This window comes from Grampus griseus (genome assembly GCF_964374135.1).
Source record: "Grampus griseus genome assembly, chromosome: 1".
NCBI classification, from domain to species: Eukaryota; Metazoa; Chordata; class Mammalia; order Artiodactyla; family Delphinidae; genus Grampus; species Grampus griseus.
In genome coordinates, this window is record NC_139017.1 from 23104638 (window position 1) to 23248816 (window position 144179).

The 144179-nt window shown below is 39.0% G+C and overlaps 3 protein-coding genes and 1 pseudogene across 4 annotated transcripts in view; 1 reads left to right on the top strand and 3 right to left on the bottom strand.

Annotated features, from left to right (window-relative positions):
- Positions 1–768, top strand: part of MIXL1 (Mix paired-like homeobox) — a gene marked incomplete at both ends in the record, with an annotated part of 1904 nt that extends 1136 nt beyond the window's left edge. The window contains one exon of the mRNA XM_082674450.1: positions 463–768. Within this exon, the coding sequence (XP_082530576.1) occupies positions 463–768 (306 nt within the window). The remainder of the gene's footprint in view (positions 1–462) is intronic.
- Positions 769–7283: 6515 nt separating this feature from the next.
- On the bottom strand, positions 7284–115922 carry LIN9 (lin-9 DREAM MuvB core complex component; the record flags this gene model as incomplete). The annotated part of the gene is made up of 15 exons (XM_082647395.1): positions 7284–7555; positions 8050–8147; positions 8302–8481; positions 13085–13210; positions 43737–43817; positions 47006–47107; positions 47960–48079; positions 49680–49813; positions 82380–82537; positions 93077–93202; positions 94676–94809; positions 105724–105828; positions 107351–107445; positions 108858–108890; positions 115844–115922. The coding sequence occupies 15 exons, from the start codon at positions 115920–115922 to the stop codon at positions 7450–7452; spliced, it is 1677 nt and encodes a 558-aa protein (XP_082503521.1). The 3' UTR covers positions 7284–7449.
- LOC309831588 (WD repeat, SAM and U-box domain-containing protein 1-like) lies at positions 66208–67543 on the bottom strand (the record flags this gene model as incomplete). Its single annotated transcript, XM_082668852.1, is given in 3 exon segments — positions 66208–66875; positions 66878–67369; positions 67372–67543. Coding segments are annotated over 3 exon segments (1332 nt in total).
- Positions 115923–125851: 9929 nt separating the features above from the next.
- Positions 125852–126465, bottom strand: LOC309819553 (isopentenyl-diphosphate Delta-isomerase 1-like; annotated as a pseudogene). The gene has a single exon. The product of its transcript is annotated as an isopentenyl-diphosphate Delta-isomerase 1-like (transcript).
- Positions 126466–144179: the final 17714 nt, after the last annotated feature.

Genomic DNA, 144179 nt, shown 5'->3' on the forward strand with positions numbered 1-144179 from the left:
CTCTGAGCCATGGCCCCTGAGCCATGGCCGCTGAGCCTGCGCGTCCGGGCCTGTGCTCCGCAACGGGAGAGGCCACAACAGTGAGAGGCCCGTGTACCGCTAAAGAAAAAAAACAAAAAAAACCCCCTAATTTTCCAAATTCTTTTAAGGGCTATCATCTTTAAGCATAGTAGCATTTTTTTCCTAAAATTCTTAAGTGCTGCTATTTCTGTGGCCTCATTTTTCATTGCAGATGTCCCTATATAAAGTATAGCTAGAACTAGGTATTATTCCAATTTTGCATCTGGGAATGGTGAGGCCGAGAAAGCTAGGTGCTCTGATTTGTGAAGTGTTCTGTGAAAACCATAAGGTTCGGGAGCAGGGAGCCAGGGCATGTTAAACTGGAATTTATAATGAACTATGAAGGTGTAATAGTAGCATGAGGACTCCAAGCAAAAGCAGTTTCTCTCTCCCCACTTCCAGGTGTGGTTCCAGAACAGGCGCGCCAAGTCGCGTCGTCAGAGCGGGAAATCCTTTCAGCCTTCAGCCAGGCCAGAGCTCTTCCTCCATCACTCTGCTTGTGAAACTGAAGCAGAATATTTGAAGCCCCAGCTGCCTCTGGAGGTAGATGTGAACTGCCTGCCGGATCCCAACAAGGTTGGAGGAGACATCTCCAACCCTAGCTCCCAAGCTCAGAATTTTGAAACCTATTCTCCTCTCTCTGAAGACATTGGTTCAAAGCTGGACTCATGGGAGGAACACATCTTTTCTGCCTTTGGTAACTCTTGAGGAGTCTGGGAGAATTCAGGATAAGTTCAGAGGAACCATGACTGACAGCCAGGGAGACACACATCAGAATACCATCCTTTCTGGCTTCCATGTTAAGGACTCATCCATGTTAACCTTGGTAATGGTTTTGGGTCATCTCTCACCTGTGAAGCTTCTTCCCCTTTTGCCCATGAACTTTTGCCCATGGCCTGTTCTTTCTTTATAGTACACACCCCCTAGGAGTTCTGGCATTTTTTACCAGTGCATCTCCAAATCTGCACTTTCATTTTGGTCTGCATACCTGCTCTTTCCTACCAGTCCTGTTGGTATTTTTTTGAACTAGTTTTTCAGAACTATCTTCACAAGAACGCCTTGGTTCGACTCAGTTTCCCCTTGTGCTTAACAGCTGCTGTCTTCATATGGCTCCTCCAAGGCTTATACCCTTAGACTCATGTTAACCCAGCTCCTTCAATCCTCATCCTATCATCAAGATTTACTACTTTTAAAATTTGGCCTGACATCTTTATGCTCATTCGTAGCTCCGGTGATTCTGCATCCAGATTATTTAAGAGCCCCCTGCCTCACGTTTCTCAGATTTAAAAAAACTACTCTCTAGAAATCTGTAGTAGCCTCCAATTGCTACCAAATTATAAAAACGTTTTGGTTACCCTTCCGGATAACGGACATTGATAGCCTACAGGACCATTATGCGCATCTTCTTAGGGTCACCCATCCACGATATATATATGCCTCTGTCTCAAAGCCACTCCTTTCAGTTTTAGAACCAAATGAATAACCTGTCTCTTTCAAAACACTCTAGAGCTCCCTCCTTCTGAAGGCTGTAACTTTTTCTAATCCTCATTTTGTACCTGTTACTTCAATCACTGCAGCATTACCCTTAGCACTTGTTATTGTACTTCTGTGCAACTTCAGTTTATTATTATTAAATGTTTTCCACAAATGTTTCATTGTAATTCTATTTAAATGAGTTCTGTCCTTTAGATAGCACTTAGTACAGCGCTTCACTCCATAACTGCTCAGTACATATTTTGTGGTCATGAGAAACATTTCTAAAAGAAAAGTTTCTGCAAATGTAGTTTATAAAGCCAGAAATCATGGTATCAGCAGGCCACTGTGCTGAGGAATTTAACTTGGTTAAAAGTCTATCCAGCTTGTTCAAAGTTTAGTAACATGAGTCTTCTGGTTTCAGGAGATTTCTCTTTCCCAATTTATATGATAAGAATGTATGTAAATTACTAAGTTAGCCCAGGATAAATTATTGCTTCGAGGTTTTGAGGGTTTTCAAACTCCTAAGGACAAAAGGAAACTGTTTGTATATGAGGTAATCATAGGTGAGGTTTCTCTGTAAACTGTGCTTTGGAGGCAGCTCATGAGAAGCCATGGCTGGGGCCAGGACTCAGGTTTGTCTTTTGTTTTTTTTTTTTGTAATGGATTTTTGTTTTTCTTTTGGCTATGCCACGCGACTTGCAGGATGTTAGTTCCCCGAACAGGGATTGAACCCGGGCCCTTGGCAGTGAAAGTGTGGAGTCCTAACCACCGGACCGCCAGGGAATTCCCCAGGACTCAGGTCTTGATGATTCCTAGAAGAGTCAGAGCTATGCTGAATGTCTCAGAGATCATACATGCCAGCTACCCTGATATTCATAGAGGTGTTAAATGGCTTGCACTTTTCAGAGTAGCAAATCCACTATTAAAAGCAACCAGGACATGGGCTTCCCTGGTGGCGCAGTGGTTGAGAGTCCGCCTGCCGATGCGGGGGACACGCGTTCGTGCCCTGGTCCAGGAAGATCCCACATGCCGCGGAGCGGCTGGGCCCGTGAGCCATGGCCGCTGAGCCTGTGCTCCGCAACGGGAGAGGCCACAACAGAGGCCCACGTACCGCAAAAAAAAAAAAAAAAAAAAAGGCAACCAGGACATAGTTCAGGCTTTAGTAGCAGACTTGCCTTCTGAACCCTTAGAAGCTGTCTGAAACCAAAAATGAAATGATAAACATTAGCTCTTACCATTTTCAGTGCTTGTTATGTGCCAAACATCGTGCTTGGGGCCTGCCCCCAGGGTGGCCAGGAAGTCTCACAATCACAGAGCCCTTCCTTTGCATTTAGACTTGTGACAAGGCCAAATGAGATGACATAAATACATTCACAACTGAGAGACATAAAATAATTAACTTACAGTCCCCTGCTGGGGAGAGACGCCCGCTGGGGGAAGCGCAGGGCAGGGGCCCCGTCCTCCCCAAAGCTTGGGTCTGCAGCCAAGTGGGTGCGCGTCGCCTCCTGTCCGTGTCTGTTTCCCCACTTGCACCAGAAAATACTACAGTACTGCACCATCTCTGGATGGCTGAATCTGAAGATGTGGAACCACAGACAGGGAGGAACTACATATAGGAGGGATGACTGTGAAGTTACACAGGGATTTCCCATGGCAGGGAGGGTTGGCCCCTAAACGCCCTCCCCACACCATGTTCAAGGGTCAACTGTGTATCAGACTTTTCCTTTATTGTTAGCACGTTGTGCATCCAGTTGAAGACATCTTTCCTGCTCCTGGATTATAAAGGTATTTTCCTGGCTTGTCCTCCTACAGTGGCCTTTCCCGTTTAGGCTTTCAGTCCACCTGGACTTGACTTCTGAATATGGTGTGAGGTGGGGGGCAAGTCTCATTTGTCTGTCTGTCAAACTGTCCCAGCACCAGATTAACTTTTCAGTTACGTCAGCAACTAATTGCTTTATTTTAAAAGTAATAGAAAAAAAAAGTAATAGAAACACTCCTACTAAAGTTAGTGAAGTACAAACCACTTCTTTCTTATCTATAGGCAATGGGAAGATTTTTGTTTTTTTTGTTGTTAGGGAAAGAAACCATTATAAAAAAACATTGACACTACTTTATTTCACTTAAACATTCGTGTGTCAGGATATTTTTATTTCATCATAAATGATTACTTAAATCACTGGCATAAACATTCCTGAATTTTGAATCACTTTAATTATAAATACTAAATATAAATTTTAAAAAGCTAGAAAGACAATTTCAACACATTTTACATGAAAAACTTAAAACATTCGGTCTTTATTTTCTTTCCGTTCTTACTTTTCCTGGATGTTCTCAAATAAAGATAAGCAAATGACTTAAAAAAAAAACAAAACTTGCAGTCCACTAAGGATCACATTTAAAGGAAACTCGGTAATTAGCTTATTAACTTTATCATTGCATTTACGTTGTGTTATGTTCTGCTTTCCCCAGTGAAGAGTTTAGAAAATCTACAAATATTTAAATATTGCCACAATTTTTAATGTGGGATCCTCTAAGAACAGTGATTTGTACCCCTCTCAAGCTCTTAGGAGACCCTAACTGCTAAATGTATCTATTATAGGCACTATATGTTTATTCCTCACAACTGCCATACAAGGTAGGGACTATTATTGTTTTAAAGACTACGAATTTTAAGTAGTGGTTGACAAATCACACAGCTAATAAATGACGGCCTGGACACAAATCTAGGACTAACTCAGTCCACCATTTTATTCACCACCATATAATGCCTGCTGTATTGGCCTGGCCTTTTTAGTTAGGACTAATGATAACGTGACAGGTTTAAAGGCAACTCCTTAAGCAGAATTTGTACACCCAGGTGAGTACTGTCTCATCTTTCAAAGCAATCATCATGGAGGACGATACTTTTACTCCAGTGACACTAATGTTGCTTAGAGCTCTTTTGAGACTCTTATTTGTTCATTTGTTCCACAGATATTTGGTGCCTACAAAAGGTACTTTATCAGGGCCTGGAAATAAAATGGTAAGCAAAACCAGCAACGGTCCCTCCCCTCATGGACCAAAGAGGCTAGTATGGAGACAAAAGAAGAAATATAAAATTGCAAATGTGACAAAGTGCTGGAAGGAGGGGTACACGAAGACCTGTAGATGATGTGTTGTGGTCAAATAAAGCTTCCCTAAGAAAGTGATGCTGAAGCTAAGATCTGTAGGATGATCAGGAGTTACCAAGGTAAACGAAGAGGGAACACAGAGGTCACTGAGTGTGCAAAGGCCCTGTGGAGTAAGGAGCAGGATGGAGAAATTGTAGGGGAGGCTAGATCATGCCTGGCTGTGTAGGTCTTGTAAGAGACCTCTGATATTGTCCCGACAGCCGTAAGACTTCACATGGGGATAACGTGACCAGTCCTGTGTTCTAAGAGTATCGCTCTGGCTGCATCTGAGGAGAGCTGAGTGGATACCGGGAGATAAGTCAGGAAATGACTGCTGTGTTCCAGGCTAGTGATGATGGCAGCTTGGCTAAGAGTACTGGTGATAGTGTAGATGGAGAGAAGTGCATGAATTCAAGGGAAAAAAATTTTTAATTGGCAAGTTTTTTGTAGATTCTCAACGGTAGCAAGTGAATCTGATTTTAGGAACTAACAGTAATTCAGAACCAAATCTGCGTTAACACCTGATGTGCTTGCTTGCTCACTCAATCTGGCTTTGATAGTTTTCTTTGGAGCTCCAAAAATGTGTTAGGCAGTGGCAGCATCATTTAAATGAATGTACAGCTGACCCCAAATGACTACTTTGAATTATATAGATTTCTTCTTCCTTACATAAAAATAAAATTCAAATATATTCTTAGGCACAGTTCTTGCCATCAACACATGATGGCACTGAAAGACACGGACAATGCTTAATTAAATATGTGCAAAATCATATATAATTTATTTTATTATTTTTTTAACATCTTTATTGGAGTATAATTGCTTTACGATGACGAGGTATAATTTAAGTGTGACAAGTTAGCCTTAAGAAATGTAAAAGAAAAAATGTAAAAAATGCTGACCTAAGTCTAGGCAGAATATATTAAAAAATAAACCCTTGGGCTTCCCTGGTGGCGCAGTGGCTGAGAGTCTGCCTGCCGATGCAGGGGACACGGGTTCGTGCCCCGGTCCGGGAAGATCCCACGTGCCGCAGAGCGGCTGGGCCCGTAAGCCATGGCCGCTGAGCCTGTGCGTCCGGAGCCTGTGCTCCGCAACGGGAGAGGCCACAACGGTGGGAGGCCCGTGTACCGCAAAAAAATAAAAATAAAAATAAAAATAAACCCTTCTCTAGGTCTATATAGTAAGCCAAGTAACTTACTTGCTTAGTGTTTTCCACAGTGATGGGAAAAAAAACCCTAATGATATTTTAATTCAAAATGACTTGGTAATTAATCTGTACCGTTTTTCCTAAAAATATAATTTAGTGGAAATGATAATTTTTAAAAACTTTTTAAATGGAATACTTATCAACTTGTATTAATTAAATGAAAATGTAGATCATATTAATTTTCATAGATCAATTTATTTAGAATTACAAATATTAAGAATAAAAGATTTATGCATTTCTTAATTAACATAACAGTTTAGCTAAATATAAACTCTGCACTAAAGTTCTGCAGTGGCACAATACCAACAAAGAATATGGAAGCATTTTTAAACTATACAAAAATTTCAAATGGAAAATAATCTTGTTTCAGTTTTATTATACATTAACATATAAAAAGTCTCATTTTATGAGACATCTAAAAGAATCAAAGCCACTTCTACAGCTATATCTTAAACCCCAAATCTGAAAACAATTCATTTTATTTTGACTTTATAATATTCTATATTAAAACAGAGAAAATTCCAAATACACACTTTTTACAAGATTAACATCTTAGGCAGGGTTTTCCTTAAAAAACCAAAAACCAAAAAAGCCCACAACCAAATACAAACCTTTTTCTCCTCTTCCTAGCACTGGCTATTATATTTGTTTTCCTTATAAAATCTTTTTACTTTAAAAATTGTGTAACTGTTGGATTTTAACCAGTAATCTGGTTCAAGAGTTGTGCAAATAAACAAAAAATATGAAAATAGTGTGTTATCAGTCTTTTTCTTTTAAAAAATAAATCCCATAACAACAGCACATCTTCCCCTGAATTGACGGGAAGAGACATGCCAAATCCATTTGCTGAAATTAAGCATCTTGCAGTAATGTTTCTTTCCTGCTCCTTCATTTTCTTTCAACAGACAAACAACAAAGGTTTCTTTTATAAATTATGATAAATTAAAATATTTATTATTATAAAATGATCTATAGAACCATGTCACATTGCAAGTATATTATCATATATACTTGTAAAGTCCATATTTCCCACCTATATTCCAGTGGCTTCCTAAAAATGAGGACTTCCCATATCTCATGATGTTATCTTTTGAAGACTAGGTGGTGATCAACTAAATGAACTGGAGTTGTAATTTTCTAGATGGAATTTCCACATTGCCATGCATAATGCACAAAAAGACCATGTTTCTTCACGTTCTCCATTGCAGTAGTTGTCTGCATGGGTTGGGTTGAATTCATGCACGTTAAAAAGATGGTCAACATATTCTTCCATGAAATTATATTATGTTCAGACATTTTCAGTTTAAAAGTACTTGCTAATAAACATATGTAACATAAGCAGTGCTACTGCAGCTGAATAATAAAAGAAAAATAAATATAATGCTGGTCAGCAATGCTGGTTTAAGAAGCAGTACAGTATATTAAAATGCCTTATTTGGAGATTTAAATTTCCCTTGTTTTCCAGCAGTTAGGTTATTTGGTGTTGGAAGCCTATATAAAGGAAGAGAACTTCTCAAAAACAATGTCCTATGCAGTTGGAATAATTAAATCTTCTATTCAGTCTCTGTTGGTGTTATTTGCTGCAAAGGCATGTAAGTTTCCCATCTGGCTCAGGCCACTCTGAATATGTGCAACATGAATTTCTACATTATTCTGAAAGCAACTAAAGAAAGAAGAAACATGGTTAACTACATTATCTCACAAAATGAAGAAAAACAATTTTTAAAAAAGGTAGAGCTGAATTGCTGTTAGGAAATAGCTAAGATAATGACCCCAGGTAAGTAAGAAATCTTCCCTTTACATTAGCCATAATTCTACTTCAGTAGTAATTGAAAAAGTATATTTGAAAGAAGCAAAGAAGCCACAGGAGTACTGGAAAGAGAGGACGAATCTCTCTTTGGGGAAGACTTCTAAGTTGAAATCCATGCTAAACCCAAACCTAAATATTATATGTCTTCTGATTCCTTTGTATAAAAAAATCCGTCTGAAAATTCTACTCTGTCAATAGACTGGATATAACCGAAAAGCTCGTTTACAATTTATTTCAAGGATAAAAATCATATGAATACTTCATAAATATGTAAAAGTCTTAAAGCTTATACTGGAAATCACTATGAATTTAATATAAAAATAATTAGAATACATCTAATGAATTACCTGATATTAGAAGCATCTATTGTACTCTTGATATCATTTAATGAATCTGTAAGTGATTTAAATTCAAAGGAATTCAGGTCTCCTCCTTCTGCCAGACACTAAAGGAAAAAATATTTCAAAATTTAATTGAATTATAGTTTAGATACAAACACCCTGTTTAATTTTTTAGCAACAAATTAGCATAGTTTGTTTAGGTGTCAAAGTTAAGAAAATATTCTTAATATTTTCTCCGAAAAGTTCTCCGAAATTTACCTTAATTTGTAATAAAATAGCTGTAAGCCTGGAGATTAAGTCTGTCAGATTTTCATTTTCAACACAGGGCTGTCCTGTAGAGGAATTTGCATGCCGAACAATTTCCTGTGCTTCTTCCTCACACCTTCGTCTCATATCTGTCGGCTGATCTGCAGGCTGGAGCCCTTGGTCTGGAGCAAGCTGAATACAGATGATTAAAACATAAAATGTACATTCATAAGGCCATGATAATTTCTGTGTGTTTGCGCCCTGTTTTCAGGTTAAGATTTTTATAAATCTAGCATTTATAACAAAAATGATGCTCACTCTTACCTTAGAGGTTTTTTCTCCTCTATTTTTTTTCTGATTTGTTTTATATTTTTGGTAACTTTTAATTTTGAGATACTTTAAAACTTCTAAAAAAGAATAGAACAAAAAACTCTTGATAACCTTTTACCCAGATTCACTAACTGCTTATGGTTTACTGTTTGACTTAACATTTGATCTTTCTCTGTCTGTATATAATTTTTTTTCTCTTAACTATTTGAGAATAAGTTGCAAACACTGTGCCTCTTTACCCCTAAATACTCCAGTTTGTATTTCCTAAGTCCAAGGATATTCTCTTACATAATCACAGTGCAGTGATCACAATCAGGAATTTAGCACTATTTATAACGCCATTTTCTAACAGTCTATATTCAGACTTCATCAACTGTCCCAACACATAGCTCGTTTTCCCCCTGAAAACGTTTGGTTGTCCTGTTTCTCTAGACTTCTTTACTCTGGAACAGTTCCTCGGTCTTTCATGACCTTGATATTTTTGAACAGCACCAGCCAATTATTTTGCATAATATCCCTCAGTGTGGGTCCGTCTGTTTCCTTTTGATTAGACTAAGGTTATACACCTTTGGCAGGAACACCACGAAAGTGATGTTGAGTTCTTGTCAGTGCATGGTGATCAGGAGGCGCATGATGTTTATCTGTGCCACTACTGCTGCTGTTATCTCTGGTCACCTCGGTTAAGGTAGCCATGTGCCTCCTAATCATCCCAGAGAGCTTCCTTGGTCATTCTTGGAGCAGCACACTGCTCCACCATGGGACGTGCCATAAGTTTAGCCAACTCCCTATGTATGGGCATTTAGGTTTTTTCTAATATTTTGCGATTATCAGTAACACTGCAGTGAAGAACCTTGTCTTCTAACACTTAAAAGTTTTTTTTAAATTGAAGTATACATAAACATATAAAAGGATACAAATCCTAAAGTGTATGGGTTAATGAATTTTCACAGATCAAACATGAGAAATCAGCATCGAGATTAAAATGGAACATCACCAGCCCCTCAGAGACCAACTGTCATCTTCCAGTATAATACTCCAGGGGTAACCACCATCCCGACTTCTAGTATTGTATGTTGGCTTTTGCTGGCTTTTGACTTTTACATAAATGGAATCATGCATTATATATTCTTTTGTGTCTGACTTTATCTGTTCAATATTTACATATGAACAAATATGTTCACATATGTGTGAGTTCATCCATAGTGTTGTGAGTAGTTGAGTTCATTCATTCATTTTTTTTTCTAAGATTTTTTTTTGATGTGAACTATTTTTTTAAAGAAGTCTTTATTGAGTCTGTTACAGTATTGCTTTTGTTTTATGTTTTGGTTTTTTGGCTGCAAGGCACGTGGGATCTTAGCTCCCTGACCAGGGGTCGAACCTGCACCCCCTGCACTGGAAGGCAAAGTCTTAACCACTGGACCGCCAGGGAAGTCCCAGAGTTCATTCATTCTTATTGCTGAGAATTCCATTGTATATTATATGTCAGTTTACTGATTCATTCTAGTATTGATGGGTATTTGGGTAATTACTAATTTCTGGCTATAATGAACAGTGATGCTATGTATATTCTAGTGTATATCTTTTGGTAAATACACGTCCACATATATTTGGTATATATTTAGAAGTAGACTTGCTTGTTCTTATTTTAAAATCAATATTGTACTTCCGTAAGAACTTTGTGAAAATTAAATCATTTTACTCCATTAGGAAATGAGCCTATCACATATGGCCTTGCGTACATAATGAGATACAAAAAGACTAGTGAGCAATCCACTTCTGCATGTTTTGTTGTATGTTATCTTGGACTGCTTGGTTTGCACCTCTTGTGGATGGTTGCTAGTCCATGGGGAGAACTCTATTTGCTAGGACACACATATTGCTAGTAGGTAAATGACAATTACCCGGAAAATAAAAATAAATGATAATGGATGGCTAAAGGAATGAGCAAAATATACTCAGAGTTTAGATACAGGTAATCACAGTTCATTTCCCTCAGTTCTATTCAAGTGGATTGATAACATCACCAATGGCAGATCTTTGGGACTTATCTATGAGGCTAGTGTCATAAAAAACTATTTAAGAATCTGATATCACAAATAGAGACGGCTTTAAATAAACCCATGCACTTATGGTCAATTAATTTACAACAAAGAGGCAAGAATATACAATTGAGAAAAGGCAGTCTCTTCAATAAATGGTGCTGGGAAAAATGGACAGCTACATGTAAAATAACGAAATTAGAACATTCTCTAACACCATATACAAAAATAAACTCAAAATGAATTAAAGACCTAAATGTAAGACCAGATACTATAAAACTCCTAGAGGAAAACATAGGCAGAACACTCTTTGACATAAATTGCAGCAATATTTTTTTGGATCCTCCTACAGTAATGGAAACAAAAGCAAAATAAACAAATGGGACCTAATTAAACTTAAGAGCTTTTGCACAGCAAAAGAAACTAAATAAAACAAAAAGACAACCTACTGAATGGGAGAAAATATTTGCAAACAATGCAACCAACAAGGGATTAATTTCCAAAATATACAAACAGCTTATACAGCTCAATATCAAAAAGCAAACAACCCAATAAAAACATGGGCAGAAGATCTAAAGAGACAATTTCTCCAAAGACGACATTCAGGTGGCCAACAGGAACATGAAAAGATGCTCCATATTTCTATTTATTAGAGAAATGCAAATCAAAACTACAATGAGGTATCACCTCACACTGGTCAGAATGGCCATCATCAAAAATTCTATAAATAGTAAGTGCTGGAGCGGGTGTGGAGAAAGGGGTACCCTCAGACACTGTTGGTGAGAATATAAATTGGTACAGCTAGTATGGAGAATGGTATGGAGGTTCCTTAAAAAACTAAAAATAGAGTTACCATTTTGATCCAGCAATCCCACTCCTGGGCATATATCCAGAAAAGATGAAAACTCTAATTCAAAAAGATACATGCACCCCAATGTTCACAGCAGCACTATTTACAACAGCCAAGACATGGAAACAACCTAAATGTCCATCAGCAGATGAATGGATAAAGAAGATGTGGTATAATATAAGAAAAAAACAAAACAGAACAAAACAAGAAGATGTGGTACATACATACAATGGAATATAACTCAGCCATAAAAAAGAATGCAATAATGCCATTTGCAGCAACATGGATGGACCTAGAGATAATCATAAGTGAAGTAAGTCAGACAGATAAAGACAAAGATCATATGATATCACTTAAACATGGAATCTAAAAAAATGATACCAAAAAAAGATTTAAAAATGATATAAATAAACTTATTTACAAAACAGAAACAGACTCACAGACACAGAAAAGGGGACATATAAAGGGTTACCAAAGGGTTTCCCAAGGGGTGGGGGAAGGATAAATTAGGAATTTGGGATTAATAGATATACATTACCATATATAAAACAGATAAACAGTAAGGACCTACTGTATAGCACAGGGAACTACAGTCAATATCTTGTAATAACCTATAATGGAAAAGAATCTGAAAAAGAATATATATAATTATATATATAATATATATATAAAATTCAGATACATATATATATATATATGTATCTGAATTACTTTGCTGTACACCTGAAACATTGTAAATCAACTATACTTGAAAAAAAAAATAAGAGTGGCTTTATTGGAAATATACAGCCTCTAAGAAAGCAAATGCAGGAGCACACTAAACTCATCACAATCATCTAATTCTTACCTTTCAGTAAGAAACTCAAATTTTAGGTGAACCTGTTGAACCACCTTCATATATGTAATTATATGTGCATGATAATGATAACAATAATGATAATTCACAAATAACCCTATAATCTATGTGACTGAACTTCAAGAATCTATAGTTCAATGTAAAGTTTATTTTTTTAATTTTTATTTATTTTTTAAATTGTTTTGGCCACGCCGCATGGCTTGCGGGATCTTAGTTCCCTGACCAGGGATTGAACCTGGGCCCTCGGCAGTGAAAACACGGAGTTTGAACCAGGGAATTCCCAAATATAAAGTTTAAAAAGGAACAAACAAAATTATATACACAGCATAATCATAACTTTGTGAGAAAAAGCATGTATGGTAAAAAAAAAAAAAATTAGGAGGAAGTAAACCAAAATATAGTCTTTGGGGTAGTGGAATTAAAAGAAATTATTTTTCTGGATGTTTCTAAATTTCAGGAGAGCTATAATATAATCATTTGTAATTCAAACAAACAGAAAACCAACAGAATTGATAGCTCACTGTGTATAAAGCACTCTTCAATACTGATGCTGTAAGGAATAGAAATATATATAAAATATGGTTCTGCTACAGGATCTTGGCTTAATTTGGATTTTCTAAAATGTGATGTAACAGTATTAAGCTTCAGATAAGAGTGGAAAAAAAAAAGAAAGACTGGAGGTCACAATCCCCTCAAGGGAAATTCATACAAATTACCTACCTCATAGCAGTACTGTTGAACTTTATGTAAAACTTTGTTTAGGTCCTTGTTCAGTTGTTCAAGCTCTAGAACAATTGTTGCATATCTCCGCTGAAATTCAATGCCAATGGGCATGGAATATGATTTCTGAGAAGAAAAAAAAAAGTCAGATTTTGATAAATTTTTTAACAATGTGATTTCAATTTCTAACAGGACATTGGACTTACTCAAAATAGACTAAAAGTAATTAAAACAGTCTGTACTCAATGTTATACTTCTTAAATGTGATAATGGTATTATTGCTATTTAGGAGATGGTTCTTAGGAGTGTCATGATGCCTGTCATTTACTCTTTTTTTTTAAAAATATATTTATTTATTTATTTTTGGCTGCGTTGGGTCCTTGTTGCTGTGCGCGGGCTTTCTCTAATTGCGGCGAGCAGGGGCTACTCTTTGTTGTGGTGCGCGGGCTTCTCACTGCAGTGGCTTCTCTTGTTGCGGAGCATGGGCTCTAGGCGTGCAGGCTTCAGTAGTTGTGGCATGCAGGCTCAGTAGTTGTGGCACATGGGCTTAGCTGCCCCGCGGCATGTGGGATCTTCCCAGACCAGGGATCAAATCCGTGTCCCCTGCATTGGCAGGTGGATTCTTAACCACTGCGCCACCACGGAAGTCCCTGTCATTTACCTTTTAAAAAACAGAGATCTTGTGTGTGTGTGTGTGTGTGTGTGTGTGTGTGTGTGTGTGTGTGTGTGTGTGTGTGTGTGTGTGTGTCTATATATATATATATATATATATATAGAGAGAGAGAGAGAGAGAGAGAGAGAGTGTGCATGAGAGAGATTAAATGAAGCAAAATTGTTGAATCTATATATATGTTATATAAATCTTTCAACTTTTTAATAACTTTATCATTTTTAAAAATAAAAAGTTGGTAAAAAATTATATATATTCATTTGAACTGTTCTAGTTACTAAATCTCAATTGATTCTCCACCTGGAATCAATTCAATATAGCACAATGGATAAAAGCATGGGTGCTAGAATCAGATTATATGTTCAAATTCCAACTCCATTATGTACTAGCTGTGTGACCTTAAGCAAGTTCCTTAATTTCTCTGTGCCCCTGTTTCCTCATCTTCAAAATGGGGATACAAGAACATCTACCTAATGAGATTATGGTAAAGATTAAATGAAATAATATATGCCAGTATATTGCCTTCCACATAGAAAATGTTCAGTAAATATTAACTCTTATCATCACTGCTATCATTTCATATTTGCTTCCTACCAGTAAGTGTAAATGGACTTGGATTCCATTTCCTTTCCTCTCTTCATAACACCTCCAATAAACTACACTATCCATTCTGCTCCAGCTACAAATGCTGCAATGAGACGTCTTCAGTCAAGCCAAGTTTAACCACACTTCTTTTTTCAGAGGATTTCTGAGAAAGCAGATCATCACGTACCAGGGAAACAAGTACAGTTAAGAAGGGAAAAGTATACCTAGACTGATAGGGATAAATTACTTACACTAGCACTAAATCACAGTATTGTAATTGTTTAAGCTAACAGAAACCTTAGAGATCATCTTGTTCAGCCTTGTCATTTTACAGATGAGAAAACTGAAGTCCAGGAAAGTTAAATGCTTTGCTTAACAGCACACACTATTAATAATGTACCAGGCACTGTTCTAGTGTTTAACAGAATCTCACTGAATCCTTACAACCATCCCATGAGAAGGGTACTATAATTATTCCCATTTTACATATGGAGGAATCTGACGTCCATGTACCACAGCCAATAAGTGGTAAGCACACTGGATCTGAAGCTAGACTGCATCAGTCAGAATTCCTCCGGCACTTCTCTAAGAGGTGGGTCAAAAAGGATCTTGCTGTGATTTATGTCAGTGTTCTGCCTATGTTTTCCTCTAATAGTTTGATAGTTTCTGGCCTTACATTTAGGGCTTTAATCCATATTGAGCTTATTTTTGTGTATGGTGTTAGGGAGTGATCTAATCTCATACTTTTACATGTAGCTGTCTAGTTTTCCCAGCACCACTTATTGAAGAGGCTGTCCTTTCTCCACTGTATATTCCTGCCTCCTTTATCAAAGATAAGGTGACCATATGTGCGTGGGTTTATCTCTGGGCTTTCTATCCTGTTCCATTGATCTATATTTCTGTTTTTGTGCCAGTACCACTGTCTTGATTACTGTAGCTTTGCAGTATAGAAGTGGAAATAAAAACAAAGATAAACAAATGGGACCTAATGAAACTTAAAAGCTTTTGCACAGCAAAGGAAACCATAAACAAGACCAAAAGACAACCCTCAGAATGGGAGAAAATATTTGAAAATGAAGCAACTGACAAAGGATTAATCTCCAAAATTTACAAGCAGCTCATGCAGCTCAATAACAAAAAACCAAACAACCGAATCCAAACATGGGCAGAAGACCTAAACAGACATTTCTCCAAAGAAGATATACAGATTGCCAACAAATACATGAAAGAATGCTCAACATCATTAATCATTAGAGAAATGCAAATCAAAACTACAATGAGAGGGCTTCCCTGGTGGTGCAGTGGTTGAGAGTCCACCTGCCGATGCAGGGGAAACGGGTTTGTGCCCTATTCTGGGAAGATCCCACATGCCGCGGAGCGGCTAGGCCCGTGAGCCATGGCCGCTGAGCCTGTGCGTCCGGAGCCTGTGCTCTGCAACGGGAGAGGCCACGACAGTGAGAGGCCTGCGTACCGCAAAATAAATAAATAAACTACAATGAGATATCATCTCACACCAGTCAGAATGGCCATCATCAAAAAATCTAGAAACAATAAATGCTGGAGAGGATGTGGAGAAAAGGGAACACTATTGCACTGCTGGTGGGGATGTGAATTGGTTACAGCCACTATGGAGAACAGTATGGAGGTTCCTAAAAAACTACAAATAGAACTACCATACGACCCAGCAACCCCACTACTGGGCATATACCCTGAGAAAACCATAATTCAAAAAGACTAATGTACCACAATGTTCACTGCAGCTCTATTTACAATAGCCAGGAGATGGAAGCAACCTAAGTGTCCATCATTGGATGAATGCATAAAGAAGATGTGGCACATATATACAATGGAATATTACTCAGCCATAAAAAGAAACGAAATTGAGTTATTTGTAGTGAGGTGGATGGATGTAGAGACTTTCATACAGAGTGAACTAAGTCAGAAAGAGAAAGACAAATATCGTATGCTAACACATATATATGGAATCTAAGAAAAAAAAATGTCATGAAGAACCTAGGGGTAAGACAGGAATAAAGACACAGACCTACTAGAGAATGGACTTGAGGATATGGGGGGGGAAGGGTAAGCTGTGACAAAGTGAGAGAGTGGCATGGACATATATACACTACCAAACATAAAATAGATAGCTAGTGGGAAGCAGCCGTATAGCACAGGGAGATCAGCTCGGTGCTTTGTGACCACCTAGAGGGGTGGGATAGGGAGGGTGGGAGGGAGGGAGACACAAGAGGGAAGAGATATGGGAACATATGTATAACTGATTCACTTTGTTATAAAGCAGAAACTAACACAGCATTGTAAAGCAATTATACTCCAATAAAGATGTTAAAAAAAAAAAAAAAAACAATTCCTCCGCCACTGGGTCTGATGCAGTGAAAGAGGAAGGGAAAGAATGTCAGAAGGAGATTAGGGAAGGGATAAGTCATTTAAAAAATTAATTATTTTGGGGGCTTCCCCGGTGGTGCAGTGGTTGGGAGTCCGCCTGCCGATGCAGGGGACACGGGTTCGTGCCCCGGTCCAGGAAGATCCCACATGCCGCGGAGTGGCTGGGCCCGTGACCCATGGCCGCTGAGCCTGCGCGTTTGGAGCCTGTGCTCCGCGACAGGAGAGGCCACAACAGTGAGAGGCCCGCGTACCACAAAATAAATAAATAAATAAATAAATAAATTTTTTATTTTGTAATTATTTTTTAAGCTGAGGTACAACTGACATACAACATTCTATTAGTTTCATGTGTACAACATAACGATTCTATATTTGTATATATTGCAAAATGATCACTACAATAAGTCAGTTAGCATCCATCACCAGTTACAGAATTTTTTTCTTGTGATGAGAACTTTTAAGATTTACTCTCTTAGCAACTTTCTAATGTGTAGTACAGTATTATTAATAGTTTGGTCTGCAGCTTTCCAGTCACTTTCTCAAGGCATTTTATACACATATATGTATAGCTTTTTTTTGTTTTTTTTTTTTCTGTTTTTGTTTTTGTTTTATGGTACGCGGGCCTCTCACTGTTGTGGCCTCTCCCGTTGTGGAGCACAGGCTCTGGACGCGCAGGCTCAGCGGCCATGGCTCACGGGCCCAGCCGCTCCGTAGCATGTGGGATCTTCCGAGACCGGGGCAAGAACTCGTGTCCCCTGCATCGGCGGGCAGACTCTCAACTGCTGCACCACCAGGGAAGCCCTGTATAGCTTTTTATAAAAATGAGATCCTACTATAAATATTATTCCACAATTTGTCCAATTACTTAATGTGTCTTAGAGAGCTTTCCATGTTGATATAGACAGATCTAGCTTGTTGCTTTTAAGAACTACATAGTGTGGGACTTCCCTGGTGGTGCAGTGGTTAAGAGTCCGTCTGCCAATGCATGGGACACGGGTTCGAGCCCTGGTCCAGGAAGATCCCACATGCCATGGAGCAACTAAGCCCGTGTGCCACAACTACTGAGCCTGTGCTCTAGAGCCCGCGAACCGCAACTACCGAACCCGCATGTCACAACTACTGCAGCCTGCGTGCCTAGAGCCTGTGCTCACAACAAAGAGAAGCCACCGCAATGGGAAGCCCGCACACTGCAACAAAGAGTAGCCTCTGTTCGCTGCAACTAGAGAAAGCCCGTGCATAGCAACGAAGACCCAACACAGCCAAAAAATAAATAAATAAATTTATTAAAAAAAAAAAAAAAAAGAACTACATAGTGCTCCAGAAGAATGGCTGTCCCATGATTTATTTAATCACTCCTGTTTAGATGGACATATTGTTTCTACCTTTTTTTTTTTTTTGCTATTACAAGCAATGCTGCAATAAACATTCTTGTATGCACACCTTTGTGCATATACACATGAATGTTCATTTGCAATAACTAAAAACAGTAAACAATCCAAATGTCCATTGACAGATGGATAAACAAATTGTGCTACAGCCATACAAAGAGATACTACTTAGCAATAAAAAGGAACAATATTGTGCGAACTTTGAAACGTGCAACCAAGAGGGTGAATCAAAACTCATTATACTGATTGAAAAGAGCCAGGCAAAAAAAGAGTACATACTGTATGATTCCATTTATATAAAATTCTAGAAAATACAAATGAATTTATAATGATAGAAATTAGATCAGTAGTTGCTGGAGCCTGAAGTAGAGGGAGGGATGGATTACAAAGGGCTTAGGAAATTTCGTGGGGGGAAGGGAGAACATAGAAATATTTGTTATCTAGCTTGTGGTGATGGTTTCATGGACGCATATGTCTATGTATACACACACAAATATATCCCATCAAATTGTACATTTTAAACAGGTATAGTTTATTGTACATCAGTGATACCTCAACAAAATGATAATGGGAAAAAGCTACCCAGATCAAACAACAGAACATTGCTAGCACCCCAGAAGCCCTCCATGTGTCACCTTACAATCAATTCTCTTTCATCTCTCTCCAAAGTAACCATTATCCTGACATCAAACATTATAGTTGAGTTTTTGAACTTTATATAAAATACAATCATACAATATATGCAGTCTTTTGTTACTGGCTTCTTTCGGTTAACATTAAGTTTGTGACATTCATCCACACTGTTGTGTATATCTGTAGTTAGTTCATTCATTGCTGTATATTATACCTTTGTAGAAATATGATATATTCACCCATTCTACTGTTCTATTTGTTGTTGGGCATTTGGCCTGCTTCTAGGTTTCGGCCAATGTGAACAGTGCAGCTATGACATTTTGTACTTTGTTCAATTTTAGTAGATAGATCTAAATAGTTTCCCAAAGTGATGGAATAAGAAAGTTCTGGCTGCTTCATATCTTCACCAATCTTTAATACTGTAGTCTTTGAATATTAGCCACTTCAGAGGGTGTGAGTGGTATCTCACTGTGGTATTAATCTGCATTTCTCTGATTACTACTGAGGTTACTACTTTTCAAAAAATTTTTTGCTAATTTGAATATCCTCTTTTTAAAAATATCTGTTCAATTTTCTTTCCTGTCTTCTATTGGGCTGCATATATTTTTCTTATTGACTTAGAGTTCTTTATATATTCTGGATACAAGCTTTTTATCAATTATATGTGCTGTAAATATTTTCTTCCATTTTGTGGCTTGCCTTTTCTTGTAGTTGTATCTTTTGATGAACAAAGGTTTTTAATTTTAATGTAGTTCAATTTATCAATCTTTTCTTTTACGGTTATTGTTTTCTATATTTTATTTATTTCATTAAAAAAATTCTTATCCCAAGGTCTTAAAAATATTCCCCTATATTACCTCTAGAAGCTTTATAGTTTTGCCTTTCACATTTAGATCTAAAATGCCAGTCGTCTGGCTATGTTATGAGATTTACCCCCTCCCCATACTGATAATCAACTGATCCAGCACCATTATTTCAAAGGCCTTTCTTTCTTCACTGTTCTGCAGAACCACCTTTGTCATAGATCAAGTGTCTGTACACGTGCAAGTCTATTACTGGGCTCTGTATTCTGTTCCATGGTCTTTTTGCCCATGTTGTGCCAGTAGCACACAGTCTTCAATAACTCTAGTTTTGTAATAAGTCTTGATATCCAAGAGTAAGTCATCCTACCTTATCGCAGTTCCACATAAATTTTAGAATCAGCTTGTCAATTTGAATGCACTTACACACACACACACACACACACACACACACACACACACACACAGGTGGGATTTTGATTGAGATTACATTCAATCTATGGATAAATTTGGTGGAAATTGACCCCTTTACAAAAGATAGTGTCTGAAATCATGAATATGAATATCTCGCTTTTTATTTAGGTCTTCTTTAATTTCTCTCAACATTTAATAGTCTTCTATATAGAAGTTTAATATATCTTACGCTATATTTATATCAAGGTATGTAGTTTTAAATGGTATTTTTGAAATTTCATTTTATAACTGCTTATTGCTGATATATAGAAACACAACTGCTTAAATAAAAAAACTGACCTTGAATGTAGCAACTTTGCTAAACTCACTTATTAATTCTAATAATTTATCTACAGATTCTTTTACATTTTCTAGGTACACAACCACATTATCTGTGGATAAAATGGTTTTATTTCTTCCTTTCCAATCTTTATAGCTCTTACGTCATTTTCTTGCTTTGTTACACTGGCTAGGCCCTCCTGTGTACTACTGAATAAAACTGCGATAGTAGGCCTCCTTATCTCATTCCCAATCTTAAAGAGAAGGTTTTAACACTCACTAATAAGTATGATATTGGGAATTCCCTGGTGGTGCAGTGGTTAAGAATCTGCCTGCTAATGCAGGGGACACGGGTTCGAGCCCTGGTCCGGGAAGATCCCACGCGCTGCAGAGCAACTAAGCCCATGCACCACAACTTCTGAGCCTGTGCTCTAGAGCTTGCGAGCCATAACTACTGAAGCTCGCGTGCCTAGAGCCCGTGCTCCGCAACAAGAGAAGCCACCGCAACGAGAAGCCTGCACACCACAATGAAGAGTAGCCCCTGCTCGCCACAACTAGAGAAAGCCCGCGAGCAGCAACAAAGACCCAACAGCCAAACAAACAAAAACCCTGTACCTGAATGTTCATAGTCACCTTATTCATAATAGCCAGTGTGGAAGCAATCCAAATGTCCCTCAATGATGAATAAATAAATAAAATGTGGTATATCCATACAATGTAACATTATTTGGTAATAAAAAGAAGTACTGGGAATTCCCTGGTCATCCAGTGGTTAGGACTTCATGCTTCCACTGTCAGGAGCTGGGTTCGATCCCTGGTTAGAGAACTAAGATCCCACCCACAAGCTGCACAGCCAATAAAAAAAAAAAAGTACTAATACATGTGACAACATGGATGAGCCTTCAAAACATTATGCTATGTAAAAGAATACAGTCACAAATGATCACATTTACATCAAATGTCCAGAATAGGGGGACAGAAATTAGATTAGTGATTGCCTAGGTTTGGGGTGGGGGGTGGATAGAGGTGAAATGAGAAAAAAATACAGGGTTTCTTTTTTGGGATAATGAAAATGTTTTTAAATTGATTATGATGATGCCTGCACAACCTGTGAACTGAACTGTAAACTAAACACCACGGAACTGTCCCTGTACTGTAAATGGGTGAATTGTACGGTATGTGAATAATACCTCAATAAGGCTGTTATTTTAAAAATCTGCCCTTTTAAATAAGTTACTATAATTAAGCGTGGTTTCCTATCAATCCCTCCTATATAATCAGCTAATGTGCTTTAGGTCAGGGGTCCCCAACCCCCAGGCCATGGACTGGTACTGGTCCGTTGCCTGTTAGGAACCAGGCTGCACAGCAGTGGTGAGTGGCAGGCAAGCGAGCCAAGCTTCATCTGTATTTACAGCCGCTCCCTATTGCTCACATTAACGCCTGAGCTCCGCCTCCTGTCAGATCAGTGGCAGTGTTAGATTCTCATAGGAGTGCGAACCCTACTGTGAACTGTGTGCGCAAGGAATCTAGGTTGCACACTGCTTATGAGAATCTAATGCCTGATGATCCGAGGTGGAGCTGAGGTGGTGATGCCAGGGCTGGGGAGCGGCTGCAAATACAGATCATCATTAGCAGAGAGGTTTGACTGCACAGAGACCATAATAAATCAATTGCTTGCAGACTCATATCAAAACCCTATCAGTGAGTGGCAAGTGAAATCAAGCTCAGGGCTCCCATTGAGTCTGCATTATGGTGAGCTGTATAATTATTTAATTATCTATTACAATGTAATAATAATAGAAAAAGTGTACAATAAATGTAACGTGCTTGAATCATCCTGAGACCATCCCCCGCCCCCCACCCCTGGTCCAGGGAAAAACTGTCTTCCACAAAACCAGTCCCTGGTGCCAAAAAGGTTGGGGACCGCTGCTTTAGGTTGTCACATACAGGTTGAATGTGGCACACAAAATGGACTTTTTTTTTTTTTTCTTGGATGTATTCTACTTTCAGGACTAGTTAACTAGTAAGGAGATTTCTGCAGAGATGCATAATCTCAAAAATAAAAGAGGACCAACAAACATGATATGACAATTGTGACAACATATTCAGGGCAAGAAAACACCAACTTTCACAGTGGTGGATGGAGAGAGGGAAGGAGTACAGAGAACATAGTATTCAGAGTTTTCCAAAGCCACTAATACATGGTTTTAAAAATGGTTAAGACAGAACTCTCAGGGATATCCCCTTTTCCACTCTTGAATTATTATTAATGTCCATGTATGACAAGTCAAATTTCCAAAGTGGAAAAGCAATTATTAGAGACTGAGACTGCTAGTTCAATATCTAATAGTGTTGAGGCAATTCAAATCTATTTTAATAAATTCCACATGCACTATTAATTTCTATGTGGATGCTTTGTATATGTATTTTAAAAATATTTTAATAATCCAAAATAGAAAAGGCATATTGAAGTCAATAAGCTTAGACAAACTTTCACTGACTTTAACATACTACGTAATCTGGACAAGAAAAGGTAGTTCAAAGCTTTAACTCTGAATGAACTTGATAAAAACTTCTCAGGTGTATGGCTGAGAAATTTGTCCTTGTTGTATCATAAAAGTGACTAAAGTATTTTAAAATCATTTTCCTCCCTTTGCTTTACAAATTGAAAGTCTGAACATCTAATTTCATATTTTGACAACTGTGGCTGTAGTTTGCTTTTGCTGAGTAAAGTATTAAATAAACAATTAAGTTTTCCAAAATTAAAGGAGACTTTATCAGACCAATGTTCCATGTTTTAAATAAATTCCATCAGAAAATATACTGGACAAAGTAGTATGTCCAGTTCTTTGAGATGAAAAATAGTGAACTACTCAGGTCATTTTGGTAAAAACAGAACAGAAATTAGCTATCAGCTTCAAAATTAAGTTAAATTAATTAAATAAAATTAAATATTTGTTAGGGCAGAGGCTGGGTAGGGATAGGGTAGATAAAATTACTCCTAGTCAGTGCTAAAATCACTTGGGATTAACATAAATATTAAATTAGTTCAATGTCACTAACCTGATGTGTCACAGAAAATTAGGAAAAAATGTATACCAAGAAAATCTGTAATCCATAAATCTGAAAGAATTGCTATACTTCTGAAGGTTTTTTAAAATAATAGTTCTGGATATATTAAAAACAAAATCTCCTTACAATACCTGGGAGTCTTCCTTCTGCAAAGAAGGAATTAAACTAACTGAATAATCTGTATTTGTCCCTGAAATACTCTGCAAAATTCCAACTCACAAATAATATACAAAACAGAATAAATAATAGGTATGTTAAGATTAAAGGATATAACTTGATTTTTACTACCTCTACAAGGCTGTACATATATTACATCAACATAATAGAAATGGCATAGTCTCTGAAGATACTTTCCACACTTTATTTACTTTTTAAAACTAATCTCAAATCACATACCATATACCTATTTCCTTTTTGATGATTCCACTTAAACTTAAGGGTATGGTTTGTTAAACAAAGCTTATGAACAAAATAATTATCATGTTTATCGCATGTTATACAAAGGAGCTACTCTGAATAGAAATCCATCCTTCTCCACCATTTGTTTTGTTTTGTTTTTTTGCGTTACGCGGGACTCTCACTGTTGTGGCCTCTCCTGTTGCGGAGCACAGGCTCCGGACGCGCAGGCTCAGCGGCCATGGCTCACGGGCCCAGCTGCTCCGCGGCATGTGGGATCTTCCCGGACCGGGGAACGAACCCGTGTCCCCTGCATCGGCAGGCTGACTCTCAACCACTGCGCCACCAGGGAAGCTCCACCATTTGCTTTTAATGAATACAGGTATCAAATAATCCTGAACATACTTCTGATACTACTAGCAGTTAGCAACTCTTCAAAAATCAACACAATTAGCAACAGCATTCATTTTACCTGCTACCTTAAACAATTTAAATTTCAACTCTTTTGCCAAGGAAGCATGTGATTTAGGCTTTTTCTTCTTTTGGAAACAGTTTTATTCTAAAGCATTCTGATACGTCTTCCCTTGATCTTATCCTGTAAACCTGAATTCCAGGTTTATGTTTAAATGACAGTGCCTGGATATGAGAAAAAAAATAGAGTGGTACATTTTCCTCCTGTTGTCTGAAAACATAATGAGTGTACATGTTTTAAATATTTTATTAGCAATGAATGACCATATCATGTTTACTAGTTGGAATAGTTTTATTAAATGTTTGAGTGTTTTGCACTGTAATAACGAAGACAGTAAGCTGGAGATCCTCTAAAATCAATTGTTGTCTGTTTGTTCTATGGATGTCTGTGGAAGTTTCATATTTTCTTTGGACATCATTAGACCTCCTAGTTCTTGAAGTAATGTTTTAATGCTATATGAATTATGACATTTTGCTTAACACTGGTATGTTCTGTGAATCTACCATCCCAAAGGAAATATTCTATCCATATTAAATTTTCTTGTAAATCTAACTAATGGAGGAGTTTCTGGATATCTAGGTCATTCTAGCTTCCAGGCTTTATATTCTGTTTTCATAATTTGTCTGTGGAGACCATCATCATCTTCGGTGGCTCTAGACTTCAGTTATTTATTTCTGAATGTTAAACTCTCCTTGCATTCCTGGAATAAATCTATTGGCTGTGATGACGTACCTTTTTGTTTTTGTTTTGTTATTGCAGTATGCGGGCCTCTCACTGTTGTGGCCTCTCGAGTTGCGGAGCACAGGCTCCGGACGCGCAGGCTCAGTGGCCATGGCTCACGGGCCCAGCCGCTCCGTGGCATGTGGGATCTTCCCGGACCGGGGCACGAACCCGTGTCCCCTGCATCGGCAGGCGGACTCTCAACCACTGCGCCACCAGGGAAGCCCTGATGTACCTTTTTAAACATACTAACAAATTCCCATTTTTTAATATTTTGTTTAGGATTCTGTCACCTACATTCATGAATGAGATTGGCTAGTAGTTATTCTCTTTTGTCGTATCTTTGTTAAGTTCTGATATCAAATTATTCAAACATTACAAAATGAATTGGAAAAGACTCCTTGTTTTTTTCCTATTCTCTAGAAAAAGTTTTTGAAAGTTGATGGTAATGGTAAACACCTGGTTGAATTCACTGGTATGGAAGAATTCATCTGGGGTTGTAGGATCTTTGTGGTCAAGTTTTAAATTACAGATTCATTTATAAGGTAGTGATAGGCTTATTCAGACTTTCTAGTTCTTATTATATCAATGTTAGCAAGTTGTATTTTTCTAGGAATTTGTCTCCATCTCAATTTTCAAACATATTTACAGGTAGCTGTTTATAATATGTATTAGTCTGCTCAGGCTGCTATAACAGAACACCATGGACTGGGTGGCTTAAGTAACAGAAATAAATTTTTTTGTAGTTCTGAAGGCTGTAAGTTCAAGATCAAGGTGCTGGCAGGGATGGTTTCTGATGAGAACTTTCTTCCTGGCTTGTAGATGGCTGTTTTCTCATTGTGCCCTCAGATGGCCTTCCTTCTGTGCACACATGAGAAATCTCTGGTGTCTCTTCCCCTCTTCTTATAAGGACACCAGTCCTATTAATCTGAGCCCCAACCTATGGCCTCATTTAACCCAAATTACCTCCTTACAGGCCCTATCTCTAAATACAGTCATATTGGGCTTAAGGCACCAACTTCTGAATTTGGAGGGGACAAAATTCAATCACACAAAATTCAGTAACACAGTATCCTCTCAAGATCTTATTCATGTCTGTAGGTGATATTGTGATGTCCCCTCTTTCTTTCTTCCATTTTTTAAAAAAAATTAATTAATTTATTTTTGGCTGCGCTGGGTCTTCGTTGCTGTGTGCAGGCATTACTCTAGTTGTGGCGAGCGCGGGCTACTCTTCGTTGTGTTGCGCGGGCTTATCATTGTGGTGGCTTCTCTTGCTGCGGAACATGGGCTCTAGGTGCATGGGCTTCAATAGTTGTGGCTCGCGCGCTCTAGAGCACAGGCTCAGTAGTTGTGGCGCACGGGCTTAGTTGCTCTGCTGCATGTGGGATCTTCCTGGACCAGGGCTCAAACCCATGTCCCCTGCATTGGCAGGTGGATTCTTAACCACTGCAACACCAGGGAAGTCCACTCCTATTTTAGATTTGTTTTCCTTTTTCTTAAAAAAAATTTATTTATTTATTTTGGGCTGTGTTGGGTCTTTGTTGCTGCATGCGGGCTTTCTCTAGTTGCAGCAAGCGGGCTTTCTCTAGTTGCAGTGAGTGGGGGCTACTCTTCGTTGCGGTGAGCAGGCTTCTCATTGCGGTGGCTTCTCTTGTTGTGGAGCATGGGCTCTAGGCACGTGGGCTTCAGTAGTTGTGGCATGCGGGCTCAGTACTTGTGACTTGTAGGCTCTAGAGCACAGGCTCAGTAGTTGTGGCACACGGGCTTAGCTGCTCTGCGGCATGTGGGATCTTCCCAGACCAGGGATCGAACCCGTGTCCCCTGCATTGGCAGGAGAAATAACCACTGTACCACCAGGGAAGTCCCTAGGTTTGTTTTCTATTTCATTATTTTTCTCTTTGGATTTAATTTATTGTTCTTATTCTAACGTCTTGAGATAGGTGCTTAACTTACTGATTTTCCAGTCTTTCTTCAATTTAAACATGTTTTTTATTCTAAAATAGGCATGGCTGCATACCACGATTTTGATATGTAATTTTCAATACCACTAAATTAAAAACATTTTCTATTTCCTGATAATTCATTCTTTGATCTATGGTTTATTTAGCACTGCATTCTGTAATTTGCAAGCATGAGTTTTTTTCTTGGTATCCTTTTGTTATTAACTTCTAAGCTTATTTGCACTGTGATCAGAGAACTTATTCTGGAGAATTCTAATCATTTTGCAATTTGTTGAAATTTGATTTAGGACCAGCATACAATTAATTTTTTTTTTTTTTTTTGTGCTGTACGCGGGCCTCTCACTGTTGTGGCCTCTCCCGTTGTGGAGCACAGGCTCCGGACGTGCAGGCTCAGCGGCCATGGCTCATGCGCCCAGCCACTCCACGGCATGTGGGATCTTCCTGGACCGGGGCACGAACCCGCGTCCCCTGCATCGGCAGGCGGACTCTCAACCACTGCGCCACAAGGGAAGCCCTACAATTAATTTTTGTAAATATTCCATGTGGGCTTGAAAATAATAGGTATCCTGAAGTTGGCAGGTATAATTGTCTATATATGCTAATGAGATCAAGTTTGTTAACTGTGTTTTTCAAGTCTATGTTCTTTTTAAAAAATTTTTATTTATTTATTTTATTTTTGGCTATGTTGGGTCTTCGTTGCTGTGTGCGGGCTTTCTCTAGTTGTGGTGAATGGGGGTTACTCTTTGTTGTGGTGCGCAGGCTTCTCACTGTGGTGGCTTCTGTTTTTGCAGAGCACAGGCTCTAGGCACATGGGCCTCAGTAGTTGTGGCACGCAGGCTCAGTCGCTGTGGCACATGGGCTTAGTTGCTCCGCAGCATGTGACATGTAATATTCCAAGTAATATTCCATTGTGCATGTGTGCGCGCCAAGTAATATTCCATTGTGCGTGTGTGTGCGCACGCGCACGTATATGTGTACACACATACATACAGACTACATCTTCTTTATCCATTCATCTGTTGATGGACACTTAGGTTGCTTCTGTATCTTGGCTAGTGCAAATAATGCTGCTATGAACATTGGAATGCATGTATCTTTTTGAATTATTGTTTTTGTTTTCTTCGAATATATAACCAGGAGTGGAATTGCTGGATCATATGGTAGGAGTTGGGTTTTATTTTTCCTCCAGTCTGGCAATCTTTGCCTTTTATTCAGGAAATTTAGTCTACTTATACTCAATACTATTTATCAATATATTTAGACTTAAATCTACCATCTTACTATTTTCCTTCTATATGTCCCACCTGTTAGGTGTCATTTTTTTCTTTCTTTCCTTGCCTTCTCTTAGACTGAATGAACATTTTATTGTTCCATTCCCTCACCCACCTTCCCCTGATTAGTTTGGTAGTTATTCAACTTTTACTATTATTTTAATAGGTACCTTAGAGATTAAAATGTACATCCTTGATTTATCAAAGTCTATGTGTATACACACCCCTTACTCTGACCAAAAGACAACTGTTGTACTTTTAAACCTTTATATTTTAAATGCCACAAGATACTATTTTATCATTTTATATGGTGTCACTTAGACTAATCTACATATTTATCCTTTTTGTTGTTTTTCATTCCTTTTTGAAACTTCAAGTATCTTAAAAAAATAAGTTTTTCTTTCCTGCTTGAAGAAAACCTTTATTATTTTCTTAAGTATAGGTATTCTGGTAACAAATTCTATAATTTGTCTGCAAATGTCCTTATATTAACTTTACCCTTAAAGGAATTTTCACTGGATATAGAACTAGGTTGGCAGTAATTTTGTTTCTGCCCTATAAAGATGTCATTCCATTCTCTTCCATCCTCTGTGGTTTCTATGGAGAAGTCACCTGTCAAACAAATTGTTACTCTTTTGAAGGTACTTCCTCTCTTCCATTCTACTCTGGGTACTTTAAATGCTTTTCACTTTGTGTTTAGTTTTTCAGCAGTTTTACTATGATGTGTCTAGGAGTCATTACCTTTTTATTTATCCCATTAGGATTCATGGGGGTTCTTGAATTTGTGGCCTGTTGTCTTTCAACAGTTTTGGAATGTTCTCAGCTCTTAAAATATTCCTTCTGTCCCATTCTCTTCTCCTTCTGTTACTCTAGTAGACATATTAGACTCCCCACTATATCCCTTATTTATCTTATCCTCTCTTCTGAATTTTCTATCCATCTTTCTCTCCTTGCTTAAGTCTGGATATTTTCTTCTGATCTGTTTTCAATTACTAGTTCTCTTTTCAGCTGTTCCTAATCTGCTGTGGTTATATCTACCAACTGAGTTTTTTTTTTTTTTTTTTTTTAAGATGCTGGGGGTAGGAGTTTAGTACTTTATTTATTTATTTTTGCTGTGTTGGGTTTTCGTTTCTGTGAGAGGGCTTTCTCTAGTTGCGGCAAGCGGGGGCCACTATTCATCACAGTGCGCGGGCCTCTATCGCCACCTCTCTTGTTGCGGAGCACAGGCTCCAGATGCGCAGGCTCAGTAGTTGTGGCTCACGGGCCTAGTTGCTCCGCGGCATGTGGGATCCTCCCAGACCAGGGCTCAAACCCGTGTCAACTGCACTAGCAGGCAGATTCTCAACCACTGAGCCACCAGGGAAGCCCCAACTGAGTTCTTAATTTTGATTATTGTAGTTTATATCTAGAGTTTCATTTGGTCCTTTTTGTTGTTGTTGTTTCCAGTTCTCTTCTAAAATTCTCCATTTTTGTCTCATCTCTTTAAACAGAACAAGCATTTAAAATCTATGTCTAAAAATACCAATCTCTGTAATTTGCCCACTGTTCATATTTTCTTTTGATTTTTGTTAGGGTTATCTTGTCTCCTATTGTGTCTGGGATTTAAAATTGAGCATTAGACACTGTATGTTAAAAACTGTAGAAATAATTTCAGGTCTAGTATGATATTATATTCCTCTAAGAGGATTTATATTTACTTCTAGTGGGCTGCTTGGGGTCCTAGTGTTCCATAATCATCTTAATTCAATTTCAAAGGTAAGATTATTTGAAGCTGGGCCAGTGTAAACTTTTGGGGTTCCAACCCAGAACATGGAAGGTTCACCAGCTTCCCTCAACCCTTGCTAGTTCTCTGGACTCTAATTTTTGTCCTCCCCACCCTTGTAAGACTTTTGAGAACACCACTCAGTTTCTCAGCCACCTTCTCTGCAACTTGCAAGAAGCCCCTAAGGAAAAAGGAATCCTAAATGACAGGTCCCCCCTTCTGAGTTTACTTCTTTTCCTAGATTCTATCCCTATAATTCTTTAATACCTTATTAATGCTCCAGTTTCTTCAAACAGCTTATTTTCATATTTTATTACAGAGGAAATAGCTATTCTCAACTATCTGGATTAGGAAGACTAATCCAAATTATCTAGTCTACCATTATCAAAAGCAGAAGCAGCATTAACTTTTCCCAAGCAGTATGTTGAAATTCTTTAGAGAAGTGTCTGTTACTTTCTCTCCCTTTAACTTGGGTAAATACCACATTTACATTCTGTCATTGGGATGAAGAGGGGAATGTGGAAAGAGAAATGGAATGAATTCATTTTAAAGTACTGCATCTCACTTTTGAATTCCTCTATCATATTTGCAACTATTGGCCTGGAGTCTCTTCAGGGTTCCAACATGCAGACTCTTTTAGCCAAGGTTTTTATTTCATCCAACAACATATAAGAAAAATTTTAAAAATCTTTCAGACATTGTTAAGCAGTCTGTTTCCATGTATTCTATCTACTTTTTTTTGTACTTCTTATTTTGCATGGAATTGTAAGGGATAGGAAGAAAACACATGTTCAGTCTACCATCCTAAATCAGAAGTACAATTACATCTTTAAAATGCTCATACATTTTGACCCTGCCATTGTACTAAGAATTTATCTATTTTTAATTTTTAAATTTTATTTTATTTTTTTATACAGCAGGTTCTTATTAGTCATCAATTTTATACATATCAGTGTATATATGTCCATCCCAATCACCCAATTCATCACATCACCACCACCACCACCCCGCTGCTTTCCCCCCTTGGTGTCCATACGTTTGTTCTCTACATCTGTGTCTCAATTTCTGCCCTGCAAACTGTTTCATCTGTACCATTTTTCTAGGTTCCACATATATGCATTAATATACGATATTTGTTTTTCTCTTTCTGACTTACTTCACTCTGTATGACAGTCTCTACATCCACCCACATATGAACAATGACCCAATTTCATTCCTTTTTATGGCTGAGTAATATTCCATTGTAAATACATACCACACCTTCTTTATCCATTCATCTGTCAATGGGCATTTAGGTTGCTTCCATGACCTGGCTATAGTAAATAGTGCTGCAATGAACACTGAGATGCATGTGTTTTTTTGAATTATGGTTTTCTCTGGGTATATGTCCAGTAGTGGGATTGCTGGATCATATGATAATTCTATTTTTAGTTCTTTAAGGAACCTCCATACTGTTCTCCATAGTGGCTGTATCAATTTACATTCCCACCAACAGTGCAAGAGGGTTCCCTTTTCTCCACACCCTCTCCAGCATTTGTTGTTTGTAGATTTTCTGATGATGCCCATTCTAACTGGTGTGAGGTGATACCTCATTGTAGTTTTGATTTGCATTTCTCTAATAATTAGTGATGTTGAGAAGCTTTTCATGGGCTTTGTGGCCATCTGTATGTCTTCTTTGGAGAAATGTCTATTTAGGTCTTCTGCCCATTTTTGGATTGGGTTGTTTTTTTAATATTGAGATGCATGAGCTGTTTATATATTTTGGGGATTAATCCTTTGTCCATTGATTCGTTTGCAAATATTTTCTCCCATTCTGAGGGTTGTCTTTTCGTCTTGTTTATGGTTTCCTTTGCTGTGACAAAACCGTTTAAGTTTCATTAGGTCCCATTTGTTTATTTTTGTTTTTATTTCCATTACTCTAGGAGGTGGATCAAAAAAGATCTTGCTGTGATTTATGTCAAAGAGTGCTCTTCCTATGTTTTCCTCTAAGAGTTTTATAGTGTCTGGTCTTACATTTAGGTCTCTAATCCATTTTGAGTTTATTTTTGTGTATGGTGTTAGGGAGCATTCTAATTTCATTCTTTTACATGTAGCCATCCACTTTTCCCAGCACCACTTATTGAAGAGACTGTCTCTTCTCCACTGTAGTTCCTTGACTCCTTTCTCATAGATTAGTTGACCATAGGGGTGTGGGTTTATCTCTGGGCTTTCTATCTTGTTCCATTGATCTATATTTCTGTTTTTGTGCCAGTACCATATTGTCTCGATTACTGTAGCTTTGTAGTATAGTCTGAAGCCAGGGAGTCTGATTCCTCCAGCTCCGTTTTTTCCCCTGAAGACTGCTTTGGCTATTTGGGGTATTCTGTGTTTCCATACAAATTTTGAGATTTTTTGTTGTAGTTCCGTAAAAAATGTCATTGGTAATTTGATAGGGATTGCATCGAATCTGTAGATTGCTTTGGGTAGTAGAGTCATTTTCACAGTATTGATTCTTCCAATCCAAGAACATGGTATATCTCTCCATCTGTTGGTATCATTTTTAATTTCTTTCATCAGTGTCTTATAGTTTTCTAATACAGGTCTTTTGTCTCCCTAGGTAGGTTTATTCCTAGGTATTTTATTCTTTCTGTTGCAGTGATAAATGGGAGTGTTTCCTTAATTTCTCTTTCAGATTTTTCATCATTAGTGTATAGGAATGTAAGAGATTTCTGTGCAGTAATTTTGTATCCTGCAACTTTACCAAATTCACTGATTAGCTCTAGTAGTTTTCTGGTGGCATCTTTAGGATTCTCCATGTATAGTATCATGTCATCTGCAAACAGTGACAGTTTTACTTCTTCTTTTCCAATTTGTATTCCTTTTATTTCTTTTTTTTCTCTGATTGCCAAGGTTAGGACTTCCAAAACTATGTTGAATAATAGTGGTGAGAGTGGACATCCTTGTCTTGTTCCTGATCTTAGAGAAATGCTTTCAGTTTTTCACCTTTGAGAATGATGTTTGCTGTGGGTTTGTCATATATGGTCTTTATCATGTTGAGGTAGGTTCCCTCTGTGCCCACTTTCTGGAGAGTTTTTGTCATAAATGGGTGTTGAATTTTGTCAAAAGCTTTTTCTGCATCTATTGAGATGATCATATGATTTTTATTCTTCAGTGTGTTAATATGGTGTATCACATTGATTGATCTGCGTATATTGAAGAATCCTTGCATCCCTGGGATAAATCCCACTTGATCATGGTGTATGATCCTTTTAATGTGCTGTTGGATTCTGTTTGATAGTATTTTGTTGAGGATTTTTGCATCTATATTCATCAGTGATATTGGTCTGTAATTTTCTTTTTTTGTAGTATCTTGGTCTGGTTTTGGTATCAGGGTGGTGGTGGCCTCACAGAATGAGTTTGGGAGTGTTCCTTCCTCTGCAATTTTTTGGAAGAGTTTGAGAAGGATGGGTGTTAGCTCTTCTCTAAATGTTTGATAGAATTCACCTGTGAAGCCATCTGGTCCTGGACTTTTGTTTGTTGGAAGATTTTTAATCACAGTTTCAATTTCATTACTTGTAATTGGTCTGTTCATATTTTCTATTTCTTCCTGGTTCAGTCTTGGAAGGTTATACCTTTCTAAAAATTTGTCCATTTCTTCCAGGTTGCCCATTTTATTGTCATAGAGTCGCCTGCAGTAGTATCTTAGGATGCTTTGTATTTCTGCAGTGTCTGTTGTAACTTCTCCTTTTTCATTTCTAATTTTATTGATTTGAGTCCTCTCCCTCTTTTTCTTGATGAGTCTGGCTAATGGTTTATCAATTTTGTTTATCTTCTCAAAGAACCAGCTTTTAGTTTTATTGATCTTTACTACTGTTTTCTTTGTTTCTGTTTCATTTATTTCTGCTCTGATCTTTATGATTTCTTTCCTTCTGCTAACTTTGGGTTTTGTTTGGTCTTCTTTCTCTAGTTCCTTTAGGTGTAAGGTTAGATTGTTTATTTGAGATTTTTCTTGTTTCTTGAGGTAGGCTTGTATAGCTATAAACTTCCCTCTTAGAACTGCTTTTGCTGCATCCCATAGGCTTTGGATCATCGTGTTTTCATTGTCATTTGTCTCTAGGTATTCTTTGATTTCCTCTTTGATTTCTTCAGTGATCTCTTGGTTTAGTAACATATTGTTTATCCTTCATGTGTTTGTGTTTTTTACGTGTTTTCCCCTGTAATTGATTTCTGATCTCATAGCGTTGTGTTCAGAAAAGATGCTTGATATGATTTCAATTTTCTTAAATTTACTGAGGCTTGATTTGTGACCCAAGATGTGATCTATCCTGGAGAATGCTCTGTGCGCACTTGAGAAGAAAGTGTAATCTGCTGTCTTTGAATGGAATGTCCTATAAATATCAATTAAATCTATCTGGTCTATTGTGTCACTTAAAGCTTCTGTTTCCTTATTTATTTTCATTTTGGATGATCTGTCCATTGGTGTTAAGTGAGGTGTTAAAGTCTCCCACTATTATTGTGTTACTGTCGATTTCCTCTTTTATAGCTGTTAGCAGTTGCCTTATGTATTGAAGTGCTCCTATGTTGTGTGCATATATATTTATAATTGTTATATCTTCTTCTTGGATTGATCCCTTGATCATTATGTAGTGTCTTTCCTTGTCTCTTGTAACATTCTTTATTTTAAAGTCTATTTTATCTGATATGAGTATAGCTACTCCAGCTTTCTTTTGATTTCCATTTGCATGGAATATCTTTTTCCATACCCTCACTTTCAGTTTGTATGTGTGCCTAGGTCTGAAGTGGGTGTCTTGTACACAGCATATATATGGGTCTTGTTTTTGTATCCATTCAGCAAGCCTGTGTCTTTTGGTTGGAGCATTTAATCCATTCACGTTTGAGATAATTATACATACGTATGTTCCTATGACCATTTTCTTAATTGTTCTGGGTTTGTTTTTGTAGGTCCTTTTCTTCTCTTGTGTTTCCCACTTAGAGAAGTTCCTTTAGCATTTGTTGTAGAGCTGGGTTGGTGGTGCTGAATCCTCTTAGCTTTTGCTTGTCTGTAAAGCTTTAGATTTCTCCATCGAATCTGAATGAGATCCTTGCATGGTAGAGTAATCTTGGTTGTAGGTTCTTCCTTTTCATTACTTTAAGTATATCATGCCACTCCCTTCTGGCTTGTAGAGTTTCTGCTGAGAAAGCAGCTGTTAACCTTATGGGAGTTCCCTTGTATGTTATTTGTCATTTTTCCCTTGCTGCTTTCCATAATTTTTCTTTGTCTTTAACTTTTGCCAATTTGATTACCATGTGTCTCCGTGTGTTTCTCCTTGGGTGTATCCTGCCTGGGACTCTCTGTGCTTCCCAGACTTCGGTGGCTATTTCCTTTCCCTTGTTAGGGAAGTTTTCAACTATAATCTCTTCAAGTATTTTCTCTGGTCCTTTCTCTCTCTCTTCTCCTTCTGGGACCCCTATATTGCAAATATTGGTGCATTTAATGTTGTCCCAGAGGTCTCTTAGGCTGTCTTCATTTCTCTTCATTCTTTGTTCTTTATTCTGTTCTGCAGCAGTGAATTCCACCATTCTGTCTTCCAGGTCACTTATCCGTTCTTCTGCCTCAGTTATTCTGCTGTTGATTCCTTCTAGTGTAGTTTTCATTTCAGTTATTGTATTGTTCATCTCTGTTTGTTTGTTCTTTAATTCTTCCAGGTCTTCGTTAAACATTTCTTGCATCTTCTCTATCTTTGCCGCCATTCTTTTTCCGAGGTCCTGGATCCTCTTCACTGTCATTATTCTGAATTCTTTTTCTGGAAGGTTGCCTATCTCCACTTCATTGAGTTGTTTTTCTGGGGTTTTAGCTTGTTCCTTCATCTGGTACATAGCCCTCTGCCTTTTCATCTTGTCTATCTTTCTGTGAATGTGGTTTTTGTTCCACAGGCTACAGGACTGTAGTTCTTCTTGCTTCTGCTCTCTGCCCTCTGGTGGATGAGGCTATCTAAGAGGCTTGTGCAAGTTTCCTGATGGGAGGGACTGGTGGTGGGTAGATCTGACTCCATGAATTTATCTTACAAATAGACACAAACAAATGCACAAAACTATATAGACAAGGACATTTACTGTAGCAGTATTTTAGTATAATCATGGAAATAAATATCAGTTAATAGATTATTTAAATTATGGTATAATACAGAAATTTTAAGAGACTGAGGTAAGTTAATATATAATGATATAATTTCATTTTTGTTAGAAAATAATTTTCAAAGCAACTCGGAAACAGACTCTGACCTGTCAGGGTGGCAATGGCCACTGAGCAGGGAGGAAGTTCTGCCTCGCACTCTGCATGCAGGCTTTAGCTCCTCCAACAGCAGTCACACTTCCTATCAAGGTGACAGTGGCCAGTACACCCTCAGGAAAGATGTGGCTGTCATCCACATAAAATTTAGCCTTCAAACCAAAGACACTGGGCACATGCAGTCTACAAAGGGACACTCCCACATAAAAACACCCCTTCAAGACCACAATAGATAACCGTTTCACCCAAATTCACAGAGACAGAGAAAGTAAAATGAAAAGGCAAAGGAACTACTCTCAATTGAAAAAGCAAGAGAAAACCCCTGAAAAAAAAATAATGAAACAGAGATAATCAGTCTATCAGACAATGAACTAAACAATTTGGTAATATGGGAATTCCCTGGCGGTCCAGTGGTTAGAACTTGGCGTTCTCACTGCCAGGGGCCCAGGTTCGATCCCTGGTAAGGGAACTAAGATTCTGCAAGAATGGGATCTTAGTTTGTGTGGTGTGGCCAAAAAAAAAAAAAAAAATTTGGTAATAAAAATGCTAACTGAATTAAGAGAAATGATCTATAAGCACAGATCATTTTAACAAGGAACTAGGAACTATAAATAAGACCCAATCAAAAATAGGTCATTCAATTCCTGAGATAAAAGCACTCTAGAAGCAATGAATAGCAGACTAAATGACAGAAGAACACATAAGTGATCTGGAAGACAGAATAATGGAAATCACCCAATCAGAACAGCAGACAGAAAGACAAATGAAAATAAACAAACCAAAAAACAAACAACAAAAAAAACAAAAGCAACATGTGAGATCTTTGGGATAATATAAAACGTGCCAACATTCACATTATGCGGTTTTCAGAAGGAGAAGATAGAGAGAAACTGTATTTAAGAAATTACGGCTGGAAATTTCCCAAATCTAAAGAAGTAAACAGATATCCAGGTACAGGAAGCACATAGGGCCCCAAACGAGGTGAACCCAAACAGACCCACACCAAAACATGTCATAATTAAAATGGCAAAAGTTAAAGATAAATAGAAAATTCTAAAGGCAGCAAGAGAAAAACAGAGTCATATATAAGGGAATGTCTAAAAGCCTATCAACTGATTTCTCTGCAGAAATTCTGAAGGCCAGAAGGGAGTGGCATGATATATTCAGTCCTAACAGGGAAAACCCTGCAACCTAGGACACTCTACCCAGCAAGATTATCATTTAGAATAGAAGGAGAGATAAAGAACTTCTCAGACAAGCAAAAACTAAAAGAATTCACCATTACTAAACCTAGCCTAAAAGAAATGTTGGAGGGTCTTCTCTAAATGGAAAAGAAGTTAACAGTCTATAGGAAAGGGGAAATCCCAATAGAAAAGGCAAATAGTAAGGATTGAAGATCACTTAAATAAGACAGTATCTAGATTAAAAAAAAAGAAATTATAAAAGCAACTATAACTACAATAAACAGTAAAGGGATAAGCATGAATGTAAAATATGACATCAAAAAACAACATATGAAGGGGAATTCCCTGGTGGTCCAGTGGTTAGGACTCAGTGCTCTCACTGCCAGGGCCCCAGGTTTGATCCCTGGTCAGGGTACTAAGATCCCACAACCCGTGCAGTGTGTGTGGGGGGGGAAAATATATATATATATGATATATATATATATATGTATATGAAGGAGGGGAGTGAAAACTGTAGAACTTTTCAGAATGTGTTTGAACTTAAATGTTTATCAGTTTAAAGCAAGTAGACATAATTATAGGTCAACATATATGAACCCCATTGTAACTACAAATCAAAAACCTACAGTAGATTCACAAAAACCAAAAAGAAAGGAACTCAAGCATACTAAAAAAGAAAATCATCAAGCCAGTACAGGAGAAACAAAAAGAAGAAATGAATGAAGAAGAACTACAAAAACAACTGGAAAACAAGGATTAAAATGGCAATGAGTACATACTTATCAATAATTACTTTAAATGCCAACGGACTAAACTCTCCAAAAGACAGCGTGGCTGACTGGATTAAAAAAACAAAACCCGGGCCTCCCTGGTGGCGCAGTGGTTGAGAGTCCGCCTGCCGATGCAGGGGACGCGGGTTCGTGTCCCGGTCTGGGAGGATCCCACATGCCGTGGAGTGGCTGGGCCCGTGAGCCATGGCCGCTGAGCCTGTGCATCCGGAGCCTGTGCTCCGCAACGGGAGAGGCCACAACAGTGAGAGGCCCACGTACCGCAAACAAAACAAAACAAAACAAAACAAAACCCTTCAATAAACTGCCTAATAAACTCACTTCAGGGTAAAATACACATACAGACTGAAAGTGAGTGGATAAAAAAATATTTCATGCAAACAAAAATGACAAGAAAGCAGGGGTAGCAATACTCATATCAGACAAAATAGACTTTCAAAGGTTATAACAAAAGGTAGCAAAGGGCATTATATAATGATAAAGGGATCAAAACAAGACAGGATATAACATTTGTGAACATACATGCACCTAATATAGGCGCATCTAAATATATAAAGCAAATATTAACAGACATAAAGGGAGAAATTGACAAAAATATAATAACAGTAGGGGACTTTAACACCCCATTTACATCGATGGACAGATAATCCAGACAGAAAATCAACAGGCAAACAGTAGTCTTAATTGACACATTAGACCAGTTGGACTTAATTGATAGCTACAGGAAATAACATCCAAAAATAGCAGAATACATATACATTCTTTTCAAGGGCACATGGAACGTTCTCCAGGATAGATCACATACTAGGTCACAAAACAAGTCTCAAGAAATGTAAGAGGATAGAAATTATATCAAGCATTTCTCCCAAGCACAACAGTATGAAACTATAAATGAACTACAGAAAGAAAACCAGGAAAGAACAAACACACTGAGACTAAACAATATGCTACTAAAAAAAAAAAAAAGGGTCAATGATGAAATCAAAAAGGAAATTAGAAAATACCTCAGGACAAATGAAGATGAAAACACAGTTTTCCAAAATCTATGGGATACAGCAAAGATAGTTCTAAGAGAGAAGTTCATAGTGATATAGGCCTTCCTCAAGAATAAGAAAAATCTCAAATAAACAACCTAACGTACCACCTAAAAGAATTAGAAAAAGAAAAACAAAGTCCAAAGTCAGCAGAAGGAAGGAAATAAAAAAGATCAGAGAGAATAAATAAAATAGAGACCAAAAAACCAACAGAGAAGATCAATGAAACCAAGACCTGGTTATTTATAAAGACAAATAAAATTGATAAACTTTAGCCAGGCTCTCACTAAGAAGAAAAGAGAGAGGACCCAAATAAACACAATACTACAGAGAAACAAACAAACAAAATGACAGAGAATACTATGAATAGTTATATGCCAACAAACTGGATAACCTAGATGACATAGACAAATATCTAGAAAGATACAGCTTGCCAAGACTGAATCAAGAAGAAACAGATAATTTGAAGACTAATCACTAGGAGTGAAATTGAATCTACAATTAAAATACTCCCAGCAAACAAAAGTCCAGGACCAGACAACCAAACATGTAAAGAAGAACTTATACCTATCCTTCTCAAACTATTCCAAAAATCTGAAGAGGGGGGAACACTCCCAAATTCATTTTATGAGGCCCCACCATTACCCTGATACCAAAATCACACAAAGACTCTACAAAAAAGGAAAATTACAGGCCAATATCTTTGTTTAATAGAGATGCAAAAATCCTCAACAAAATATAAGCAAACCTAATCCAATGATGCATAAAATGGATCATACACCATGATCAAGTTGGATTTATCCCAGGGTCACAAGGATGGTTCAACATACGCAAATTAGCCAATGTGACATACCATTTAAACAAACAAAAAATGAAAATCACATGATTATCTCAACAGACACAGAAAATGCATTTGAGAAATTCAACATCCATTCATGATAAAAATGTTCATCAAAGTGGGTATAGAGGGAACAAATCTCAACATATATGACAAACCCACAGCCAACATAATACTCAAAAGTGAAATGCTGAAAGCCTTCCTGCTAAATTCAGGAAATAGTACTGGAAGTCCTAGACACAGCAATCAAAAACAAAAAGAAATAAAAGGTACACAACTTGCAAGTGAAGAGCTAAAACTGTCATTATCTGCAGATGACATGATACTCTATAGAGAACCCTAAAGTACAGGCCCAAAAACTATTAGAACTAATAGATGAATTCAGAAAGGCTGCAGGATACAAGACTAATATACAGAAATATGCTGCGGTTCTATATACTAATAATGAAATATCAGAAAGTAAAAAACAATCCTGTTTAAAATTGCACCAAAAACAAACAAACAAACTCTAGGAATAAACTTCACCAAGGAGGTGAAAGACCTATACTCTGAAAACTATAAAACATTGAGGAAGATGATTCGAAGAAATGGAAAAATATTCCGTGCTACTGGGTTGGAAGAATTAACATTATTAAAATGGACATATTAGCCAAATCAATCTATAGATTTAATGCAATCCCTATCAAAATACCCAGGACATTTTTCACAGAACTAGAACAAATTATCCTAAAATTTATATGAAGTCACAAAAGACCCTTAATTGCCAGAGCAATCCTGAGAAAAAGGAACAAAGCTGGATGTATAACCCTCCCAGATGTCACACTATACTAACCTATAGTAAGCAGAACTGCATGGTATTGGCACAAAAATAGACACATAGATCAACGGAACAGAATACAGTCCAGAAATAAACCCAAGCACCTGCGATAAATTAATCTACGACAAAAGAGGTAAGCCTATACAATGGAGAAAAGACAGTGTCTTCAACAAGTGGTGCTAGGAAAATGGACAGCCACATGTAAAACAGTAAGAGTAGAACATTCCCTTTCACACCATATACACAAAAACAAAACAAAACAAAACAAAACAAACCCTCAAAACAGTTTAAATGTAAGCCCCAAAACCATAACACTCCTAGAAGAGAACAGAGGCAGAGCACTCTTTGACAGAAATTGTAGCAATATTTTCTTAGATCAGCCTCCTAAGGTGAAAGAAATAAGAGCAAAAATAAACAAATGGGGCCTAATTAAACTTAAAGATTTGCATAGCAAAAGAAACCACTGACAAAAGAAAAAGACGAACTATGGAATGGAAGAAAATATTGGCAAATGATGCGGCTGACAAGGGGTTCATATCCAAAATATATGAACAGCTCATACAACTCAGTATCAAAAAAAAACAAGCAAACAATTCAATCCAAAAGTGGGCATAGAATCTGAATAGACATTTTCCCAAAGAAGACATGCAGTTTGCTAACAGGCACGTGAAAAGATGCTCAACATCACTAATTATTAGAGAAATGCAAATCAAAACCACAATGAGGTATCACATCACACCGGTCAGAATAGTTATCATCAAAAAGTCTACAAAAGACAAATGTTAGAGAGGATGTGGAGAAAAGGGAACCCTCATACACTGTTGGTGGGCATGTAAATTGGTGGGCATGTAAATACTCCACAAATGGAGTATTAGTTGGTCATAAAAAACAATGAAAAAAAGCCATTTGCAGAAACATGGATGGACCTAGAGAATGTTATGCTTAGTGAAATAAGTCAGACAGAGGAAGACAAATACTGTATAATATCACTTATATGTAGAATCTAAAATGCAATACAAATGAATGTGTATGCAAAACAGAAATAGACTCACAGAAATAGAAAATAAACTAGGGGTTACCAAAGGGGAGAGGAAAGCAGAAAGGGATAAATTAGGGACATGGGATTAACAGATACAAATTATCATATAAAAAGTAGATAAGCAACAAGAATACACTGTATAGCACTGGGAATTATGCCCAGTATCTTGTAATAACCTATAACGGAATACAATCTGACAAAAATACTAAATCAATATGCTGTATACCTGAAACTAAGACAAAACTGTAAATCAACTGTACTTCAAAAAACAAAACATATGAAAGTATATGCAAAGAAGAAGAAATCCATATGCTAAGCATAAAAACATATTTATATCATATACTAAACTAAATAGTTTTACAGTATTTCAATTTTTATAATGGTAATTATTTCTAATCATAAATAAATTATACAGCCTATCAAGCCAGTTAGATTTCTACAGAGATCCCACATACCAAGAAGTCAAACCAACATCAAAACAGGCCTTTTTTAAAAAGTACGTAACGCTAACTAGGCTAAGGCAAGTCCAGTACTTTAAGGTGTGAAACCTAGATACAGGGAAAAGTCCTAGCTAGTGATATGAAAGTTAAATAATTTGATTATGCATCAAGGTGGAAGAGATGATAAAATGATCAGAGGAAATGTAGTGGGGGAGCATTGAAAAGGCATAGAATAAAGGGTAGAAGTAGAACTGATGGAAACCAAGATAAGAATTAGAGTCCAGTAGGAAAGAAGCAAACACATAATATTTTTACATTTAGGATATATAATGGCAATATGTTACGGCTATTTTTTTTCAATCTTTGATAGCCTGTGTATCTGACAATACTAATTTTATATTATGCCTAAATGAGTTAAACTGGAACTACGAAGCCTGTTCTGGTACCTGTACTACTAAATAGCAGCATAATCTTAGTCCAAAATCCCTTGATATCTTTGGTCTTCAGTTTTCAATTCCATAAAAATGATGGGTTCAAATTAGATAATTCAAAGTCATGTTCAGATTAAAAAATTCCATAATCCTAAAAGGATTGTTCCTCATTCAGTTAGGTAACTACTTGTCCAGCTATTTACCCACACCTACCCCTCACACCATTCCATACAAGAGATGACTAATGTTACGACAACTCCCTATTCCTGCATTCATGACAGACATTGGTAATTAGCTACAGCCCTTGGCCCCCAAGCCCAATCACTGAGCTCTCTCTTACTTTCATACATCCTTGCAACCATTTTCAATCAATTGGAGATGGTACTTGAGATAAAATCTATTCACCATCCTATAAATCCACAAGCAAGTTATGACTTTCAATACAATTAAAAAACTTCCTTAGTATTTTCTACATTTTAAGAAACTCTGATAATTCTCTCCTATGCATAAAATTGATTCATATTTTTGTACTCACTAGATTAATAAAATAGGATATAAGCACCATCAAGATAACCTGAAGATACCAGCCTATGTATTTCCTGATTTATTTATTCTGAATCACTTTTAATAACCTCTGCTAATATGACTTCCTTAGTCAGAGGCACCAATGCTAGGAATTCTACACTCACGCAAACTGTCAAAGAACCTAATATATATCCATTAATCCTATTCAATGGCATAAGGAGGTCTGGGGTAATGAACTGTATTGCATTGCTAATTTACTTAGCGTATGTTCAGTATAACAAGAGATAGCGAGAGCAAATCAGGATTTAAAAATACATTTATCTCAAGGTTTTCTTCCACAAAATATTTTAAAATCTTTAGATATAGAAGCTGCCCACCATTTTAAAATGAGACAAACAAACAAAGAAAAAAATATATCCTTACCAGTTTTTCTGCTTCTGTGTTCATTTCCCTTAATTTCTTGATATGTTCCTTTTTAATCATGAGAATTTTTGATAATCTGGTCTACAGACAATGAAGAAGAGATGTTTTGGAATAAACACAGGCACTTAAGTATATCATGTAGATGTCAAATTTCTAAGTTTTCACCAAGATATTTTAGCAGATTTTAGTGTTTCAATATAAATATAGCACAGACACTATTTTATAAGTCAGACTGGCTGAGAAGAAGATATTTTAAAATCCACTGTAACCAGGATATGTCAAAACGATTAAGGAGTCAACCTGAATAAGCTTTCACTGGTCCAATATGGAACAATGTGTGGACCAATCATAATAATAATTACAGTTAACTGAAGCACAAATACATTAAAATCCATGAGTTCAGACTGATACTTAAACAAAATTAACCATTGTTGGAGAATACTAGTGACCATACTCATAAACTGGAAAACAAAGACAAAGAGTCAAGTATTTATCCTGCCTATACTGTACAAACTATATGCCATTAGGTAACCAAATAATAGATTAGGGGAAGTTTTTCCTTATAGAACTATTTCAGCTACTAAACAAAGAACAAGAATAGCACCATTTTGCAATCCTAATGAATGAATTGACCTACGCAGTGATAATTAGTACCAGCCAACATTATATAAAAAAAGAGATAAAATAATATGGGTATCCTATTAGAACACAAAACCACACATAAAAGTAGTCACATAAAAACAAGTACACCAATCAAATAAAAAACCCAAATCAAATCAAACCTTTATATTCAATGAGCAATTTACATGAAATATAAAAGACAAAAGAATATGTTGGATGTTATCACAAGGATTCAGTCAGCAAAATCCAGACTGTGGGAGACTCTATGGACAAATAATCTAGTTTCTTCAACCAATAAGTTAATGGGGAAAAAGTACAGTCAACATTTAAGAGACAACTGGAATGCTGACTGGATATGTGACGATATTAAGACTTTTTTGTTAACTTTTTAGATGTAATAATGATAATATAGTTATGTCTCTTAAAAAAAAAAGGGCCCTTACCACTTAAAGGTATATAACGAAATATTTACAGATAAATGATATGATGTCTGATTTCTCAAAACAGAGAATGTGGGTGGGAGTATAGCTGAAACTGAACTGGCCAGGAGTTGTTGATAACTGTTATAGCTAGATAATGGGTACCTAGAGGTGCATTATACAACTGTCTGCTTTTTTCTTTTCTAATTAATTAATTAATTTTATTTATTTCTGTGTTGGGTCTTTGTTGTTACACACGGGCTTTCTCTAGCTGTGGCGAGTGGGGGTTGCTCTTCGTTGCAGTGCACAGGCTTCTCATTGCGGTGGCTTCTCTAGTTGTGGAGCACGGGCTCTAGGTGCACGGGCTTCAGTAGTTGTGGCACGTGGGCTCAGCAGATGTGGCTCACGGGCTCTAGAGCACAGGCTCAGTAGTTGTGGCACACGGGCTTAGCTGCTCCGCGGCATGTGGGATCTTCCCAGATCACGGCTCGAACCCGTGTCCCCTGCATTGGCAGGCGGACTCTTAACCACTGCGCCACCAGGGAAGTCCCTTCTTGCTTGTTTTTGATAGAAAATCACGCTGTTTCCTTTTCATTCTTTTCAAAACTGAGTCCTCTCTAAGAAGTGGATCAGTCTTTTAGATTCCTCAAAATCCCTAACCCCAGGAAAGAAAATGTTTCCTCACTAAGAAAATTCATTGTAAACTATGAATTATAAAACTTGCAAAAAAATGATGATGTTTATTTTGTTATAAGAAAGAAAACAGTAATAGAAAAAGACAAAAACATATCTCACAGATTAACAAGAGCAAATCTGAGTTTCATAAAACTTTACATATTACAAAAGACAAGTACATAAAAGGACTTTTATTTTTATCAGCTAGATAGCTTAAAAAATGAAAGCAGTGTTTTAACTAGGCTTTTACACATAGATTTTGAAGTTAAAATTAAGCACTGCAATCAAACATCTAAGCATCAATAAAAACATCAATACTTTAGAAGTAGCGTACTAGTATTTAGCCTCTGACTCCCTCTGCTGGTGTATCGATGGATCGCTCTCTCTCTCTCTCTCTCTCTCTCTCTCTCTCTCTCTCTCTCTTCCCCCAGCCCCTCTCTCCCACTCCCTGACCCCCTGGTTCTTCCCCCCATCTCCCCCTACACACACTTGCCCACATATGACATATTAGCTCTGTTTATACTTCCACTATTTAAAAGAAAGAATTTCTTTACAACAGAAGTGTCCTATGTGTGAAAATGATAAGCCTTGGCTCTTTTCATATTTTTAACTTTTCATATAAAAGTATCTTATCTACCTTTGGAAGTTAAAAGGTGTAATTCTGTATTCCAAGGATAATTAACAACATACAAGTAAGGAATAAAAAATGCTATACACATACACACAAATGACAAGACTTTTCCTCAAAATAACATTAATTGTAAAAGGTAACACTGTGAAGATTTTAATGGATTACGCTATAAACGTTTTTATTTATAAAGACTCTATCCCAAGCCAAGTAGTTTTTCTTTTCAAACAAAAAGAAAAGAAACAAATCAAACATTATTAGACTATGATTCAAACTAAATAAAAGAAAATAAAAAGAAAATAAAACATTAAATTACTGATAAAAAACCAAACTAAATAATTTATTTAATCTAATTTTCAAAACAACAGCACATTATATTCTTAAAAGTCAGGCTATTCAAGAAAATTGTTCTGTATAATAATTCTATACTTGTTTCGATTTAGCCTTAGATTTCTTTGTGCCTAATCAATAAGTACTCAGCAAATGAAAAGCTATTCCTAGTCTCAGAAAAGAAAGAAAGTTCCTCCTAACCAGAGAGCTGGCCAACACATCACAATTGCTGAGGTGACTGGTAATGGCAGGATGCACTGAGATTACTAAATAAAAACCTTTATACTTATACAATTTATGAACAGTTAACCATTCAGTTTCACAGAGCATATACTAGAAGGTTAGAGTCCTTAACACAGAAAAATAATAAGAACCAAACCCAAGAAAAGCCCAACAAAAATAGATCTGTAAGTCTTTTTTTGCTATTATAACTTATTTTCAAGCTTGTTGGAAAAATAACAGAGTTCTTAAAACTAACACAATGATTTTTAAAAGTATAAAAATATTTGGTCCTAGAAAAATTTTCAACTTTAATAACACAAAAGTCATTGAGTTTTTTTTTAACAAATAAACAAAATATTCAGAGCAATTCTTACCACTTGGATAAGGAACTCTACTGGAAAACCACCTAACGTTTCTGTGTCAGAGCCAGAAATTTTACTTCTCCAAGGTGACTGTCCTAATAAGGGGTCATTATCCTGTGGGAATAAAAGGGAATTATTTAACCATTGACTTTTCAAAAGGAAGTATCTATTTTTTAACTAATTAATTAATTTATTTATTTTTGGCTGTGTTGGGTCTTCGTTGCTGCGTGCAGGCCTTCTCTAGTTGCGGCGAGCGGGGGTTGCTCTTCGTTGTGGTGTGCAGGCTTCTCATTGTGGTGGCTTCTCTTGCTGCGGAGCACAGGCCCTAGGTGCACGGGCTTCAGTAGTTGTGGCACGTGCGCTCAGTAGTTGTGGCTTGCCAGCTCTAGAGCGCAGGCTCAGTAGTTGTGATGCACGGGCTTAGGTGCTCCGTGGCGTGTGGGATCTTCCCGGACCAGGGAACGAACCTGCGTCCCCTGCATTGGCAGGTGGATTCTTAACCACTGTGCCACCAGGGAGGTCCCAGAGTATCCTTTTTTTTAAAAAATTTATTTTATTGAAGTATAGTTGATTTACAATGTTGTGCTAATTTCTGCTGTACAGCAAAGTGATTCAGTTATGCATATATATACTTTTTTTTCATATTCTTTTCCATTATGGTTTATCACAGGATATTGAATATAGTTCTCTGTGCTATACAGTAGGAAGGAAGTATCTTATTCTTAAATAAAGAACAAATTCTATTATAATTACTACTCTATTAAAAATTCTACAAAAAGGAAAATATTTCCAGAGTTGAAGCAACTATTTTATTTACTTTATTAACTTTTTATTTAATATCTGATAACTCAAAATAATGTGGGCACCTCCTGAAGTTATTGTAATAGATGTGTATTTCATAAGAACATAGTTTACATTCATAATAATCATTTAAACTACTGGTGACATCTAAAAAATATTACTTACCGTAATTGGTGACTGGAGAGGAGGAGTATAATGTAACCGTGGTGGAGTCATAAAAAATCGAGAAGGTCGCTGTTTTTGTCCAAAGGCAGCAATAGGCATCGTCTCATGAGGCTCATTACTCTTTGGGAAAAGAAAATAGTCCCCAAAACTTGAAGAACTTTACCAATCATTTTAGCTTTATAACAGTTCTATTTTATCATAAAATATATTAACCTACAAAGATCAAAGGGCTAGAACTTAAGTCAGAGTATGGATACTACTCTGTTACTAAGAGGTTGAATTCATAAAACAGAAGAAAGTGATCTATTGAAAGAAAGGAAAGTGATCTATGGCCACCCTTGGTTGTCTCTGTGTTAAAGACTATCTGAATAATTACCCACTGTAATTAAAGGCAATTCTTATCTGGCCAGGAAGAAATGTTTGGGTGATCTCATAAAGGAAATTACATTAATGAAACAGAAAAGTAATTTTTCTTTTTGAAATGGGAGGTTTAAAGATTTCCTCCTTTAATGGAAAAAACTAAGACTGGTATACCTTGCTCTACATTTAGTCCAAATTTCCTTTCTCTCCTACTCCTCTCTAAAAGTACATTTGATAAGGAAACCCTTACAATAAGCAGAGAGTCACAGTTTTTTAAAAAGTATAGATCAGAAAAAAAAGATTCTTCTATTTCTGCACTAAGGAGATAAAGTAATTTTGATTTTTAATTGTAAGTTCACAACCCTTAAAAATCAAGTTTATAACAAAGAAATGGAAAAAGGGGAGGCTAAATGTGAACAATTTAATTTCCATAATGCTTAGAGGCAAACAGTTTTGTTATAAAAAGTTCATTACTCATTAAAAAAAAACTATTAGAGTTATATTTATCCTTTATATTTTAACTTATTAGAAAGGTATATAATTTCCATGACATTGCTAAATCAAGCATGATCATGAAATAATGGTCCAGTAGTTTAATGGACTATATCAGAAGTTCAAACGATGTGGATTCCAGTCTCAATAGGGCAAGAATCCAGCTTGAAAGCCTTGAATAAATTACCCAACATACTTATGTCTCAATTTCATCATGCAAAAAGTGGGGGTAATTAACAACCACCCTGCATACTCTGAGGATAAAACAGGAACATATAAAAATATATATTTTAGGGGCTTCCCTGGTGGCGCAGTGGTTGAGAGTCTGCCTGCCGATGCAGGGGACACGGGTTCGTGCCCCGGTCCGGGAGGATCCCACATGCTGCGGAGCGGCTGGGCCCGTGAGCCATGGCCGCTGAGCCTGCGTGTCTGGAGCCTGTGCTCCACGGCGGGAGAGGCCACAACAGTGAGAGGCCCGTGTACCGCAAAAAAAAAAAAAAAAAAAATATATATATATATATATATTTTTTTTTTGAAGTGCAAGATGTTAACATACTTTTAAAGTCATTTTGCAAGAGGACTATACCAACAGCTGAAATGAAAGTGTTGTGTAGCTTATTCCCTAAGATTAGTTAGTCAAGAGTGATCAGTTGTGTCACACTAAATTAGGTAGACAGATGCTAGCTTCTGGAAAATGTGGAAGACTTTAGTTCTGCTCCAGGAGTCTAGTAAGCAGGGCTGGAAACCCCTAAAGATCTCTTCCTCTGTGACGTGAAATTCTGATTCTATCATAAATACAACCCCTAAGAAAACTCTACAACACATATTTAATAGGCATAAAACACATGTATTATGAAACAATACTTACAAGAACTTCATAGTCAGGGATAGTATGAGTTCCAAGCCCTGCCCTATCAAAAGTTACTCTATAAGTAGCATTAAGAGTATCCACAGCATCTATCTGTCCAGTGAACAGACCATCATGAACACCACGTAATCGTGCTGAAAAAAGAAACAAAAAGGCATTATGATATTTAGGAGATACAAAAAACTGTTACATACAAAACTGCTCCAAGCATGTAATTCAAAGTGGAGAAAGTATAGTACTGTTGTCTATTAAAGTTTCAAAAAAAGCATGTACTTTATTTTAGGCTTAAAGGAACAACAAAAAAATTTTTTGAAACAGAAAACAAAACTATAAATGGTGATCCCTAATTTGACATATGAATGAAATCATATATCTACTAAACTAAGGGGAAAATACTTTAACATCATATCATTGCTTTAAACCTCGAATTGCCAAAAAAAAAAAAAAAAGTCAATAAATTTGGTCATTATACTCATGAATGAAACACTAGTAGTTCAACTGAAAAAAAAAAAGAAAAAAGAAAAGAAAGACAAGGGTGCTATGCAGAAAAGATTTACTAGGTTTCAGACTGCTAACCTTAGAAAGGGTTGCCTATAATGTTGACTTCTGGGTACTTGAATTTTGGGAGTGTTCCCATTGTTCGCATACTAAGAAAGAGTGGTTTACTGTGCCTAGGCTGTGCAAACAATGTGGTTACCTGCTTTCCAATTCTTGTATGTGTTGGGCAGAAGGTGCCTACGTAACCGGCCCCCTGTAAAAACTTTGGGCATTGAGTTTCTAATGAGTTTCCCTGGTAGATAACATTTCACAAGTGCTGCTACAACTTGCTGCTGAAGGAATTATGCAAGTCTTGTGTGACACTACAGGGAGGGGACTCTTGGAAGCTTGCACCTGTTTTCCTCTGGACTTTGGCTCCACGTACTTTTCCCTTTGCTTATTTTGCTTTATATCCTTTTCTGAGATAAGCCATGGCCATGAGTACAACTATTTGCCAAGTACTCTGAGTCTTTCTAGTGAATCACCAAACCAAACCTGGGGGTGGTCTTGGGGATCCCTCACACAGATGAATTCTTGTGTCACTATTTAAATCCAGTCTGAAGTAACATAAGGAAAATCCAAGCAAACATCCAGCATGAGTGAAAAATATAAGAGCAGTAGCATTTAAGGCATTAAACTAGGCAAAGTGACACATTTTATACACACAAAAATAGTATTTATTTTTTAATTTTTTTTGGCCATAGTGTGTGCCATGTGGGATCTTAGTTCCCCAACCAGGGATCGAACCTGTGCCCCTGCATTGGAAATGTGGAGTCTTAACCACTGGACCGCCAGGAAAGTCCCAATGATATCATTTAAATAAAATACAAATATTCAATGCAAAACTGTTTAAAAGGATCAACTGATAAAAACTCAATTGTAGAAGACTAAAATATCATTCTCTTATGTTTACCAGGGGGGAAGGGTGGAGGGAAGGGATAGTTAGGGAGTTTGGGATTGACATGTACACATGGCTATATTTAAAATGGATAAGCAACAAGGACCCACTGTATAGCACAGGGAACTCTGCTCAATGTTATGTGGCAGCCTGGATGGGAGGGGAGTCTGAGGGAGAATGGATACATGTATATGTATGGCTGAGTTGCTTTGCTGTGCACCTGAAACTGTCACAACAATCGTTAATCAGCTATACTCCAATAAAAAATAAAAAGTTAAAAAAAATATCATTCTCAGTCTTTGACAGACCAATTAAAGGAAAAGTAAACAGGTATACAGAAGATACGAGTAATAAAGTTGAATAAACAAACGTAAATATAGAAAAGGACCTCCAGTTATGGCAGCGTGAAGAGGTTGGTGATTCTTCTCTGCAAAAGACTTGTATAAACCTGTACAAGATTGTCAAAGACAACCATTTCAGGGTACTAGAAATGGGCCAAATGCAGAAAACAATTAAGAAATGATTACTGTTGAAAAACTGCTAGAGCTTCAGTTAAGGACAAGTGAACTCAGTGGCCTTTCTGCAAGAGGCTATTCACACTCTACCACCACCAATAGCTTGGCTGGTAAAAAGAGTTTTTCTAGTGTATGGTTGGTCATGGAAACAGTGTTGTTTGTTGCCAGAGGGGCAGACAGGATGTGGACTAGTGGGTAAAAACCTGTGACTGTGCTAGTTAAGAGTGGCAAACTCGATCAGGAAAGAATAAGAAAACCCCACAACTCTGCAAGCCTAAGAGGTAGTCCTGTCTGAGGTGACTGGCAGAATAGCTAGGAATTTAACAGGGAGATCCTGGAAACTAGAGAGCCATAAAAAGACTGAAATAAACTCTCCATAAATTCTTGCCTAAGTGGAAAACTATGTGATTGGGTGGGAAAGACCTAAGAAAGTCTGGTAAAAAGTAAAAGCTAAGGATGACCTGAAAACGGACAGCAACTTTGTATGTGTTTCCCAAGTCCACACAGAGATCAGTCTGAGGCCTTTCTGGATTAAGATGTTTGAGTACAATCTCTGCCTAAGTCACTGGTTGGCCACTAAGTTATGCAGACACAGGAACATTCCCTAGGAAGCAAGCTTAAAAATAAATAAAAGAGTAAAAAAAAACTGAGCAGAGACATCAGTGGTTGCATAGGAAGTTACTAAAGTAAAAACAATTCTCAAAAAAATTACAGAGTTGCTACAATATATTATCTAAAATATCTAGTTTTCAACCAAAAATTACTAGATATGTAATGAAATAAAAAAGCATGATTCTTACTCAGGATAAAAGTACAGTAAGTAGAAACTGACACAGATGATACATTAGCAAAGTCTTCAAAAGTAGATTTTATAAATATGTTCAGAGAATTAAAGACAATGACTCAACAGGGAATTTCAAGAAACTATACAAAAGAACCAAATAGAAACTTTAGAGTTAAAGAGAAGATTTGAAGAAAAGAATCAGGGAATATTTTAGATAATATATTGTAGCAAGTCTGGATTCTGATCTATTAAAGAGAGATCAGGGCTTCCCTGGTGGCGCAGTGGTTGAGAGTCCGCCTGCCAATGCAGGGGACGCGGGTTCGTGCCCCGGTCTGGGAAGATCCCACATGCCGCGGAGCGGCTGGGTGGGCCCGTGAGCCCTGGCCGCTGAGCCTGTGCTCCACAACGGGAGAGGCCACAACAGTGAGAGACCCGCATACCGCAAAAAAAAAAAAAAAAGAGAGAGAGATCAACAGAAATTATCCAATCCAAAGAACACAGAGAACAAAAGATTAAAGAAAAATGAAGGGAGCCTCAGAGAGCTATAGGAAGATGTCAAGTGCACCAACATATTTGTAATGAGAGACCCAAAGGAAGGAGAGAGAGAAGGTGAAGAGGAAATTGGAAGAAATTATGGCTAAAAATCTCTCATATTTGATTTAAAAAATTAAGCTACTAACCCATGAAACTCAATAAACCCCAAATAGGATAAATATAAAGAGTATCAAACCTAGACACATCATAGTGAAACTTCCAAAATCCAAGGATAGAGAGAGAATATTCAAGAGAAAAGCTTCCAGAGAAAAATCACTCATCACATGTAGGAGAAGAGCAACACAATTAACAGGTACATCTCATCAGAAACAATGAAGGTCAGAAGGCAACAGAGTGACATATTCAGTGTGCTAACAAGAAAAAAACATCAAGCAAGAATTCTATATCCTGTGAAACTATTTTTCACAAATGCAGGAGAAATGGAAACATTCTCAGATAAAAACAGAGAGGATCTGTTGCTACTAGACACGTTAGGAAGAAATACTAAAACACATTCTTTGTGATAAAAGGAAATAATACCAGACAGTAACTAAAATCCACAGCAAGAAAAGAAAAACACCAGAAATGGTAAATATGTGGGTGCATATAAAAAACAGTGTGTACAAAATACACACACACACACACATTTTTTTCTATTCTCTTCATTTCATTTTTAAAAAGATTATTTAAAGCAATAATTATAATACTATATTCTCAGGTTTATCATAGATAGTAATGTAACACGTTTGATGACAGTAAAAAGGAAGTAGGAGAAAATGGAGCTATATTGGAGTAATTCTGCTATATTTTATCAGAATTAATTCAGTATTAATCTTAATTAGATTATGATATGTTAAAACTGCATATTGTACTTCCCAGAGCAACTAACACACACATACACACAAAACCCTCAAAAAATACATAAAAGTAACAGAGAAATTAAAATTGTGTACTACATTTGTATACTAATATACAAATACTAACTATATAACTATAATAAGTAAAATTTGTATACTAATTGTATCCTAAACAGTATTTGTTTAACACAAAAGAATGCAGAAAAGGAGGTAAAGGAAAATAACGGATATGAGACATATTGTAAACAAATAGCACAACGACAGGCATAAATGCAAGCATATCAATTATTACATAAAATGTGAATAGACTAACCACTGATCAAAAAGCAGAGGGTGAAAGGGGTCAAAAGGTACAAACTTCTAGTTATAAAATAAGTAAGTCTATATAAAATACATAACCAATAAGGACCTACTGTATAGCATAGAGAACTACACTCAATATCTTGTAATAACCTATAATGGAGAAGTATATGTATATACACACACACACACGCACACACACACACGTATACACATATAACTGAATCACTCTGCTGTACACCTGAAACTAACACATTGTAAATCAACTATATTTCAATAAAAAAATTTTTTTTAATTTTAAATGTACAATAAACAAACAAAAAAAGTCATGGGGAGGTAATGTACAACATGGTGACTATAGTTAATAATACTAAATCCTGTATCTGAAAGTTGCTAAAAAAGTAGATCTTAAAAGTTGTAACATTTTTGGTAACTATGTGTGGTAATGGATATTAACTAGACTTACTGTGGTGATCATTTCACAATCTATACAAATATTGAATCATTACATTGTACAGCTGAAACTAATACGATGTTAATGTCAATTATACCTCAATAAAAAATAAAATTAGATAAAAATTTCTTAAATTTTTAAAAAGGCAGAGGTTTGCAGACTGACTTCAATAGAACAAGACTCATCTATAAGCTGTTTATATATTTCTACATGTGTCTGAGACACACTTTAGATTCATAGATTCAAATAGGTTGAAAGTAAAGGATGGAAAAAGATTTACCACAGTAACAACAGAGTACTGGAATGGCTATATTAATGAAAATTTAAAATAAGGGATACTACTGGAAACAAAGAGGGACATTTCACAATGATAACAGGGTCAATGTATCAGGAAAATATGACAAATATAAATATATATGTACCTTAACAGAGCACCAAAATACCTGAAGCAAAATCTGATGAAATAGTAAAGAGTTCAACAATTATAGTTAGAGATTTTAATATTAATCTTTCAGTAATTGATACAACAATAAAACAGAAAATCAATAAGAATATGGAAGACATGTACAACACTATCAACCAATTTGACCTAACTAACATATACACAATGCTCAACCCAACAGCAAAATACAGTCTTTTGAAACATACATGGGGCATTCTCTAAGACAGACCAAATGTTAGGTCATAAAACAAGTCTCAACAACTTTAAAAGAAGTAAAATCATACAAAGTGCTTTCTCCAACTGCAACAAAATGAAATCAGAAATCAGTGAGTCTTCACCAAGCAGGCTTGGTTATGCAAAATAAACTGAGAGAATACTTATAATACGAAAAGTATAAGAACTCAAATATAATTTGGAGGGAGGAACATCTTATGTTCTGGCATATACTGTATACTTACATACATCAAACTTTAGAGGGAGATTTATAAAACTTTAGGGGAAACTCACTTTCTACACTTCTGTGTTTTTTTCTTCTTCTTTTTTTTGAGAATGCATTGCCTTTATAAATCAAGAAAAGAAGATATTTCCATATTTTTATATGGATGTCATTTATGTCCCTCTACCACAGATCAATATTTGAAGTCAGGCTCCCCTATTATTACAGGAGTATCTATCTGTTCAAGTGATGGCTACATTCTATCCAGTTTTACTTAACTGGCTCAAAGACTTTTAAAAATACTTAAACTTTTGTCTCTAAGGCAGCCCTCTCCTTAACAGCCATTTCCAGATTACTGGTGCTGACAATGCAAAGCTAAAAAAACAAAAGCAGCAACCTAAGTTAGTATACATGGTCACTAAGGGATGAAAAGCAGGTTCTCGGTCAGAATGCCAAGTTCAGGAAAGTAAGAAAAAAATGCTGTTGTGGTTATCAGCATTATCCTAAGGCTCTGAGAATATTTTATAATAAGAAAAAAATTCAAAAACATCCTTTAGGTGGGGTAAATCCTATTAATCCATAAATCCTATTAGCTGATTATCTCGGGACAATGTCCATTTACACCTGTTATCCTACTTCAGTTATTAACAGCACCTCCTATTCTACTTTCAGAAGATGCTTACTTGGGTGATAAATTATATGGTCACTCTCCTTCTTTGACCGTTTATAAGGTCAAATACGCAATGCAAAAAAAGACAATTTTTCAAGCACAACAGAAGGTTTGCTGGGAATCTGGTGAACATACCTAATGGCATCCAAAAATCCAAGTTTAGAAAGTACTTTCATTATAAACAAACATCAAGGGACAACTTTAAATATTATTGGTCAGAGCCTCAGCTTTGGGCCAGGATTCAGAATTTGGGTTAACCAGCAGCTGTCAAATCTTAACTCTACATTTCTATAAATCACATCTTCCATATCTTCCAAATCACATCTTCCATATTGTCCTTGATGACTTCCTTTCCCATAACCCTTTGACTTAGATAAACTACTTAGATAAACTACATTACTTTTAAGACAGTTCTGAATTTTACAATTTCTTAACAAACCAATGATTTTAAAATCTCTTTTTATACCCTGACTTCTCTGACTACACAGAGTTCTAGAACTATTCACAGCAATGGACACCTGATGAACAACTTCCTGTACAATGTGGTTAAAGTATCATGTCCAGACGTTTCCCCAAGACTTTTCCACTATTCAAATTTTCCATCATTTTGGTGTTTGTCAAAACACTTGCGTTCTTAACTCTGTAACTAAGAATCACTTGTCGTCACTTTTTACCTGTCTTCTTTGTGCCTACTGCAAAATCTTAAATACAGTTACTTAAAAAATTCCTTTGTTGTTGTTATTGAGGAAAAGTCTACTACTCCTTCTTTACTAAAAAATTTCTTCCCAGAAAGGAATGTGGAATTTTGTTTGTTTATATACTTTTCTTTTCTAGGTAAAATTTACATACAGTAAAATGAAAATGTAAGTGTATAATCCTGTAAGTTTTGACAAATGAAATCATCCATCTTTAAAGTCACGGAATATTCTTATTATCCCAGAAAGTTCCCCCTTCCTAGGCAATCCTTTCTTCAGGAGCAACCTCTTTTCTGATGATATTTTTCTACCATAAATTAATTTTGCCTATTCTACAACTTCATATAAACGGAACCATACAATATGCATTCATTAGTTTTCAGCTTCTTTTGCTCGTCATACTATCTGAAGTTAATCTATATGTCAGTAGTTAGCTCCTTTTTATTGTCAATTTATATCCCAATGTAAGAAAATATCATGTTATGTTTATCCATTCGCCTGTTGTTGGGTTGATTCCAGGTTCTGACTATAAAATTAAAACAAAGATGCCATAAACATTCTTGTATATACCCTTCTGTGAACAGCAATTTTCATTTCTCTTACTTAAATATCTTGGAGCAGAACTGCTGGATCACAGGACAGACATAAGTTTAATTTTATTAAAAACCGTCATGCTTTACTCCAAAGTGGTATACCATCCTATCAACAATGTATATGAATTATGGTAGCTCCACATCCTTGTCAACATTTGATGTTATCAGTAGTTTCAATTTTAGCCATTCTGGTGTGTGTAGTGGTATTTCATTATGATTTTAACTTGCACTTCCTTGATGACTACTGATGCTGAGTGCTTTTTCATGTGCTTATTGGTCATTCATACATCTTCCTCTGGGAAGTCTCTACTCAAGTGTTTTGTCTATTTTTTGAATTGGATTACTTATGTTTTTATTACTAAATAATGGAGTTCTTTATGTTTTCTAGATATAGTCCCTTTTCAGATATATGATTTGGAAATATTTTTTTCCCAGTATATGGCTTGCCTATTTATTTTCTTAATGTTGGCTTTTAGTGGGCAGAAGTTTTAAATTTAAGTTAAACCTAAAAATCACCTTTATTTTTCTTTTTTGATAATTTTTTGTCAGATCCAAGAAATCTCTGCCTACTTACAGATCACAAGGTATTTTCCTGTGTTTACTTATAGAAGCTTTATAGTTTTGGCTTTTATGTTTAGCCCTTTGGTCCATCTTAGATTAAGTTTTTTGTATAGCATGAGGAAAGGTCAAGGTTCATATTATTTCCAAATATATAACTAGTTGATCAATCATTATTTATTGAAATGCCCTTACTTTCCATTGAAATGCTTTGGTACCTTCAGAAAGTCAACTGGACATATGTGTGGATCTATTTCTGGATTAAACTATCCTTCCCATTTTCACAGACATTAGAATAAGCATGACAATTTCAAAAAAAAAAAGGAAAAGAAAAGAAAAAGAGAAAGAAAAAGAAAAGGGCTGCTGTGATTTAGACTGTTTACCTCTAAGATCAGTCTTGGCAGAGCTGACATTTTTAACAATACTGAGTTTTCCAATCCATGACATGTTTTATCTCTCTAATTATTTAGGTTTTTTATGCTATTGTCAATAGTGTCATTTTTTAAAATGTCATTTTCCAGTTGTTGCCTTATTATACAGAAATACAACTAATTTTCATATTGATTTTATATCCAAAGACCTTGCAAAAAAATTCATCTCATTAATTCTAGTCCTTGATTTGTGGATTCCTTAGGATTTTCATATGGGTAATCATGTCATCTGTGAAAAGAGACAGTTTTATTTCTTCCAAACTTTATGATTTCTATTTTTTTCTTGTATTATTTCACTGTATCTAGCAGAATACTGTATACAGATCCTAAGTGTATCCTTGCATTGTTCCCCGTCTTAGTGGCAAAGCATTCAAAATTTCACCATTAAGTATGTAGTTGCACATAGATTTTTTCATATATTAACTTTGTCAGGTTGAGGAAGTTCCCTTTTATTTCTAGTTTTTGAGAGTTTTATCATGAGTGGGCATTAATACTGTCAAATGACTTTTTGTTATCTATTGATAGGACCATGTGGTTTTTCCACTTTATGCTACTAAATATGGGGAATTACATTGGTTGATTTTTAAAAACAGACTTTCTTTTTAGGAGCAGTTTTAAACACAAAGCAAAATTTAGAGGAAAGTACAGAGTTCTCATACATGCCCTACCTTTACTCTCCCTAAGAGCTTCCCCGACTATCAACCCATATAGCTCCTGCCTGACACACCCAACAGGCTCTCCCACTATCAACATCCCACACCAGAGTGGTACATTTTGTTAGCTGATGAACCTACACTGAAACATTATTATCACCCAAAGTTTATAGTTTACATTAGGGTTCACTCTTGGCGTTGCACATTCTATAAGTTTTGACAAACGTATAAGGGCATGTACCTGCCCATCATTACAGTATCACTCAGAGCAGTTTCACTGCCCTAAAAAACCTCTGTGCTCCACTTATTAATCCCTCTTCCCACTAGCCCCTGGTAATAACTCATCTTTCAACTGTCTCCATAGTTTTACCTTTTCTAAAATATCATACAGTTGGAATCATTCAGTATGTAACCTTTTCAGATTGGCTTCATTCGCCTAGTAATATGCACTTCAGGTTCCTCCATCTCTTTTCATGGAATTTTGTTATTATTATTATTTTTAGGCCATGCCACACAGCTTGTGGGATCTTAGCTACCCAACCAGGGATCGAACCCAGGCCCCCAGCAGTGGAAGCGCAGAGTACTAACTACTTGACCACCAGGGAATTCCCTCTCATTTCATTTTAGCTTCAAATAATATTCCATGTCTGGATGTATCAGTTTATTCATCTAATGAAGGACATAGTGGTTCCTTCCAACTTTTGGCAATTATGAATAAAGCTGCTATAAACATCCATGTGCAGGTTTTTGTGAAGAAGTAAGTTTTGAACTCATTTGGGTAAACACCAAGGAGTGTGACTGATGGACTGTGTGGTAAGAATATGTTTACTTTTGTAAAAAATTGCCAAACTGTTTTCCAAAGTGGCCATACCATCTTGCATTCCCACCAGTAATATATAAGTTCCTGTGCTCCACATTCTCGTTTGGTGTTGTCAAGTTCTTGATTTTGGCTATTCTAATAGGTGTATAATGGTATTTCATTGTTTTACTTTGCATTTCCCTGATGACATATGATGTGGCATATCTTTTCATGTGCCTATCTGCCATTTGTATATCTTTTCTTTTTTAAAAAACTGAGGTGACATTAATTTATAAGATCATATAAGTTTCAGGTGTACATTATATTTTGACTTCTATATATATTACAGCATGCTCATCACCAAAAGTTTAGTTTCCATCCGTCACCATACAACAGACGCCCTTTACTCATTTTGCCCTTCTCCCAACTCCTTCCGCTCTGGCAACCATACTACTCTGTTCTCTGTATTTATGTTTGTTTTCATTTTGTTTATTAATATTCTACATACGAGTGAAATCATACGATATTTGTCTTTCTTTTTTTGTCTTTTCTTTTTCTATTTGTCTTTCTATTTCACTTTGCATAATACCCTCAAGATCCATCCATATTCTCACAAATGGCAAGATTTCATTTTTTCATGGCTGAGTAGTATTCCACTGTATATTTTATATACACACACACACACATACCACATCTTTATCCATTTATCCAACAATGGGCACTTAGGTTGTTTCCATATCTTGGCTATTATAAATAATGCTGTGATGAACATAGGGGTGTATGTAACTTTTTGATTTGGTGTTTTTGTATTCTTTGAATAAATACTCAAAAGTTAAATAGCTGGATCATATGATAGTTCTTTTTTGTGTGTGTGTTATAGTTCTATTCTTAATTTTTTCAGGAATCTCTGTACTTTTTGCCATAGTGGCTGCACCAATTTATATTCCCACCAACAGTATGAGAGTATATCTTCTTTGGTGAGGTACCTGGTCAGATCATTTCTCCATTTTTTAATCAGGTTGTTAGCTTTCCTATTTATTAAGTTTTAAGAGTCCTTTGCATGTTCCGGATAACAGTCCTTTATCAGATATGTCCTTTGCATATATTTTGCCCCAGTCTGTGGCTTCTCTTCTCATCCTCTTGACATTGATTATTTTTTCAATTATTTTGTTGCAGTAAAATACACTAAAAAGTTATCATCTTAACCATTCTTAAGTGTAGAGTTCAGTGGTATTAAATATTAATAATATTGTTCAATCATCACTCATATCTATAACCCTTTTCATCTTGTAAAACTGAAACTCTACACCCATTACAGTAACTCCCCATTCATCCCTCCCCCACAGCCCCTGACAACCACCATTCTACTTTCTGTCTCTACGACTGTTTCTATTGTAAGCAGCTCATATAAGTGGAATCACAGGGTACTTGTTTTGTTCTGACATTTCACTTATCAATGCCCTCAAGATTCATCCATGTTGTTGCAAATGGTAGGATTTTCTCCTTTTTTATGGCCAAATAATATTCCATTGTATATACAGTTGACCCTTAAACAGCACAAGTTTGAACTTCAGGGGTCCACTTACACACAGATTTTTTTCAGTTGTAAATACTACTGTACTGCATGATCCATGGTTGGTTGAACCTGCAGATATGTAACTGCAGATATGGAGGGCTGAATGTTTGTGAATTTTAGACTGCACGGGAGACCAGCACCCCTACTCCCCGCATTGTTCAAGGGTCAACTGTATACACGATATTTTCTTTCTCCATTCATCTGTCAGTGGACACTTAGGCTGTTTCCATGCCTTAGTTATTGTAAATAATGCTGCAACGAACATGGGGGTGCATGTATCTTATGGAGATAGTGAGTTTGTTTCCTTTTGATAAACACCCAGAAGTGGAATTGCTGGATCACGTGGTATTTCTATTTTTAATTTTTTGAGGACCTTCCTTACTGTTTTACATAGTGGCTGCATTGATTTACATTTCCACTACCAATCCACAGGGTTCTCTTTTCTCCACATGCTTTCCAACACTTGTTATTTCTTGCCTTTTTGATAATAGCCATTCTAACAGGTGTGAGGTGCCATCTCACTGTGGCATTTCCCTGATGATTAGTGATGTTGAGCATCTTTTCATGTACCTGTTCACCATCTATGTGTCATGTTTGGAAAAATGTCTATTCAGCTCCTCTGCCCATTTTCTAATCAGGTCGTCTTTTTGTTGTTGAGTTGTATGAGCTCCTTACATATTTTGAATATTAACTTCTTATCAGATATATGATTTGCAAATCTTTTCTCCCATTCCGTAGGTTGCCTTTTTATTTTGTTGATTGTTTCTTTGGCTGTGTAGAAGCTTTTTATAGTTTGATGTAGTCCTACTTGCTGATTGTTGCTTCTATTCCTTTGCTTTTGGTGTCATCTCCAAAGGAAAAAAAAAAAAATCATTGCTAAGACCAATGTCAAGGAGCTTTTCCTCTGTGTTTTCTTCTAGTAATTTAATAGTTTCAGGTCTTACATTTAAGACTTTATTCCACTTTGAGTTAATTTTTGTGAGAGGTGTAAGACAGGACGCCAGTTTTATTCTTCTGCATGTGAATATCTAGTTTTCCTGAGACCATTTATCGAAGAGTCTGTCTTTTCCCCATTGAGTATTCTTGGTTGCCTTGTCAAATATCAGTTGACCATATATTCATGGGGTTTTTTGGGGGGGGGTTCAATTCTGTTCCATTTGTTTATATGTCTATTTTATGCCAGTCTCATACTATTTTGATTACTATAGTTTTGTAATATAGCTTGAAATCAAGACATTTGAGTGTTCTAACTTTGTTCCTCTTTCTCAAGATTGCCTTGGTTAGTCAGGTCTTTTGTGTTACCACATAAATTTTAGGACTGACTGTTCTATATCTGTAAACAATGCCACTGGAATTTTCATAGGGATTGCACTGAATCTATAAATGGCTTTAGGAAGTATGAACTGTTTAAAACAATATTAAGTTTTCCAATCCATGAACATGGGATATCTTTCCTTTTATTTTTGCCTTCTTCAATTTCTTTCATCAATGTCTTGTAATTTTCAGTGTACAGATGTTTTACATCCTTGGTTAAAATTATTCCTAAGTATTCCATTGCTTTTGGAGCCATCGTGGATGAGACTGTTTCCTTATTTTCTTTTTCAGATATTTTGTCTTTAGTGTATAGAAACACAACCGATTATTGTATGTTGGTTTCATATCCTGGCTTCACTGAATTCATTTACCAGTTCTTATAGTTTTTTGTAGAGTCTTTAGGGTCTTCTCTATATAAGATCATGTCATCTGCAAATAGAGATAATTTTACTTCTTCCTTTTGGATTTGACACCTTCTTTTTCCTTGCCTGACTGCTCTGGTTTGGACTTCCAGCACTATATTGTCACACTTGTCTTGTTCTTGATCTTTAGAGAAAAAGCTTTCACTCTTTCCCTGTTGAGTATGATGTTAGCTATGGGCTTGTTCTTTAGCTTCTTAAGGTAAAAACAGAAATTTATACCTTTTTAAAATGTATATAAGCATTTTCTTCTGATGTAAGTATTTAAAAATGTAAAAGTTTCCTCTATATACTTCTTTAGCTGCACCCCACAAATATTTATATTTGGTATATTTATTATCTTTCAATTTAAAATATTTGTGATTTTCCCTTGAGATTTTCTCCTTTTACTTATGAATTATTTAAAGTATGATGTTTCATTCCCAAATACTTGGATGTTTTCAGAGATCTTACTGTTTCAATTTCTGATTAAATTCTGTTGTGCTCAGAGAAATTCTGTACACTGTATATGATTTCAATCTTTCAAAATTTACTGACATGTGTTAATAGGCCAGCATATGATTTATGTTGACAAAGTCTAAGCACGTGCAAAGGTTATATATTCTGCAGTTTTGGGGTACACTGTTCTAAAAATATCAATTAGATATCATGATTGGTAGTGCTATTCTTTTTTTTTTTAATTAATTTACTTTATTTTTGGCTGCATTGGGTCTTCATTGCTGTGTGTGGGCTTTCTCTAGTTGCAGTGAGCAGGGGCTACTCTTCATTGCGGTGCGCGGGCTTCTCATTGCGGTGGCTTCTCTTGTTGCAGAGCACGGGGTCTAAGCATGCGGGCTTCAGTAGTTGTGGCCTGCGGGTTCTAGAGCACAAGCTCAGTAGTTGTGGCACACGGGCTTAGTTGCTCTGTGCCACGTAGGATCTTCGCAGACCAGGGCTCGACCCCGTGTCCCCTGCATTGGCAGGCAGATTCGTAACCACTGTGCTACCAGGGAAGCCAAGTAGTGCTATTCTAATTCTCTATAGTTGTACTGATTTTTTTTTCCTGTTCTCAATTACTGGTAGAGAGTTGTTAAAATCTACAACTATAATTGTTGACCTGTATATTTCTTCCTTTAGTTGTCTTACTTTTTGCTTTAAGTATTTTGAACATCTGTTATTAGGGGCCTACTAATAAACATATATTAGGATTTGTTGTGTTCTTCTAATGAAGTGCTCTTTCAATCATTATCAAGTATCTCCTCTCTCTGGTAATACTCTTTGTCTTGAATTCTATTTTGTCTGATGTTAACATAGCCACTTCAACTTCCTATTGTTAATATCTGATTGGCATATCTTTTTCATTCTTTTGCTTTTAACCTGTCTGTGATTTTTAAAATTCAAGTACAACTCTTGAAGACAGCACATACAGTTGACCCTTTAACAACATGGGGATTAGGAGTGGTGATATCACCTGAGCAGTTGAAAATCTGTGTATAACTTTTAACTCAAGAGTATAACCCAAAACTTAACTACTAATAGCTTACTGTTGACTGCAAGCCTTACAGATAACATAAACGGCAATTAACATGTATTTTGTAAGTTATATGTACTATACACTGTATTCTTACAAAAAAGTAAGCTAGGGATAAAAGAAGTTATTAAGAAAATCATAAAGAAGAGAAATACATTTATAGTACTGTATATTTTTATCAATACCATAAGTTTACATCGTCTGTTTACAAGATGAATCATGTCTCAGTACCTACATCAATATTATCTTATATGATATTACAAAATGCTTTACATGTTGCGCATATTACTAAAACTAGATATCAAAAAAAAGAAAAGATAATGTGAAAAAGAAATTCATCTTTATTTACAGGTACAATGATTCATGCATTGATAATGAAGAAAAAGCAATACAAATTGCTTTATAGTAGTCTAGTGTAATCAATATGATGGCTTCATGGTAGCCTGGCATATACATTAATGAATGAATCATTATAAAAATTTTATGGCATACAGTTTTACTGTCATATTCATAATACAGTATTAAAACACTTTCATTTTTAAAAAATTGAGGTATAGTTGAATTACAATATTATATTAGTTTCAGGTATACAACACAGTGATTCAAAATTTTATAGCTTATACTTCATTTAAATTTATCACAAAATATTGGCTATATTCACTGTGCTGTACAACACATCCATGTAGCTTATTTATTTTATACTTAGTAGTTTGTACCTCTTAATCACTTACCCCTATCTTTCCCCTCCCCTACCCTGCTCCTCACTGGTAACCACTAGTTTGTTCTCCACATCTGTGAGTCTGTTTCTGTTTTATTAGCAACATAGGTTACTTCCATATCTTGGCTATTGTAAATAATGCTGCTGTGAACATTGGGTTGCATGTATCTTTTCAAATTAGAGTTTTCATCTTTCCTGGATGTACACCCAGGAATGGAATTGATGGATCATACGGTAGTTCTGTTTTTACTTTTTTGAGGCACCTCCATACTGCTTTCCACAGTGGATATACCAACTTACATTCCTGCCAGCAATGTACAAGCACTCCCTTTTCTCCACATCCTTACCAACATTTGTTAATGGTGGTCTTTCTGATGACAGTCATTCTGACAGGTGTGAGGTGATATCTCATTGTGGTTTTGATTTGCATTTCTCTGATGATTAGTGATGTTGGGTATCTTTTCATGTGCCTGTTGGCCATCTGTATGTCTTCTTTGGAAAAATATCTATTCAGGTCTTCTGCCCATTTTTTAAAATCAGGTAGTTTTTTCAATATTGAGTTGTATGAACTATTTATATATTTTGGATATTAATCCCTTATCAGTCATATCATTTGAAAATATTTTCTCCCATTCAGTAGGTTGTCTTTTCATTTTGCCAATGGTTTCCTTTGTTGTGCAAAAGCTTTTAAGTTTAATGAGGTCCCATTTGTTTATTTTTGCTTGTTTCCCTTGCCTTAGGAGACAGATCCAAAGAAATATGGCTACAATTTATAACAAACTGTGTCCTGCCTCTATTTTCTTTTCTTTTTTTTTGCAATATAAAATAAACAGTTTTATTTTTGATGTGTCTCCAGCCATCGATCAATGGCCATTTTCAGAGTCCTATTTGGTATAAGTACCACTGAAGGAAGAACAAGATTTGTCATGGGACTTGTACGTTTCTTTTTGCTGATCCAATTTTCCATTGTTTCCTTTTCGTATGAATAGCCATCTGATGCAATGACAGGATCTTTCATAAGCTCCTTAGTTATTGGACATATAAATTCATCAGGAATTCCAGAAGAAAGGGTTTTCATCTTTGTCCTGAGCTCTTCAATTTTCTGCAGAACTTTACTACGCAGCCCTAGAGATTCAATTTTCAAATCATCAGCTAGACTTTCTTTTGTAAGATTCAACAGTTCTCGCCCATCAATGTTATTCATTTTGAAAATACCAACAAGGTCTTTTAAATCTTGTGCACAAAGCCAGTTTGAGACATCGTCCTCTGACCAATCTTCAGTAAATTGCTTTGGTTGATCTTCTGCGATCCTTGCTTGGCAAGGTGTTTCCAGGTCAAACTGCCAGATATTCACTGTTTTGTCCATTGAACCAGTAGCAAGTAAAAGGATATTGGGTGCAAAGGCACAAGTTGTGACATACCTAGTGTGCTGAGTCAAGGTGTGAAGTATATTCTCAGTATTAGTATCATACACTATGACAGACTTATCCACTGATCTAAGGTATGGGTAAAGGAAATAACCCAAATTTTGATCTGGCAATCCTGACCACATGATGCCAGTCGAAAGAAGTGAAGACCTTGTTCTCCACCAGAAACTGGCTGTGAAGAAAAATCGCAGCAGGTAATTCCAAGATCATGTGCTTTTTCACTATGCAGACACCTCATTTTATCATCCCACAGTGTTAAATCTCCACACGAGGAGCCAGTGACAAAGAGGTTTCCATTAGGAGAAAATGCACAGGCCACCAAGGAGCCATCCTTAACACTAGCACATCTATATAACTTGTATGACTGTGCATTCCACAAAACAACAGTTCCATCCGCTTCCCCTGATATCAAACAAGTGGAGTCTGGGGAAGACCGGCAAACCCTCACGGGGCTACCACTGGGCTGTTCCATCACTGCCAAAGTCTGTCCGTTTTGAGTATCCCATAAGACAGTGGTACCATCTGTTGAAAATAAAGCCAAAATATGCCCTGAAGCAGAGAAACAGCAGCGTGGACAGCAGAGGTGTGAAACTTCAATGGAGAGTGTGGCAATTCACTGAAGTCACTCAGGGAGTACAGGCGAATTGGTTTGTCCAAGGAGCAAGTGGCCAAGAGGGAAGAGGAGAAGGCACAGCAGTTGACATCATCATCATGATCCGCTAACGTGTGAATTAGTTTCACCATGTTCTTTATTTGAAGTAAAATATCCTGGTGTGGGCGTCCACCTAAACCTCAGCCGTCAAGCCAAACACTCAATTTCCGGTCATATCCCGGATCAACTCGCCAGTGTGAACACATGCATACCCATCTAATGCAAGGCAAACCCAAGATGTGCCAAGAATCCTCCAACATAAAGCTCGAGACCTACTCCCACCGTGCCCACGTGGGGACCAAGGATTTGCCCAACTCTTGAGAGCCAACCAGGCCTGAGCGAACCGAGCGACCCGCGGCAGGAGCACGGCCGGCGGGGAGCAGGGCCTTCCGAGTGCGGGGACCGGCGCTCGGGTTGTGGGGGAGGGGTGGAAGCCAGCTGGGGCTTTCACGCCCCGCCGTGAGGCGTCGCCCGGCTCCCAGACCAAGGCCGCAAAACCATGCATCGCTCTGGTCAAGATCTCAGCAGGTCCCTGTCGTGCGCTTAGAACCTGACGCCGAGAAACGGTGGGTTTAGACACCTTGAGCAGGGAAGCTCGGCGGGCTGACCCCAGTCAAAGTCCTCCGCCTGCCTCCGCCGCTGTTAAACTGGCCCATGGGCACTGCCCCTTTCACCTCAAAGACCCACGACACCTGGGATCAGCGCTCAGATGCCGGCAAGTGGTGCAGGGCACATGACACGCAGGTGAGGTGGGCCTGTTTTCTTTTTTTTTTAAAGTAGTTTAATTTAATTTATTTAAAACTTCATTTTAAAAAATATTTATTTATTTTTGGATAGTTACAGAAGTCAAAGGATCTCGACTTTTTTTGGCTGTGCAGCATGTGGGATCCTAGTTCTGTGACCTGGAATCAAACCCGCACCGCCTGCACTGGAAGCATGGAGTCCTAACCACTAGACCACCAGGGAAGGCCCTGCCTATGTTTTCTTCTAGCAGCTTTTTGGTTTCTGGTCTTACATTTAAGTCTTTAAACCATTTTGAGTTTATTTCCGTATGTGGTGTGAGAAAATGTTCTAATTTCATTCTTTTACATGTAGCTATCCAGTTTTCCCAGCACCACTTATTGAAGAAACTCACTTATTGAAGAAACTGTCTTTTCTCCACTGTATATTCTTGCCTCCTTTGTTGTAGATTAATCGACCATAAGTGTGTCAGTTTACTTCTGGGTTCTCTAGTCTGTTCCATTAATCTATGTGTCTGTTTTTTTGCCAGTACCATACTGCTGTGATTACTGTAGCTTTGTAGTATACTCTGAAATCAGGGAGTGTGATACCTCTGTTCTGTTCTTCTTTCTCAAGATTGTTTTGGCTATTCAGGGTCTTTTGTGTTTCCATACAAATTTTAAAATGATTTGTTCTAGTTCTGTGAAAAATGCCATTCGTATTTTGATAGGGATGGATTGAATCTCTAGATTATCTTGGGTAGTATCGTCATTTTAACAATATTAATTCTTCCAATCCAAGAACATGGTATATCTTTCCATCTGTTTGTCTCATCTTTGATTTCTTTCATCAGCGTCTTATAGTTTTTGGAGTACATGTCTTTACCTCCTAGGTTAGATTTATTCCTAGGTATTTTATCCTTTTTGATACAATTGTAAATGGGATTGTTTCATTAATTTCTCTAATAGTTCAGTGTCAATGTATAGAAATGCAAGAGATTTCTGTATGTTAATTTTGTATCCTGTAACTTTACTGAATTCACTGATGAGCTCTAGTAGTTTTTTGGTGGTGTCTTCAGGATTTTCTATATATTGTATCATGTCATCTGTAGACAGTGACACAGCGACAGTTTTACTTCTTCCTTTCCAATTTGGGTTATATTATTTCTTTTTCTTGTCTGATTGCTGTGGCCAGGACTTCCAATATTATGTTGAATAGAACTGGCAAGAGTGGGCACCTTTGTCTTGTCCCTGATCTTAGAGAAAATGCTTTCAGCTTTCTATTGTTGAATATGATGTTAGTTGTGGGCTTATCATATATGGCATTTATTATGAAGTACGTTCCCTCTATACCCACTTTGTGAAGAGTTTTTATCATAAATGAATGAATTTTGTCAAAAGCTTTTTCTGCATCTATGTAGATGACTGTATGATTTTTTATTCTTTAATTTATTAATGTGGTGTATCACGTTGATTAATTTGTGGTTATTGAACCGTCCTTGCATCAACTGGGATAAATCCCACTTGATTATGATGTATTATCCTTTTAATGTATTGTTAGATTTGATTGTTAATATTTTGTTGAGGATTTTTACATCTATGTTCATTAGTGATATTGGCCTGTAATTTTCTATTTTTGTGGTATCTTTCTCTGGTTTTGGTATCTGGGTGATGGTGGCCTTGTAGAATGAGTCTTGAAGTCTTCTTTTCTCTGCAATTTTTTGGAATAGTTTGAGAAGGATAGGTGTTAACTCTTCTCTAAATGTTTGGCAGAATTCACATATAAAGTCATCTAGTCCTGAACTTTTGTCTGTTGGGAGTTTTGGGGTGTTTTTTTGTTTTGTTTTGCTTTAAATTACTGACTCAATTTCATCACTGGTAACTGGTCTGTTCATATTTCCTATTTCTTCCTGGTTTGGTCTTGGGAGATTGTACAGTTCTAGGAATTTGTCCATTTTTTTCTAGGTTGTCCATTTTTGGGGCATAGAGTTGTTTGTAGTATTCTTTTATGATCCTCCAGTGTCAGTTCTGACTTCTCCTTCTTGTTGGCCCTCTTTTTTTCTGGGCGAGTTTGACTAAAGGTTTATCAATTTTGTTTATCTTTTCAAAGAACCAGCTCTTAGTTTCATTAATATTTTCTTTTTTAAGTCTCTATTCCATTTATTTCTGCTCTGGCCTTTATGATTTCTTTCCTTCTAATACCTTTGGATTTTGTTTGTTCTTTTTAAGTTCCTTTAGGTGTAAGGTTAGGTTGTTTATTTGAGATTTTTCTTGTTTCCTGAGGTTGGTTAGCATCGCTATAAACTTCTCTCTTAGAACTGCTTTTGCTACGACCCATAGATTTTGGATTGTTATATTTTTGTTTTCACTTGTCTCCAGGTATCTTTTGATTTCTTCTTTGGTTTCTTCAGTGATCCACTGGTTGTCCTTGCTCCATGGGGTGAACCCCTACAATCGTAATTATTCTCATTTGTGGGTTGCCCACCCTGGGGGTATGTATAATGATTATAAAGCAACTCCACCCCTCTTACCCATCTCACTGTGATTCTTTCTGGTAGTTTCCAGTCTTTCTCATCAACAGTTGTTCTGTAAATAGTTGTAATTCTGGTGTGCCCATGAGAGGAGGTGAGCTCAGGGTCTTCCTTCAATACAAGTCTTTTTTTTTTTTTAATTGACGTATAGTTGATTTACAATGTTGTGTTAGTTTCTACTGTACAGGAAAGTGATTCAGTTATACATATATATTTTTATATATATATATACATTCTTTCTTATATTCTTTGCCATTATGGTTTACAACAGATATTGAATATAGTTCCTAGTGCTATACAGTAGGACCTTGTTGTTTATCCACTCTATATGTAATAGTTTGCATCTGCTAATCCCAAACTCCCAATCCATCCTTCCCTCAACCCCATCCCCTTGGCAACCACAAATCTGATTTCTATGTCTGTGAGTCTGTTACTGTTTTTTAGATAGGTTCATTTGTGTCATACTTTAGATTCCACATATAAGTGATATCATATGGTATTTGTCTTTCTCTTTCTGACTTCCCTCACTTAGTATGGTAATCTCTAAGTCCATCCATGTTGCTGCAAATGGCATTATTTCATTCTTTTTTATTGCTGTGTAGTAGTCCATTGTATATATGTACCACATCTTCTTTATCCATTCATCTGTTGACGGACATTTAGGTTGTTTCCTTGGCTATTGTGAATAGTGCTGCTATGAACATAGGGGTGAATGTATCTTTTTGAATTATAGTTTTGTCCAGATATATGCCCTGGAGTGGGATTGTTGGATCATATGGCAACTCTACTTTTAGTTTTCTGAGGAACCTCCATATTGTTTTCCATAGTGGCTGCACCAACTTACACTCCCACCAACAGTGTAGGAACGTTCCCCTTTCTCCACACCCTCTACAGCATTTGTTATTTGTAGATTTTTTAATGATGGCCATTCTGACTGGGATGAGGTGGTACCTCATTGTACTTTTGATTTGCATTTCTCTAATAATTAGCAATGTTGAGCATCTTTTGATGTGCCTGTTGGTCATCTGGATGTCTTCTTTGGAGAAATGTCTATTTAGGTCTTCTACCCATTTTTCTATTGGGTTGTTTGTTTTTTTGTTGTTGAGTTGTATGGGCTGTTTGAATATTTTGGAAATTAAGCCCTTGTAGGTCACATCATTTGCAAATATTTTCTCCCATTCTGTAGGTTGTCTTTTTGTTTTGTTTATGGTTTCCTTTGCTGTATAAAAGCTTGTAAGTTTGATGAGGTCCCATTTGCTTATTTTTGCTTTTGTTTCTATTGCCTTGGCAGACTGATTCAATACAAGTCCTGCACACAATATTCCACATGATGAATAATACTTAGGTCATGATGATGATGACACAAATACATCTCATACAGTTCTTGCCGTGCAGTGATTAGATTTTCAGAGGAAGACACTCACACACCTACGCAATAGATGTTTATTAACTGTATGGAATGATGATTATTTACTATTCACTAAGTGGAAATGAATCATCATAAAGGTCTTCATCCTCACCATTTTCATGTTGAGTAGGCTGATGAGAAGAAGGAAGAGAAGTTGCTCTTGCTGTCTCAGGGGTGGCAGAGGTGGAAGAGGTGGAGGAGGTGGAAGGGGAGGGAAGACAGTCAGGCACACTTACTGTGAATTTATGGAAATACATCATAATTTCTACTTGACTTTTTGCTTTTTCATTTCTCTAAAAATGTTTCTATATGGTACCAATCCTTCTTCCACTATTTGCTTTAGTTTAAGTGACCCTATCATAGAAGGGTCTATGCTATAAAAAAAAGCAAAAGCAGTCTTGAAAATTGAAAGTCTTCTCCCCAACTGTCTAATGTCAATTTGTTTTCTGACACTGCATCTTCTATGTCTTCTTCTTTATTGGCTGGCACTGATTCAGAAGCACTCATCTCCATCAAGTTGTGTTGTTAATTCCTCTGGTGTGGTGTCTATTAGCTCTTGAAAATATCCGTGTCTTGAAGCCCTTTACCTCCAACCTCTTTTTTTTTCCTCCACCTCTACAATCTCTTTCCTTTACTGGCTCTTTCAGGCTTTTTCTATAACAACAGTGACATCTTCAGTGATATAATCCTTCCAGATTTTCATGATGTTTTCTCTATTAGAGTTCTCTTCCATAGCATTGACAATCCTTTCCATAGAGTACCATGTGTAATGAGCCTTAAAGGCACTTAAGGCTACAGGCTGAATTATAGATGTTGTGTCTGGGAGTAAGTAGACCACTTCAATGCCTTTGGAGTCAAACTCATGGGGTTCTGGGTAGCCAGGGGCATTGTCCAATATCAAAAGAACTTTAAAAGGCAGTTCCTTACTGCCAAGGTACTTCCGGACTTCAGGGACAAACCATCAATGGAACTGATCCAGAAAAAGAATTTTTGTTGCCCAGGTCTTCTTGCTGTACAACCAAAAGACGGGCCAGCTGGTGTTTATTTTTTCCCTTCAAGGGTCCAAGGTTAGCAGCTTTTTTTAATTTAGTTAAATTTTTTATTGAAGTATAGTTGATATACAATGTTGTGCCAATCTCTGCTGTACAGCAAAGTGACATAGACATTCTTTTTTTTAATATATATTCTTTTCCATTATGGTTTATCACAGTTCCCTGTGCTATACAGTAGGACCTTGTTGTTTATGGCTGGCAGCTTTATACATAAGGGCAGTCTTGATCATAAACCCAACTGCATTTGCAAAACAGTAGTTAGCCTATCTCTTTCTGCTTTATTTTTTTATTTTTTAAGTTTTTGGCTGCGTTGGGTCTTTGTTGCTGCACGAGGGCTTTCTCTAGTTGCAGCAAGTGGGGGCTATTCTTCATTGCGGTGCGTGGGCTTCTTACTGCGGTGGCTTCTCTCGTTGTGGAGCACAGGCTCTAGGTGCACGGGCTTCACGAGTTGCAGCATGCGGGCTCCGTGGTTGTGGCTCGTGGGCTCTAGAGTGCAGGCTCAGTAGTTGTAGCACACGGGCTTAGCTGCTCTGTGGCATGTGGGATCTTCCTGGACCAGGGATCAAACCTGTGTGCCCTGTATTGGCAGGCAAGTTCTTAACCACTGCTCCACCAGGGAAGTCCACCCTTTCTGCTTTAAATCCTAGTGCTTGCTTTACTTCCTTACTAACAAGGCTTTTTTGTTTTGTTTTGTTTTACCAGAATAGGGCACTTATGTCTGCATTAAAAACCTGTTCAGGTAGATATCCTTTCTCCTCCATGACTTTCTTAATGGCATCTGGGAAGCTGTTTGCTGCCTCTCGGTTGGCAGAAGCTGCTTCTCCTGTGATCCTGACATTTTTTAAGCCAAACCTCTTTTTAAAATTATCAAACCATCCTTTGCTGGCATTAAATTCTCCAGCTTTAGATCTTTCACTCCCTTTTGCTCTGTCGTCATATAAATGACTGCTTTTTCTCAAATCATATCGGAGTCCATAGGTATGCCTTTCTTATATCAATCTTGCACCCACATAAAAGCTGTATTTTCATTATGAGGTAAAAAGATATTTCAAAAAAATGCTAGGTATTCATGCCTGCTGGCATAGGTGCAGCTATAGCTTCACCAATTTTCCTTTTCTTTTTTTTTTTTTACAATGGTCCTTACACTGTATTCATTTATTTATCTTGAAATAGTGGGCAATCACAGATGAAGACCTCAATCTACAGTACATATCAAGCAATTCAACTTTTTCTTGTAATGTCATGACTTTTCTCTGCTTCTTAGGAGCAATTCTAGCATCACTATGGCACTTCATATGGGCTCCATGGTTTATGGTCTTCCACTAAACACAATGAAAAATACTTGAGAACTGCAAGAGATCACTTTTTACAACGATATGCAATTTACTGGAGATGAACTGATCACATGGAAATGATTACTGTCACACAGCATTTTTAGCAGATACTCACAACACTTGAGCTCACTGCAACAGCATTGGGAGGTTGCTACAAAATTTTTACAGTAGTACAGTGTATACTACAGTTAGTTTTATGAAGCTATGATTTAATATGGCATCTTTATGTTTGCTTACATTTCTCTCAATGGCAAATGTATGGACTGTGTTTGTGGAAGTAAGTTTTGATAAATTTTACTACCATAAAATATGGTAGTAAATGATAAAATAGACTATGTCTACATATATCTTGTGCATTCATGACATATCTTTTTAATTTTTTTCAATATTTCACGGCTAAGCAATTCATCTGCAAGTTCTTTCAAGTTGTCACAAATTTCCAAAAAAATTTCCAGTGTGTTATTGAAAAAAAAAATCCACATATAAATGGACTCACACAATTCAAACCCGTCAAACCCATGTTGTTCAATGGTCAACTGTAGTTGAGTTTGACTTCCTTTTAAAAAAAAAAAAAAAAAAATCCAGTCTGATAAGCTCTACAGTGTAGTGTTTAGTTCATTGACATTTAATGTAATTTTAAAAGGGCTAGATATAAGTCTACCATCTTGCTATTTATTTTCTACTCCTCTGTTCTTTCTTTCCTGTCATCTTTTCACTTAACTGAGTATTTGTTAGTTTGTCAAATTTAATTCCTCTACTGGCTTTTTAGGTATACCTCTTAACACTTTTTTAAAAGTAATTCCTTCAACTGGACAGCCAAATGCAAAAGAAGAAACTAGACCACTACCTCACATCATATACAAAAATCAACTCAAAATGGACTAAAGACCTGAAAGCAAGACCTCAAACAATAAAACTCCTAGAAATAAGCATATGCAGTATGCTCTGTAACATTGATCTTAGCAATATCTTTCTGGATATGTCTCCTCAGGCAAGGGAAACAAAAGCAAAATTGAACAAATGGGATTATATAAAACTAAAAAGTTTCTGCACAGCAAAGGAAAGCATCAGCAAAATGAAGAAACAAATGGAAGATATTTGCAAATCATATATCCATTAATTGGCTAATATCCCAAATATATAAAGAACTCATACAACTCAACAACAAAAAGACACACAACCCAATAAAAAAATGGGCAGCAGAGCTGAATAGGTGATTTTCTAAAGAAGACATATAGATGGCCAACAGGCACATGAAAAGATATTCATCGTTAATTGTTAGGAAAATGCAAATCAAAACCACAATGACTCACTATCAAAACAAAACAAAACAAACCCCAAAACAACCCAATCAAAAAACAGGCAGGGGACTTCCCTGGCGCAGTGGTTAAGAGTCCACCTGCCAATGCAGGGGACACAGGTTCGAGCCCTGGTCCAGGAGGATCCCACATGCCATGGAGCAGCTGGGCCTGTGGGCCACAACTACTAAGCCTGCGCTCTAGAGCCCTTGAGCCACAACCACTGAGCCTGCGTGCCACAACTACTGAAGACCGCATGCCTAGAACCCATGCTCCGCAACAAGAGAAGGCACCACAATGAGAAGCCCGCACACTGCAACGAAGAGTAACCCCCACTCGCCGCAACTAGAGAAAGTCCATGTGCAGCAGCAAAGACCCAACTCAGCCAAAATAAATAAATAAATGAATGAATAAATAAATTAATTAATAAATTAAAAAAAATAGGCAAGTGATCTAAATAGACATTTCTCCAAGGAAGACATCCAGATGGCCAACAGGCACATGAAAAGATGCTCAACACTGCTAATTATTAGAGAAATGCAAATCAAAACTATAATGAGGTATCATCTCACACGGGTCAGAATTGCCATCATCAAAAGTCTACAATAAAAAATGCTGGAGAGGGTGTGGAGAAAAGGGAACCCTCATACATTATTGGTGGGAATGTAAATTGGTGTAGCCAGTATGGAAAACAGTCTGGAGGTTCCTTTAAAAACAAAAAATAGAGTTATCATATGTTCCAGCAACCCCACTCCTGGGTATATATCCAGAAAAGATGAAAACTAATTCGAAAAGATAATGCACCCCAATGTTCATAACAGCATTATTTACAATAGCCAGGACATGGAAACAACCCAAGTGCCCAGCAACAGATGATTACTTTAAGAAGATGTGAGATTTTATATATATGTATAAAACACACAGGAATATTACTCAACCATAAAAAAGAGTAAAATATTTACAACAACATGGATGGACCTAGAGAATATCATAGTAAGTGAAGTAAGTCAGAGAAAGATAAATATTATATGATATTACTTATATGTGGAATCTAAAAAGTAATACAAATGAATCTATATACCATACAGAAACAGACTCATAGACACAGAAAACAAACTTATAGTTACCAAAAGGGAAAGGGAGGTGTGGGGGGTATAAATTAGGAGTATGGGATTAACAAAACTACACATAAAATAGATAAGCAAAAAGAATTTACTGTACAGCACAGGGAATTATATTCAATATCTTATAATAACCTATAATGGAAAATAATCTGAAAAAAATATGTATAATTAAATTACTTTCCTATACAGCTGAAACTAACACAATATTGTAAATGAACTGTACTTCAATTAAAAAAAAACCACAGTGAGATATCACCTCACATCTGTTAGACTGGCTATTATCAAAAAGGCAAGAAATAACAAGGGTTGGCAAGGACAGGAGAAAAGGAAACCCTCATACACTGTTGGTGGGAATGTAAGTTGGTGCAGCTACTATGAGAAACAGTGTGGCGATTCCCCCCCAAATTAAGACTAGAACTACCACATGATCTACCTATCCCACTTCTGTGTATTCATCCAAAGAATACAAAAACACTAATTCAAAAAGATATATGCAACCCTATGTTCATAGCAACATTATTTAGAATAGCCAAGATATGAAAACAACCTAAGTGCCTATCAATGAATGAATGGATAAAGATATGCTACACACGGGCTTCCCTGGTGGCGCAGTGGTTGAGAGTCCGCCTGCCGATGCAGGGGACACAGGTTCGTGCCCCGGTCCGGGAAGATCCCACATGCCACAGAGTGGCTGGGCCCGTGAGCCATGGTTGCTGAGCCTGCGTGTCCAGAGCCTGTGCTCCGCAACGGGAGAGGCCACAACAGTGAGCGGCCCGCATACCACAAAAAAAAAAAAAAAAAAAAAGATATGCCACACACAGACGCACACACGCACTGGAATACTACTCCACGGTAAAAAAAAGAGTAGTGATTACCAGAGGGGAAGGGGTGGGACAGGGGAGGGTGAAACGGGTAAAGGGGATCAACTGTACGGTGAGAGACAGAAACTAAACTTTTGGTGGTGAGCATGCTGTAATGTAAAGAGAAGATGAAATATAACGTATACATGAAACTTATGTTATAAACCAACGTTACCTCAATAAAAGATTTTTTTAAAGTAATTCCTTTACTAGTTCTCAAAGTACGGCCCCACTCCAGCAGCATCAACACCACTTGGAAACTTCTTGAAATGCAAATTCTCAGGCCCTACCCCTGACCTTCTGAATCAGAAACTCTGGAGTGGAGGCCAGTAATCTGTCTTTTTAAAGCCCTCCAGGTGATCTGACGCACACTAAGGTTTCTGAACCTCAATATTCTAGGGATTATAATATTCACTCCTTACTTATTACACTCTACTTCAGTTAATACTGTATACTCTCACTACAAATTTAAGAAACAAACACAACAGTTCCATTTTACACATGTATTTACTATTTCTGGTGCTGTTACTCTGTAGTCAAGGTTCCATCTGGTATCATATCCCTTCAATCTGAAAAATTCATTTGACATAGCATCTAGTGTTCTTTTCCCGTAAGAAGTCAGCTGCTGTTTGTATCACTGTTCCTCATATAATGTTGTTTTTCTAATGAATGCTTTCAAGATTTGCTCTGTATTTTTTCTGTATTGTGTCTAATTATGGGTTATGTATACACGTGGGTTATATGCCTTGGGGTTTAGAGTACTGTGGATCTGTACTTTTTTTTTTTTTAAATCGAGTTTGGGAAAGGTGGCCAAAATGGCGGAGTAGGAAGTCCTTGCGCTCACCTCTTCCCATCGGCACACCAAAATTACAATATTTACAGAGCAACTATTGATGAGAAAGACCAGAAGACAAGCAAAAATGATCTTCTACAACTAAAGATGCAAAGGAACCACGACCGGACAGGTAGGAGGGGCAGAGACACAGTATAGTCAAGAACAATACCTCCACAAAGGGGAGGATAATAACAATTGTAGAGGTTCTCCCCAAGGAGCAAGGGATCTGAACCCCACGTGGGGCTCTCCAAACTGGAAGTCCTGCACTAGGACGACAAACACCAGAACACCTTCCTTTGAAGGCCAGCAGGGCTTACATTCGGGAGAGCCAGAGGGCTATGGGAAATAGACTCCATCCTTAAAGGGTGCACACAAAATCTTACAAGTTCTAGGACGCAGAGCAGAAGCAGTAATTCAAAAGGCACCTCGGTTAGACCCACCTGCTGATCTTGGAGAGCCTCCCTGAGAGGCAGGAGCCAAGTGGAGCTTACCGGGGGGAAAGAGACACTTGTGGCAGCCATTTCTGGGAGCTTGTTCAACCACGAGGACACTGGTGCTGGCAAGCGCCATTTTTTAATCCTCCCTCTAGCTTATTAGGGCTGGGACTCGGCCCCGCCCAGCAGCCTGTCTACACCAGTAATGGGACACCTCAGGCCAAGCAGCTGGCTGGGCGGGGACACAGCCCCACCCACCAGCTGGCCTGGCTGGGAGCCCCTGAGCCCATAGCCGCTTCAGGACCTGGACTTATCCACCAGAGGGCCCAGGACCGGCCACTGACACCAACGAGCCTCACTAGTCCCAGGTCCCCAGGGCCCTGCACCAGAGACCCTGGGACCTGGTTTTGCTCACAGGTGAGCCAGCATTAGCCCCAGGATCAGCCTCACCCATCACTGGGCAGGCACCAGCCACTGGGTCCTGGCCCAGCGCAACAGAGACCAACGCACTAACTCAGGGAGTTCCAGGGCCCTGCAGCCAGAGACTTTGGGACTGGCTCCACCCACCAGTGAGCCGGCACTAGCCCCAGGACCCGGGCTCACCCACCAGTGGGTGGGTACCAGCCTGGGACCCCCTGGGCCTCAGCCCTGCCCACCAGTGGGCAGACACCAGGCCTGCGGCTAGAGAACCCAGGACCCAGCTCTGCCTACAAGGGGGCCGGCACCAGTGCAGGGATCTGATCCCCTGAGCCCTGTCCCACCCACCACTGGGTGGACAGCAGCCCCAGGACCGCCACAGACCTACAGCCTGCTGTGTCTGGATGCAGCCCACAGACTAGCAGGCCAGCACTAGCTCCAAGACCCACTGAGCCCTAGTCCCACCCACCAGCAGGCTAATGCCAGCTCTGGGACACCTTGGGCCCCTCAGCTAGCCGCCCCAGGAACTGCTCCTGTCCACCAGTGATGGGACACTAGCCCAGGGAATAGCGGGGGCTCTGGCCTGCCAACCAGCAGGCTGACAGCAGGCCACCAGACATATTGGGCCCCTCAGCCAGCAGCCTCAGGACCCAGCTCCACTAACCAGCAGGCTGATAACCAGCTTTGGGATATCCCAGGCCCCTACAGACAGCCATGCCAGGAACTAGCGCACCCACCAGCACTAGATCTGGGACCCCAGCCTGCAACCACACACCCCGAGCCCAGCTCCACCCACCAGTGGGCCAGTACTAGTCCCAGGAACCCCCCACTCACTCCTGCAGCCGGCCACCTTGTGCCCCAGCCCACAGACGGAAGCCTTCCACGAGGCAGGGCCTAGCAACCAACCTGAAGGAGGGCCAGCCACACCTATCAGACTGCCCACAGTAGTCAGGCCACCACAACAGAAGGACCCAGGCAGCCCACACAGGGGGCACCCCTAGAGCACATAGCTCTGGTGACCAGAGGGGAGTGCGCTGCTGGGAAGCACAGGAGGTCTCCCACAAGAGGCCACTTCTCCAAGGTCGGCAAATGTAATGGATGCAAGTCAAATCATTATCACCTACACTTTACAGTGTGTATGTCAACTATATCTCGAAAAAACTGAAAGAAAAAATCAAGTCTTTTTTTTCCCACATGCCATTGTGCCTTTCTTCTCCTTTTAAGAACACTAATTACATGTATGTTATTTGCATAATATTGTCCCACAGGTCTCTGAGGCTCTATTAATGTTTTTTCCATTTTTTCCTCCATGCTTTCACAATGGATCATTTATACTGATTTATTCTGAAGTTCACTTACCCTTGGTTTTGCTGTTTCCAATATGCTTTTAAGCCCATTCAGAATTTTTCTTTTCAGACACTATACTTTTCAATTTTAAATGTGTTTTATCTAAGTAATTTCCATCTATCTACTGTGATATCCCCATTAATTATGACCATATTTACATTTAAGTTCTTGAACATGTTTTATAACAGATATTTTGAAACTAATTCCAGTATCTGAGTCATCCCAGCATCTATTTTCTATTGATTGCTTTTGGTCTTTACTACAGAACCTGTTTTTATGTTTCTTCATAGGTTTAATAATTTTTTATTGTATGCTGACACCTCCTCTAAACCAAAGAGAAACCTTCAAAAGCTCTAGTAGTTGATTCCTACAAACTTTTCTCATATCTTGACATACCCAGTCCCACCTATTCTGCATTGTGACATGAGTACCTACTTACTGACACTGTAAAATTTTCAGTCTTATCAAATAATACTGCCAATCCTTAAATGCTGTAGCACTTAACTTTTAAGGATTTCCTAATTGGGTCTACGTGTCACTCTATTCACGCCAGCATTTCTCTGATTAGTAGTTATATTGTAGACTTTGTACTTATTTATATGGGGTTTTTAGAACTAATATATTTTTTCAGGAATGCTATCTCTCCCTCACTCTATCTCCACCCCCACTCCCAGACTAATTTTGTCAAGAGAGAGACCATATATATCATCTGTAACTTCTATACATGGTAGGTTATGACTAAATGCATTCTTCTCTTTTCCAAGTGCATTTTATATGCATGATACAGTCTCTTCCTTATTATCTACCTTTCCTTTCATTACCCATTTTTACAATATAATGGAAACATGTACCACTTTTATATCCAGAAAATAATAATATAAATATGTAATTCAATGTTCCCTTTCCTCCAGAAAATATTCTGATTAATCCAACCATTTTTCAAACTCTTCCAGTACTATTACTACCCTACCTACCCACTTAACACCTTGTCATTTCTTGTATTATATAAATTGTCATTTTAGATCACCAAATTATTAAGGATTAACTTAAACGTGAGGTTTTGGTGGTAATTTCCCTCAGTGTTGTAACTGGAGTGAACACATAGAATCACCACCTACAAATTGACAGAATTTACATCTTTACAAAACTACCTACTGAATAATTTAGTTTTATTCAGTCATTAGAAATGGAGTACTTCTAAACTCAAAGATCACAAGAACAATGGTGTTTGTGAACTAACCAGGTAAAAATGGTTAGAAAAGAAAATCAATGAGTGGAAGCAAAAACAGAATTCAAAATGTTTAAAATTTAAACATTATACTTATTTTAAATTTCATCTTTGTGGCAGTTTGCTTTAGTTTATGTTGTGGCAGACATTGCTTTGAAAAGGTACACTTTTATCCAATTTGTTTAAAAAACAGACTTCACAGATTAAGAAACAGTAACCTCTACAGAATATTGCTATAGAATTATAGTTTAAGCTTTCTAATATAAAAGCCATTTGTCTAATAAACGTTATCTTCGTGAAAAACTGCAAGTCAAAATAGTAATAAGCTTATCTTCACCTACCTGTAACTTTGGTTCCAATAACCAGGGGCAAAGGAATTTCGTCTGGGAGATCCTTGAACTGTGAAACATCCGCAACTTTCCTTTGCTGTAAGAGCCTTATTTTCTGCCGTTTCTGTTTTAATGCTGATCTCTCTTCCTCAAAAAATGCAGAAGAACATCTAGAATAAATTATAAAAATCATATAAACTGATAACTGTCCTATATAAAAACTTCAAGTCAGACCATTCATCTCACTACTCCCTTTATTCTTCTCATTCTTTTAAGTACTATATTTAAAAATGGGTTCTTAGCAATAATAATTTTCTCTTCAAAGTAAATTACCTTTATATCTTTTTAAGAACAGGACCTTGCAAAACTGAAAGATACATAAGCAAGTCTAGATTATTCCTTCCTCAAAGGAGGAGGATTTGTTCACCATCCTTTGACAAAACTGCACCTGGATCCCAGGTCTCCTCTTAAGAACAATGTTCAGTTTCAATACTCTATTCAAAAGAACATGATATTTTCCCTGTGACCCAGTGAACCTATCTGTACAGGAATTAAAGATGAGACTTGCCACCGTGGAAACTTTTAATCATATTTCCTGTCTTGAAGTATGAATACTGAATATACTCTTACCTTTAGGGCCTGTCATATTTCTATTTTCAAATTCTAGGATGAACCAAAGGTATTTAAACAAAGCTTTCAGGCCACGAAATATACATCCATGTCACTACAGTCAAGATAATGGACATACAAAGACATTGATCGCCCCCTAAAGTTTCCTTGGGCCACTTTACTATCCTTCCTTTGCTTCCTCTCATTTCTATACTCCTACTTCTCAAGCAATCACTAAGTTGCTTTCTGTATTAAGTTTATATCTTCTAAAGTTTTACATAAATGGAATCATCTAGTATATACTCTTTCTTCAGGCTTCTTTCATTCAGCATAATTATTCTAAGATTTGTCCATATTGGTGTATGTATCAGTGGTTCATTTCTTTTTATTGTGACACATCCTATTCTATGGATATAGCACCATTTGTTTATCCATTCACCTGTTAGTGGACTTATGGGTTATTTCCAGGTTTTGGCTATTACGACAAAGTTGATATGATCATCTGTGTGTGGGCTTCTGTACAAACATATGCTTTCATTTCTCTTGATTAAAGTAGTGGAAGGGCTGTGTCATATGGTCAATGTGTGTTTAACACTTTAAGAAATCAAAGAATCCAAATATCACCAAAGAAGATATACAATTAGCAAATAAGCATATGAAAAGATGCTCCACACTATATGCCACCAGGGAAATGCAAATTAAATGAGATATCACTACACACTTATTAAATTGCTAAAATCTGGAACACGGACAACTTCAAATGCTGGTGAGGATGTGGAACAACAGGAATTCATTCATTTCTAGTGGAATGCAAAATGGAAGACAGTTTGGTAGTTTCTTACAAAACTAAATATACTCTTACCATAAAATCCAACAATCATGCTCCTTGGTTTTTACTCAAATGAGTTGAAAACTTACATCCACACAAAAATCTGCATAGATGTTTACAGAATCTTTATTCATAATTGCTAAAACTTGGAATCAACTAATCTTCAGTAGGTAAATGAATAAACAAACTGGTACATCCAGAGAATGGAGTATTATTCAGTACCAAAAAGAATGAGCTATCAAATCATGAAAAGACATGGAGGAACCTGAATGCATATTACCAAGTGAAAGAAGCCAATCTGAAAAGGTTACATTCTGTGTGATCCCAATACATGACATTCTGGAAAATGCAAAGCTATGAAGACAATAAAAATATCAGTGGTTGCCAGCAGTTGTGGGGATGCGGAGAGGGGTGAATTGGTAGAACACAGAGGATTTTTAGGGCAATGAAAATACTCTGTAAAATATAATAATGATAGATATATGTCACTAAACATTTGTCAAAACCCACAGAAGGTATAATACCAAGAGTGAACTCTAATGGAAACTATGGACTTTGGGTGGTTATGATGTGTTGGTGCAGGCTCATCAGCTGTCACAAATGTACCACTCTGATGGAGGACACTGATAGTGGAGGAGGCTATGTATGTGGGCGGGGGGGGGGGGCAGTAAACCGGAAATCTCTGTATCTTCCTCTCAATTTTGTTGTAAACCTAAAACGACTCTTAAAAAATTAAGTCTTTTAAAAAAGAAAGAAAGGAACTGCCAAACAGTTTTTTCAAAGTGGTTATACAATTTTATATTCCCATCAGCGGTGTACAGGAGTTCAAGTTTCCCCATAGCCTCACCAACACGTGGTAGGCTTGGTCTAGTAAATTTTCAACACTGGTTTTAATTGGCGTTTTTCTAATGACTAATTATGTTGAATATCCTCTCATTGGTTTATCTGATATTCTTATATCATTGGTGAATCATCTGTTCAAATCGTTTGCCAATTTGTTAAATGGGCTGTTTGATTTTTTTTTTTCAGCTGTGCCGTGCAGCATGAGGATTCTAGTTCCCCAACCAGGGATCAAACCCGTGCCCCCTGCAGTGGAAGCATGGAGCCCTAATCACTGGACCACCAGGGAATTCCCGTTTCTTTTTTTTTTTGGCAGTACGCCGGCCTCTCACTGTTGTGGCCTCTCCCATTGCAGAGCACAGGCTCCGGACGCGCAGGCTCAGAGGCCACGGCTCATGGGCCCAGCCACTCCACGGCATGTGGGATCTTCCTGGACCGGGGCATGAACCCGTGTCACCTGCATCAGCAGGCGGACTCTCAACCACTGCGCCACCAGGGAAGCCCCCGTTTGATTCTTAATACTGAATTTTCAGAGTTCTTCATACATTCTGGATACAATATACACTTCCAGCAATCAAATTTTATTTAAATAGTATTTTTGCATAGTTAATACATTCATAGGCTTCTAATTTAAAAGGTTCAAAAGGCACTGAAAACTCTAATACCTCTGTCCCTCGGTTTCCTGTCTTCCAGAGGATCATGACTGTAAGTTTTCTACATGTCCTTCATTGATACTTTAGGAATACACAAGCAAAAACTGCTTATGTTCCCTTCTTATTTTCCCCAAATAGCTACGATATGCTCTGTTGTGTATTTTGCTTTCTTAAAGTATCTTAGCAATCACTTCTATATCAGTACATTAGAAAACTCCTCTGTTTTTTGGTGGGTTTTTTTGGCCACACCACACAGCATGCGGGATGCTGGTTCCCCGACTAGGGATTGAACCTGCGACCGCTGCAATGGAAGCGCAGGGTCTTAACCCCTGGACCTCCAGGGAAGTCCAACTTCCTCTGATTTTAAGTTAAATGATTTCAGAGTTTTCTACTATTTTGAGGTACCATACTTTAATTAATCATTCCTCTATTTATGGACACTTAGGTTTTTGCCAATCTTTTGCTTCTACGAATACTACTGTACGTGTCATTTTACCCATGTACAAGTATTTCTGTGATCTAAATTCGCAAAAGTACTAGGTTACAGGGTATGGAAATTTGAAAATTTGACAGATATTACCAAATTGCCCTCCACAGAGGTTATATAAATTTAATCTCTCACCACCAATAGTGACTTTTTCACCACACCATTGCCAAACCCAACATATTAAAACTTTATGAACTCCATTGATCTGATAGTTAAAAACAGTATTCTGATTTTATATTTGATTTTATATTTCTCACTATGAGTAAGATTGAACTGTTTTCATCTGTTCAGAAGAGCCATTTCTTTTTCCTTTCTTATGTACTGTCATATAAACAGACACTTTTATTATAGGTTATTTGACTTTTTTAATTGATTCATACGTAGTTCTTCATATATTTGGAAATTAGTCCTTTGTTGTAAGAATTATAAATATTTCTGTTATTGTCTTTTGACTTTGTTTATGTATTTTCTGTAGGGGGGCAATGCAAAATGTTTTCATTTTTATGAAGTCAAATTTATCGATATTTTCTTTTATGGTTCCTAGCTTTGGGGCCTGTTAGAAAGATCTTCTCCAATTCAAGATTAAGCAAAACTCTCCTACAGGTTCCCCTAGTGGTTTTACTGTTTCATTTTAAAAATGTGAATCTCTGATCCTTTTCAAATGTTTCCTGGTATAAAGTATGAGATATGAAACCAACTTGTGTTTTCTTAGATTGCTTCAGAGTGGTCTCAGTATCCATTAAATAAGTAATTTAACCCCTCTCTCCCTATGTGCTTGAGATGCAACCACTGTTATCATGTATTAAATTCCTACAGACATCTTTGATTCTATCTGGACTTTCTCTCTCTTTTTTGTTTTTTAGTTTTAATTTTATTGGAGTATAGTTGATTTACAATGTGGTGTTAGTTTCATGGGCTTTCTCTCCTTTTTTTTTTTCCTCTCCTTTTTAATTCATCTTTCTATGCATGTACCACTACAACACCATTTTGATTATGATCACATTATATCTATTTTAATAGGTGGTAATACATACTACATATGTATGTATGATACTACATAGTCTCCCTTTATTACCTTGCTTCTTCAGAATTTTCCTGGATCTTCCTGCTTGATTTCTCTTCTTATATGTGAATTTTAGAATTAATTGATCTAGTTTAAAGTTAAAAAAAAGGGGAGGGGCTACTGATATTTTTATTGGGACTGATTTTAGAATGCTGAGTATCCTAATCCAAGATCATCTATGTCTTCCCATTTCCTCATTTGTATCCTGCACATTTCCTGTTAAGCTCCTTCTTGGTATTTTACTTTACTTTTTCTTTAGGATATTTGGAAAAGTACATTGTATCAATAATTTGTAGTGTACCTCAACTTCCTCAGAGAAAAGAAAAACTATAAACTTTTGTTGAAAATAAAGACTTCATTTCAACTATTAATTTACCTTGATGAAGTAAAGGACTATAAAATTCAACAATGTTATGGTAACATAAGAAAGGATAAATTAATAAGAGAAATATTATGATTTTATGAAATATATTTTATGAAATATTATATTAGAAATATTATGACAAACAAACTGCAGAATTATAACTAAACAATAAAATAAGGTGTGACTAATATCTCATTCTGACAATAATCAGAAACAGTGTGGCTTAATTTACTCAAACATGTAAAGTCACAGCAAAAAGCCCCCAAATGGCCTAAAGTAATTAACAAAGACCATAAATTACCTGTATGAAACACACTAACGTATCACATTTTGATTTGTTCTTATAAATGAGGGAGATATTTAAAACATCAGCAGCAATGTCATCTTTCCATACAATGGGATAAAATAAAATATTACCAGTTCAATGAAAAGTTCTCCTTGAATTTCATTACTATCTACAGAAATCAGGAAAACTAAATTCCATACCTACTTGTCCAAGTCACTTTATAATTCCAAGTCTTCTCTGAATTTCCCCACAAACTGAAAAAGTCTTACACATGCTTTTACTAGGCAGACAGACATGAGACTAATGATGTAGTATATTGCAAAATTTCTCTCAAAAGTAATATAAGGTTTTCTGATGTGTTAAGAAAGCAAGATAACACTAGAAAAGGAAAAGCAGTTTAACACGAAAAGTAATTCTCAGGAAGTAACATATTGGATACATTCACTTGATTTGTTTCTACATAGAGTAAAACATGCATTTGTGGAAAGGCTCTTGAGGTGATAAAAAGAGTTTTACAAAAGGTAATAACAATGTATGCGGGGAGAGAGGGGGAAGATGGCAGAAGGGTAAGACGCAGAGATCACCTTCCTCCCCAAAGATACATCAGAAATACATCTACATGTGGAATAACTCCTACAGAACACCTACTGAACGCTGGCAGAAGACCTCAGACCTCCCAAAAGGCAAGAAACTCCCCCACGAACCTGGGTAGGACAAAAGAAAAAAGAATAAACAGAGACAAAAGAATAGGGACGGGACCTGCACCAGTGGGAGGGAGCCGTGAAGAAGGAAAGGTTTCCACACACTAGAAGCCCCTTTGCGGGTGGAGACTGCGGGTGGCGGAGGAAGGGAGCTCCGGGGCCGCAGAGGAGAGCGCAGCCACAGGGGTGCGGAGGTCAAAGCGGAGAGATTCCCGCACAGAGGATCGGTGCCGACCAGCACTCACCAGCCCGAGAGGCTTGTCTGCTCACCCGCCGGGGCAGGCGGGGCTGGGAGCTGAGGCTCGGGCTTCGGTAGGAGCCCAGGTAGAGGACTGGCTGCGTGAACACAGCCTGAAGGGGCTAGTGCGCCACGGCTAGCCGGGAGGGAGTCCGGGAATGGAGCTGCCAAAGAGGCAAGAGACTTTTTCTTTCTTCTTTGTTTCCTGGTGCGCGAGGAGAGGGGATTACGAGCGCTGCTTAAAGGAGTTCCAGACACGGGCGCGAGCCGCGGCTAACAGCGCGGACCCCAGAGACGGGCATGAGACGCTAAGGCTGCTGCTGCCGCCACCAAGAAGCCTGTGTGCGAGCACAGGTCACTATCCACACCTCCCGTCCGGGGAGCCTGTGCAGCCCACCTCTGCCAGGGTCCCGGGATCCAGGGACAAGTTCCCCGGGAGAACGCACGGTGCGCCTCAGGCTGGTGCAACGTCACGCTGGCCTCTGCCGCCGCAGGCTCGTCCCGCACCCCGTACCCCTCCCTGCCTGCAGCCTGAGTGAGCCAGAGCCCCCGAATCAGCGGCTCCTTTAACCCCGTCCTGTCTGAGCAAAGAACAGACGCCCTCCGGCGACCTACATGCAGAGGCGGGGCCAAATCCAAAGCTGAGCCCCGGGAGCTGTGCGAACAAAGAAGAGAAAGGGAAATCCCTCCCAGCAGCCTCAGGAGGAACACATTAAATCTCCACAGTCAACTTGATGTACCCTGCATCTGTGGAATACCTGAATAGACAACCAATCATAACAAATTGAGGGGGTGGACTTTGAGAGCAAGATTTATTATTTTTTCCCCTTTTCCTCTTTTTGTGAGTGTGTATGCTTCTGTGTGAGATTCTGTCTGTATAGCTTTGCTTTCACCATTTGTCCTAGGTTCTATCCGCCCGTTTTGGTTTTTTTTTTACTTAAAAAAATTTTTTTTCTTAATAATTTTTTATTTTAATAACTTTATTTTATTTTACCTTACTTTATTTTCTTTTATCCTCTTTCTTTCTACTTTTTCTCCCTTTTATTCTGCGCCGTGTGGATGAAAGGCTCTTGGTGCTGCAGCCAGAAGTCAGTGCTGTGCCTATGAGGTGGGAGAGCCAACTTCAGGACACTGGTCCACAAGAGACCTCCCAGCTCCACGTAATATCAAACAGCAAAAATCTCCCAGAGATCTCCATCTCAACACCAACACCTAGCTACACTCAACGACCAGCAAGCTACAGTGCTGGACATCCTATGCCAAACAACTAGCAAGACAGGAACACAACTCCACCCATTAGCAGAGAGGCTGCCTAAAATCATACTAAGTCCACAGACACCCCAAAACACACCACCAGACGTGGACATGCCCACCAGAAAGACAAGATCCAGCCTCATCCACCAGAACACAGGCACTAGTCCCCTCCACCAGGAAGCCTACACAACCCACTGAACCAACTTTAGCCAGTGGGGACAGACACCAAAAACAACGGGAACTACGAACCTGCAGCCTGCAAAAAGGAGACCCCAAACACAGTAAGATAAGCAAAATGAGAAGACAGAAAAACACACAGCAGATGAAGGAGCAAGATAAAAACCCACCAGACCTAACAAATGAAGAGGAAATAGGTAGTCTACCTGAAAAAGAATTCAGAATAATGATAGTAAAGATGATCTAAAATCTTGGAAATAGAATAGAGAAAATGCAAGAAACATTTAACAAGGCCCTAGAAGAACTAAAGATGAAACAAGCAACGATGAACAACACAATAAATGAAGTTAAAAATACTCTAGAAGGGATCAATAGCAGAATAACTGAGGCAGAAGAACGGATAAGTGACCTGGAAGATAAAATAGTGGAAATAACTACTGCAGATCAGAATAAAGAAAAAAGAATGAAAAGAACTGAGGACAGTCTCAGACACCTCTGGGACAACATTAAATGCACCAACATTCGAATTATAGGAGTTCCAGAAGAAGAAAAGAAAAAGAAAGGGACTGAGAAAATATTTGAAGAGATTATAGTTGAAAACTTCCCTAATATGGGAAAGGAAATAGTTAATCAAGTCCAGGAAGCACAGAGAGTCCCATACAGGATAAATCCAAGGAGAAACATGCCAAGACACATATTAATCAAACTGTCAAGAATTAAATACAAAGAAAACATTAAAAGCAGCAAGGGAAAAACAACAAATGACACACAAGGGAATCCCCATAAGGTTAACAGCTGATCTTTCAGCAGAAACTCTGCAAGCCAGAAGGGACTGGCAGAACATATTTAAAGTGATGAAGGAGAAAAACCTACAACCAAGATTACTCTACCCAGCAAGGATCTCATTCAGATTTGATGGAGAAATTAAAACCTTTACAGACAAGCAAAAGCTGAGAGAGTTCAGCACCACCAAACCAGCTTTACAACAAATGCTAAAGGATCTTCTCTAGGCAAGAAACACAAGTTAAGGAAAAGACCTATATAACAAACCCAGAACAATTAAGAAAATGGGAATAGGAACATACATATTGATAATTACCTTAAATGTAAATGGATTAAATGCTCACACCAAAAGACACAGACTGGCTGAATGGATACAAAAACAAGACCCATATATATGCTGTCTACAAGAGACCCACTTCAGACCTAGAGACACAGACTGAAAGTGAGGGGATGGAAAAAGATATTCCATGCAAATAGAAACCAAAAGAAAGCTGGAGTAGCAATTCTCATATCAGACAAAACAGACTTTAAAATAAAGACTAGGGCTTCCCTGGTGGCGCAGTGGTTGGGAGTCCGCCTGCCGACGCAGGGGACACATGTTCATGCCCTGGTCTGGGAGGATCCCACATGCCGCGGAGCGGCTGGGCCTGTGAGCCATGGCCGCTGGGCCTGCACGTCTGGAGCCTGTGCTCCACAACGGGAGAGGCCACAATGTGAGAGACCCGCGTACCGAAAAAAATAATAATAATAAATAAAATAAAGACTATTAGAAGAGACAAAGAAGGACACTACATAATGATCAAGGGATTGATCCAAGAAAAAGATTTAACAATTGTAAATATTTATGCAACTAACATAGGAGCACCTCAATACATTAGGCAAATACTAACAGCCATAAAAGGGGAAATCGACAGTAACACATTCATAGTAGGGGACTTTAATACCCCACTTTCACCAATGGACAGATCATCCAAAATGAAAATAAATAAGGAAACACAAGCTTTAAATGATACATTAAACAAGATGGACTTAATTGATATTTATAGGACATTCCATCCAAAAACAACAGAATACACATTTTTGTCAAGTGCTCATGGAACATTCTCCAGGATAGATCATATCTTGGGTCACAAATCAAGCCTTGGTAAATTTAAGAAAGTTGAAATTGTATCAAGTATCTTTTCTGACCACAACGCTATCAGACTAGATATCAATTACAGGAAAAGATCTGTAAAAAATACAAACACATGGAGGCTAAACAATACACTACTTAATAATGAAGTGATCACTGAAGAAATCAAAGAGGAAATCAAAAAATACCTAGAAACAAATGACAATGGAGACATGACATGGGATGCAGCAAAAGCAGTTCTAAGCGGAAGTTTATAGCAATACAATACTACCTTAAGAAACAGGAAACATCTCAAATTAACAACCTAACCTAACAACCTAACCTTGCACCTAAAGAAACGAAACTGAGCTATTTGTAATGAGGTGGATGGACCTAGAGTCTGTCATACAGAGTGAAGTAAGTCAGAAAGAGAAAGACAAATACCGTATGCTGACACATATATATGGAACTTAAGAAAAAAAAATGTCATGAAGAACCTAGGGGTAAGACAGGAATAAAGACACAGACCTACTAGAGAATGGACTTGAGGATATGGGGAGGGGCAAGGGTAAGCTGTGACAAAGTGAGAGAGTGGCATGGACATATATACACTACCAAACATAAAACAGATAGCTAGTGGGAAGCAGCCGCATAGCACAGGGAGATCAGCTCGGTGCTTTGTGACCACCTAGAGGGTTGGGATGGGGAGGGTGGAAGAGAGGGAGACGCAAGAGGGAAGAGATATGGGAACATATGTATATGTATAACTGATTCACTTTGTTACAAAGCAGAAACTAACACACCATTGTAAAGCAATTATACTCCAATAAAGATGTTAAAAAAAAAAAGATTGTACTATGAAATAGCATGTTTCTAGAAATTATAAAACGTATTTATGTTTGTCACACCACAAAATGTTAATAAAGTTCACAATTGTTTAATTCTTTGTTTTCACTAAAAAATTAAAATTTCAAAGGATAAAAAAAACAATGTATGCATAACCTTATAGCTTCATTAAATGATTTTTAGTGCATTCTTAAATATTTTTTGGAACATAGTGGAGCATAGATAATATAACAAAATTATGTTCAAAGCCTGTGACCTAAACAAAAATGAAATTGTGCATTTAATTATAAGATACGTAAGTATAAAAAGCACCTACATTAATGTTGGTCAGTAGGATATATTTAACATATAACTATTCTGGGAAGTTGTGTTTTGGTACTAGTCCTTTTGAAGATGAAAAAGTCAATATGGTAATAATACTACCAACTAATTTATTAATTTTATTTTAAATAAAAACATTATTTTTACCTCCGTGGTTTCCCCATAAGCCGCCTGATTTTTCCCCATTCTACTCTTGTTAACTTTCTTGTTTTCAAATTAGGAAAAGATTCCTTTAGACAAACACAGAAGTCATTGTCGCCTTCAAAAAGTGGTCTGTAAAACAGAAATGGTATTTTAATAGTTAATATACAATGTGTTACTTAAGAGCCATAAAATTCAAAATATGCATTCCAATTTTCAACATATTAATCACAAGATGCCAAACTTTCACCTCTACCCAAAACAGGCACAAATTCCAAATGTTAAAATTAAACTAGATCCTTTGCATTTATGAAACAAATAATGTGTAAAAGTTACTCAAGAAATACTGTCTGTGCTTGAGACTCCAAGAGACACTGATTTTTGTTAAAAATCTCCTATAGGAGTCTATCCTTCCAGAGGTTATCTTGGCATTATCATTATATCTGGTGAGGATAAACAATGTTAGCTACAAAGTATCTTTGTCCCAAAAGTAATATCATCATCAGGGAGTTCTCTTTGAGAGTCAATTCGTTTTAGAAAACTGGGGACTCCAGAGGGTTAGATTAGTTCTTGGGAAATCGAGGACTCGGATCATACTAGGACACCCTGAGAGCTGTCTTAAGCCTATGAAAAAATTTGTGGACAAAAATAAAACAATTTTATTCATGAGTTTGGGAAACCAGGAACCAGTCTCAGCAATGACACATGAAATGTCTTGGGCTTAAATATGAATGTTCATGAGATTCACAAGGTTCAGAGTACGCAACTGGTGAAAGTAGAGAAAGGAAATAAAGATAAGCAGTCAGCAAAGCAAGCACCACTGACTGGCATGGATTAGATAAGATTAGATTGTGGTGGATGAGAAATCAGAATTTTTCCTCAATAAATTCTGTTGTTGAATAATTGGATTTCACCCAAACCTCTATGTTCTACTTAAACATTTACATATAACTAAAATGCATGAATATCATCCCCCAAATAGAAAGACTCATTAAAATCTTCCTGAATCACTTCTACCATTAATAACTGTTTCTCTACTATTATACTAGCATTTAAAATCTCCAGATTTATAAAACAAGTTCCATTCACTGCAAATAATGGTGCTTTGTTTTTAGGGTATCTCCACTCCACAGTCTTTGTAAATTATAATATGGAGATTATACTTTCATTTTCATATAACAACTTCTTCCCCAAAAGGGGTAGGAGGGAAGAAAACTATGAAAAATGGAAATGGATCAAACTAGAATGAGGAATAGAAAAAGAAATTCAGGAAAAAAATAGAATCAAAATAGACCTCTAGAAAAGGTTGAGGCTTTGAAAGATTTTTTTTGTGTGTGTGGTACGCGGGCCTCTAACTGCTGCGGCCTCTCCCGTTGCGGAGCACAGACTCCGGACGCGCAGGCTCAGCGGCCATGGCTCACGGGCCCAGCCGCTCCGCGGCATGTGGGATCCTGCCAGACCGGGGCACGAACCCGCGTCCCCTGCATCGGCAGGAGGACTCTCAACCACTGCGCCACCAGGGAAGCCCAGGTTGAGGCTTTTAACATTTGAAAATCTTAAACTTCTGGTTCAAATGATACTTGTGATATGAGCCATGATACATACTTATCTATATTTGAGTAGAACCACTCATATATGCACCACTTATGTGCTTTGGGAAGCTTGAGTAAGTTACGTAATCGAAAACCAATCTTCTGTGAGGCCTTCTTATCTGGTGTTGACATTGTTGCTGTAAATTTCTGTACAATAAAAAAAAGAGATTAATTACAGTTCCATTAAGTAAAAATGAACATCTATAACAGTGAATACATTTGTAGAAAGCCAGATTATGGTAGGTACTCAAAAAGATTCAACAATATACAAAATGAAAATTTTTGTCATTATTTAACAAATATACATTCTGATTATTTCTTACAAAGTTAAAGCCTCCAATTTCATAACATATTTTGACAAGGAGGGTGAAATATTTGCCCCCGCCATGTTTGCACTACAGTGTAATTTCAATTTAGGTATGTAGGAAGAAGATACTTTTGAAAAATATTTCTAGAGTTCTAGGTCCAGAAAAGACAAGTAAGGACTCTGACACTATTGTGAGAGACAGAGTGAGAGCGAGAGAAAGAACCTGAAGAAAATATCACTCATTTGTATGAACTTTAAAAATGTCTAGAAAGATGTTCTGTACTCATGGATTGGAAGAATATTGTTAAAATGTCCATAATACCCAAAGCAATCTACAGATTCAATGCAATCCCTATTAAAATTTCAATGGCATTTTTCACAGAAATAGAACAAGCAATACTAAAACTGTTATGAAACTACAAAAAAACCTGAATAGCCAAAGTAATCTTGAGAAAAAAGAACAAAGCTGGAGGCATCATGCACCCTGATTATAAACTATATTACAAAGCTACAGTAATCAAAACATGATGGAACTAGCATAAAAACAGACACATTAGGGTTTCCCTGGTGGTGCAGTGGTTGAGAGTCCGCCTGCCGATGCAGGGGACATGGGTTTGTGCCCCAGTCGGGGAAGATCCCACATGCCGAGGAGCGGCTGGGCCCGTGAGCCATGGCCGCTGAGCCTGCACGTCCGGAGCCTGTGCTCCGCAACGGGAGAGGCCACAACAGTGAGAGGCCCACGTATCACAAAAAAACAAACAAACAAAAAAAACAGACACACTAGAGCAATGGAACAGAATTGAGCCCAGAAATAAATGCATGCATATATGGTTAACTGATATTTGACAAGGTAACCAAGAATACTCAATGAGGAAAAGACAGTCTCTTCGATAAATGGTGTTGGGAAATGGTTTTCATGTGCAAAAGAATAAAACTGGCTTCCTGTTTTACACCACTCATAAAACTTAACTCAAAATGGATTAAAGCTGTAAATGTAAGACCTGAAACCATAAAATTCCTAGAAGAAAACATAGGGAAAAGTCTCCTTGACACTGTTCTTGGCAATGATTTTTTGGGGATGATACCAAAAGCAAAGGTAACAGAAGCAACAATCAACAAGTGGGACTACATCAAACTAAAAAGCTTCTGCATCGCAAAAGAAACAAAATGAAAAGGCAGCCTACAGAATGAGACAAAATGTTTGCAAATCATATATCTGATAAGAAATTAATACCCAAAGTATGTAAGAAACTCATAGAACTCAACAACAAAAAGACAACCTGATTAAAAAATGGGCAGAGACGCTGAAAGACATTTTTCCAAAGAAGACACAAATGGCTAACAGGTACATGAAAAGGTGCTCAACATCACTAATCATCAGACAAATGCCACAGTGAGATATAACCTCATACCTGTTAGAATGGCTATTATCAAAAAGGCAAGAAATAACAAGTGTTGGAGAGCATGTGGAGAAAAGAGAACCCTGTGAACTGTTGCTGGAAATGTATATCGGTGCAGCCAGTATGCAAAACAGTATGGAGGTTCCTCAAAAAATTAAAAACAGAAGTACCACATAATCCAGCAATTCTAACTCTGGATGTTTATCCAAAGGAAATGAACTATCTCCAAAAGATACATGCAGCCCCATGTTTGTTGCAGTATTATTTACAATAGCCAAGACATGGAAACAACCTATGCATCCACTGACGAATGAAGAAAATGTGGTGTATAAATAAATATATATATATATAAAATATTATTCAGCCATAAAAAAGAAGGAAATCTTGCCATTTGTGACAACATGGATAGGCCCTGAGGACATTATGCTAAGTGAAATAAGTCAGACAGAGAAAGACAAACACCATATAATTTTACTTATATGTGTGACCTAAAAAAAAATTACCTCCCTCCCCACAAAAAACCCAACTCAGTAGATACAGAGAACAGACTGGTGGTTGCCAAAGACAGGGGTAGGGGGGCAAATGAAATGGATAAAGAAAGGTCAAAAGATACAAACTTCCAGTTGTAAAATAAATAAGTCATGAGGATGTAATGTACGGAATGGTGACTATACCATACTGTATACCTGAAAGTTGCTAAGAGAATAAATTTTTAAAGTTCTCATTACAAGAAAAATATTTTTGTAACTACGGTAATGGACGTTAACTACAGTGGACTTACTATGATGATCATTTCACAATATATACAAACACTGAAATCATCATGTATACCTTAATATAATGTTGTCAATTACATTTCATTTTTTAAAAAGCTTAAAAAACACCATCAGAACATCAAAAGAATACAACACAACCAAGTGGAATTCATTCATGTCAAGAATACAAGGATGGGTCAGTATTAGAAAACTATTAATGTAATCTGTCATTATTAATAAATCAAACAATAAAAGTCATATGATCACCTTCACTGATGCTAAAAACACTTGATAAAATTCAATATCCATTAAAAAAAAACACTTAATGGAATATAAAAGTAGACAAAATGACTAAAAAAACATGATATACCAGAAGTTAAATGATACAACTAAAGTAGTACTTGAAGGGAAATTTAATTCATTGGGTAAATGCTTATATTAGAAAAAAGGAAAAATTTCAAATAAATAACTTATCCTTCCACCTTAAGAAACTAGAGAAAGAAGAAAACTCAAAGCAAGCAGAGGAAGAAAATAATAAAAGTTAGAGCATAAATAAAGAAAAAATAGAAAACCAATAGAGAAAAATCAATAAAACCAGAAGTTCCTTGAAAAAAATCAACAAAATTGACAAACCTTTAGCAATACTGACCAAGAAAATAAAAATAGATGAACACTTTCTTAACCTTCAAAACACATTTCTCCCCATTCCAATCGAAAGGTCAGTATTGGACTTCCCTGGTGGCACAGTGGGTAAGAATCCGCCTGCCAATGCAGGGGACAAGGGTTTGAGCCCTGGTCCGGGAAGATCCCACATGCCGTGAAGCAACTAAGCCCATGCGCCACAACGACTGAGCCTGCACTCTAGAGCCCGCGAACCATAACTACTTAGCCCTCGTGCCACAACTTCTGAAGCCTGTGCGCCTAGAGCCCGTGCTCCGCAACAAGAGAAGCCACCGCAATGAGAAGCCCGCACACTGCAAAGAAGAGTAGCCCCCGCTCGCCACCAACTAGAGAAAGCCCGTGTGCAGCAATGAAGACCCAACACAGCCAAAAATAAAATTAATTAATTAATTAATATTTTAAAAAAAGGTCAGTATCATATTCAATGTTAAAATTCTAAAAACATTCTCATTAAAGTGAGGAATATGACAAAGATGTTGATTATACCCCTATTTATTTATTTATTTATTTATTTTTTGCGGTACGCAGGCCTCTCACCGCTGTGGCCTCTCCCGCCGCAGAGCACAGGCCCCGGACGCGCCGGCCCAGCGGCCATGACTCACGGGCCCAGCCGCTCCGCGGCATGCGGGATCCTCCCAGACCGGGGCACGAACCCATGTCCCCTGCATCGGCAGGTGGACTCCCAACCACTGCACCACCAGGGAAGCCCTATACGCCTATTTTTGACACTGTTTTGATGGAATTAGCCAATTAAACAAAAGGAATAAAATTGTAAAGGAGAAGACAAAATTACCATTATTTTCAGGTGATATGACTCCCCCAGAAAACTCAAGAAAATCAACTATAACCATTAAAAGGAATAAATTAATAAAGTGGGAGAAAACAAAGTTGTTATACAAAAATCTCTATTTAAAAAAAAATCATTATCGACTCAACTGCCCCAGAGCCTGAGGGGAGGGCGGACTCACTGAAGCTGCTGGCTCGGGAGGGGCCCCACCAGCCGAAGCCGCGACAGTCTTTGGGACCCCGGGGCCAGTTGTTTCAACAAGTAACTTAAAGACAAAATGGAAAAACAAGGAGGTTTGTGCCTGAGATCATGTTGATGTGAAACCAGGGATGGCTACGTTGTGCCAGCTCATTCATCCTGGGGTAAGCCAGCTGCCGTGTCATGAGGATACTCAAGCAGCCCTCAGGAGAGATCTATGTGGCAAGGAACTGAGGCCTCCTACCTACACCACGAAATCAAATTATCAATGCCTGAAGGAGACTGACCAGAGGCCCAAGGACACAGGAAATATCAAGGTCATTACACAAACATCAGCCCCACAGAACCCCTAAAGCCCAGATCCTGAAGAAGCAAAAGAGGAGATAAACTGCCTCAAAAGGGATATTGGTTATGTATACTCCCTGCAAGAGTACATCACAGGGCTTGTTTCCACTGATGATGACAAGAGATGCTACAACGGTACTTTAAGTTTTCAATATAATGGAAAATAAATCAAAAAAAAAAAAAACCATTATCGGGACTTCCTTGGTGATGCAGTGTTTAAGAATCCACCTGCCAATGTAGGTGACACAGGTTTGAACCCTGCACCAGGAAGAGCCCACATGCAGCAGAGCAACTATGCCAGTGCACCACAACTACTGAGCCTGTGCTCTACAGCCTGTGAGCCACAACTATTGAGCCTGAGTGCCACAACTACTGAAACCCACGCACCTAGAGCCCATGCCCAACAACGAGAAGCCACTACAATGAGAAGCCCGCACACCGCAACGAGAAGCCCAAACACCACAACGAAGAGTAGCCCCTGCTCGCCGCCACTAGAGAAAGCCCATGCACAACAACAAAGACCCAACACAGCCAAAAATAAATAAATAAATAGATAGATAAATAAATCATTATCTTTTCTATATATCAATGAGAACAAATCAAACAGAAGAAATATCCTGTTTATGACAGCAAAAATAACAAGAACAAAAAGTATTAAACACCTAGGAATATACTTAAGAAAGGTGCAAGACTGACATGGAAAAAAATGTTAAAGTCTACTAAGGGGTACTAAGGCTTGAATAAGTAGAACTACAACCAGTTCTTGGATGGGCAGTACCAATGTTACACGTCATAACCCCAAAATTAATTTATAATATTAGTTCAACATCAATGAAAATCCCAACAGAATTTTTTTCCTAGTCAAGTTGATTCTGAAGTTCATATGGAAAAATAAATGTTCAAGTATACTTAGGAAAATCTTTAAAAAGGATAAGTAATAATGTTATATCAGAAATTAAAACACAATATAAAGTCACATTAAAACAATTTGAAGGACTTCCCTGGTGGCGCAGTGGTTAAGAGTCCTCCTGCCAATGCAGGGGACATGGGTTCAATCCCTGGTCCGGGAAGATCCCACATGCTGTGGGAACAACTAAGCCCGTGCGCCACAACTACTGAGCCTGCGCTCTAGAGCCCACAAGCCAAAACTACTGAGCCCATGTGCCACAACTACTGAAGCCCGTGTGCCCTAGAGCCCATGCTCCGCAACAAGAAGCTACCACAATGAGAAGTTCACATGTCGCAATGAAGAATAGCCCCCGCTCACAACTAGTGGAAAGCCCATGCGCAGCAACGAAGACCCAATGTGGCCAAAAAATAAATTAAAAAAAAAAGTTGACACAAGCACATACAGAGACATGCTAGACATAAAGAGATAGAAAGTCTAGAAATAGGGGTTTCCCTGGTGGCTCAGTTGTTAAGGATCCGCCTGCCAATGCAGGGAACGTGGGTTCGATCCCTGGTCCAAGAAGATCCCACATGCCACAGAGCAACTAAGCCCATGCCACAACTACTGAGCCCACGTGCCACAACTACTGAAGCCCTCGTGCTCTAGGGCCCATGTACCACAACTACCAAAGCCTGTGCTCTGCAACAAGCCACCGCAAGGAGAAGCTCACACACCAAAATGAAGAGTAGCCCCCACTAGTAGCCGCAACTAGAAAAAGCCTGCGTGCAGCAACGAAGACCCAACGCAACCATAAAATAACAAACAAACAAACAAAAACTTAAAGAAAAAAAGAAAGTAACTTGGTCTTCCCCATTTGAACTCTTAAAAAAAAAAAGTCTAGAAATAATCCCAAATATATAGAGGAATACAGCTTGTCATGCAGCAGCATTATAAACCAATGTATAAAAGATGGATTGGGGCTTCCCTGGTGGCGCAGTGGTTGAGAGTCCGCCTGCCGATGCAGGGGACATGGGTTCGTGCCCCGGTTGGGGAAGATCCCACATGCCGCGGAGCGGCTGGGCCCGTGAGCCATGGCTGCTGAGCCTGCACGTCTGGAGCCTGTGCTCCGCAACGGGAGAGGCCACAACAGTGAAAGGCCCACGTACCGCAAAAAAAAAAAAAAAAAAAGATGGATTGTTCAGTAAATGTTACCCAGGACAAATAAGTAGTCCTCTAGGAAAAAAATTCGGTTGCCGTCTTACCTCATTCTTTACTCCAAAATAAATTCCAGATGGATTGAAGATTTAAACATATTTTTTTAAAAATGAAATAAGAAATATAGAGGGAATTCTAAAACTATAAATGTTAGACTAGGGAAGGTCTTTCTAATCATAAAATCAAAAAGTCATTAAAAGGAAACACAGCTATATTTGACCCTTAGAATTTTTTTCAGTCCTCTATGGTGAAAAATATAGAAACAAAGCACAAGACAAACTACAAACTGTGAAAAAAATTATAACCAGTATGAACAGCCAAAGGGCTAATATTCTTAATATATATAAAATTCTTACAGACTAACAAGAAAATGACCAACAATCTAATAAAAAACGGGAGAAAGAAAAACAGTTTTGAGCTAAGGAAAGAAAGTTTGTAAACATATATGAAAAGTATCTCACCGTCACTCATAGATGACATGCCAACTAAAACAAGTGAGATGCTATTATGAGATTAGCAAAAATCTAGATGTTTAGTTATATACTGAGTTAGGAAGCATTAGGTAAAATAGGCACTGTGATATATTACTGGTTGAAAGTATAAGCCAGTACAATTTCTTTGGAGAATAATTTGGCACTACTTTAAAAACTTTAAATGTGCATATCCTGTGATCCAGCAATTCCACATTTTAGCCATCTGCCCTAGAAAAACACTTGCAAATTTATACAAATATGTTTGGGATGTTCACTACAGCATTGTTTGTAATAATGAAAACTTAGAAACCACTTGAATGCCAATAAAATAAATAAATTATGGTGTAAGATTGACTACTACAAAACAGTAAAAAGGAATGAAATATTGAAGCGTGTCTAACTAAATCAGTCAGCATGGCCAGATCTCAAAAACAGACTTTTGATTTCACTGCAGGGGGCCCGGGTTTGATCCCTGGTCAGGAAACCAAGACCCCTGCAAGTCGCGAGGCAAAAAACCCCAAAAGAACAAACAAACCAAAAAAAACAAACCAAAAAAAACAAACCAAAAAAAACACTTTTGAGTGAAAAAATAAAGAATGATGCCTGATACAATATCATGAAAATAATACTACTAATGTAATTTTAAAACTACATACACCAAACAATACCATATATTTTCTATGAATACATATATAAAGGTTTAGAAGTATTAAAAAGATCTAAAAGGATAATCAAACTACAGTGGTTGGTTACCAGTGGAAGAGGGAAGCAGATCTGGAGGGTGGGTGAAGGTCAAAATTAACTTTTTATTTTTTAGTATAAAACTTTACTTAGGAAAAATTGTAGATTTATAGAAAAGTTGCAAAGATAATACAGAGGTTCCACATGCCCTGCATCCAGCTTTCCCTAATGTTAACGTCTTATATAACCACGGTTTGTCAAAACCAAGAAATTAACATTCGTATAATACTATTAACTAAACCACAGACTTTATTTGGATTTCTCCAGTTTTTCCATTAATGTCCTTTTTTTGTCCCAGAATCCAATTCAGGATACCACATTGTACTTAGAAAATTAACTTTTTAATGTAAAAAAAAATTATATGTCATGAGTAATTTAGCATAAATAATAACCAAATTATTATAAAGTATTATTATCAGAAAGAGTGCTATTTTTATTCCTACTGAGTTATTGACCCAAATTCTAAAATAGCATATTGGTGGCTCATTGCATATAAAACTGTATTAAAGATTCCTCTGTTGAGTATGAGGAAATATATTCAATCTGTTAGTGGAAATATAAATTATTACAACTTTTATAAATAGGTTATTAAGTAGTATCTTTCAAAGCTTAAGTGTAAATACCCTTGTAGCAATTACACTTCTAAGGGTTTATTCAACAAATGGAAAATGGACAGTGACTGCTACTGATTTATTTTAAGATGATGAAAATGTCCTAAAATTGGTTGTGGTGATAGTTGCACACCTCTGCGCATATATTAAAACGACTGAATTGTATGCTTTAAATAGGTAAATTGTATGCTATGTTAACTGTATCTCAATAAAGCTACAACAAAAAAGTAGACCTCTGAAGACAGGCTGCCTGCCATTTAGTATCGGCTTTCACTTATTAGCTTTGTGATCTTGAACAAGAAACTTCTCTGTGGACTTCCCTGGTGGCGCAGTGGTTAAGAATCCACCTGCCAATGCAGGTGACATGAGTTCGAGCCCTGGCCCGGGAATATCCCACATGCCATGGAGCAACTAAGCCCGTGCGCCACAACTACTGAGCCTGCACTCTAGAGCCCGAGAGCCACAACTACTGAGCCCACGTGCTACAACTACTGAAGCCCACGGGCCAACAGCGCATGCTCTGCCACAACAGAAGCCACCACAGTGAGAAGCCTGCGCACCACAACATAGAGTAGCCCCCGCTCACTGCAACTAGAGAAAGAAAGCCCACGCGCGGCAGCGAAGACCCAGTGCAGCCAAAAATAAATACATTAAAAAAAAAAACAAAAAAAAACCCTTCTCTGTGTCTGTTTTCTCACCTGAAAAATGGGAAATAAGAAAATAGTAACCTAACTCATGGGGGGTTTGAAGATTAAATCAAAGTAATACATATGAAGTGCTTAGAACAGGATCTGGCACATACTAAGTACTGAATAAACGTTGTTTTCTAATAATTTTCCAGCTCTGAATAGTGCTCTTTAAACAAACACACAGATAGAATACACCAGATTTGAGGCTGTGACTAGGAGAGTAAGAGAACAACGCATATCATGTAACTGAAGATTGAAAGAACTAGGCATGTTAAGACTAGAAAAGAGAAAACTCAGAGGATATAAAATTTTTTCACATAGTTAAAGAAGTCTCATATCATGTCTGTCCTACGTTATATTTGTTCTGTATTGCTCACAAGTAGAAAGGCCTTTGTGAAATAGTCCCAGAAGGAATGATATGCGCCTGGGGAGGAGGGCTTTGGATAGACTTAGGGCAGGATGGTTTCATAGTCACAAAGATCAGAGTTTTCTGTATGTTTGAAAATTTTCCTAGTAAATAGTTGGAGGGAAAAAAAAGAACTTAAAAAAAAAATCCACGGGCTTCCCTGGTGGCGCAGTGGTTGAGAGTCCGCCTGCCGATGCAGGGGACACAGGTTCGGGCCCCGGTCTGGGAAGATCCCACATGCCGCGGAGCGGCTGGGCCCGTGAGCCACGGCCGCTGAGCCTGCCCATCCGGAGCCTGTGCTCCACAACGGGAGAAGCCACAACAGTGAGAGGCCCGCATACCGCCTGAACAGCGTTAAAGCATCCAAATTATCCTAATCTAAACAGCGTTAAAAAAATCTAAACAGCGTTAAAGCATCCAAATTATCCTAATAACACAGCTCTTCTAAAATCAATACAAGAAATAGTTGTTGACTATTCTTGTATTCATTCAACCTTGTATCCGACATCTACTGAGCCAAGAAATGCACACTGTGTGTTAGTTTCAACTGGGTCAAATTTTTAAATTGAATTTTAGATGCTTATGCACACTTGTCCTTGATGTTAAAAAGTTCATATATTTTTGTTCATTTTACAGAGAACGAACATATTTTACTATTTTTTTCGTATTTTACTATTTGAAATGATTATAAAGGTATGTAAAAGTTCTTTGGGTTTTTTTTTGTTTTTGTTTTTGTTTTTGGTAAGGGCATATTGCTGGTAATACCTTTAATTAATTTGATGCCAAACCCTTGGTTGAGAAAATTACCTCTACTGTGATACATCCTACTGGAAAATGTTATAACACTTTTGAAAAAAAAATGAATGGGAAGTAGGGAATAACTATATCAAAAATTATACATTGCATAGGAGAAAATTATTGTATTCTTAAGGTTAATATTTCCTTATCTAATTTTCATTCATTGCTTTGATTCTTACATGTCCACTATAATTTTTCTTTAAAAGATGTCAAAAATGAAAAAGGAGATATGATTTCATGCTCTATATTTTCCTCTTTTGGATAAGGGAAGTCTTCAACATACTTCACTCAATGACAAAGTAAAATGAGTTTTCCCCTCTGATTTCCATGCAAACGCCAAGCTGATTCCAATTTGCCAAATCCATTTGCTGAATGTCCACTATCTCCATGCTTAAAAAAAGAGTGTGCATGGGAATTCCCTGGCGATCCAGTGGTTAGGACTCCATGCTTCCACTGCAGGGGGCACAAAATCCTGGTTCAATCCCTGGTCGGGGAACTAAAATCCCACATGGCTTGTGGTGCAGCCAAAAACAAAAAAAAGAAGAAGAGTGTGCATCTTTAAGACTGAGGACTGGCTTTCTACACTGGCTTAAAGTCCATCAATAAAATAATGCCCTGTTTTAGGTAATTAAAATAGGAGCTGAGCTGAAGTACTGATTTAAAGAACTTGTTACTCAAAATGTCATACAACAATAAATATAAACTTTATTATACTGAGCGATTGCTCACTTCCTTTCAATGAAACAAAATTTTAGCACACACATACCTGTGGAACCATTGCCACCCTCTGATTTCTTTTAGGTGACCTTGTATTTATTTGTCTGTCATCTTCATCAGAAAAGAGCCGACTTCGTTTCGAATTTCTGAAAGGCTATGATAGAAATTTTTTTATTTAATGAAAAGGCCAAACACCTGCCATTTTTGTTCCAAAACACAATTCTATACTTCGAAAATACAGCTAACTCCGAATTAGCAGCAGTATTGAAGGATGAAGAACGGGTAATAAAAAGCACACAAATAATTTCAGATTTTAGAAAGTAGAAAGATACATATGTAGGTAATTTGTTTAGAAATGAAACACCTAGCTGTTAATTAAAACTAGAACCCAAGTCTTCTTCGTATAGTACACTGGCAGTCTTGAATGTTGAAGATAGGAAAATTAAGCTCTGGAAATTCTAGTTCTCATTATGTTGGTGCTTGGATTAATACCAACCAGTTGGGTGTTTCACCTGATAGGTCTATTGGATAGGGCTGGGTTGGGACAAAGTTACTAGATCACTTTAGAGAGTAAATCTAAATGTATATAATATTATACTAGATCTGCTGTCAAAAACTGTTGACAAATTTCCATTTGCAAATAAAAATACAAGATACCTATAACAGATACTTAATAAGTGCATGCAGAACTAAAAAATTTTAAGCATCCAAAGTACATCACACACTTAAGGATTTATAATATGAAAAATTTTACAGTCCATCCTAGGTTCAGAGGCTTAATAGGGAAGAACAACAGAAATAATATCCCAATAGCACCCACATCATTTTTCAAATCCTTCTCCCACCCTTCAAGACAATTCCATGCTTACTTAGAACTGAAGCCGGTGCAGCGGGCTAGCAACATATGGGAAGCATCCAACTGGGTCAAGGCTAGAGGTATGGACCGGTGAAATTAAACCCACTGAGAGTCTCAACACTGAAGAGTCCTGACAGGAAGTCCCTTCTACCCTGCTCCCCTCCTCTGACCATGGGCAGAGAGGAGGAAGAGAATGATGCTGACAGAAATGCTAACAGCACGGAGAGTCCTGTACACTCACTGTGGCCAGCTGCCCAGGCTACTGACAGCTACTGTCTAACCTAGCTCCAGGCTTGTTTCATGATTGACCCCTAAAATTTCCTGGCTACCTGGCTGGGCAGGGCAGGAAGAGAGGCCCCGAAAATTGTTAGTCACGCCAATTATATGCTCATCTCTACTTCCCAGCCCTAAATGCATTTATCCTTGACTTACACAAGATTTCAGTACCCTACCACTTATTTATATATCTTTTTGTAGGGACCAGAGCCAGGTACAATCTTTTTATTTTAAAAAAATCTATTAAATTATTAAAAATCTATATTAAAAGTAAGATTTCGGGTTGCTGGAGTTTTTTGGGTTTGCCTACTTAAAGAAACTACAATTACTTAACAAATGCTTAATGATGAACAGATTATCACAGGCTATAGATTATTTATCTAGGTATGATCAAATACTGTTCAATGACACTTAATGACACAAATGCTTGGAGTTGGGGAAAACCCTTGGAAAATTTTTGTAGTGCTGTAAGAATGTGCACGTGACAATAATACAGACAATTTAGCTATCATATTCTAAAGAGTAAGAAAAACTAATTCCTTACCATTTCCACAGCAGAGCCTGTATTCCTGCCTTTCCAAACAGGTGTTTTTTGTAAAGAGCTGTACTTTTCATTCCATGTGTTAGATAAGCTTCCCTCTGTAATAAATAATTATTAATGATATTTAAGTTTAGTTCAACGGATTTCATACTATAAACATGGCCTTTTTAATAACAGCAATATATCTGAAATATTTACGAATACGGAAAAAATATACTGACCATAATAATTTTAGTTTATTACAAATAAAAAAAATCTTTTCTGTATTTTTTTGTCAAACTCGCTAAATAATCTGACAAGGCAATGCTACTTCAAAGTATTACATTTTCATATTAAAACATGTGTGGCTTATTTCATTTTGTTTTTCAATAATTCCTCTATTCTTATTTGCCAAGAACTACCTCAGTACAATCTGACTGAAAGCAGGCAAGGAAAAATGCGAAAAGCTCCTTTAACCTTTAATTTAGAACATATTTCTGCTTCAACGTGTAAAACACTTGATATCCAAAAATGAAATATGCAGGGGTTTTTCCCTTAATTCAAATAAACGTCTTCAGAGTTGTATGCAACCAGAAAAAATCTGATCAAGTTACCGATTAAGCGTGTTATGAAAATAAAGAAGGCGAGTTTAATGTTTACAAAAAGGATATGTTTATTTAGAGACAGATATAGAAAACTGGAATGAATATACATAAGATAGTTTTATTTCCTTCTAATTACCTGAAAGCATTTTCTAATTTTTGTATAAAAAATTTATATCACTTCTTTAAAAAGAGAAATGGCTTTAATATTGGGAGAAAAAAATTAGTGGAATACTTTTTCAGACATACATTTTAATAAGTACAAAAGGAAAGAGATGGGATGGGGTTGATCCTGCTAGGCAAATAAATTAGGGTAATCCTGGAAGATAAGTGTTCTCAAGCCAGAAGGACTTAATTTGGTAGATCACCAATCCAAAGTATAATACGGTAGCTTTAAAAACTGAAAGTACTAATGAACCTTTGAGAAGATCTACATTGGTTCCAAATTTACTTATCCAGTAGAATCTTGCTCAAGAGGTAAAATCTCAAAATAAATTATATTAAAAGGATAGGTCTAACGTACTTACACAAAGAAACAGCAAGACCAAGGAACATGTCTAACTTTTTCTCAGAAAAAAATACTATCATTCTTTTATTTCAAGAGACTTGCATTACTACTTATAAGACAAGATTCTTAAAAAACAATTATGTAAAAATACAGCTTAGCCCAGTTGTTTAATAAACGATTTAACTCTAGTAAGAAATGTCTGGAACATTTAGTTAGAAAGTTCTTTAATCAATAATTCTAGGGGGAGAAAACCAAGGGCAGATTCCCCATATGAACTTATTATCACCAGTGAAAACCAATATTTAAAAGCTATAATGAATCATAACTTAGAAAGAAAAGAGAAATACTATATCCAAATAAATTTAATGAAATAAATTCCTAGTTTGTGTCATACCTAAAAGAATCATGCTATGATTCTTACCTTTTAAACTGACAAGGGCTTTCGCTGAAGAGCCTACAATGAAAACAAATCAGTATTACTTCATAATCAAAGTGAGAGAAAAAGAACTTGGTTTAGGGTTAAAAGTGATCCATTTAGTTTTAGTAATGTTGAAGTGACAGTGGAATGTGCAATTAGAAATAACTAGTAGGGCTTCCCTGGTGGCACAGTGGTTGAGAATCCACCTGGCAATGTAGGGGACATGCGTTCGAGCCCTGGTCCGGGAAGATCCCACATGCCACGGAGCAACTAAGCCCGTGCGTCGCAACTACTGAGCCTGTGCTCTAGAGCCCGTGAGCCACAACTACTGAGCCCACGTGCTGCAACTACTGAAGCCCACGTGCCTAGAGCCCGTGCTCCGCAACAAGAGAAGCCACCACAATGAGAAGCCTGCACACTGCAACGAAGAGTAGCCCCCGCTCGCCGCAATTAGAGAAAGCCCGTGCACAGCAACAAAGACCCAACACAGCCAAAAATAAATTAATTAAAATAAATAAATTTATTTTAAAAAAAAAAGAAATAACTAGTAGACAATTGAAGCTATTGACCAAAACTCAGACAATGTAAGGAAGAACTGGAGATATTTGGGAGTCTTGTTTGAAGCTGTGAGAACTGGAAACCTTCCCAAGACAGAAAAATGTAGAAAGAGACGTAAGAGGAAGAGTAGGGACAAAAGTGATTTGGGATCCTCATCCAGAAGTGTGCTGGAGAAGGAAAAGAGAAAGGGAATTGACATTTATTGAGGCAAAGATCAGAAGTGGTAATAGAGTGGAGAAAACAGAAAATGGAAATGATCCAGGGACTGTCATAGCAGACAATAAGTCCCCTGGAAGTCTAGAATGCAGGTATGTGCAACACTTAAAGGTCCAAGCTGGATTAGGGAGCCGGAGGGGTTCACTGACTAAAACATCAGTGCATATTTGAATAACCAGGAAGCTCCCCATACATGCAGAAACTGTGCGATTAATAAAGGCCCTCAGGGAATTCTGTTGCAGGTACCCCTCAGGCCCATTTCGAGAAACACTGGGCTACAGGTTCTGATGTAAATAAAGGATAGGATCTATAGGTGAGGGGAAGTAGGAGAACTGATAGGGAAAGAAGTTTTTATGAGAGAGGGGGAGCACTAAATTGAAAATCTCAGAATTGCATAGGTATACTGCAAAGAAGTTCAAGTCATTTGAAAAATAATAAAGTATGATCTCTCTCACTTACATGTGACACCTTAAAAAAAGCAATAAAAGGGAATTCCCTGGCAGTCCAGTGGTTAGAACTCCACACTTTCACTGCCAAGGGCCTGGGTTCAATCCCTGGTCGGGAACTAAGATCCCACAAGCTGCGTGGCATGGCCAAAAAATAATAATAATAATAAATTTTTTTAAATTAAAAAAACAAAAAACCCCCACCAAACTCACAGATACAGAGAACAAATTGGTGGTTGTCAGAGGCAGGGGGTGAGGGACAGGCAAAATAGGTGAAAGGGGTCAAAAGGTACAAACTTCCAGTTATAAGATAAATAAATTCTGGGGATGTAATGTAAAGCATGATAACTATAGTTAACAATACTGTATTATACATTTGAAAGTTGCTGAAAGAATAGATCTTAAAAGTTTTCATCACAAGAAAACAAAACAAAATTGTAACTGTGTGGTGATTAGTAGTTAGTAAGTAACTAAACTTACTGTGGCAATTGTTTTGCAACATATACAAATATCAAATCATTGTGCTGTACACCTAAAACTAATACAATGTTATATGTTAATTATATCTCAATAAAAGAAAATAAACTAACAGGGGAAAAAACCTTTCTATGCTTCAAAATAGAAATTATTCACATAATTATTAATGAGCAAAATCTCCCTCTTTAAATTTAAAAAACTGTTTATAACACCTTTTCTTTCTTTTACTATAGTCAAATTATTATTTATCATTCCTCATTTTTAAATTTGTTTTATTTTAGAACCAGCTATTTCTCATCTCAGTTACTCTGACATCCGTTTATGTTTAAAAAAATATAATCTAAGACCAGGCAGTAGTGATGTTATTTGAAAGGTTAGCCTTTTACTTACATTGAGAAAAAACAGATTTGTAAGTGGCTTGTTAAAAATGTCTGTCAACATCTGTAAGGAGCCAGTCCAGTATGACATTACACAAAACACAAAAATAAATAAATAAAAGATGATCTCAGGGAATAAAGTAAGATAGAAGAACATGAACTAAGTACAAAAATCAGAGACGACAGATTAATTCTCCTTGGTTTTTAACAAAAGCAGCAATGATTTACAGCTCACATAAATGGACAACAGGCGTTAAACGAGAAGAAACAGATAAAGTATCATGGTTCTGGCTATGAAACATTTTTATGTATCTCAGATCTCTAAACCTCAACTGACTTCTCTGCAAGGCAGTATGAGAGGCTTGTCAGACAACCCACCAACATCAAAGCCACTCTTGCTTTCCCCCTACTCTCCTGCCTAGATGTGGAGAATGGTTAAGGACACGTTAACAGCTTCTGTATGGCAAAGTGAAGTTTAATGACCAAAGGCAGTAAAGTTGTAGGGGGAAAAGTGGGGGAGAGAGCCCATAAAGCCTTGCTAAGAAGCCTCAAAAAATACAACACAACTGGGAAAGCAGCAGTAGTAGACAGGGCACGACGTGTCAGTGTAGCTACCAAGAAAAACATGGTTCATTTGAGAAAAAGTGGTAATCATTCATTCATTCATTCAGTGAATATGTGTAGAGTGCTGCCTGCATCCTGGCCCCTGCTCTAGTCACTGAGGGTATGGACAGCACGCAAAACAGACAAAGTCCATGCTCCTGATGCTCTTTACATTCTAGCGAGGGGGAAACAGACAGACACACAGACACACAGACACACACACACACACACACACACACACACACATACCACGGGACAATAAGCACTACCGGAAAAAAAATAAAGCAGGATAATAAGGATAGGGAATGTGGGGTGGGAGTTGGTGGAGGGAAGACTATTTCTTTATAAGGTGCTCATGATTAGCTTCTCTGAAACGTGATATTTGAGCAGAGATCTGAAGGAAGAGGTGTGAGTTGTAAGGATATTCATTCCAGCTCCAAGAAGGCAGGGACTGTATCTTGCAGACTCTGACCTACCACCTTTAACCTTCTTCCCTTCTTGAGAGATAGTATAGCATAGTGGTTAAGAACACAGATGGAGACTAGCTGTGTTTGAATCTTGGCTCTGCCACTGTCTTACTGTGTTATCTTAAGCAAGTTACTTAACCTCTCTGTGCTACTTATTCTTCTTTTGTAAAATGGGGATTAAATGAGTAAGTATATGTAAAAGTGCTTAGAGAAAAATGCACATAGTACAGGACTAATTTTTAGACCATGCTTATTGTTTGTATTACTTTGATCAATCAAAAAAAAAAGATTAGGTTAAGAACATGTATTTTACAGGCAGGTGAATTCAATTAAGTTAGACTCCTGCTTTAACTGGGTATGTTCATTCATTCTACATATATTCACTGAATACCTACCACAGCAGTATTCTAGGGACTGGGGTTAACTGAAGGAAAAGCTAGACAAGGCCTCTGTTCTCAGGGAAGTTTACACTGTAGTGGGAGGAGACATACAATAAACAAGTATATAAAATGACAGCTACACTGGTGGCAGCTGCTGTAAAGGAAATAACCAAGGGATCACAGCGTGGGGAGTAACTAACTTTACACAGGGTGGGTAGGGAAGGCTTCTCTGAGGAGGTAACATGTGAAAAGGTCTAGCCATGAGAGGACAGGGGGGCAAAGCAATGAGTCAGGCTGGTAGAAACAGCAGGTAAAAAAGCCCCGAGGTAGAACATTTAGAATATTCTAGGAAGGGTGGGGGCATTATGTTTGGGAAGTCACTGGCAAGAGAAGGGTGGTTATGAAAGAAAGAACAGAGAAGTAAGCCAGCTGTCATGCATGGAACTGGAATGCAAGCATGAAGAAAAACAGAAATGGCACCTTCTCTGGTGGGACTTCTAACCAAAGCTAACCAAACAATCACAGTAACAAACATAAAGCTGCAACTGTGACAGTTGCCACTAAGAAATTACACAGTGGTGTGAAAAGATTTAATAAGAAGATGTATTATTTGTCAGGGAGGACAGAAGCTTAAAATGGGATCTAAAGGATAAGCAGCACTTAACTGGAAGTGAGAGGAAGGAAGAGCATTCCAGGTAGAGAGAACAGCATGTGCAAAAAAGAAAGCCTAGTGGGTATAGGGAATGAAAAAGGTCCAATTTAGTTCAAAGGGATAGAATGAGAGGAAGAGTGGTACAAAATGTAGCTGGAGAGGTGGGGAATGGCCAGACCACAAAGGGTCTTGTAGTTAGTAAAGTGTTTTCAGCAATAGGATGACATAACATACATTCTGAAAGGATCACTCTGGCTGTGTGTAGGTTGGGGGGGAGGGTTTGGGTGGTGGATTGATGGGAGGCTGAAGCGATTAATGCAGAAGAGATGGTGACAGCTTGGACCAGGATGAAGGTGAGAAGTAGGTAAAACCGAGAGACATTTAGAAGGTAAAAGTTACAAGATTCAGTAAAGGCTTAATTATGGGAAGTGTGGAAGACAACCTCAATCTAGGTTTTAGATGACTGCACAGCGGAGCCATTCATTACGACCGGAACCACTGGAAGTATCTCTGTACTGCAGTAGGATTATGAGGTAGATCTTGAACCCATAAAGTCTGAGGGGCCTCTGAGGCATCTGAGAGAAGATGTGAAATGGGCAAGAGATATTAAACACAGAAGCCCAGAGGAAAGATCTGGGCTGAAGATAGCCTCAGCTACCTCATTAGTAAGAGTACTTACCTCAACTGGAATGAGGATTAAATGAGCAAATGTATACAGTATGCTTTGCACAGCACCTGGTTCATAGTTAGTACTAAATAGATAGTAGCTTTTATTATTGTTAATGTTATACTGACTACTGGATAACTTACAAACTAGTCCCCTTGACTAAAACTGGCAAAGAGACATATCGCTACTTCTAGTATCAAACTGAAATCACTTCTGCTGCAGTTTCATTAACCATGCCTCTTACCCTACATTCAATTCCATATAAATTAAGCATTCATATATACCTGATTTATGGCACTGTGTGACAAACCAGGTAAAGCAATCCCTGCTTTCAACCAGCTGTGGTCAAGCTAAACAAGACATATATCGCACAAGCTAAGGTGCACGCCCACACACACCCTAGTGTACCAGAGATGTCACAAAGCAATATAAGTGATTATCTTATATAGCTTGAGAGTGTAGTTGTAATTTGAACCCTAGTATGAGTCCCAAGTGTCTGCAAAGAACCAGAGTAAATCCTCAATAAAAGTTTAATGATAATGAGCAAATATTCTAAATGACAGTTATCTAGTGGGTGGGACTTCCAAGTGGTGATAAAACATCTTTACGACAAAGAGATCAAGGACTTCCAGATGACGAGCACACTGTGTTTAGCAGGCCCACCTTTATTTAGAAGCATTCTAAATCACAATCGACTGTATTCTCCAAATAAGAAACAATAAAATTCATTGGTGGTCTACGGCTATGCCTTATCCAATACAGTAGCCGCTAGACACACATGACTATTTAAACTTAAATTAACAAAAATCAAACGAAATTTAAGTCATTCTAGCCACATCTTAAGAGTTCCATAGCCACATATGGTTAAGTGGCTACCCTACTGGACATCGCAAAACACAACATTTCCATCACTGAGAAAGTTCTACTGGAATTCCGCGCTGGTCTAGAGCAAATTTAAAACACAAACTCTCTTAATACAACTTTTCACCAGTCTGGCAACTTGAACTTTCAACCTTACAGCACATTAAGAATATACGACCCCACAAGGAAAACAGAATTGGCTGTGTTCAGTTCTCACTTTAAAAGTGTCTTGCACAGATAAATTTAACAGTTGTTTCTATTACACTAAAAACTCTCACAAATGATATATATACATAAACCGAATAGTGAGTGTGCATCAGGACCCATCTGTAATTAACTGAAAGATGTGCCTTTATCTTTTATACTTTATATCAATACAATATTGTAAATTACAAAATTAAGTTCTATTGTGCTTAAACTACAGAATTAGTGCTTTTACTTACTAAACACAAGTGAGCATCCACGTCTGAGGTGGCAGAATGAGTAAACGTGGTTAAAGGAGGCAATGCACAGGGTGGGTGTCAGGAAGAGTACTGAATATGCCTGTGGTGATGGTCACATCCATGCGTAAAGGTACCCCCGTGATTCCTAAGACACATACGCAGAGAAGAAAGTCTGCGGGATGGGGGCTGCCTGAACACTTGTGTACCCAGTCTGGATTATCTCTGGAAAGGTCCACAACCACCTGTGGTCCCAGGGGAAGGGGTCAGCCCTTTGACACGGAAATGCTTCCAGGGGTGGACACACCGGAGGAGGGAGGGGAGGGCAGTGATGATCATAAGTGCCTACAGCGGCAGGAACTGTCACAGGACAGGATCAGAGGCCGGGACAAGAAGGAGAGCTGTGACCACCCCCTCCCCAGCCCGAGCCCTTCCCGGCCCCCAAAAGCGAGTTACATAACCCCGCCAGGCGTCTCTCCGCGCCGGGCGAGCGGTGCAGGAGGGGAGGACAGCCCCCGCGGCCGGCGGTCGCTCTTCCCCCACCGCGGCCGGGGGCCCGAGCCGGGCCAGGAGAGCAGCCACCGCCTCCGCCCCGCCCGGGTTGGGCCCCCGGGCTTTCGGTTTCCGGCCCTGGCTCTCACACAACCCCACAAACCAATACACAGACACCATAACAAAGGCGGCGACGCGGCGGCAACACCGGGGTGGAAGGACTAGGGGACCACAGCGGGGCTGGCAGTCAGCCCACTTGCCCGGCAGAGGGCACGGCCGCCCGTCCCGGCCGGATGCAACCCGGGGGCAGGCGGACGGCGGGAAGAGTGGGGGTGCTTTGAGCTGCTACTCACTCTCGTCAGGCAACTGGTCGAGCTCCGCCATCTTGAACGAGCCGCGCCGCTTTTTCAAAGGCTGCCCGCCGCGGTGCATTGTGGGGCGGAGACTGTCTTTGCGAGGGAGGTTCGAATGCGGAGCTCGCTGCCCGCGGTGCGGCGCACCGCGGCGCTACTCCCGCCGCTGCTGGCTGAGGCGGGCCCGGCTCCGCCCGCGCCTGCCCTGGGAGGGGGTGCAGCCAAGTGGGGCCGCGCCTCGCCCCTCCGCTCCCGCCCCCGGCCGGGCCGGAGGGAGGGGGAGGGAGGCCGCGCCGCCAGGCCCGTCTCGCGCCGCCCCTACCTGGGCCCGGCGCCGGAGCGCGGGGAGAGCGGGGGGAGCGGCGCGAGCTGCAGTGTCCCGCCCGGCCCGGTTCCCGGTCCGCGCCGCCGGCCCCCTCCGGGGCTCGCTCCCGGCGCGCGTTTCGAGTCTCGCGCTGCAGCTGCGGGAACTGTAGGCTGTTTATTCCGAGTGGGGAAAAGGAGGGAAGGTGGGAAGGAGGCCCCGGCCGGCTGAGAAGAGGGCAGGGGGGCAGGGAAGCGGCACCCGTAGGCCCGGCGCGGGGAGAAGCCCCAGGTTCTCGGCCTCATTTCCCTAGGGGGTTCTACCCGAAGTAAAATTTTCGCGGCTCTCCAAGCCCACGTTTCTCCGGCGTCTCCATCCCCTCCTTTCTCCGGAGAGCTGGGGGAGGGCCGGGGAGGAGGGCTCAGGCCGCGGCAACCCCACAGCTTGCCCGCCCAGGACTCGCGGTGCCCGCAGCCCCTCGGGAGCCTGGGCCACCCCTCCCGAATGCCGGAACCGGAGTTGCGTGGAGCTCGGAGGAGAGACCTTGAGAGGTCATGAAGTTAGTCATTTAGGTCGGCAGCTGAAGAACTGTTTTGCTCAGCTCTTTCACCCATTCACACCAGACCATGTAGTGAGCTGGGAGAGAATTACAGAAACAAAAACCGAGAGTGACACTTAAAGATGATGAAGTACCCTGATCGAAATGTTATGAGAACACAATGAGAATTCATCCAGTTTTGAAAGAAGCTCAGGGAAAGATTTCACAAATCCTGTCTATAACAGCGTCCAGTAATAAACCAGAAAATAAACATTTTCAGCAATTCATCTGACAAATGTTATTGAGCTCCAGTCCTTTTTTTCCAGGGATGTAAGGGGGCGGGCGGGGCGGGGGGGGATAGTTAAGCAATGAGAGTACAACACGGGTGAACTCCAAGAACTAAAAAATTAAAAGGTGGTAGACAGATGAGGACAGCAGAACACACAGGCCGGCCCAGGCTAAGGAGCTGAACTTGCTAAGAGCACTGGAGCAATGGGTGGTGGGGTTTTAAAGTATAGGACTGGCATGTTTCCATTTGTGTTGTAGAACACAAATGTGGGAAACGAATTGGAGTGTGACAAAATGAGAGTTCTGGAAACCAGTCAGGAGGAAGCTTGTTGGGGCAGGCAGGCAAAGGAGAGGAGAGATCTGTACCAGCCACCCTAGAGTTTCAGAGGATGGACTCTGGAGCCCCAAGTCTTGGCTGGAATTCTGGCTGCTAGTTATATAATCTCAGGCAAGTTTGTTTATTAATTCTCTGTGCCTCAGTTTCTCACGTGTAAAAGGCAGATAATAACAGGGTTGTTTTGAGCATAAATGCCTTGGTAAACATAAAGACCTTGTAATAGTTCCTAGAACACATTTTGGCTCAAATATTAGCTATTGCCACCACCACTTTGGAATGGGAAGTATCACTGGATGCTAACTTCGTGCCTTGGGTAACTGGGTACCACCACTTACTGAGGTTGGAGGTGAAGCAGGGTGTGAAGGAGAGGGGGATGAAAAATTAAATTTTACAAAGTAATCCTTCATAGGTAACTTAACCCCTCCTGTGCCTTCTAATCACATTCTGATCTATCTTATGTGACCATGAAAAACAACTGATGGCAAACCAGGTTTTATCTTAAGGCAGTTTTCATACACACACAACAGCAGGTCTGCTGTTTAAACAGATATTTTTACGCTATTTCTCTGATCATCTGCATTTTAAAGAAGGACCCTAAATGAGTCTTCTCATACTCTGAAGCCTGAAGCTGTATCCCAGCCTCAGATCTACCACTTATTAGCTGTGTGACTACAAACAAAGCACTTTATTATTTTCAGTGAGGGTCTTTATTGGATATTTATGAGGGAGATTTTTATAATCTTTGACTTACTTGATCCTCCCAACAATCTGGTAACTTGTTCAAGGACAACATTGACCGGGTGATAGAATCAGGAATCCGGCCCCTCTCAGAGCCTCAGTTTCTCCCTCTGTGATGTTAGGATAACACATCCATCACAAGGTTTTTAAATTTCCTCGAATTGTGTATTCCAATTTAAAATGACATGATTGTATGTGTCATTGTTTGCTTAAAGAAAAAAGAAAAACTAAAATTTTGACAAGGTCACTAAAGTCATGAAAATAAATCATAAGGGAAATAAACATAGCCAAATTATAGGGACTTATTTGGTCATTTCCAGTCCCATGGCCCATTTATCAAATATTGAGTTATTTCTGTGTTAACTTGTGTGCTTCAAAGGACACTATCAAGAAAGCAAAAGACAGCCTTCAGAATGGGAGAAAATATTTGCACATCGTATACCTAGTAAGGGACTTGTAGCCACAATATATAAAGAAATCTTACAATTTGCTAATAAAAAGACAACCCAATTCAAAAATGGGCAAAGAATCCAAAGAAGATAAAAAAGCCAATAAGCACATGAAAAGATGCTCAACATCTTTAGTCATTAGGGAAACACAAATCAAAACCACAATGAGATATCATTTCACACCCACTGGGGTGACTATAATCAACAAAACAGATAATAACAAGTGTTGACAAGGTAGTGGAGAAATTGGAATCTGTGTATAGCTTGTAGGAATGTAAAATGGTGCAGCTACTATGGAAATAGTATGGCAGTTCTTCAAAAAAATTAAACAGCATAACCATATGATCTAGCAATTCCACTTCTGAGTGAGTATATAGCCAAAAGAATTGAAAGCAGGGTCTTGAAGAAATACTTGTACAACCATATTCATAGACGCATTATTCACAATAGTCAAGAGGTGGAAGCAACCCAGGTGTCCATCAATGGTGAATGGATAAACAAAATGTGATATATACATACAATGGGATATTATTGCTCAGCCTTAAATAGGAAGGAAATTCTAACATATGCACAATATGGATTAACTTTGAAGACATCATGCTAAGTAAAATAAGCCAGTCACAAAAAGACAGATATTGTATGATTCCACTTACATAAGGTACCTAGAATAGTCACATTCATAGAGACAGAAAGGAGAACGGTGGTTGCCAGGGATTGGGAGAGGGGGAAATGGGCAGTTACCGTTTAGTGGGTATGGAGTTTATTTTGGAAAGATAAAGTTCTGAGATGGATGTGGTAATGTTTGCATAGCAGTGTGAATGTACATAATGCTACTGAACTGTACATTTAAAAATAGTTTAAATGGCTAATTTTACATTATGTATACTTTACCACTATAAAAAAAATACAGTCCTGGCAGTCCAGTGGTTAGGACTCTGCGCTTTCACTGCCGAGGGCCCGGGTTCGATCCCTGGTGGGAGAACTAAGGTCACACAAGCCTCGCCCGCAGTGCAGCCAAAAAAAAAAAGTACACATTGCACAAACAGGACGCACAATGGGATCTCATTTACAAGTATATATGCATAGACTAAAATCCAGAACGAAAGATATACAGTGGTGGCTGTCTCTGGGTGGTAGGATTATGGGTGATTTTTTTTTCTTTATATCTATAGTTATTATTTTTCTACAGTAAGATTTTTGTTACTTGCATAATAAAAGTGGTTGTTGAAAAAATTGGTATATAATATAATAATAATAATGGAATATTATTCAGCCGTAAAAAGAAATGAAGTACTAAAAATGCTACGACTAGATGAACCTTGAAAACATTATGCTAAGTGAAAGAAGCCAGACACAAAAGACAACATATTGTATGATTCCATTTATATAAAATGTCCTGAACAGGCAAATCCATAGAGACAGAAAGTACAATAGGTTAATTGCTGCCTAGGGCTGGAGTTGGGAGGTGGGGGAGGTGGGGGGAGAATTGGGAGTAACTGTTAAATGATACAGTGTTTCTTTTTGGAGTGAGGAAAGTGTTCTAAAATTGATTGCAGTGATGGCTGCACACCTCTGTGCATGTACTACAACCCACTGAATTTTAAAACGGATGAATTTTATGCTATGTGAATTATATCTCAATAAAGCTGTTACATGAAAAATCTTACTTTTAGACTTTTTGGGTTTTGTCTCAATCTAAAATCTTTGGTAGTCACTTTTTGTAGAATCCTGTTCTTAGTCACTTAATGAAGATGCAAAATCAACCACACTCTGCTGGGCAATTTTATTTTTATTTATCTATTTATATTTTTTTAATGAATTTATCTTTTTTTTTTTTTTTCTGGTACGCGGGCCTCTCACTGTTGTGGCCTCTCCCGCCGCGGAGCACAGGCTCCGGACGCGCAGGCTCAGCGGCCATGGCTCACGGGCCCAGCCGCCGCGTGGCATGTGGGATCTTCCCAGACTGGCGCACGAACCAGTGTCCCCTGCATTGGCAGGCACACTCTCAGCCACTGCGCCACCAGGGAAGCCCTGAATTTATCTTTTTTTTTAAACATCTTTATTGGAGTATAATTGCTTTACAATGGTGTGTTAGTTTCTGCTTTATAACAAAGTGAATCCGCTATACATATACATATATCCCCATATCTCTTCCCTCTTGCATCTCCCTCCCTCCCTCCCTATCCCACCCCTCTAGGTGGTCACAAAGCACCGAGCTGACCTCCCTGTGCTATGCAGCTGCTTCCCACTAGCTATCTATTTTACGTTTGGTAGTGTATATATGTCCATACCACTCTCTCACTTGGTCCCAGCTTACCCTTCCCCCTGCCCGTGTCCTCAAGTTCATTCTCTAGTATGTCTGCATCTTTATTACCATCTTGTGCTGGGCAATTTTAAATGATAGCTGCAAACAAAAGACTGATATCAAACTGCTTTCCTTCCCACTTTGTCTTTTCTGCCAAACATTCTACTTACTATTCTGCAAACTATGCTGGAAAGAAACTGCTTTTCCTGTTGGACCCAAGTGGCTACAGGAAGGTGCAGACTGAATTCCTGACAGATCCTGTTTTTTAGAATGAACCTTAGGGGGGTCATCAAACACCAGTTTCTCCTCAGACCCAGATGAAAGTGTCATTTGGTTAAAAAACAACAACAGCAACAACAGAGGGGGGGATTATTAAGCCTGTTTCCAGGACTGTAGTGCGAATTAAATGAGATCACTTATGTAAAACACCTGGCCCACATCCCAGCACATAAACACCAGCTCCCTGCCACTCTTTCCTACATCTTGTTTCCCTAAATTGTACCAAGAAGGAACTAAGTGTTGTTAGTTGTATTTCTGAGAAACTGCTTCTAAAGACATTATGCTCAGCAAAGTTTAGTGGTGTATTCCAGGTTATTTAAGGAGGCCTCTGTTTTTCAGTCTGCAAAATGGAGCCAAGCCTAAGGAAAACCATCACTTCCTTGAAGGAATAAGAGCAACCTCTTTCACCAGGTACCTTTAGTAACAAACTATGAAAACGTTGTAATAGATCAAACCATGGGAGGGAAAGTAGAAAGACATATTCCCCACACAAATGAACACACTCCATCATTGTCCAGAATTTTCTAAATGAATTGGGGGACATCAGCTAAGGAGCACATGAGACCAGACTACCCAAGAAGGAGTGCCTTGTCATCAAAGCTCCCCAGCCAGAAAGATGGCTTCATGCAGTGGATTTATGGATTCCAACCCGGAAAGACTGCCCCTTCAGGACATGTATGTGTCCATGGCATGTAAGAAAACATTGAATTGGATAATCACTGATTTTGCTTTCTCTTCTTAACCCCCAGATTCTAAGCAATTCAACAGGGTGAAATTATCCATCAGTTGATCAGCAAATATTTATTAAGCACCTACTGTGTGGCATAAATTAGGCAACATTCAATGTGACATGGTGCCTACCCTTACGGATTGTACAGTCTAATGGAAAACACAGATTCTTTAGGAGATTACAGTAGCATGATGAGTGCTACCTTGAGGTTGAGGACAGGATGCTATAAGAGAATAGAGTAGGGAGGGGCGGGGAGCAGGAAAGTTTTCTCAGGGAAATGGTCTCTAAACTGAGACCTGAAGAATGAGTAGAAGTTAGGGAAAGGAAGTAGAAGAAGAAAGTAGTATTATTATTCGCAGAGGGTCATGTGCAAAGGCCCAGAGGTGAGAATGTAAATGACTTTTATTCCAGGAACTTTAAGTAGCTCAGGATGGCTGGAGAGTAAGATATGGCAAGAGGAAAAACCTGAGAAATAAACTGGGATCACACAAGAGTCAGGGGGAGCTTTGAGAAACTTTTCCTGAAGTGGGTTTTGCTAGCTATGGAGGTAGGTGCCTCACAGATGTCCAGGCCGTCGGTTGACGGCCCCAGCTGCTGCACCCTAAGATGTGCTCAGCATTTGTGCTGATGCTATGCTGTCCCCAGGCTGCTGCTCCTAGCTAGTGACTGAGCATGGCAGAACTGCTAGCGCCAGGCCATTTGTCCTCAACATAGGCCTCCCATAATGTACAATCTTGGCTCTGGGGCTCCTGCATGGCATGGTCTGGATTGGCTGCGTGCTTACGTACAGAGCTGCCTGCAGCATGTGACCCTCGGCAACACTGTTGAACACAATAAAGGATGTTCTGTGACCATTGGTCTGTGTTTGGGGTGCAGGATATACCAGCTTGTCAGCATTAATAGTTGTTTCTTTGGTGGAGCCTCAGGGATTTCAATGATTGGGGCTGGTAGTGGAGCTAGAATATGCCTACACCGTCAGCTCACTCCAACAGATTCCCACAATGAGTCAATTTTGGACTCCTTGGTACACAAGCCAATGGTGGTTTGAGACCTGGAGACAAAGCGCATCCTGTGCGATCCAGCAGTGGGAGGACAAAGAAGCCTGTGCCTGAGATCTCCAGCCCCCTTCCTTGCATAACTTCTCCTGCTGTTATTCTACTGTATCCTTTGCCTGTAAAACAAACAAACAGAAACACTGTTCTGTGCTAAGAGTGGAGCCTAATGTAAACTGTGGACTTCAGGTGATAACAATGTGTCCATGTGGGTTCAACAGCTGTAACAAATGTACCACTCTGGTGGGGGACGCTGAAAACGGGAAGCCGTGCTGTGGGACGCGTGTATATAAGAAACCTCCTTCCCTTCCATTCAATTTTGCTACTAAAATTGTTCTTTAAAAAAAAGTCTAAAAACACACAAACAAAAAATGCAGGTAGGGCTTCCCTGGTGGCGCAGTGGTTGGGAGTCCGCCTGCCGATGCAAGGGACGTGGGTTCGTGCGCCGGTCCGGGAGGATCCCACATGCCGCGGAGCAGCTGGGCCCGTGAGCCATGGCCGCTGAGCCTGCGCGTCCGGAGCCTGTGCTCCGCGGCGGGAGAGGCCACAACAGTGAGAGGCCCGCGTACTGCAAAAAACAAAAAACAAAAAACAAAAAACAAAAAAAACGCGGGTATATAAGAAACCTTCTTCCCTTCCACTCAATTTTGCTACTAAAATTGTTCTAAAAAAAAAGTCTAAAAACACACAAACAAAAAACTATGAGTATAAACCGTTGGAGTCCTGTGAGTCCTTTCAGCAATCAAACATGTAAGGTGTTTAAAGCATAATTAGCACAGCCTCCCCACTGGCCTGGCCAAGATATCCTCAGAGCTGCACTGCAATTGGAAGCTCCTCCTACGAGATGCTCCTTCCCTTCCCTTCCCTTCTCTTCCCTTCCCTTCTTTTCCCTTCCTTTCCCTTCTCTTTTATAAGTGGCAGACCTGCAATCTGGTCTGAGGCTCTCCCCACAACTTCATGATCCCTCTCTGCTATATCTTTCAAAAGTGTTTCCCCAAATAAATCTTCTGCATATCTGATTCTATCCTGACATCTGCTTCTCAGAGAACCTGAACTGGAACAGTAGGTATTAGGAAATGGTCTGGAAAAGCAGGTGGTACAATGGATTTTGAACTGGATAACTCATCACCTGGCTGGCAGGGACTATCCCAACCCAAGTGGAATGTGGAGCCTAATGCCTGCCACATGGTGACTGAAGATTCCACCTGTGGTGTCCTGGGAAATATCCCAGGGCAGGGGAACACACCTTTGCTGGTGCCATGACTCAGGCATTGAAAGAAAAGGGGAAAATAGTGCTTATGAGGACAGTGGAGTTGGCTGGTTATTACTAAATTGCACTGACGTCCTATATAGGGATAATGAAAAAAAAAAAGAGTTATCAAACACCTAAACACTCAGTGGAGAGCCAGAGGGCCTCTTTGGTAGCTTATAAGGAGGCCTTTGTCACCTCCTTGAAGCGTGAACACAGCTAAGGGGTAAGAGCAGGACTTAATAGCTTGAGCTCCAGAGACATTTAATCTCTCTGCCAAGGCAGGTTTGTTATGCTAAGGTTAGAGTCCTAGTTGAGAAAACCTGAGGTCCTTTGACAGTGACACATGGAAAGGAAACTTTTAGGGGGATGCCCCTGAGGATCTGGCTCTGCAGACTCTCCGGAACCTTCAGAGTTGCAGAGGTGTCCAGCCCTCCTTTAAGAGCTAGCACTCCTCCCATGCAGGAAGACACTGCAGAATCTTCTCTCTGACAAAACAATAAGTTTCTGACTCAGGAGTGATGGGAATGATGCATGGCCTATTGAAAATAATAGAGGCCAGATGGCAGTGCTTAATCATGGGAAAGCAGGGGGCTGCATTTACCATAAAAATTGGCAAGGTTGGGGCTTCCCTGGTGGCGCAGTGGTTGGGAGTCTGCCTGCCGATGCAGGGGACACGGGTTCGTGCCCCGGTCCGGGAAGATCCCACATGCCGCGGAGCGGCTGGGCCCATGAGCCATGGCCGCTGAGCCTGCACATCCGGAGCCTGTGCTCCACAACGGGAGAGGCCACAACAGTGAGAGGCCTACGTACCGCCAAAAAAAAAAAAATTGTCAAGGTTGAAGGGACAGCCAAGGGGAGTTGACCCACAGGGACATGTGGAAATGGAAATAGTTAATAGGACATGGTGTCTCTAGGGGCAAAATAGATGGGTAGCCAGCAAAGCAGGTACTTAATATCTACAATCAAGACAAGACTGGAGGAGTAGGAATGGGAGGGCAGTCACCCTAATGAAAGGCCTTGATGCCTTGCTCATTTCCCAGACCTGAGTCAAATTTCAGATCTGGAACTCATTGATTGGAGAGCTGGCCAAGTCCCTAGGAGGGTGCGCCCTGGAGCAGTGTGGCAAGTGTACACTGGAATGATTCCTAGTTGTTCCTCAGAGGGACCTATATATTCAGGTGACTGTACACTGAGGAAAGGGGGATACCCAGATGTTTCAAGGACTATCGAACACATATCTGAGTTTGATAGTCATAGGCCTGAAGTCATCATCAACCTCCTTTAAAGTTGGGTATATGGGGTAGAGACAGGAAGTCATAAACGGAGTCCTGGCTTCCAGTAAGTCCAGTGGGTCTGTGGACTCACTTGGTGATCATTTCCTCAGTCCCTGAGAGTAGAAGTTGGCAGTTAGAGGATCCCCCTCATTGGGTCCTTGGCCTGTGGGATAAGAAGAGCTACTGTAGTGGGGAAGGTTAAAAGGGTAAGTGGAGCCTCTGAAACTACCCTCTGTTTCTCCCCACAGGATATGAAATCAAAACCAGAATCAAATCCTGGGGGAGAGGATGGTGAAGATTGTGTCACCATCAAAGATCTGAAAGATCTAAAGGATGTCAAGTCTCAGATTTTATTCTTTTTAATCTAAGTTTAATAGAGACCAGTTTTTCAGTACTTGTAAAACCATTCAGCCACACTTTCATGTCCATGTCAGTTCAACGAACTGATTCAAAAAAATTACCTCAACATGTAAGGAGAAAAGTCTGTGCGATCATTTTAAACCACGAAGTTATCCTGATTACACCATTGGCTCCTTTTCTCAAGAGTCCTCTAGTTCTTCCTTGGACACGTAACAATAGCTCTTAATCCCACAGGGATAGGAATCCAAAGCTACATTCTTCCTCCCAAACAAAATGTACCCAATTTCACCCCAAATATCATCAGATTGAGCCTTGTAGTGAATTTGCGTTAAAAAATTAACGTCTTCTGGGGAAACCTGTGCCATGGGAATTGCTAATTCAGCTTTTAAAGACCTCTGTGCTGCCCTTAGTCCAATTGCATCATTTTCTTCAAGTTCTCCTTTATGACTTAATGGATAACTACAAGTGTTGGTAAAACAACCTGGAAAGGAAATTTTAGCATCTGACCTCTGCTGTAGCAGTAGCTTATTTTCTGTGTTGAATACGATGACACTTAAGGCTCAGTGCAATAGTCTTTTCTCAATGTTTTCTTTCAAGTGAGAATTCATTTTAGTTCTAGGTCCAATTTTGTTGTAATTTTCATGGATAAGAATATACATCGCTGCCAGAAATGAAAACTGTTGCTCATCAAAATTGTCAATATTTATTTCAGGCATTGTTAGCACATGTCTGTTCTGTCCTGAATATCCTTGCTCCTCCAGGACATGCAGGTCACGGTTGATTGGCTCAAAGGTAACTCCTACCCAAGATTTTCTTTCTTACACTTTGCCACAGGTGATTGGTTCAAGGATGGGAAACTGAATCAGTGATTCTCTCCTGTACGGATTGCCGAATGGGATCCATAAGAGTGGACTAGTCACTTTCCAAATGGTTACACAGTAGAGCACAAATTTGTCCTTTTCTCTGTCTATGTTTTCTGTCTTGTGGCTAGAAAAAGCCCGTCCACAGAGAAGAGAAAGTGGTGGACTCACAGGAGGCTCAGAGAGAAGAGAGGGATTGAACACCAGCCGTGTTCCCAGGCCTCTTTCCATTTCTTTGCTTCTGAGGCCTGGCTGCACTCCCGCCCTGGGGTTTCTCTCAACCCAATGCCTCACTATCCTGTATTTCTATACTGTAGTTAAACTAAACTGCATATGAGCGAAGGATGAGAGGCAAAGAAGGAAAATGAGAACAGCTTAATTTATTTGATGGGTGAATGTTGGCCTTTATTTTTATGTCTGTGAATAATTTGCATCACAACCAATTTTTAGATTTTTTTTAAAAAATTGAAGCATAACATACATTTACTAAAATACACATCTTAAATTTATAACATCTTGACAATTTTTTTCTTTTTAAATCAACTTTATTGAAGTAAAGTTTATATATAATAACATGTACCCATTTTAAGTGTATAGTTTGAATTTTGACACCTGTGTATACATCATTAAAGTTAAGATACACAACATTTTCTTTTTTTTTTTTTTTTCAGCTGTGCTGCTCACATGCAGGATCTTAATTCCCTGACCAGGGATTGAACCCATGCCCCCTGCAGTAGAAGCGCGGAGCCCTAACCACTGGACCGCCAGGGAATTCCCAAGATACACAATATTTTCATCATTAAAAAGTTCCCTCTGGGCTCTCCTGGTGGCGCAGTGGTTGAGAGTCTGCCTGCCGATGCAGGGGACATGGGTTCGTGCTCCAGTGTGGGAGGATCCCACATGCCGCGGAGCGGCTGGGCCCGTGAGCCATGGCCGCTGCGCCTGCAGCGGGAGAGGCCACAACAGTGAGAGGCCTCCCCCAGGAGTTCCCTCATACTCCTTTGCAGTCAATCCCACCCCCTTCCAATGCGAGGCAACCACTGATCTGCTTTCTGTCACTATATAGTTGTTTTACCTGTTCTAGAATTTTATAGAAAAGATATGTATATATATAATAGATATATAAATATAAATATATGAATACTTTTGGGAGCCCAGATTATTTAGCTCAGCAATAATGTTTCTGAAATTCATCCATGTTGTTGCATGCCCTGGTAATTTGCTCCTTTTTATTGCTGGGTAGTATTCCATTGTATGGATATACCACAGTTAGCTTATCTATTTGCACATAGATGCACATTTGGATTGTTTCCAGTTTTGGAGTATTATGAATAAAGCTGCCATAAACATGTGTTTTCAAGTCTTTTTTGTGGTCACGTGTTTTCATTTCTCTTGGGTAAATACCTAGGAGTAGAGTGTCTGATAGGTGTGCATTTAACTTCATAAGAACCTGCCAAATAATTTTCCAAAGTGATTATGCCATTTGATGTTCCTACCAGCAATGTATGAGGGTTCCAATTGCTCTGTATCCTTGTCAGCACTTGGTATTGTCATTTTTTTCTAGCTAATTTTGTTTTTTGTTTTTTTTTTAACAAAGGTATAGTTGATTTACAGTATTGTGTTAGTTTTAGCAGTACAGCACAGTGACTCAGTATTTTTGCAGATTATATTCCATTATAGTTTACCGTATTTTATTTTTTAAATTTATTTATTTTTATTTATTCTATTTTTGGCTGCATGCGGGCTTTCTCTAGTTGTGGCGAGCAGGGGATACTCTTCATTGCAGTGCATGGCTTTCTCATTGCAGTGGCTTCTCCTGTTGTGGAGCATGGGCTCTAGGCATATGGGCTTCAGTAGTTGTGGCTCATGGGCTAAGTAGTTGTGGCTCATGGGCTCTAGGGCGCAGCCTCAGTAGTTGCAGCGCATGGGCTTAGTTGCTCTGTGACCAGAGCAACTCTCGGATCAGGGCTCGAACCCGTGTCCCCTGCATTGGTAGGCGGATTCCTAACCATTGCACCACCAGGGAAGCTCTACGGTATTTTCTTAATTTCATTTTAGAGTCAGTGCTTTATCAAAAATAAAAGGATTAGATGAGGTTGACTATGGAATGAGGATTCCGTATGTGTTTCTGTACATAAAATATCAACATTATATTTATTGCATGGTACATATTCATATTTATATATAAACATTCACACCAAATACAGTGCAGGCAAAAGAGATAGAATGGTTAGTTCTACCTGGTGATCTAAACTACGGAAATGCTTCACACTAGTGAGATTGCCTGAACTGAGTTGAGATAGAAAAGGTCACATGAGCATCTACTTGGATGAGATTTACCCTGGAAGGTAAGGGTATTGTCATGTTTTTGATTTGTTGTTGTTGCCGTTCTGCTTCTTTTGGGGTCAAAGAACATACTCTATATTGTTTCATGTGAGACTTGTTTTATGCCCAGGATATGGACTATCTTGTTGAATGTTACATTTGCACTTGAGCAGAATGTATATTTTGCAATTGTTAGGTAGAGTGTTCTATAAATAACAGTTAGGTCAAATTGACTGATAATTGTTCAAATCTGCGCCTGTTGATTTTCTCTCTACTTAATCTATCAGTTTCTGAGAGAATTGTTGAAATATGCAACTGTAACTGTGGATTTGTTTATTTCTCGTTTCAGTTGTGTAATATTTGGTTCTGCATTTTGAACCTCATTTACTAAGTATACACATACTTAGGATTCTTATCTTCTTGATGAATCGTCCTTTTTGCCATTATGAAAATTTTTTAAAAATCTCTGGTAGTACTCCTTATTCTGGAGTTTACTTTATCTGATATTAATTTAGATTGCTTATGATTTGTGTTTGTATTTTTTCATTCATTTATTCTTAATCTGTGTCAAAGTACATTTCTTTAGACAGTGTACAGTTTGGTCTTGCTCTTTCATTTTATTATTTTTAAAATTAATTAATTAATTAATTTTAAAATTTATTTTTGGCTGCTTTGGGTCTTCGCTGGTGCATGCGGGCTTTCTCTAGTTGCGTCAAGCGGGGGCTACTCCTTGTTGCTGTGGGTGGGTTTCTCACTGTGGTGGCTTCTCTTGCTGTGGAGCATGGGCTCTAGGCACGCGGGCTTCAGTAGCTGTGGCTTGCAGGCTCTCGAGTGCGGGCTCAGTAGTTGTGGTGCATGGGCTTAGCTGCTCCGTGGCATACGGGATATTCCCAGACCAGGGATCGAACCCGTGTCCCATGCATTGGCAGGTGGATTCTTAGCCACTGTGCCACCAGGGAAGTCCTTGGTCTTGCTCTTTTTTTTTTTTTTGCGGTACGCGGGCCTCTACCGTTGCGGAGCACAGGCTCCGGACACGCAGGCTCAGCGGCCATGGCTCACGGGCCTAGCCGCTCCGCGGTATGTGGGATCTTCCCGGACCGGGGCACGAACCCGTGTCCCCTGCATCGGCAGGCGGACTCTCAACCACTGCGCCACCAGGGAAGCCCTCTTTTGATTATTTTTAGGGTTCCATTTTTTTCTTCTCTATTGACTTATTAGCTATACCTCTTTTTTATTTCTTTTTCTTCTTTTTTAAAAAACTTCACACTAGGATTTATAATATGAAACTTTAATTTACCTCATATCTTTAAATACTGTTAGCCCACTTTACGTATAGTAACTTTTAATAGTATACCTCCACTTTCCCCTACAACCTTTAGCCTACTGTTGTAATACATTTTATTTCTGTATATCTTTTAAAACCCAAAATATATGTTTATTTTTCTTTAAATAATCAATTGTCTTTTAAAGATTTTAAAAAGTATTTTGTATTTATCCATGTATTTACCATTTCAGCCACTCTTTTTTATTTTTTTATTTTATTTTTTTATTTTATTTTATTTTATTTTATTTATTTATTTATTTATTTTTGCGGTACGCGGGCCTCTCACTGTTGTGGCCTCTCCCATTGCGGAGCACAGGCTCCGGACGCGCAGGCTCAGCGGCCATGGCTCACGGGCCCAGCCGCTCCGCGGCATGTGGGATCTTCCCGGACTGGGGCACGAACCCGTGCCCCCTGCATCGGCAGGCAGACTCTCAACCGCTGCGCCACCAGGGAAGCCCCAGCCACTCTTTTTTAAAAAAAATTTATTTATTTTATTTTTGGCTGCGTTGGGTCTTCGTTGACACGCAGGCTTTTCTCTGGTTGCAGTGAGTGGGGAGCTACTCTTCCTTGTGATGCATGGGCTTCTCATTGTGTTGGCTTCTCTTGTTGCGGAGCATGGGCTCTAGGCACATGGGCTTCAGTAGTTGTAGCACACAGGCTCAGTAGTTGTAACTCACAGGCTCTAGAGCGCAGGTTCAGTAGTTGTGGCGCATGGGCTTAGTTGCTTCACGGCATGTGGGAGCTTCCCGGACCAGGGATTGAACCTGTGTCCCCTGCATTGGCAGACGGATTCTTAACCACTGCACCACCAGGGAAGCCCAGCCGCTCTTAATTTCTTTGTGCAGCTCTGATTTTTCTATTTGGTATCATTTTCCTTCACCCTGAGGCACTCTTTTAAAAACATTTCTTAATAACGAAATTCTGCTGGAAATGACCCTCTCAGCTTTTGCTTATCTGAAAATATCTTTATTTCATTAGACTGGGAAGTTTTTTTCTTTCAGCACTTTCAAGATGGCATTCTTTTTTTTCTTGCTTGCTTTGTTTCTGATAAAAACTGTTTGTTCCCCTATATGTAACATGTCTTTTTTCTTCTTGTCTGCTTTAAAGATCTTTATCACTAGTTTTCAGCAATTTGATTATAATGTCCTTTGGCATGTTGTTTATTTGTGTTTTTCCTGCTTCAGGTTCATTGAGCCTTTTGGATCTCTGGGTTTATGGTTTAGCAAATTTGGAAAAGTTTTGGCTACTATTTTAAAAAATACTTTGTTTCCTGCCCTCCACCTCAGACTCCAATTATACATATATTAGACTGTGTGATATTGGGACAGAGGCCACTAAGTTTCTGTTCATGTTTTCAGTTATTTCTCTCTCTGTGTTTTAATTTGGATAGTTTTATTGGATAGTGTCTTCAAGTTAACTGATATTTTCTTCAGCAGACATTTCATTTTTTTTTTTTTTTTGCGGTACGCGGGCCTCTCACTGCTGTGGGCCTCTCCTGTTGCGCAGCACAGGCTCTGGACGCGCAGGCTCAGCGGCCATGGCTCACGGGCCCAGCCGCTCCGCGGCACGTGGGATCTTCCCTGACTGGGGCACGAACCCGCGTCCCCTGCAACGGCAGGTGGACTCTCAACCACTGCGCCACCAGGGAAGCCCAGACATTTCATTTTTGAGCTCTAGAAATTCAGTTTGGTTGCTTTTTATGTTTCCCATTTTTCTCTGCATTATGTCTCTGTTTTTCTTTAAATCTTTTTTTTTTTTTTTTTTTTTTTTTTGGCGGAACGCAGGCCTCTCACTAATGTGGCCTCTCCTGTTGTGGAGCACAGGCTCCGGATGTGCAGGCCCAGTGGACATGGCTCACGGGCCTAGCCTTTCCGTGGCATGTGGGATCTTCCCGGACTGGGGCATGAACCCACATCCCCTGCATCAGCAGGCAGACTCTCAACCACTGCGCCACCAGGGAAGCCCCTCTTTAAATCTTTACACATATTTGTAATAGCTTTTTAAATGTCCTTGTTTAATTCATTTGTCTCTGTCATTTGTGGCTCTATTTCTACTGACTGATTTTTCTCCAGGGATTATGAGTCACATATTCTTGTCTCTTTGCATGTCCAGTAATTTTTATTGGATGCTGGTCATTGTAAATATTATATTGTTGAATGTATGGGGTTTTGTTTTCCTTTAAAAACTGCTGAATTTTGTTTCAATAAACAGTTATATAACCTGTGGGTTCGTCTGATCCTTTCAAATCTTATTTTTAAGCTCCATTAGGGTGGCTCTAGAGAAATCTTTACTTTAGGGCAGGGTTTTTCAACTTTGGTAATTTTGACATTTTGGATTAAATAATTCTTTATTATGGGACTGCCCTGTGTATTGTAGGATGTTTAGCAGCATCCCTGGCCTCTACCTTCCAGATACCAGTAGAAACTTCCTAGTTATGACAACAAAAATTTTCTCCAGATATTATGAAACGTCCACTGGGGAGCAAAATTACTCCTGGGTGAGAACCACTGCTCTAGGACTATTTTAGCTCTACTCTTTTTAATTTTTTTTAATTTTATTTATTTATTTTTGGCTGCATTGGGTCTTCATTGCTGCGTGTGGGCTTTCTCTAGTAGTGGTAAGCGGGGACTACTCTTTGTTGCAGTACATGGGCTTCTCATTTCGGTGGCTTCTCTTGTTGTGGAGCATGGGCTCTAGGCGTGTGGGCTTCAGTAGTTGCAGCACACGGGCCCTAGTGTGTGCCGGCTTCAGTAGCTGTGGCGCATGGGCTCAGTAGTTGCAGCGTGCAGGCTCTAGCGTGTGTGGGCTTCAGTAGTTATGGCGTTTGGGCTCAGTAGTTGTGGCCTGCAGGCTCTAGAGCTCAGGCTCAGTAATTGTGGTACATGGGCTTAGTTGCTCCGCAGCATGTGGGATCCTCCTAGACCAGGGATCAAACCCATGTCCCCTGCTTTGACAGGCAGATTCTTAACCACTGCACCACCAGGGAAGTCCTAGCTCTACTCTTAAGGTGTGACCTTTGGGGGATCTCTATTAAGTATCTTAGGTGTTTAATCAATACTTTTCACTCTGATTGGTTGGAAGTTGCCATAAACTGAATGTTTCTTCTCCCCCAAATGCAAATGTTGAAACTGAATCCCCAGTGTGATAGTATCTGGAGGTGGGGCCTTTGGGGGGTGATATGCTCATGAGGGTGGAGCTCTCATGAATGGGATTGGTGCCCTTGTCAAAGAGACCCTAGAGAGCTCTCCTGCCCCTTCTACCATGTGAGGATACAGAGAGAATTCAGCCATGTGTGAACCAGGAAGCAGGCTCTCACCAGATACTGAATCTGCTGGCATATTGACCTTGGACTTCCCATCTTCTAGCACTGTGAAAAACAAATTTCTGTTGTTTATAAGCCACCAAATCTATGACATTTTGTTATAGCAGCATGAACAGACTAAGACAGAACTCAAGCGTCTCTCAGCTCAGCGTGAGCTCTGGTAATTGTCCAACTTACATTTCCTCATGGTTATTTTTTGCCTGACTTTGTAGAATCTCATGTTAGATATACACAGCTTAGTCTCCCGCACGAGACTCAAAGGGATCCTCTGCACATTTATTGCACAGGCTCTTTCTCTGGGTTCCTTTCTCTCTGTTACTCTGCCTTGCAAATTCCAGCCATGATAGCCTCCTGAAACCAATCCGTCCTTCAGCTCAATGAAACTCTCTTCTTCCATGACAGCAGTCTGGGAAATATCCCCAGGCAGAAAGCCTACATGATCCTCGTGCTCATTTCATTCCTTTCCCTTCTCAAGGATCACAGTTTTGTGTTGCGCAATGTCTAAGAACATTTGTTTAGTTTGTTTTTCCTAGCTTCCTTACAGCAGGAGAGCATGTATGGTATCTGTTACTCTGTCATGGCTGGAAACAGAAATCTTCCTCAATAATTACAATTTTAAACATTTCATCTACTTAACATGCCTTGCAGATGTTAACCTTTCTTCCTTTGGCTCTTTAGTACTTATGTTTTCTAAACACTCAATTAGTGAATCATACAAAGTGGACAACTCAAGGAAACATACTTTGTTTTCTTTGAGAACACCTTTTACAAAACGTGTTAGGTCTCTATTTTGCTTTTGGGTAATCATAGTCATCCTTGACTAAATACTGACCATATCCATTATTCACTGTGCCCAAGGTAGATACACCTGCTTTCAAATCAGCAGGTAAGCTGGACAGTCTCAGTTTTTTAATAGGGTAAAATAATGATCTTCCATCTGGGCTCCTTTGTAATTCAGAACTGAAGCTTTTAAGTGGACATTGGTAGTAGAATTAAGTAAATTATGTATTATTTTGTAATACATTTGATTATGAGAACCCTTCTCTCATTCTCCATGCAGGCTTAGGGCCTCTCCTCCTTCAGGTAGCCTTCTCAGCCAGCCTCTCCAGCAGACTAGCCAGGTTTCTTACATGGTGCCTCAGGGCTTCCAAGAACACAGAAGCAGAAGCTCCCTATCTCTTCAGGCTCAGGTCCAGAACTGGTCCAGCATCACTTTTGCAGTATTCTATTTGTTAAAGCAAGCCATGGGTCAAGCCAGATGCAAGATAAAGGGCGTACATACTGGGAGGCATGTTCCACTGGGAGCCATCAATATAACAGCCTACTACTACCACCTCGGATAAGTGACTTTACCTCCATGCACCTCATTTCCTCATGGTAAATGATGGTTACATTTTAACCCACCTTACTGGATTTTTTTTTTTTTTTGTGGTACGCGGGCCTCTCACTGTTGTGGCCTCTCCCGCCACGGAGCACAGGCTCCAGACGCACAGGCCCAGCGGCCATGGCTCACGGGCCCAGCCGCTCCGCGGCATGTGGGATCTTCCCGGACCGGGGCACGAACCCATGTCCCCTGCATCGGCAGGCGGACTCTCAACCACTGCGCCACCAGGGAAGTCCCACCTTACTGGATTTTAATGAAAGTGGAAAAGTAAGAAACTTAAGGCATCTCACACAGCACTGGGCTTAAACCTGCTATAAATGGTGGCTGATTGTGTTATTCAGTGTATAGGACTCCACTATGGTCTCGTATGTTTTAGATAATCACCTGACACTCTTGCCCCCTGAATAAATACTACTGAGGGCGAGATAGTAATTTTGGATCCAGATGATGCTGGTACAATGTCACAGAAGCTCTTGATTTTTCTATTTTACATTAAACCAATTTACATTTTACATTAAATACACTTACATCCATCATCTTATTATTATCACCACTTTATAGAGAAAAGTGAAAGGTTGGACTTCCCTGGTGGCGCAGTGGTTGAGAGTCCGCCTGCCGATGCAGGGGACACGGGTTCGTGCCCCAGTCCGGGAAGATCCCACATGACGCAGAGCGGCTGGGCCCGTAAGCCATGGCCCCTGGGCCTGCGCGTCCGGAGCCTGTACTCCGCAACGGGAGAGACCACAGCAGTGACAGGCCGCGTACCACAACAACAAAAAAAAAAAAAAAGTGAAAGGTTTAGTAACTTGCCCAAAATCACATCCATTTTCATTCACGGAGCATTTACTGAGCATCTGCTAATTACAAGGCACTGAGAATAGCTCAGTCCCTGCCTGCTAGAGGTTTTCAATCTAGTGAGGGAGTTAGGCAGAACGTGATAAATGTAGGAGACAATGGGTGTAGTGCAGGGTTGGGGGTGTATTTGGGGTCAGGAAAGGCTCCCAGAGAGGATGATGCTTGGGCTGAGTTTTAAAGGATAATTTATCTAGTCAATGCAGGTGGGAAGTTCACTCCAGGCTAAGGAAAGAGGTATGAAACGGCCTGGCTCATAAGTGCTGGCCTAGGATGTCAGGTCAGGCCTTCTGATCTCTAGCGTGTATCTGTGTGCCGCACCAAATGTCAATTTTTGGGAAAAGAGCCAAGGTCGTGTAAAAATGAGTGTCATAATCTAGAAATGATTCTGTTTTGCCACATGTGCATAAGCATCTGGAGAGTGAGAGAGAGAGAGAGAGAGAGAGAGGGAGGGAGCACGAGAGAAAGAGGGAGAGAGAATATCCAATTCAGAATAAAGCTGGCTGAACTTAAAATGGTCTCCTTAGTCTTAAATAAGCTTCAAGCAACCTATATCCTTGTTAATTCATTTACTCATTCATTCATTCAGCCAGAGCGCCCTCAGTCCTGCCTTGATGTCGGGCACTTATTTGCCTAGAGCTGAGAGTGCAAAGTTGAATCAGACGGTGCCCACTACTCTCAAGAATCATAGAACAGGGTGAAGAGCATCATTGCCTGAGGCAGATTGACACTTCAGAGTCCCCAACAGTGTGGGCATTTCTACCAATCCAAAAGTGTTACTAAAAAAAAAAAAGAGCTCAGAAGACTGTATGTGAACAGACTTCAAAATATATTGTAGGTTGATTTGAAGGTGGTTGATTTGAAGGTGGTGGATTTTAAGAAGTTCCTCCCAGAAAAGTAGGATGCCAAATTGTATATACAGTAGGGTTACAACACAAACATTGTATATGGGGACTTCCCTGGTGGTCCCAGCGATTAAGACTCTGTGCTTCCTCTGCAGCGGGCACGGGTTCGATCCCTGGTTGGGGAAATAAGATCCCACATGCTGCTTGGCATGGCCAAAAATAAATAAATAAAATAAATAAGTAAATAAATAAGTAAATAAAGTAAAGCTAACTTTGTATGGATGATGTCTCAAATGTATTAAATAATATTATTAAAATTTTTTATATAGAAAAAAGACAGGAAAGAAATATACGAAAATGTCAATAGTAGATAACTTCGGTTATTTGGTTATTATCTGATAATTATTGGTTATTACTTTTTTCTTTTTTCTGGCCTATCTGATTTTAGGCCTTAAACTATTTGGCATGCTTATGATAATTGTTATTTTGCATTTATATAATAACTAGTAGTTACCATTTAAGAATACCCACTACATACCAGTTACTGGTTAACACTACCTGCGTTTTTCTCAGTTAATTCTCACAACCTATTGAGAGAAGCACCATTATTATCATCACTTTACTGATGTACCAAGAGTTTAAAAAACTTTCCAGGACCACATTGCTAGCAAGTGGCAGTTAGGCAGCCTATGGTCGCCAACACTGAGTGACTATGACAGCTTCAATTTCTCAGCGACATGAGCACCTAGCTTCAAAAAGGCCCTCTTTCGGGGCTTCCCTGGTGGCGCAGTGGTTGAGAATCCACCTGCCAGTGCAGGCGACACGGGTTCAAGCCCTGCTCTGGGAGGATCCCACATGCCGCGGAGCAACTGGGCCCATGAGCCACAACTACTGAGCCTGCGCGTCTGGATCCTGTGCTCCGCAACAAGAGAGGCCGCGATAGTGAGAGACCCGCGCACCGTGATGAAGAGTGGCCCCCACATGCCACAACTAGAGAAAGCCCTCGCACAGAAACGAAGACCCAACACAGCAAAAATAAATATATAAATTAATAAACTCCTACCCCTAACATCTTCTTTAAAAAAAAATAAAAAGGCTCTCTTTCAGTTAAGCTTCTGCATGGTGCCTGTTACTAATTAAAAAATATAAAAACTGCTAACTTTGAAAAGAGTGGCACAAAGATTATATTAGTCACTCTCAAGCTTTTTCATACATTTTTTTTTCTGTTTGAATGAAATACTTCTTATTTTTCAAATGAAAAACAATTAGTCACACATCAAATGCTACTGCGTCGATAACGTGCTTGCCTCTGGATCATAATAAAAGGAATTATGCAGCCTGCAGCAACTTCCAGGCATCTATGACTGAGAACTTAATGATCCACCACAATGTCATTAAGTCCCTCTGCATTTTCTATACCCAAATAAATTCTCTGTAAATTTCAAGATCCAGCTCCTATATTTCGACGGTCCCTTCCAGAATCATTCCAGCCACTCTACTAATTTTCCTTTCTCTGTGCTTCAAAGACACAATAGCCCTTACCCAACAATTTGTTTCTTGATCATATATAGTCCCTAATTTATTCAGCCAGTAGTCATTGTGTGCATCTTATGAGCACACAATAGAGTGCTCTCAATTGTTTTGTTTGAGAGCAAATCTTGTACTTTGGTGGCAAGTGTTCTTGGATTTATTGTGTCACCTCCATGAGCAAACATGGAATGGGTATTTAATAACTCTTTGCATTCACTGCCTCCAGCCCCTGTCCTAGAACAGGTTCTTTCTCCTTCTACCTTAGCTCTTTAATTTTAGTCCTTCCCCTGGGCCTCTGTGTTCAGCAAACCATATTACCTCTCCGTTAATCATCAGCATTTTTAAGTTCTCAAAGTTATTCAGCACCTCCTCTTAATTTCTTCCTGTATCATTCTAATTCCTCTTCCGAAGCATAATCTCCTCCCGAATGATGTATATGGGTTTTGTCTACATTTAGCTCTTGGCTTTTATTCCCTTCTTCCTCTGCCTTCCTGTTCTGTTACGTTGTTTCCTTAGATGTTGCTGTTCCTTTAGGGGACACACACACACACACACACACACACACACACACTGAGCTTTCCCTCCAATGAGGAAAATCTTTTTAAAGTCCTTTATGTATTGAGTCCTTTGTATATTGAGAATTCTTAACTGTATCAGTTATGATCATTGTAACAGCCTCGCTCGAATGGCTTTAAACAATAAAGAAATGGTATTGTCTCAGGCTGTGAGACTCCTGGAGGAGGGGCAGCCTCAGGCTGGTGGGTGTCCAGTTTGGGGAGGTTAGCAGGGCCTGGGACCCTTCTCTCTCCTTGCTCTGTCTTCCTCAGCATATCACCTTGTACTCGAGAGGGCTCTTCTCGTGGGCACTGATGATTACATCACGTCTAGGCATCCAGACATCAGAGTGCCCAGGGGGAGGACCCCCCTCTTCTACTTCTTAACCTCTTTTCCAAAAGCTCTTGGCAGACTTCTTCTTATGCGTCATTGGCCCGAATTGGCTCACATGCTCCTTCCTTGATGTGTCAGCAAGGGGAATGGGACCCCCATAGTTGACTTAGACCAGCGGTGTCAGTTATCAGCCAGGTGCCATGTGTATGTGGAATACCGTGGGGAGCTTTAAAAATCACTGATCCCTGATGCCCAGCCCCTCACCGTCCACTTTAATTGGTCTGGGCTCTATCCTTGGCATAGGGATTTTTAAACATCTTCCGAGGTGGTACTAATATGTAGCCAAGATTGAGGACCACTGTCTTAGACTCCTCAGGATTTACCCTGAGCTAAGTGGGGAGAGTTGGGGAGAAGTAGATATCAGAAAAAAAATATGGGCCAGGAAGGAGGGGAATGATTGTTGGGCTGGCAAAGAAATAGTGTCTGCCTTGCCCATTCACCTCCTTTGAAAACAAAGTACGTCCATTCATTCTTTCATTGATTTATTTCTTCTTTCAACAAACATTTATTGGGCTCCCACAATGATCAAAAGATGAGAAATCAAAGGGCACTGTTGAGGAATGAGAAAAAGTTATAATATCAAATAAAATAGGAAAAGTATACCTCCTCTGGGTAGATACAACCCCACAAGGCATGGAGCTTGATTCAGGAAGAGCAGGCTGGATTTCAGCCCTCCATTACCCGCTTGGCTGGCATCCTTGTGCAGTGCACAAACTCATTAACTGCACAAGGAGGACTGAAGAAGACAAAGATAAACCAGACTTAGGTCCTACATGCCAGGACCTCAGACTAGAAGAGCGAAACACACAACTAAGTATACCAACTGCTTTTGATAGTTTATCAAGTTTATAAGGGGTGGCCAAAGAAGGTAGAAGGCTTCTAAAAGTTCTATCATTAGATTACATTTTTATGGCTTTTCAGGAGACACATGCTTTTAATTTAGTCTATTTTCTAAGTAGGAGAGTGACTCTAGGTGCACACCCTAATATAAGGCCATCTTGCATGGCAGTAATTCATTATGAGGTTATTTGTCTTTAGAAATATTTTTCTTAAAAAAGAAAAAAGCCAGCACAATTCTTCACGTAACTTTCCTCTGTCCTGAGAGTACCGTGCATGCATTTGTAGCCAATGAGAGCAGGCTGTGCTGTGCACCCTGAGCCTATGAGCACGAGCCTCCTATAGCGCAAGCTCTCATCAGTGAGTATCTCTGCATTCTCTTTGGTTGGGTGAGTTCTGCAAAGGGTGATGTCATTCCTCTGTGGCCTTTCCTTTTGCATCAATTTTGTTCCTGGCAAGTAATCCTGACCCACAATGGCTGGCTTTAGAAGTAATAGGGCTGGACCCGTTTCAAAGTAGCAAAGGAAAAGTGTCATATTGGGTTTCAATAAGGACTAAAGGGGCCTTCAAGGCAGCAGTCCAGGAAAGGAGGATCGACAGGTAAGGATTGGTGGGAGTCCTCTGACTTGATGAAGGAAACCATAAACATCGCTGCAGACCAAGGCGATTGGCCGACAGGAGGAAACTATGGTTGGAGAAAGTCCATGATGTCAGGGAATCTGGAGAGAAAGGACCAGCAATTCACAGTTGCTAATGCCCTAAACACAAGCGGGGACTTCCACCAGCAGGGACCACTCATAGAACTGATTTGCCTGGCATTCTTATTTCCAGAAGTGCTACACGTAACATACACTGGAGCTGATACTTTCAGCGCAGCAAGGAATAGTTCACTAGTTAACAGGGGTCTTAAAAAAAAAAAAAGGAAAAGAGGCAGGGCATAGACAAGCCAAGTTTTGATAGGGACTGAGGAGCTGGGAAGGAAATCTGAAAAAATGCAGGCCACGAGCCACATAGGCGGAAGCTCAGGTAGCAGATTTTGGCTAAGTACAAGTCAATGTTTAAAAAAATGAACTGAGTGAGCATATAAGGTAGGAATACTGGAAGTATTCAAGTAGTGTTGGTTTGACCAACACTCAAGGATGTTGTGGAAAGGATTTCTACATAGGTTAGGAGGCTGGGCTAGATCCGGGGTTCTTAAACCTTCTATGGTCAGGTGCCCCCGAGAACCTGAAGAAAGGTAAAGACCTTTGTTTTCCTCTGAAAATTCACATGTCCGTTGAACTGATTATGTACAGCTGCATTATAAATCACTCCCAAGAACTTAGTGGCTTATTATCTCACAGTTTCTGTGGGTCAGGGATTCAGAAGCAGCTTAGCTGGGTCATTCTGGCTCATGAGGTTAAAGTCGAGAGGTCGACCAGAGCTGCAATCATCTAACACAGTAGCTCTCAACTGGGGGTGACTTTGCCCCCCGGGGACATTTGGCAATGCCTGGAGACATCTTTTTTTTTTTTTTTTTTTGCGGTGTGCGGGCCTCTCACTGTTGCGGCCTCTACCGTTGCGGAGCACAGGCTCCGGATGTGCAGGCTCAGTGACCATGGCTCACGGGCCCAGCCGCTCCGCAGCATGTGGGATCCTCCCGGACCGGGGCACGAACCCGCGTCCCCCGCATTGGCAGGCGGACTCTCAACCACTGCGCCACCAGGGAAGCCCTGGAGACATCTTTGATTATCACCAAGAGTATGTTGTGTGTGCTGTTGGCATCTGGTGCGTGAAGGTCAGAGATGTTGTTAAACCTCCCATAGCACACAAGAGAGCTCGCCACACAAAAATGATCCCCAAATGTCAATAGTGTTGAAGCTGGGAAGCCCTGGTCCACAGGCCTGACTGGGTTTCGAGGAGCCCCTTCTGAGGTTCTCGCTCTTGTGGCTGGTGAGGGCTGCGGTGTCCTCACAACATGGCAGCCGGCTTCCCCCAGGCGAACAGAGAGATGTCAAGGAGGGCCGGTATGAAGCACCTTTACGACTGTTTTTCTGGAAGTCTCTGAATACAGCCCACAGGGAAGGCGAGAGTAGTTAACTTTCACTGTTTGAGGGGAGAACTATCAAAGAATTTGTGGGCATATCTTAAAACAAACACACCCACATACAACAAAATTTTACATGTCAAAGTTGACGTTTCACAGATTCCGCAGCCCCTCCACAGAATCCCCAAGTTAAAAACCCCTCAGATTCCTTCCAACTCCAACAGATATAATCTAACAACCCATGATCAGGAAATCTGCAAGGACAGGTGAAACTGGCAAAACAACAAAACAAAACAACCCTCAGTATTCTACGCCCAGCTACAGTTCAAGCTCCTGTTTTCACATTATGCCTTTTCTTACCTCCTTCTGGGTTTTCAGTCCAAAGTCCTTACAATTTACTGTGTTACATTGCATTTCATTCTAAATATACTGTCACTCGATTTCATTCTAAAGCAGAGCAGAGGTGCTGGGCCACTGACATTTACAGATAGGAGAGTTGAGACTCCATTTCAAGAGAAAGCTTGGCTGGGATTTCAAGACCTTCCTCCCATGAGACATAAAACAAGTAGGACTATTAATGTTGCAAGTAAAGGTAGCTCTCATTGTCTATCAGAGAAAATGAAGGACTGCGGGTTAAGTGATGCACTCAGGTCCCTTCACGGATTTCCTGACACCTTAATTCCAGTCCATTAATTTATTTGCTTTCCATTAAATACGAGCAACTTCCAAGAGAGTGGTTCCAAGAGAATAAGAAAGATTCCTTCGAATAAGAAAGAACAGAATATATATATATATTTACTAGATGTTTAAAAGATGTTCTGCAAAATCATTTCTGGGTAACAATTTTCTGTTTTCAGAACAGAGAGGCTTACAGGCTTCTGGATCTAAAATGGCATTGTCAACCCAGTGCTTTGATAGATCAAAGGGGGGAAAACTCTAATGTACTTGGTTGCCTGCCCTTGAAATACCTCAGCTGAGCCCCTTGGGGCAAAATATCAGTGGAGCAAAGGGGTTTTAACAACAGGGTCCAGGTGTTTTTCCTGGCCTGGAAATGCTGCCGGTTTTGCTTCTTGCTGCCCCTTTGATCACCTTCGGAACAAGCAGGGGCTGTGACCAGAACAGTCAGGCTCAGGCACTGCGGTTTCCTCAGAGATCTGAGTTTTAATGGGAGGTGCTGGCAAAACCAGGTCTGTGGGAGGGGGCCTCCCTTTGTTGCAGGAGGGGGACCCCTTCCAGGGCCCGACAGTGGGCTCTTGTCTAACGCTTGGAAATGAATTGTCTAAGGAGACACTCGTGCTGACAAAGCGAGAGACTTTATTGGGAAGGGGCGCCCAGGGAAGAGAGCAGCAGGGTGAGGGACCGCAGGAGAAGTGCTCTGCCACGTGGCTCGCAGCCTTGGGTTTCATGGTGATGGGATTAGTTTCGGGTTGTCTCTGGCCAATCTCTCTGACTCAGGGTCCTTTCTGGTGGTGCGCACAACGGCTCAGCCAAGATGGATTCCAGCGAGGAGGATTCTGGGAGGCTGGTAAGACATGTGGACAGGTGTCTCCTCTCTCCTTTTGACCTTTCCCGTAGTTTTCTGGTTGGCGGTGGCTTGTTAGTTCCTTGTTCCTAACCAGGACCTCGTGTTGTAAAATAACTCATGCAAATTGTTGCTGTCTTTGCCTGGCCCGGGCGGGCGGTTTCAGTCAGTGTTTCCCCTAACACTTCACAGGCCCTCTTGGGATGGAAGTGGACCACGTTTGTGGCATGAAGGCACCATGGAAAATGGACAAGGAGCCCACTCCTCGGGCACCAGATACCACCTGTTGATCTCTTGTACACGGGAAGTTAAGCCTCTGTGTGTCCTCACCACGGGGGCACCCGCTGCTCCCCAACTGAATTGCGGGCACAATTAATCACCGAGCCCTGCAGGGCCCAGCAGGTTAACCGGACACACAGCATGGTAAAGGGGGCGGTCCCCATTGTTTCGTATACTTCCTGAAATCTGTAGGATGATTGATAGATAAGTTGGCAGTGTTCCATGCATGCCGTAAAGAAATGACAACTACAAAGAGCCACTGTCAACCTAGTTGAAAGTACCTGTGGTCTTGAATTTTGTATAAAAGCCAATCAGAAAGAAATATTTAGTTTTTTCTCTTAAAAATTACAAAAAAAATATGGAGTGAGATTTAAAA